The sequence below is a fragment of the Cyrtonyx montezumae genome, unplaced genomic scaffold (genome assembly GCF_038088225.1).
Source record: "Cyrtonyx montezumae isolate F1298 unplaced genomic scaffold, pur_monq_1.0 scaffold_8, whole genome shotgun sequence".
NCBI lineage: Eukaryota > Metazoa > Chordata > Aves > Galliformes > Odontophoridae > Cyrtonyx > Cyrtonyx montezumae.
The window spans coordinates 48,304,796-48,448,974 of record NW_027072089.1 but is presented as its reverse complement, the minus strand read 5'-3'; the positions used below and the strand labels follow the sequence as shown (position 1 = coordinate 48,448,974).

General features: G+C 42.5%; 3 protein-coding genes across 7 annotated transcripts in view; 1 reads left to right on the top strand and 2 right to left on the bottom strand.

Annotated features, from left to right (window-relative positions):
* The window catches only part of RAB31 (RAB31, member RAS oncogene family), a 54,613-nt gene extending 15,741 nt beyond the window's left edge, over nucleotides 1-38,872 (bottom strand). The window contains exons 1-4 of the mRNA XM_065753714.1: nucleotides 38,784-38,872; nucleotides 14,270-14,349; nucleotides 11,828-11,909; nucleotides 656-727 (exon numbers count right to left, since the gene is read on the bottom strand). Of these exons, the coding sequence (XP_065609786.1) occupies nucleotides 656-727; nucleotides 11,828-11,909; nucleotides 14,270-14,349; nucleotides 38,784-38,822 (273 nt within the window). The 5' untranslated portion in view covers nucleotides 38,823-38,872. The remainder of the gene's footprint in view (nucleotides 1-655; nucleotides 728-11,827; nucleotides 11,910-14,269; nucleotides 14,350-38,783) is intronic.
* A 16,237-nt stretch (nucleotides 38,873-55,109) lies between these two features.
* On the top strand, nucleotides 55,110-115,017 carry PPP4R1 (protein phosphatase 4 regulatory subunit 1). 4 transcript variants are annotated; one of them, XM_065753705.1, is made up of 20 exons: nucleotides 55,110-55,261; nucleotides 55,444-55,488; nucleotides 74,027-74,111; nucleotides 82,474-82,580; nucleotides 92,819-92,961; nucleotides 94,569-94,715; nucleotides 95,018-95,125; nucleotides 95,846-95,911; nucleotides 96,880-97,038; nucleotides 97,965-98,095; nucleotides 99,630-100,147; nucleotides 105,135-105,310; nucleotides 107,606-107,701; nucleotides 108,765-108,950; nucleotides 110,295-110,456; nucleotides 110,767-110,867; nucleotides 111,619-111,739; nucleotides 111,832-111,966; nucleotides 112,658-112,799; nucleotides 113,903-115,016. In XM_065753705.1, exons 1-20 carry the CDS (start codon nucleotides 55,255-55,257, stop codon nucleotides 114,064-114,066), a joined length of 2,799 nt encoding a protein of 932 aa, XP_065609777.1. In that variant the 5' UTR covers nucleotides 55,110-55,254; the 3' UTR covers nucleotides 114,067-115,016. The 4 variants fall into 4 exon arrangements, with proteins under 4 accessions (XP_065609777.1, XP_065609775.1, XP_065609774.1 ...); XM_065753703.1 differs by having other exon boundaries at nucleotides 73,976-74,111; XM_065753702.1 differs by lacking the exons at nucleotides 55,110-55,261; nucleotides 55,444-55,488 and adding an exon at nucleotides 55,606-55,727 and having other exon boundaries at nucleotides 73,976-74,111; nucleotides 113,903-115,017.
* A 1,964-nt stretch (nucleotides 115,018-116,981) lies between these two features.
* RALBP1 (ralA binding protein 1) lies at nucleotides 116,982-143,963 on the bottom strand. Of its 2 annotated transcripts, XM_065753707.1 has the most exons (10): nucleotides 143,785-143,963; nucleotides 129,908-130,201; nucleotides 124,608-125,066; nucleotides 122,557-122,906; nucleotides 121,118-121,279; nucleotides 120,756-120,887; nucleotides 119,472-119,579; nucleotides 118,577-118,698; nucleotides 118,093-118,216; nucleotides 116,982-117,888 (listed from the first exon to the last, which is right to left on the bottom strand). In XM_065753707.1, exons 2-10 carry the CDS (start codon nucleotides 130,149-130,151, stop codon nucleotides 117,625-117,627), a joined length of 1,965 nt encoding a protein of 654 aa, XP_065609779.1. In that variant the 5' UTR covers nucleotides 130,152-130,201; nucleotides 143,785-143,963; the 3' UTR covers nucleotides 116,982-117,624. The 2 variants fall into 2 exon arrangements, with proteins under 2 accessions (XP_065609779.1, XP_065609780.1); XM_065753708.1 differs by lacking the exons at nucleotides 129,908-130,201; nucleotides 143,785-143,963 and adding an exon at nucleotides 125,322-125,416.
* Nucleotides 143,964-144,179: the final 216 nt, after the last annotated feature.

The window sequence follows — 144,179 nt, the reverse complement described above, 5'->3', positions numbered from 1 at the left end:
TTAATACTTGCTTGAACTTGTTCCTATTTTCTCTCCCCCACTCCTCCCCTCCTCCCCTAAAAAAAGTAGTACAGAACGCTTTTCATAAATATTCATCGACAAACAACTGCCACAGCTCTTCTTTTATGTTTGTTTAGCATTTGATTTCCTTCATTTTTAATGTAAGTTTCATTTGTCTCATTTCAACTTCTGCCTTGGCTTGTCTCAATCACTGTCATGTTTTCAGTACTGTCCAGGGCAGTTTTCAGAGATACCTTTCTACCCTTCACTCACCCAAACTTCTACATTTCAAAATCTGTGGATCTCCTTTACATTCCTATTTTCCCCTCTTTAGTTTGTGACTGTTCCACATACATTTGGAAAAAGGCTGGCAAAACCACGTTCTATTCTTCCAACACATGGTAAGATCAACCATCAGCCATTTAAGTTACAAATAAGCATCAGTCAAGTGTAATTCAGCTTTTCTCATCTTTTCTTGTCAAATTAGCAAAGGGAAGAAGTGCCACTGTGCTACAGTAGCCACCATTCTCAGCCACAGGCAATGGGAGGGGATGGTACTGGAGGCTATCACCCTGTCTGCTTAGACTTTTATCCCCAACTTGAGTCACCCAAGTAGAGAACCCACAGTAGGCAAAAACTGTGCCAAAAGCTTTACCTGTTTGGTGATATCATAAACAATCACAGCCGCTGCTGAACCTCTGTAGTACATTGGTGCCAAGGAATGAAACTGTTGAAACATATCCCCACAATAAAAAAATAAATAAAACCACCATGAATAAATCATTATTATCACATTTTGTCAGGTCACAAACATGTCATGGCTGAACTACAGACCTTCATTCACTACAGACCAGGCCTCTGTTGTGGTTGTCAGTCTCTAATTGTCCTTAAAACCCATCAAATTAATGAGTCAGTCCTCTTTCTCCTGATGCTCTTCATCCTACTGGATTTATGTGATCAGCACTATAGACTCAACACATCTTTTCCATTACAGTGCATAGACTGAAGTTTTGCCATGAAGATCTCCTACTTTTTCAGGCCTCACCTGACTGCATACATGTATGCTGGCAAACCCCAAAGTTTTGCTCTGAAGTTTTAACAGACTGAGTTCAACTTGGGGTTGAGGTTTACAATAACATTGTAAATCTGATAAATGACTTGATAGAAAATTACGAGCACTGGTAATGTTCAGTTATCCCATATTGTAGCCATGGTTCTTGCCATTTGAAGCTAAAGTTACTCCTCAGCTTTCTATCTCAAGTCAAACATCCTTTAAAAAACAAACAAACAAACAAACAAAAAAACCAGCAAGCAATACATATTACTGTAACAATAGCTTGCCAATGAACAGTGTAATTTTCATAATTGACCATGACTAAGCAGCTGAAACAGAATTCCAGCTTATAGCTACACAGGGAAAGGAAGTCAGGAAGTTTTATTGCTGATTCACCTAAAGCTATTCTTAAGTAAACCAAAAATAAGCTGTCTTGGAAAACACATTTGGGTTCTCAGAGTCATATTGTAGACTTTTATACATAAAGAAAGGGATCTGTAGAAGTTGCACACAAAGCTGCAGCTGGTAACTGAGGCCAAGTCCTAAATCAGCTGTGTTATTAGGGCATGGTACGCCTTCCAGTGCATGATGTCTTCGCACAGATCCACCTGCTACATCAGAAACCTCTGCATATTCACACAATACATCTTCTCCTTAAAGCTGTAGCTCCAGGCTGAGCACTTAGACCTATGCAGCCAAGGAACACAGGCTCCATGCTGTTTCACATGCAACAGAAGCAAGTTATTTGTAAGAATCTGAGTCCAGGCTGTCAGCCAGTGTGTAAGCTGTTCATCACAAACTGCACTCCCAGCCCAAGGTCAGTGCCTCCCCTTCCAACAGAAAGGACATGATGAGGCATGACAGATGGGAAGGGCTGAAGTGCACTGGGGAGCGATGCAGGTGGAATCACTCATTAATAGGAGAAAACAGCAGGACAGTCAGGGTGAGGAGAGAGGAATCAGCTGAGAAGCCAAGTCTGAAGGAAAGGGATCAGCCAAGATCCTGAGGGAGTTGGGTAGACACTCATCTGCCAGGATTTTAGACTGTGGCATCACTCCTTGCACACTTAATGCAGTAGATGCTTTCCAGACTTTTTATACCTCCAAACCACTACAGAAATCTCCACCGTGTTGTATTAAAGTTCCCTGAAGATTCAGGAGCCTAACTGTGGTAGTTAAATCTCATCTTCCACTGCACACACATGCCCATCCCAGCCTGTAAACTTCCAGGAAAAAAAAAGATATCTCCTACACATACCAATGTGGCTTTAATCTAGCTGACAAGGTATTCCCAGATTTACTAAGAGCTCTCATAGAGCAGTAATCACACTCCGCAGGAGCCAGACAGTTAAGCTTCCATGCTTCAGATTCCTCCAGCACTGGCCCAGAGGGCACACTGGGAACCTGCACAGTTTCTTGGGAATTTCAACCCATTTTCTTTTGATCCGGTGACAAGAACAGTTCCCTTAGTAGCTGTTTCACTGAAGAATATTGCCAGTGATAGCCCCAGAAATTAAAACAAACAAAACAAAAAACACATGCAGAAAAGCAGGCATCTTTCACTGGATTCTGGATAAGTAGATTTTAAATGGATCCAGGATGCAATCTACTGATTTTTTGGTAGGATTAAGTTTTAGCTGGGTTTCTAAACCAGTTTGTTTTGCATCAGGTAAACCCTAGGCTGAGTCAAAAGGTAGGGGCAGGAAAGCATGGCAGAGAAAAAGGAAGAAAGGACAGGAGCACTAGATGCCAGACTGACAATGGTTTAGACCATACTCAAGTAGTTTTATGCTTGCAAAACTGCTTAGTGCACATCCCTCTGTAGGTATAGTCTATTTCCACAATCAGATTGACTTTTATTTCCCCCTCCTACAATCTCAGAATCATAGGAAGGTTGGAAAATACCGTTAAGATCATTTAGTCCAACCACTGACCCATCACCACCAAGTCCACCAACCCATGTCACTAGTAAGAACAAGAAGGTAAAGAGCAGAAACAAGAAAAAACTCTTTTAAGACCTTCTGAGAGATTAATTAATCACTTCAACAGTGTATTGCATTCCAGTAGCAGCAAGACCAGATTAAGTCAGCTGAGCCCTTCCTTGTGTCAAGAAACAGAAACTGGCACGCAGAGGAAAGAATACAATTCCTCTGCTGTTTAAGACAGTAATCTGATCAAATATTCCAGTCCCTTACAAGCTCGCAAAGAGGGTGGGCAAGACAACAGCATGAGAATTCAGAAAGATAAGTGCCTATGAAAGGCACTGAGGTCTAGTATAGTTGTTGGTAAAGAAGGTGTGACTTCCCTGCCCTACAGCACTGAAAAGTTATTTACTTGCTCAACTGGCCGTACAGTTATTTCCTCTTTCATTATTTACTGTAATAATTTAGCTATACGGCATTTTAAGAAAAGAAAATACATCATCCATGTTTGGATGGGTTTGTTTTTGTTTTAAACGTTATGATAGATTTCATTCAGGCTATAAGTTCATATTCCTATTTGGTTAAACTTTACAATCAGGATCTCGTATTTTACATTGGAAAAAGCGACCAAAAATGGTATTTCAATGCACCTTAACGCAATTTCCTAAAGTATGTGAAGAAAAAAGAACCAACAAAGTACACTAGAAACAGCTACCATCAATTATTACAGTACAGGATATCTACCATAAAACTAAAACTATATCCCCTTTGTCATTACTTTCATATAGCCTAATAACAAGTATCATGATGTACTGTGTCCCAGTCATAATGAATCACTGCCGTTCTCTATAAAAAGAAAGAAAAGTTATATTTGCAGCACTGAATAAATCAACAGGCATTGAAAAAAAATAATAACTGGGAATATTTTTGATCAACTAATAATAGATTCTCTTCTATCAAAAGATATTTGGTCAGCATGGATTTTCAAAGGTTACAAACAAAGCAGTAAAAATATTGAGCAAATAGCTAGGCTTACTAAATGCTTCTTCCTCCCCTCCCTTTCTTCTTTTCACTGCCCAAAAGCAAAGTCGTCTTGAACACTTTTCCCTGCCCTACTTACCTGGGAAAGAAAAAAGCATCACACAAAATTAATTAAAGAGATACAAAATACTAATGTGCACATTTCTCACCTGACAAGGACTGAATGTGGGACAGAAGCCCCAAAACAAATGTCATGCAAAAAAAGAGGCTCACAAAATTTAATCTCATGAAATGAGCTTCTGTATTAGAAAATTACAACATCTATAACCTTGATTTTATAGCTCAGTATTTCTGTGACCAGAAATTCCCAAGAAAATTAAGAGAAACAAGAACAGTTCAGGATTTGGAATGAGAACAACTCTGCTTCTCAAGAAAAGCTACCTGAAGGCTGGGGGCTGTGACTACTCAAATTCTGAATACCTAGAATTCAAAAATTCAAGCATCAACACCTCCCTTTACCTGAAAGATCAAGACTGAGACACCTTTTTACTTTGCCAGACTAGTTTGGTTCAAATATGAGGTATGTAGAGCAGGCAGGGTCTAACACCAGCAGCCTTCTAGGTACTGGGAACACCTCATGTTCATACAATAAGTAAACCACCCTTAATAGCTTACCCAGCAGGGAAATTCAGAAGTCCCATACCTCTCATTTAGCAACCACAAAAACATTGCTAATTTGCACCAGAGTGACAAGGTAAGTTCATAAGTTCATAAGGTTGGAAAGGACCTATAAGATCATCTAGTCCAACCATCCTCCTATCACTATCTCTATCCAACTACTAAATTAAATCCTTTAGCACCTCATCTAAACGCTTCTTGAACAGCACTAGGGATGGTGCCTCAACCACCTCCCTAGGCAGGCCATTCCAGTGCCTGACCACTCTTTCAGAAAAGAAATGCTTCCTCAGGTCTAATCTAAATCTTCCCCGGCGCAACTTGTGGCCATTCCCTCTCGTCCTGTCATTATTTATCAGGGAGAAGAGGCCCAGGTAGTATACAGGAAATACTTATCCATCACACAGTAACTCATAAAGCTTTTGTAGGGTTCGGTAACAACTTGTGAGGATGAGGTGACTGATGTAGCCTATACAACACTTGAATTGGAACATGCCCCTACAATATAACAGCAAGGATAAATGGGCCATTCAAAACATAAGCAAGGAACCTATTTTCCCACAGACATATCAAAGAATAAAATTCATAACTTGAGTAGTTTTGGGCAGACTTTTTGTCTCTTTCCCGTAGAACAAGTCACACAAACATTGACAAGAAGTTTAGCTGGCATCAGAGCACCTTTGCATTCACACTGCTCTATCAATGCATTCCCGTTGCACACCACCTTCCCTCTCTAAGAAAGAAGCTGTGAGGCCAAGCATGCGTTATGAAATTTCCTCTGAAATCAGGTCCCCTTTTCCTCTCAGAATACAACTAGAGAAAGCACAAACCTCACTGCTGCACAGCCCTGCACCATAAATTCAGTCTTAAGCAGTGCAAATGCAAGTTCAGCATAACCAAATTCCAGGATATTTGGGGGATTTTGCAAACCTAGATCTGGCCACCTCACTGAAGTTCTTGCAAAGGGCAGAAAATGGAAGCAAGAAGCTATTAAGGAATTCATCACCTAGTTAAAAAGCTCTGCAGTTTTTTCCATGAAAGCCCTTCTGCTTTGTATTTCCTGTGTATCTCACTGTAGAGAGGGATATATTTGGTTTTAGGAAATGCTTTTTACATTTCCGCTGTACTAACTGTACAGAATGGGGAAGAAGGAAAACCCACAAAGTAGCTATATCGGAATACTTGGAAGAAAAATTACAAAGGAAGCATAATATAAATCACACACAAGCTATGGCAGTGAAAGTCTCTTAACCATGTCTTGTGTAATGTCGGTTTAGAAAGAAAAAGAGAGGCCAAATGAATGTAGGAAAAAAACAAAACAAAACAAAACCCCTATCGTTCCTGCCTATTTATAACAAAGCTGACAAACCCTGCTGAAGACAGCTTGGCTTCACTCAGTCTGCCAGGAACACCAAGGAGCAATAATTCACATCTGCAGCTCTTTGCATCATCCTGGAGTGCTACACCCCAGTGCTGGCTCACTGCCACACCAGGCTGCTTCCTTCAAACTCTACAAATAAATGAGGAAAAAAAACCAAACCAAAACAAAACACAGCCTCTCTCTTGGTTTGCATCCTGGTCTGTAAAGAGCATCACTTGCTCTTGCTGCAGAAGGATTACAATTTTGCCCTTCTGCAGTGCCACAAGGGTAAGGATATACAGCACAAGCAGAACCAGTTCTCTACAGGTATTGCAGAATACGTATCGACACAAAACTGCTGCAATCATTTGACTAGATTTCATTCCCATTTTTGAGAAGCTGCACTCTGATTACATACATAATAACTGACTGGCTAAGACCAAACCCCTTGGCTGCTCTCAACGTGCACAGCACGAGCCTATTGCAGCAGTCTGTGTACCATTAACAGCACATATCTATAGGTTTGTATAGGCATTTAATGACATTTATTTATTAACATCACCTTCAAGGCAGTATCTGCCAAGAAACAGAAAATCCCAGGTATGGAGAGAAGCAAAGGCAATGAGCCATAAGTGTCAAATAGATTATCCTGAAACATAAGCTTCTTGAAGAAGCAGCAGCAAAGGGAAGGATAAAAAATTCCTGACATTCTCAGCTGGCAAAGAGTGAATGGAAAAATGTTATGCATGAATGCCACTATCAGATATGATTTAGCATTTTATAACCTTGAGTAGGTTTTGCTACCATTATTCAAGACTGAGTAGAAAGCCAAAAAATTTACAGGTTTTCCTCACATGATTGTTTCACAAAGGCTAGAAAAAGGAAAAAAAAAAGCCATCAGCCAGATGTCACCCCTGTAGGGATATACATGAAATCTCAGGATCTGCAAGCTCAGTAAGTCACGAAAGATATGTCTGTCTCTGAGCTCCAGGTCTTTTTGCTAGTTAAATTGATGAAGGTTTATTAGGAGAAGGAGCATTTTTTCTCAGATAATTAAGAACTCCAAAAGTGAGGAGGGAAAAATGCCAATGTTTTAGGATAATCTTTCTGAAGGTACTTTAAGTAAGCAAAAAACAACCACAGCACATCACAGAAGTGAGCTGCACTGAGCTCTTCTGAAGTCTACATTGAACAAATCATGCAAAGGATACCACACCTAAACCATGGCTCAGGGTCAGACTACATATGCTGCATGACTGCTGAACCTTAACAAGTCTGCATGCAACAGCTTAACCTTGCTCTATGCTCATCCTAAAAAACCTAAAATTAATACACTCGCTCAATAGTTCCACTGCTCTTTGTGCTTTTACACACATGCTGCCCAATCTCCTTCTGACCTTTGCAGCACCCTGGCAGTAGCTCACCATGGGGATGATTCACGTATAGGAAACCATCTCCACACTGTAGACTGCCATCAGTATAAAACTGCAGAACAAAATTCAGCTGGTGCCTTCACTGAAGAAGTAACTGAAGTCACTGACACATGCTGTAACCTCCTCTCAGAACAGCCTGGTTTCAGTGGAAACATCCAGAAGCTTGGTGTTCGGTTGGTAAGGCACATGGCACAGCTAATAACTGCTGACTTGTCCCCATCTGAGATGGTGTCCACACAGCACGGCCAGCTCCAGCAATATGCTGAGCTCCAGGGTTTTGTTACTGGAGAGAAGTCATCTCAGGATGCAGCGGGATGCCACAGCTCAACCAGTTTCTCATGCTTTTGTGGTACCAACAGCAAGGGACCCTGCCTCCCCTTGTCTTTACAGAGCAGGAATTCTCTACCTCAGTTTAGCACCAACACCTAATTTCCACCTCAGGAAAAAATGAGGCAAAGAAGCTCTCCTCCCAAGGAACACATATCTTACCTTGTGACACTGCCTTCAGATCACAAGAGCAACTACTGTCATTCACCAAAGAGGGGGGCTATGAATTGCTACAGGTATCTTTGCAGTCTTTGCCTGGAAACTCAGCAGTTCAACAGAAAAAAAAGTAAAAATAAATCTGAAAAGGAGAGAGAAATTTTCCTGCCCTAGAAACATAGCCCTCAAGCTTCCTAACTATTTGCCATAGTATTCCTCAGCTAGCAAAATGGAAAGCTGGCAGCCACCCAAGGTGTTCAGACAAAGCACTGTATTTAGAAGCTACTTAGGGCATCACGAACCAAAATATATGCTAGTAAAAACATCGTTAGGTAAATCATGAAGAGTTGGTTCTTGAGGAAGGGAGTCTTTGCTAATGATAATGTGATTGTCACAAATTTAAGTCCTGAAGTCCACATCAACAATTTAAATCTGATAGGGAAAAAGTAAGTTGGGAAAAAAATGACATTTGAATAATAGATAGGCAGAGGGAAGGTGACAGTCTGCAAAACAGAGTAAGTGAGCTCATTTGAAAACAGCAACAGCATTCAACTGGGTCTGCAGAGACCAGCACTTTATACACAGACAGGCAGGGGATTTTGTTTAAACATGCTGTGTGTTTAAGGCTCTGCCTACCCAAGAAAGGGAAAAGAAGAAACAAGATAACAGGATTAGCAAAAGCTCTCTCTTTTTTTCAGTCAAATACAATGCATATTATCCACAGCAAATGCTGAGGGAAAGCCATGTGCCCCTCCCCAGTTCTCCTCTAGAAACTGTGCTGAGCATCAACACTAGCACAGAAATTCTTTTGATTTCCACTTTCTGCTGTATTAACACCATTGTGCAGGAATGATATCTCTGCTCAGTATCTCCTATAAAATGGCAATTGTAGTCACCTCTTGACTCTACCTATAATTCAAAGTGTCCTGACATGAAAGAAATAGAAGTATATATCTGATATCCTCATAGATTAGAAGTTATCTGCTCTTCATGATCAAGCTCTGACCGATTAGTCTGTATATTCAATTCCTTGAATAAACCCAGGTATTACTCCAAGCTTTTAAAACCAATAGGGACCAACAGTTCTAAAGGCTTGGCAAGCAATAAATGGGTATCTGAAAGTTGATTTAATGCCTCAAGGGGGTGCTGAGCACTTCCAGCTTGCTTCTTTCTTGTCTGTGCTTCCAGACCATGGCTTTTTCAGAAAGAACCACATGAATTTCCAGGCTCTTCCAACTGCAAGAGGGTGGCCAGGAGGTGCACAGCATGCAGACACAGCAACAGCTGGCACAGCTGGGGAAGTACAGTGTGCCCCATATCCAGAATAAGTACATGCGTGTCCTATGCTTGGCCTTGCACTTTGGAGAAAAAAGCCAAAATGGACGCAATGTCCAAAGAGCAGGAAGTCCTAAACAGAGTTATCAGCAGGAGCGCTGATGAAATTCCCAGACTTTATCATTGGAACAGAAATGCTCAACAGAACCACAGAGAACAAGAGAAGGACAACAGCTCTCAAAGCAGAAACACCACTTGGAGTACATTTATTAGCACATTATGAAAAGCAGCAATCTGTGGTAGTTGGAAACTTCAGGTCAACACTTATTCAGAGGATAGTAAGATATAAATTGACAGTGCAGGAGACGTGCTCTTGGACAGCAGATCAGAAGGAGCAAAATGATGAAGACAAAGTAATGACAGTTTCAAATCAAAATCAATAAGCTACTGAGAAGCACTATGTGTTTACCTGTAAAACAAGGATGTTCAAGACAACTACCCAGGACAACAAGGACATCTTGGGAAGCTCAACTGCCTTAGTAACAAGCTCTCAACACCCAGCATCATTTATCACCCCAGATTTCAAGAGTCCAAGTAGAGGGTTTGGGAGTACATCGTGAAAATGAAAAAGAAAATATAATCCCCGGCCTAAAGAGGTTATAACTCATTATTACACATGAAAACCCTGAATGTAACTTATCTGTATTATAGTTAACTATATTTCTGGTTGTCATTGCTCATCACTGTTAGAAAAAAGAAAGGAAAACAGATGTTCAGAGAAAAAAATTAAGAGGAAACATAAGGGACTTGATGGGAAGGACAGATCTCGTATCCAGGAATCAGAGATCAGTCATAGATTTCCTGACTCAAATGATGCATTAATTAGTCTCTAAATAAATACTACTTATTGTTATTCATCTACTTTAAAAAAACACTAATATTTCTGACATGCTTTAAGAGTCCTAATCTACTTTCAAATACAGCCTTAATATTTATACCTATATTTCAATAAGCAAGTTTTACACAAAGTACATAATGTGATAAGCGAACAATTGGCTGATGTTTTGGGCTCAGATAGCTACAGTAGATGGAGTTACATCAGGCTACTGGCCAGTCACTAGTGGGGGTACTGCAGGGACTGGTGGCAGTGACAGGACCCAAGAGATCGGGGTCACTGAGATATGTTAGATGCCACTGAGATGTGTCAGGGGAGGATCAGATTGGAGGTTAGGAGAAGATTCTTCACCAGAGGGCAGTGGGCATGGAACAGGCTGCCAAGGGCAGTGGTTGTGGCACTGAGGTACTAAAGGACTGTTTGGATATTGCTTTCAGACATTGGGTTTGAATTTTGGGTTGTCTATGTAGAGAGAAGACAAAGAAATAAGCAAGGACAAGCAAACCATGGGAAAAAATAACCGAACCTTTACTACCTCTGGCCATTGAACTCCACATGCACTCTTGCAAAACCTAGTTCAGCTCCAGGCCATACAGAAATGGAATAAACAAGGTTCAAGGGAATAGATGATGCTATATTTCATTAATGTTTTTAATGATCCCTGTTCCCCTCATAAATAACATACTGATTTGCTAAGAGTCAACAGATTTCACCAGGCACATTTTATATCGTGCTACACATTGTAAACAAAAGCATAAGCATTTCCTGCACTTAACTGCAAGAATCTTTATTGTTGGCAATTCAAGTGCCAGGTTTGGAGAACACAGCATTATGCAGCAAACTGACCATGCAGTTAGTACAAGCGTCACCCTTTACCTCACCCTACCACGAGTGTTTATGTTCTTAGAAAAATGTAGTGACCTGACACAGTGTAATTTCACAAGAAAGTTAAAAGCATGTTTACAAATATCTTAATATACGTATTTTTCCTTTCTTTCAAATTTCTCAAGCCATACGTGGGCATATATTAAGAGAACTCTACAGACAGCCTATAATTAAATACTGCTGCCATTAAGCCCATTAAAAGAAACAAAAAAGCAGACAGTCGTATATACAATCAATGAGAACGATTGCCCAAGAATTCCATTATGGCTATTTTGTAAAGCCAAAGGAAAAACTATTTAATTTAAGCAATTCACTTGACAAAAAAACAATGAAGATGCAAACCCTATGTGGTTCAGGCTGCCAGTGCTAGTTTCAAAAACATTAGCAGACACAAGCAGTGCCCACATTCAATGCCCCAGCTCAGGACAGCCTTGGAGTCAGCGTTAGCTCAGCCAAGCACTTCCCATTATTAATGAAAGCTGCCACACATAAGCTGGGGAACACAACAGGGGGATTGCCCAGTCGTCAGCCACGGCCTAAGCAATGGCAAGGCTGCCCTAAGAAATCAGAGCATGGGCACAGGCAACATCTGCACAGCCTGATCATGAAACCAGAGCTGAAACTCACGGCTTCCTTTTAGGTCTGATATATAGGCAGTTTGCCTCTGCACTTTCCCAGATGCAAAATGGGAACATAATAGCAATTGACAATTGCCTGCTTTGCAGAGCCTTGGAAAGGTTCAGCAGATACACACTTGCAAAGTCTTCTGAAGATGAAACATTTATATTAAAATAAAGAGCACCAATGCATTGAAGAGATCAGGATAACAGAAATATACTACAGAGATATACAGAAATATACTCACCCGCTCCTGGCCAGCCGTATCCCAGATCAGAAATTTATGAAGCTCATTCCCACAAGGCACAGTTTTAGTCATGAAGGATGCTCTGAAAAGAAGAGGAGTCAGCTTTCATTTACAGCTAAGAGCATGAAGTAACACAAGTTTGTAACGAGTGCCACCATGTTACTGACTCTGGCCAGTTCTGCTTTGTTAGACTACATGTAGAGAAACTCTAAAACCTCGATAAAATGCCTACAGAAGTGAAAGGCTCCCTTTATCAGACTAAGTACACAATTCCTTTATATTTTCAAAAAAGCATAACACCCCTGAGATTCAGAGGGCTCATGGGCATGGGAACTCAAATGCTCCTGCCATTCTCACTAAACTCCTGCTGCCACCTGTCTCCATTTGGTGATACAGACCTGAGAACGGCAGTCAGTGTCACATCAGGCAAGAAATGCACAAGTTTTCAGTCAAATCTAGAAGGCTAGCCATGTGCATAAGTGATGTAAGCACCAGAGAACAGAAAAGTACCTGCTGAAATGCACGTGATAAACAAATCGAAAAAAGTTTTCCTCCCATCTCAGCTTTGAGGGAGAAGTGAGAAGCCTTTGTGGCTTTTCTGGAGACATTCAAGACCCACCTGGATGCCTACCTGTGCAACCTGGTCTAGGGAGCTGCTTTGGCAGGGGGGTTGGACTCGATCTCTGGAGGTCCCTTCCAACACCTACAATTCTGTAAAATCTGTGAAATGTGATTTGCCTATGGTTTCAGTGTGATTTTTCTTCTTTTAAGAAAGAAGATTTAAAAATTTTATGTATACCCTGTATTTCAGCATTTGAATTGAAAGCTGGCCAAGAGAGACTGCCAAACTGGTCGATTCCCCTGCCCTCATCCCCATCCTATATAGACTCCACTGAACAATTACTGATGTGGAAACGTTTTTCTCCAGCTCATAAAGATGCATGAGATACAATGCACTGTTGCTACAAAAGCACCAAACTACATCAAATGACATAAGACTGAACAAAACATCTCTGAGTTCCCTCTACAGCGACCTGCAAATTCCTTGAGCTTAACAATGCTCTATTCATACAGAAATATTAAGAAACGAAAACAACAGTAACAACAGCAGCAGCATTTTCTTTGGTTATTTTCAGGATGCGTGCTTTCAGACATCATCCTTCTTCTCTAAGTATTAAGCAACACTTTACAGTTCCAAAAACAGGAAATTCAGAGCCTCAGCAGCTCCTGTGGATTGCAAGGACTGTATATTTTAAAACACTGATTAATTTGGAGAAAATAGCAAGAAGCTTATCCACAGTTGTCCTGCACAGACGAGTACTATCTACTGCATACACACTAGTCTTCGAAGCACATTTTAATCCTCAAATAGAAAAGTATTTTTTTGTTATCACAATTATGAAAATTAAAGGGATTTTTTTTTTTAATCAATTTGAGCAGACGATATTTACTTAGCAACAACAACTTGGGCAAAAAGACTGATGATGATGTAGAAGTGAGGAGCTACTCAAGCTCTCATCAATTCCTTCACTGCCAATAAGTGTCCTTCAGCCAGTAAAGTTATTCATTACATGCTTCCTTGTTTCCCTCCTCTCTGCCTGTTTTCCTGTATTTATTACATTTGAAAGTCCAGAATTGCCCTGAAACTTTAACATGCAACATTCAGCTGAGACTCCTTCATGCATTCAAAGGCATAAATTTTGAAGAAACGTTCTCACCCTCCAAACACCACTTAAGAAACAAGACTAATCCTTCACAGAAGATTTAAAACAGCTCTAACACACACCAAGATCAGCGTTTTCACCCGAGTTACTCCTTTCTGAACATTATATATTAGCTTTCTCTCCCATAAAAGATAAAGAATTTTTAAAAGGCTGGACTTGGCAGATTTGTCCCTAGGATGCTGAAAGAAAAGATTTTTAGATTTAAAAACATCTACAGAACTCATATATTTCTGAGGGTCTGAAATGCAGAAGTCTGGCAGTAATTATGAAGAGCAGATGTGAATTAATTATACACTGTTTAAGTTGCATTATCCTATCTTCCTCAAAACAGGGACAATTTGATGCATCCCAAACCTAGATGAAAGCACATCCACACACCTGGGAATATGTATGCTAACACTGTGGTGCAGCCTGACAGCACACACAACACAGGGGTATAAGCAGTTCCTCACAGTTTTTCTACCCTCACTCAGCTGTGGACTGTCCTGGTCATTGTGCAGATCACAGCAGTGGATTTCATTTTTTTTAAGCTCCAAGAGATATCAGTCCCAAAAGAAACATGGCACAGCTCAGTCAGCCCCTTCACCAGAGAACATACAGCCATGCAGAGAAAAAAAAAAAAAAAAAAAGATATGCACACACACACAGAGACAAAAGAAAGGAGCTCAACTGAGGACAATTAGTATGTATATAAAACAGTATTATGCAAAGTACTCACCCAATAGTGGGACTGATATTGTGATCAAAGTGGTCCTGGACGAACCGACAAACAATGCTTGATTTCCCAACCCCAGTATCCTGAAAATAGAGAAAAGCATCCAGTGAATTCAAGAGACCCTTGACACCTATATTTCATTTGAAGAAACAGTCAAAGACTGATTTATGAACATGAACTTTTCCATACACTGGCAGCACTAGCTTCACAGAAAGAATACTCTGTGCCAGCTGTGTTATCAGACTGGCATGAAGCAGCACTCCTTGGAACAGGACACAGCCCACACTCCATGCTGTGATGCAGCCCAGTGTGTTCATTTGAAGGGAAACCCTTACTGTACCACCACAATCAGTAAGGAAAAATAAGAGCAGTACAATACTGGAATCGAACGCAGAATCCCTTCCAGATAAGGGTAAGAAGGGAAAAGAAGGGGAGAGAAGGAGGGAGAGGGAAGCTTGACATTACTCAGAATTATCATTTCAGGTATTCAAGATATGGACAAGTTCCCCCCAAAAACAGCATTTTTCAGTTTCTCTCTGCTCTCCTGAGAAGCCTTGGTAGAAGAACATAAATTATACAGAGAGTCATAAAGGAATAGCAGTATCACCACGTCTCCCCAGGAAATGCAAAGAACCTCATCCAAAGAGATGAAGAGAATGCCTGGAAATTGATCTTGCCAATCCCCCAACAATGACTGCCCAGGGTACAATCTAAGGCATTAAGAAGTCAATGGAAAGCTTTCTGTTAGCATCATTAGAACTGACTGCAGAACCTCAGAGAATTGTAAGGGTTGGAAGAGACCTCTCTAGAGATCATCTAGTCCAACTAGTCCCCTTGCCAAAGCAGCTCCCTAGCCCAGGTTGCACAGGTAGACATCCAGGCAGGTCTTGAATATCTCCGGAGAAGGAGACTCTACCACCTCTCTGTGCAGCTGTGCCAGTGCTCTGTCACCTGCACTGTGAAGATCTTATGCACATTTGTGCAGAATTTCCTATGTTTCAGCTTGTGGCCGTTTCACCTTGTCCTATCACCACACACTGCTGAGAAGAGTCCAGCATTGTCCCTTTGCCTCCTGCTCCTTAGATATTTATAGATGTGGATCAGATCCCCACTGAGTCTTCTTTTTTCAAGGCTGAACAGATCCAGGTCTCTCAGTCTTTCCTCAAAAGAGAGGTTATTCAGGCACTTTAGCACCTTTGTAGCCCTCCACTGGACCCTTTTGAAGAGATCCCTGTCATTTTTGTACAGAGGAGCCCAGAACCAGACACAATACTTCAGGCAGGGCAGAGTCAGTCAGGCCAGTTCTCAACCCGCCTCACCATCCACTCTTCCACAGCTTTGTTATAAGGATGCTGTGAGAGACAGTGTCAAATGCCTTGCTGAAATCAAGGTAGACTATATGTACAGTTCTCCCCCCCATCCACCTAGCCAGTGATGACATAATAGAAGGCCACCATGTTGGTCAAGCATGACTTTCCCGTGGTGAACCCATATCACATGTATCCACATTCTAGGACACTTGAGTAATTTACACTGATTTCTCAGAAAGTGCTAAGAGAAGGCAGGACTACACATATAACTACTGTTAAAAAGAAAAAAAGCCTTGGCCTTTTCTGTAATCAAAGTTGTGTCTTTTTTAATATTCTTCTCAAATATAAAAAGAATGATAGTTTTAATTCCCTCCCTCTGTGTTTAAATGAAACTGTACTGTCACTGCAAGCAAAGTCTATATACCGCACTTTGTAGAAAGCCATCATTTTAACTCTCATATTTAATTCAAGGCTGCCCTTAGTCAGCTTAAAAGCCACAATAAATGTTCATGCTGCACAGACAGTTGTTTATCTACTGTGTTCAATCAATAGAAAAAAAAATAGATCAAAGCCAGTAAGTGTTTAAAGCCAGCCCCACAGCCTTTGATCAATAGCAGCAACACATCCTGTTGCTTTTCCAAAATTTTGCCTTCATTATTAATTCCAGCTGAGATCTCTGTATAACCACTACAGCAGGATGGCACAACACATTACAAAAAAAAAAAAAGACAATCCTCTGTGCTTAAACTGAGAATCAAGTAATTAATACCTTGGATTGAAAGAGCTGCGGAGAAAACCAGAACTATCACCTACTGGGTGTGAGGAATTACGCTTCCCTCTGGTGGGGACACAGCTTTAGCCATTGCATTCAAAACTAGATATTGGTTCCCGTGACCTGATGGTGCTCTAGTTTCACAGAGCTTTATCCTGCTCCCATCCCTGGAGGCATTCAAGGCCTGTCTATGATTCTATGAAATTCAACCTCCTTACTAAAGCTATGCAAAGCACTCCTGCTGCCACCTGCTCTGTCCTTCCCTACACAGTCTTTCTCTACATATCTGTTCTTCTAAAAACTGGTGAGAATGATCCTCCTTTCTTTGTTTCTATTCCTTTTTTTTTCAAAGGATTATAGCAGAGTTATCAAGCCACATGTCTCAGTAACACACTCATGCCTGAGGTTGACTTATTTCTTCAGTTCTCAAAGTTCTCCTTCTCACCAGCTTTTTACAGCCTTCAGTCCAGTTCTTTTGTTTTACTCCATGTTGGTATACACATAACATCAAATGCACAACAAGGAATAAAAATATGACTTATGTAAGAGGTTACAGTAGCAATGAGCTGAGTGGATTTGACAAGCTTCAGAATATATCCTTAAAGAGTTATACTGCTCTTTAAGTAACAGACCCTGTGATTCCTCCAAAGGATCCTTATCCATGTGAAATCCAAGGGTTTCAGCACAGTATAATGTTCACATTGTGATCAAGAGCATACCACTGCATGGAAGGAATATCAAACACAGAATATGTTTATAATAATTACTTTGAATCAGGGTATTCTTGATGCAAATTCAGTGAGCAAGGACAACACATGCTGTCACTTACATTGTGAGAACAACTGGATGAGTCACTCAACAAGACTAATTTCACGTTTTTACTTTACAAGCCTAGTAGCACATCTACAAAATTTCAGTTATAAACTGCACTGAGATAAGCAAAACAGGTTAAAGAAGGAAAGGAGTTGGAACACAACCCATGTTAAGCAAACTGCCACTGAGTTCACCAGAAGCAGACACAACTTCCCCAGACTGCAAAATGAATACAGAGAATGGCTTGAGAGCGGCCCTGAGGAGAAGGATTTGAGGTATCAGTTGATGAGAGATTCAATGTCAGCCAGCAATACGTGTCTGCAGCCCAGAAGGCCAACAGTATCCTGGGTTGCATCAAGAGAAACATGGCCAGCAAGTCAAGGGAGGTGATTCTGCCTCTGCTCTGCTCTTGTGAGATGCCATCTGGAATCCTGCATCCAGTTCTGGGGCCTCCAGCACAAGGACGTGAAGCCCAGAAGAGGGCCACGAGGATAATCAAGAGGGCTGGAACATCTCCCCTGTGAAGACAGGCTGAGAGAGCTGGGGCTCTTCAGCCTGGAGAAGATTCCCAGGGGACTTTATGGCAGCATCCAGTACCTGAAAGGGGTACACAGAAAATCTGGAGAGGGACTTTCTATAAGGGCAGGCAGTGACAGAATGAGGAGAAATGGCTTTAAACTGTAAGAGGGTAGATTTAGGCTAGGTATTAGCAAGAAATTCTTTACTGTGAGGGTGGTGAGACACTGGGACAGGTTGCCCAGCAAGGTTGTGGATGCCCCCTCCCTAGAAGCATTCAAGACCAGGCAGGTGGGGGCTGTAAGCAACCTGGTCTAGAGGGAGGTGTCCCTGCTTAAAAGCAGGGGGAGTTGAAACCAGATAAGCATAAGGAACCAATGCATGCATGACCAACATCTGATTTTTGTGTGCCTTAAGCCTGAAAATGCATTCCCTCTTCCTCTGAAATTCTTCACCTGCAGATTCAGAGGAAGAGGATTTAAGAGCACAGAGCAGCTCCCACCCACACCCCTGTTCACAGAGAACCTCCCCAGCTCCTCTCAGCTCCCATCTTGGTAAAGAAGAGGCAGCATTTCAAGCCAGCAGAATTGCAGCAAGCTGGAAACTCATTTGCAGGCAAACAACTGATATGCTCATTTCTTTTGGCTGACCCACAGCAGCACAGAGGAAGATTAAAAAACACTACAAAGTTCAATATGAGTAATATATTCAAAAAGAAAACTTTTCACAATACAAATAGGCAGTTGGTATAATCCTCTGTCTGCCTGCCAGATGCATGTATCCTGGCAGGGAAAAGAAAAAAAGCTCTTTAAATCTGGATGTCTCATTTATACCTTCACACCACTGTAGGACTCAGCCCTCAAAGCACTTTTCCAAATGACACAGAGCTACAGGACACCATAACTCATCCCTGGTTAGAACCTCATTCTTCAGCCTGACACATAACAGCTTTTAATAGATTCAGATGGGTCAAACCCTATTGTGCTGAGCAAACTAAATCCTTCATGTAAATTCTTCCTACATCTGAAATAGAATAAGTGTTGAATTCACAAGAAATCCACACATACTGTGACTGATGACTAAACTGCAGCCCCATAATTATGCACACTGCTGCAACAGCTATTTTGCTCTTGATGCAGAATCCTTCTGTGCCTTCTTAATACGCGTGCCTTTTTAACATATGTGAAGTTAAATAAACCATTTAAAAATTCTTCTATGACTCTAGGGTTTTGGAAATGCAAAAAAACACTACACAGTATTTTACATGAGGAAAGAGCATGCAAAAAACATACTGAAGAAAACGTCTTCTGTCTGCTCCAGAGGAAAGAAAAAAGAACATCTGGCTTGTAATCATTACAGATCTCATGACTAACTTCCCATTTCAGCTTTAAAAGAGGGTTCAGATACCCTGGTGACGGGTGCCACAAATCTGCATTGAGAAGTAAAGGAGAACTGATCTCTACAAAACACAGATGTAACACACGATTCCATTGGAAAGATGGGAGATTTCCCAAACAACTCAGTTAAATTCAGGATTTAATCTAAGGTATTTCAATTTGTATATGTTTTCATAGATTGAAAATGTCTGCTCCTCTAAATTATTATTATTATTATTATTATTTTAAACGTAACATACAATGAGATGTGGCTTCAGTTAACTGGAGGAGTTGGACTGGACGAGCTCCAGAGGTCCCTTCCAATCCCAGCTTCCAAGCACATGCAACAGAAACAGCCATGCTCAAGTATGGCCACCAAGGATCTTGTCATCCCACCTCCCAGTGAGACAATGTGGCCTTGTGTCTCCTTACAGGAGAAAAATAAAGGTCAGGTCAACACACAGAACAAGGGTACAGTCAAAAGAGCTGTGCAACTCATAAAAGACGATTTGCTCGGAGAGGAAGCTGGCTGTTCCCTGTTGTTGAAATAAGGAACAATTTCTGGCTCTCAGTCATGCCAATGGACAAATTTCTTGTCTGGTTTGTTACTAACTGGAAAGTAACAGAGGAGCTGGTTTATGCTCAAGATTTCCCAAGTTCTGTTACACTGTCTTGACGCCTGCCAGCACTACCACAGATAGGAAGAAGGGGTCTTTGCTTTGCTGAGGGCAGAAATCCCATTTTTAAAGTCATTAAGACGTACAGATGAGAATATCTGAGTTGGTATGAAGTTGCCAAAAAGGGAGAAAGCTGCCTTTTATTATCAATACAGACAATATTTTTAATGCAAAAGAAGGCACTCAAAATGTCTGCAACTTGTCAAGCAAATCTGAGGTAGAAAGATGTGGCTTCAGCTTTCAGGAAAGAAAAAAAGCCATGCAGAGAGGCCTTTCATTCTAGTAGCTCTGCATAGCACAGCTGGTTCAGACTTGGCAGTTGAACCACTGCGCATTAAAATAGCCGTTCTTTCCACTGTCAGAATTGGCCATGATTTAGTTTCTGATTTACAGCTGAATTCCCCTGGCCCATTCCCATTAGCCACAGAAGGACTTTGATGGAATTTGAAAATTCACAGCAGCATAATCGCATCACAGTGCTGCTAGGTGGCTGGCATTTTATTAGCTACCATCAAACAGACAGCTAGGCCTGCACTTTCAAATAGTGCTGGGCAAAAGCAGAAATGTGTGCTCAGCTCTAGTCAAGCCTGGCATCTCAGAGGAACATCACTCCTTGTGCAAGACCTGGCATACAGCACTGAGATACCCAGCCTGCATTTCTGCTGCTTGCACAGATGCCAGCTCTTAGCCAAAAGGTTTAAGTAAAGCCAAGTACAGGAATATTGCTGTCTTAAGTTCCAATGCAAGGTAAAAATTCATGAAAACTACTTCACAGTTTGCAGCCTGCTTTACTCCTCTACGCCTGCCATTAACATTTCAATCATTACTCAGAAGATCAGACGCAGGCAGCATTGCAATATTTTCCATGTCTTACTAATCCAGTTACAGCTGCTCTTTAAGGCTGCGGCAGGCAGCTTGAGGAGCATCTGAAACCAGCTCTGGATTTTTATCAACTGTATGAACATACAAGGAATAGTTATACACAAGAGATTCCTGATCACAGTTTCCATGAATCCATGCATCATCCTACCCAATAAACTTCTGCTCACCTTAAACACATCCCCTGTCCTTCTGTGAATTTGGGTATAACTTTCTGAAGACACTGCTTAAGAAGAAATAATATCTTTCACAGACCCCACATCCAGAAACAGCCCTCAGACTGAACTGAACCTGCCAAGCACCAGACTTGCCCCAGTGAAGATACAGGCACCCGCAGAGGGGTGGCCTCTAGGAAGAAGTGCACAGAGCTTCATGCTGAATTCAGTTTTTCCATCTGCAAGATGTATCAAGTGAACAAACCCCATTACAGCATAAGCACATAAATGAAAATGCAAGTGCAGGCCTCAGGCTGACACACGGGCTCCCAGCTGCTTCAGAAACGTAATACTGCCTGTGACTGTAGGCTGAACTAGGGGAGAGCAGGATGAGGTGCTCTGAAGCTTTGCCTCTGCTATCACAAGAAGGCACTTCTCATTCAGGACATGTAACTTCTGTAAATCCCAGTTCTCTATGCAGTTCTGTACTGTTAGAAATGGACTGTTTACATGATGAGCAATTTGATTCTCACAGAAGGTCTTTTTCCTCTTGGTTTGCTGCCAGTCACATTCCAGAACTGCAGTGCTGGGCCACTGGCAGCCTGCTTCCCAAAGTAGCCACATAGCTTCTTCACTCTGGAGCCCCTCTCAGACAGGTCCTCTACCAAGTAGTCCATTCTCCACAACCTTGAATTGACATTACTCATTACCTCTGGAAGTACAAAGAGCTTGCAGAAGCTTGGCAATAAACCACTGCAACAAGAGCTCCAAGAGACATCAGTCTCCTGCCACAAGGGATGTACTGAACTTATTGTCTGTGGGACACTGGATTGAAAAACCAGTTCCCAAATGGAAGAACTGGAAATATGAGATTACCTCCAGGACTATTAATGAGCTATTGTGCAGTTTCCCAGATAAAAGGTATTTGCCAAATGAACAGGGATGCTATTGCTGAACACTGAAGCAGAAACACAGCATTATTAAGGTCAGAAAAGACAAATAAGTTCATCTAGTCCAACCATCAGCCCACCACCATGCCCCTCGGTACCACATCTACATGTTTCTTAGCACCTCCAGGGACAGTGACTCCACCACCTCCTTGGGCAGCCTGTTCCAATGCAATAGCTTTACCAGAGCTCCTCAGGACCCCAGAACAAACACAGTCTTGATGCAACTGTGTTCACAAGGGCAGGGTTACTCTGCAGCTTATCACTTTCTTGAGTACAAAACACCACAGCTCTTTTGGTCCTCTCTACGTGAGCTAATCAAGAACATTCCTGCCCATGTTCCTATCCTGCTCTACAGCTGTAATACATAGTAACATCAGCACCTTTTAAGTAAGTGGGTATACTACTCCCCCCATCAAGTTAGGACTACTTGTGTCAATTCTCTCCCCAGTATCTCCCCCCATACCCTCTTTCTCCACCCACCCACCCTTCTAATTGCTAGCATAATTTCAGACCAATGCAGGAGCATGATCATATGGAGCATGATGATCATGAGCTGCAGAGCAAGGTGTTTTCCTCTGGTATGCATTAGAACTAGATTAACTGCAACTCTCAATCCAGGTAGAAAGTGCACTACCCATTTGCACAGATGTTTTCCTATCCCAGCCAGGTCAGTCTTGTCCTATTACAGCACAATCCCTCTTCCCAGGTTTGCAAGAACTACATTTGGCAGAGGAATTTTTGGCTTTTACTGGTCTCAATTCACTGGCTGTTAAATGAAAACAGGAACTACTTGATTTTACCTCATAAGGACATTATGAGGATTTAAATCAGTGAGAATGGCAAAATGTACAGGTGTTACAGTGATGAGAATGTCTGGAGAGTGAGTTTGTTTGGTATATCCATCTTCAGTACTACCTGCATAAACCTAATAGCCATTTTAAAAAAAAGTATCTGCTAACCAAGCCTTAGTGCATCACACACTCAGAGATAAGATAGCGTTATCTGATCCTTTTTCTATCTGTTTTCACTTAGCCATACTGAGTAGCAAAATGCATACAGTGACTGCCAACTCTGCCTCTCCCTGGAGTTGGATGTCTCTACAGCCACCTCTCCTGCTCCCACTCAGCCCTCATAGCAAAACATCTGCTGCCAGGTTCTGGGCTGACGTACTAATGTGATTATTCAGCATGTGGTTTCCTTCCACATGCATCCTGCACACATCCTACTGTGGCAGGAAAGTTGGACATGTACAGCTCAGCTCCTCTGCTATCTGCCTTACTTGGAGCAGCAAACGCAGTTCTATTTGTTCTGCCATTTTGCAGGTTTTCTCTGAAAGCTGAAAGAAAACATTTCATACATTTATTGTGACCAGTTCTCTCCTTTGCTCTCCACCATGTCCTAACCTCTTAGAGACAGAAAACCTTTATGTCTAAATTTCAGACATAGCTTCAATATTTTGCAGCGTCCTTTCCTCTCTCACAGAGAAAAATGAATTTTCTACACTCCCCGCTGCGATATTAAGATCCCTCCATCCTTCTACTTTTATCAGAGCTTCCAATACATACTGGGGCCTCTCCAAACTGGAAAATGCAAAAGCCAAGAACATTTTGTCATCCTACCAAAGAGATGTGCTTAGCCAGAGACAAGAGAGTAGATAGCATCTGTACAGGAGTTAATGTTAACAATTAATACACTTTACAAGAGCCATCCACATCTTCACATGTGAAACATTTTATGAAACCAAAACTCAAGTTTACAAGATTACTATTCTGCTGTCCTAACAAAGGATCCAAATGTGAGGACTCAAGAGACAGTACATTATCACTTTGAAATAAGATAAGACTGTGCTGCAAAGACAACCCAGTCAGAAAGAGAGCTATCTGTCCTTCATACATAGTCCAGTGATTGAACTGGCATTAAAGCAGCATTAAGAAATAAATCCTTGTTTAACACTGCACTAGCAGTGGGTGTGAAGACTAGCAGTCACTTGAATTACCCACAGTCCAGGAAATCACAAAGTGGCACATGTGACTGCTGTACTCAGAACTTAAGAACTCCCCTGCACTTCAGCGGCCAGCCAACTCCTTTTTCCCCTCCCTTACTCCAAAATTGGCGTGGGATTACAAAGTAATCTTTATTTATAAAGAGGGTGGTAGAAGGAAAAGGAAAACAAAGTTGCTCCCTTCCAGGTTATTTTTTAAAATAACTCCAATACAGTAAAAACAAATAAAGCCATGACACTAATTAAATGCAAATGAAGAAAATATGGTCTGTGGGGTCAATATCAGAACTGTGTCACTCTTCTCTCTTCAGCTTGACTCTGTAGACACAACACTGTAGAATCTATTAAAAAATAAAAATTAACACTGCAGTCAGCCTAGAGATATAAAGCACAGGAACACTGATTAATTTTTAAAGCTCATCTATTTCAGTCATAAAAACTCAAATCCATACTCTTAATTTAAATGCTATGTCCAATCAATGCGTCACACTGCAGTGTAAACTAACCACACCACCACACTAGCATAAGGGTAGACAGCAGACACAGCAGTGTCCAGTCATTATTAACATCATTTAGAAACTGCTTCACCATATTAGATTTACAGCTGTTACTCCACATCTTCTCTTACACGTTTTCTTCCCCTCACAAGTTAACAAACCCAGCACAGCAGCTGAACCATCAAGAGAAATGGAGGATATTAAATTAAAATCATAAGAGCAGAATCTCAGTCACTCAGTTTCTTCTGTCCTTGCCAGCATGTGGCAGGGAGCGCTGCAGAGGAAGAAGTGCTTAGCCTGGTGAAAAGGAAGATGGGAACTTGGTATTTATTTGCATTCCTTCACCTAGAATTGTGGCTTTTGGGGGCTGTAGCTAGTCCCCTAAGATGCTGATTTCCTTGTTTTGATCATCCTCTATAATTCCAAGTAAAAGCATGACCTCTGTTAAAAATAAAATAAAAAACAGCTAGAAGTAAGGCAGTATCAGTATAGATGACTGATGAGATGAGAGGATGAAATAAGAGGAGCTGCTTTCAAGAAGTCACTTACATACAAATATCCTTTGGAGTTGCAGTACATGCCAAGGAACATGCAAATAAAACAAAATCTCCCTCAGATATGAGGGGACCAGTTAGAAACCCAGTACTCCAAAGGACACCTTGACTGAGACTTGCTCGTGCTTTCCACTACAATAAAGCAGCTCTGGAGTATACCCGCATGGTCACAAGCTGCACAAAAGCAGTCCCATCTTTTGGGGACTGCAAGGTCATACAAGCCACTGGCTGATGAAGCCACAGGGAACATCTACTTCAAATGACTGCCTCAAGACAGATGCCGTGGCAAAGAGCAAAACCCCCTTGACACTGCTGCCCATGAAGGAAGCTGCACCACAAAACCTAAGGCTGTAAAACACTTCTCTAAAGGTTGGAGGGCACTGCAATGCAAAGGAGGGCATTTATTTGGGAAATAGCACCACCTGGTGACTCCTGGTACTAAGGGAGGAGGAAATGAGATAACATGGCCATAATAGGACAGGAAGAAAGAAGAAAGGGGCGCTGGCTTAAATGCTCAAGTGGGTTGGGAAACAAGAGCCTGGGTAGGGAGGGAACAAGGTGACATGGTAAAGTTGCAAGAACTAGACAGGTGGGACAGACAGATGGAAAGAAGAGTGCCTGAGCAATTCCCCTCAGAAATATAGGTATCTCTCATTGCTGCTATCACCAAGGGACCACTGGCACAGCAATCAAGCAAGGGCAGCTGGAAAAGGTTCTCCATACCCCACAGAAAAATTGATGCATAAAAAAAAAAAAAAACACATCAAAATACTGCAAAGTACAATTGTTGAACAAAATCTCAACCTGAGGGATTTTTACTTGCTCATTTTCAGAGCAGTAGCTGTGAGCATTTATAGTCACTAGTGCCCAAAGAAGATGCATGCTGTTCCTATATTTGCCCTCTACTCATCACCAAATCATAGGATCCTCTTGACCTAAGTGTAACAGAGAAAAGCAGGTAAAGTTACCCTACCAGATGTCCTGAAAGGGCTATGAAAATGTATCATATGATACTCTGACACATTGTTCCACCTCTTCACTTTCACCACCCCTGTTCACCTTAACACCCTTTCCCTGTTGCTGTCTTGCTGACCTCCCAGCTCAGCACCACCACAGATAGTCAAGTAAGATCATTTCCATGTTCACCAGTTCATTTTTCAGGTGAGAAAGTGAAAAAAGTCCCAGTTTACCATTGGAAATCTCCTACAGTGGTGCCACAGATGGGTGGTGATCACCATTCAACACCTCCCCCAGCTACAAAGGAGCCAAGTGCAAGCCTAGAAGATCTGTCGAGCATACAGGACTTCACCAGGGAGAAGCTAAATAAAGCTAAAGTAAAACAAAGAAAAAAAGTCCTGTTTTAATGCCTATGTATTTAACTGAGAGTAATACCTGTCAACTTGAAACAGAGATTATTTTCTGGACAAACTCGGGAGATCTTTAACACTTGCACGCTGACACCCTTTTTCTACTCACTCTCTCCCTAAACATTTGATACACTACTCTTCACACATATTCCTATTAAAATACAGTAAATACATTTGTGAGTAACATCTACTTGAGAATTCAGATAACCAGCCCTCAACTTGAAAAAAAGGGATAGATGTTATAATTGAAAATGAGAGGTACAGTGACTCGTACAAGTAGCAATTGCAGGCTGCTATCTCTACAGGCCACACGCACACACACCAGTGTAACAATCTGGTTGAATATCATTCATCATCATTGTACAATGCAGTGGTGAGAGAAACTATATTCAATTTTTAGACTAAAAGACATAAATAACCTGAGGCTTTTATAATTTGGTAAACATATTAGGCAACAGCATCCTGACAAATGTTTTTGAATATAGTTAGTCAGCAAAGAATGAGATAAACAATTCTGTGCTATTCTTCCCAAACCAAATTCTTTTCTTAAGTGAACCTTCCCTGCATGTATTTGCAGAAACTGAAGCTCTCCAAACAACTGTATGACAAGGAAATAGTCTTTGACCTGAATTGCTGTTTCTCACAAGTCCAAGACACTGCCTCTTCCATTGAGGAATACTATCACTAAAGCCAAGATCTCAAAATACAGGTTTGTTAGTATATCTTACTAATTAATAAAGAAAAAAAATAAGGTTACACTTCCTCCTCTATAGAAGTATTTTCAAATCCTCTGGTCAGTCTGGAGTCAATAATCCAGTCCAAACATTTATAGTTACGTATTACAGATTGCCCACAAATATTAGTCTGGATAAAAACAACTTGGTTTGCTGCTCAAATACATTAGTTCAATTTCTCCTACTAAAAGAAGGTAGCAACTCTTATGCAATCAAATTTATGCACAACAGTTTGGTACGCTATTTGAGGAAACGGCTCTTGGTATTCAGCTTTCTATTTCAGTAATATTTATATTGTCAAGCAGTTGCCTGGAAAACTTCTAAGAGAGCTGAATTCCCTTCAAGCTTGCCCATCCAAGCACAGCAAGCAACACTCAGACATTCCTCCCCCAATTCGTTACCAGGTCACCAGTGACTTATTATTTTATTAAGAGGAAAGAGAAAGCCACACATATGAGCACTAGCTGAAACACCAGTTGAAACTTCAACTCTGGAGAAAAGACAACTTCTCTTGCATCAGTGTGTGACAGTGAGAAGGAGTCACAGTTTCAGGGTGCAGCTATATAAAGACATTTCCTCTAACAAGCAGAAACTAGCATTACAGATCCAGATCTTTGTTTCGAGTTAGTGGAGTCCTAGCAAGTGACACAGTACCTGAGAACCACCAGAGGCAGAAAAACTTCTTGCCCTCATATAATTGCTCTGCCCCATGCTTTCCCCAACTTGTTGAACCAAAGCCATTTGTGACAAGCAACAGAAGCTTTACTTTGGCCAAATAGCAGAACTCTGACAAAGTATCTCCCTCTGCTTACCAGTTCTTTTCGAGCTGATGCACCCAGCACCTGTAAAGTCACAGATCTTTCATGCCCACTGAAGCTTTGACGTAGTGTGGCCAGCTCTTAGAAGTTGCCAACATTTTCTTTATCCAGGATGTGCCAACAATTTTCCATCCCACCCACTATCTTTGGAACCCTTCATCTGTTATGAAGTGTGCCTTCCCTCCAGCCACCAAGAGATGGGAGTTGTTAGAGATTTACTCAAATTTACCATTATTTGTTACACATTAAATCCTTGAAACCAGGTGTTTTCATTTCTTAAATTGATGTGCAGGACTGGGAATGGATAATGAGAGGTTTGCATAAACCTGAACATATGAAGGACTTTTTTGAACAATTATGTTCAGTTCACTCAAATTAATAGTGATTTCATCTTCATCTCATCTATTCTCTGTTCCTGAAGTTCTCTCTAATACTATTTTAATATAAGTGGTGATGTTTGTAGTAATACGTGAGAAACCACCTGGTGCATTCCCCTCTGTCACTCACAAAAGTAAACAGAAGAGGTAATAGCACAGTAAAACACAGGACTGAACATTTTTTAATCTGTGGATTTATTGTGAGCAATGCTGTGAATTAACTGAGGACAAAGCTATCTGCACTGAGCAGGCTAACTGAAGATTTAATCAGCATGAGGCTGTATCATTTAAGTAGCTGGTTTCTTGAATGTTTTTGCATCCCAGTGATTTTCAACTTGACATCTCCTTGAGATGGAGAATGAAATTCATTTTTTAGGGAAAAGCCCTTTAAGTGAGCAGAAACAGTTTTTGTTGCTGTTATGACCACTGCACCTTTCTATCTCTTAGTTACTTTTGTGGTGGAGAGTAGTGCCTAACTTTCCTCTGTGAGTCAGTTAAAAGTGCTGATAATCCTAGCAAACCACAAAGTTCAGTACAAGCAAAACTCAACAGACAAGAATAGCAGGGCACTGGTGCAGCCTGCATGCTTAGAACCATGCAGGATGGAGCCTGCAATAGCCACTGACCATAGACACAGAAGAATGACAAGCAAAGTGACTCTGTATGATGTCTCAAGTGGCCCATAAAACGTTACTGGACCTTCTCTTTCAGCTACCAGATCTATGGCAGAGCATTCTTGACTAGCCAAAAGGTACTGCTTAATTTAGTACAGTATAAACAAGAATTTTGTGGCTTCAATGGGGAAAAAAATGTTCTGAAACATATAAAGGAAAGCTAACTAAGACAAAGTTACATCCACCAAAAAAAAAAAAAAAAAAGGGAAACTGGAGGCTGAAATGAAGGAAGAAGTGGCTGGGTTCTTTCACCCCACATTTTTTTATTTGCGCTGCGTGACTTTGTTCCCCTACTTCCAGCTTCTCTTTCCCTCACCCCTTCTCAGATTTTGTCATCTGTGTTCCTCATTTTCCCCTACCAGTTCTTCACAATTCTTCTAGTCTACAAGCCCACTTTGTTCTTTCTCTTCCATTCTTCACACTACCTAAAGGAAAGTGCAAACCTAACCACAACATTCTGGATCAACTGAATTACCTAGACAACTAAAGCAACACCTCCATAGAGTTCAGCATATCCTGAAAACCAAGGAGAGGGAAAACTGAGCTTTTAAAAGTTAAATGACAGGAATAGTTCAAGACCTGTGTCATTTCAAATACTTAATTGCCTGTTCAGCTAAGACTGAAGGATGTACCCCAGTATACTGTTGAAGAGAGATTAGCTCAGTGCTTTGAATTCAACATGTGCTTCACAAGGACTCTACTCAAATTTTCTATAACATAGATACTGATGTAAGATTATTATCTGGTTTTATAAAGCTGATGTTTTTGTTGCTTAAAACATGCTCCAGATGCTTGTCCAATACCCAGGCATGCTATTAAGGATACCCCGGAAGGGGAAAAAAGACCAATTTAATCTAGAAATTATACTGTGTTGCAGGAGTCATAACAGTTGATAAGACTAAACGTGGGACTGACTGCTTAATTTCCCCAATGATATTCAGGAAAACTAAGACAAAGTAAGATTTTTGTTGAATTGTCCACAAGAATGATATTAAAAAAAAGCTGAAAAGGCACAGAGAAACTCTTGTTTGTAGCACACTCAAGAAGCAATTAGCCTAGTAGTAAGATTACCATCGTAGTAATTGCAAAAGTTGAAATCAGCATGGGATATGCACCATGAAAGGCTTGTGGATTAAGTGTGGTTGGAAACTTCCAGTTTACATCATCTTTAACAAGATACACTAGAAGGGCTGATTTTCTAACTCTTAAAATACACCTACTTATATTTAGTTCACTTAAGGAAAAAATAAAAAAAAAAAGAGGAAAAGTACTTCCTATTCAGTAAAATTAATGCATTATTTCTCACTTCCCAAATCCCTTCAGGAGTTAACCAGTTGACAAATTCATCCAGCCACAGTGAGGAAGTGTGCCTTTGTGCACCGATACCAGTGTCTGTCAGCCAGTGACTGTTTTCTTAAATTAACAAATGCCATCTTAAGCAAACAATCATAATATTTGCCTCCACAGATGGTAGAAACTGCTTGAGATTAAAGTTGTGACTGCACATGGACAAACACCTCAAATATCTCAGTTTTAATATGCTTCTAACTCCCAAACTACTAACCATAGTGACAACGTGTTTTTTCTCCTTTAAATCAAGAAGCTAAAAATACATTCAAGTCCCAAGAGCCAAACTGAGCCCAGGTATAATCCCGTGCTGCATTCAAATAAGTGATTTTCACATCATACCGTTGAAGCCCAGTGATGCCCACTACAGCTGCCCTTCATTGGTACCAACCAAATGTTGGCCAAACATCCAAGGATTCCCCTTCTGCCACTGAATTCCCAGAATCAGACTGAAAAGAAAAGGTCATGTCTGACAAATATACACAAGATACAAGAACATATACAAGATACAAGCTACCAACAGGCCTACAAAGATGGTGAAGGGTCCAGAAGGTAGGATGCATGAGCAATGGCTGAGGTCCCTGGGTGTGCTGAGCACAGAGCAGAGGAGCTGAGGGGAGGCCTGATGGTGGCTGCAGCTCTCCCAGGGAGCGGAGGGGCAGCGCTGAGCTCTGCTCTGTGTGACAGCGACAGGGCCCGAGGGAATGACACTGGGCTATGAGATGGAGGTTGTGAATTAGGAAGAAATTCTTCACCAGAGTGTAGTGATGAGGCCCCAAAACAGGATTCTCCAGAGCAGTGATCATGGCATTTAGCTGATGAAGTTCAAAGACTGTCTGGACACTGCTCTAAGACATAGGAATTGAATTCTGGGCAGCCCTGTGTGGAGCCAGGAATTCAATTCAGTGATTCTTCTAGGTCCCTTCTAAGTCAGGATATTCATGTTAGAGTTAGTCTAGTGCATGTCACTGGCCACCAGTAAGCATGGGAGGGTACGCAAGCGACTTCAGATCTGTCCCACAGCTTTGCAACATAGCTTTGTTGGAGAACTGTTGGATCCTATTTATACTTCAGCTTTGTTTGCTGCAGAATTAAACAGGGAAAAATAAATCAAAATTAAGTCCACTTTAGGAAGCTCTTCTAATTCTGTCTCTGCAGACAGGCTCTGAAGTAAAGGAAAATCAGCCTCAGGCAGTGCCAACTATAGGTGAGCCCAAGCAGAAGGCTGATAGTTATCATTTTAAAAGATCGCTCTGACAATGTTTATAGTCCACAGCAATTGTGCACAGCAGAGTAACCAGTCCAGCCGGGACATTCAGTGACGTCAGCCACATCCTGTCACTCTGCTGACACACAGGAAACAATCACTTCAGGACACAAAGCATTCAGGAGCCAGATCTCAAGCACGTGTGCATCCACATGCTTCCCAAACAACTTACTCCGCTTAAAACAAAGCGCAAAACCAAAAAGACTACCCCATCCTCCAAAAAAACATCAAGACCGCATACTAGAATTTATGCTTAAAAATAGCCATATGGAAATAAAAAACATTTGTTCCCTTGACTGCTGTTTAGCTTTCATTAGTGGCTCTGCAAGCCTGGAGACTGTAAATTATAACACTGGCATTTGCTTACACAAGATAGTGTGCCAAAGCATCCTATTGTTCATGTCCACTGAATGCTTGCAAAAGCTTCTGCTTTCCTGCTTGTGGTGGTGGACAAAGTTAGGGGCACAGTAAGCCCAAACAGGGAGCAGAGCACTGAGCGTGCTCTACCCTGCCAACAAGCAGGCACAATCCATTTAAGTAGCATGATTAGTTCTGAATGGAGGTATTGATTTTTTTTTTGTTCGTAATTATCCCAAGGAAGCTAAGAAGAAGGAAGGGAAATAAACTGGCTTAAACCTGCTGCGAAGTTGAGTAGGCTCAGCAGTTAGAAATACACAGGGGATACAACTGCATATTTCTGCAACTACAACAGCAGCTGGCCACTTCTAGGTAAATAGTGATAGGATAAGAGGTAATGAACAGCCTTAAGTCCCACCAGGGAGCTTCAGGCTGGATATTAGGAAAAATGTCTCCTCAGAGTGATGAGGCAGAGACACAGGCTGCCCAAGGAGGTGGTGGGGTCACCATCTCTGGAGGTGTTCAAGAACCGTGTGGATGTGGCACTGAGGGATGTGGTTAGTTGCCTGGTGGGGATGGGCTGATGGCTGGAATAGATGATCTTAGAGGTCTTTTCCAACCTTAATGATTCTATGTATATCTCAAGAAGACTAGACTGAACTCACAATGGCTTTCAGAAGGAAAGTCCATCAGAAAAAGAGACCTCAAACAAATAGGAAGCTACCTTCCTACTCCTTCTTCAGCCCAGTCAGCAACCCAATAGCCAGCTCTGGCCACAAAGTGGGGAGCTTCCACCACAGGCAGGGGGCTGTGGTCTCTGGCCCCCTGCCAGCTGCTGTGGACCTGGCTCCCGCACCAGACTGCAGGACTGAAGTGCCTGTGTATCACGCTGTCTATATTAACCAGAGCAAACATTTGATCCCTGCATGAATCCAGTCAGGATCCAATGTGCCAATCAGAGTGAAACCTCCCAGTTTTCCACCAGCTTTCCTGACCCTTTTGGAGGAACATCAGGGTACCCAATCAAAGGAACTTCCCACCTCCAGATGGAGGTAGAGAATATGACCAAGAAGTCACACCACAATCCCAAACCACCACCCATTATCAACAGAGGTTGAGATATGGTCAGCAGAGCCACTAACAAGAAACAAGCTGCCTCACACTCAGTTTGTTTTCTGAGAATAGGACATAGCCTGGAAATACACGCTTAAAAAAGTAGATCCAGTAGGGTCTTCAACCTGGAAGATTGGGCAGGTGATACCTGGAAGTGAGAGCTGAAGTGACATAAAAAGATGGCTGCTTGAAATCACTTAGAGCAGATCTGTAGCCTCTCTGCAAATGTTCCTCACAACAAGGAGTTGTAGAAATAATACTACTCATCCTATCTGTATTCTTGCAGAGTCCACAGCCTCCACAGCCTCCCATCAGGTACACCTTACCACTAGCAAAATTCACTAGCATTGTAATCTCTATATGTATACAAAAACTCAGCAGATTCAGTGGTTCTTGCCCAAGATCAGCACAGCTACTGCCTTTTCTGCCACTTCCCTAAATTGGATTTGAATTGCAACAAGCAGAAACAACAAAGCAAACTACTGCTGTAAAAACAATTCTTACTATCAACACATACCTCAGAAAACAGACTTGAAATGTAAATTAAAAATAAAATAAAATAAAATCATTATGAGTGTGTTTTTTCCCTCCGTGACTTCTTACACACAGTTTGTGACTGCTTCACACACTGCCTCAGCTCTACTTCAGTAGGCAAGGTGAACACTGCATTCAATAGTCTTCAAGAAATTGAGTTTACTACCAATTCAACTTCCTTATTTTAGTAGAAAGAATTTTCTTCTCTCAGAATTACTGTGAAACAAGAAGTCTCACAGCTTTTCAGCCAATACTAGGAAAACAAAAAAGAGAGACAGAAGCTAGGAGCTGGGAAAGCCTGAAAAAGAAATACATATGATTTGTCAGACAGAAAAACAACAGCGTGCGCTTGTTTCATGGGCAACAGCCACATGAGGATGGCAAGGTCTCATTCAACAAGCAAGTCAAAAAGCAGTGGATTGGAGCTGAGAGATGATGCTCAGGTGATGGGAGCTGGTTACACACCATCCTCTCCAACAACAGTAAACCTCAAGCAATTATTTTCCTGCTTTGTTTATTACTGACAAAAAGCTTCCCATTCAGACACTCCACAACTACTGAAAATAAAGCCTGTTTTCAGTTCTGCCTTCTGCCACTTCAGATCTCCTCCATAACCACCAGCCTGGTTGAGCTGCTGTACGCAATAGCAGAACTTGGCCTCCACATTCATCTTTCCCTAGAAAGATATTCAGGTTCTAACACAGTTTACTCACATTTCTAAGTAATTCCACTCAAAGTTTTTGGAAATAAATGCTTGGAAATACGTCAGGAAAGCAGTAAGGCGAAGTTCAATACGAAAACTTGAATTCCACTCCTCTGTGGCTCTACACAATAAATTGTTTACCTATATATTTAGCATCTACATTGCAAAATTGTGCCATTTAAACAGATTTTAAAATTTAATAGAAAAAACAATAAACATAATTGCTTATGGAAACTAGAGAAAAGGCATTTCTCACTTGCTATGTAATGTGATTCTTCTTAATGTAATTATTATTTTCCTCCAAACAAAATAACTTGGTCTTCAGTGCCTCGGTAGACTGTTCTTTTGAATGGCAGGATGTAGGAATGGAACATGGAAGCACCACAAATTCACTGAAGTGCAAACATCACAGTACACCTCACCACGTTTCCCAAGGAAACAGAGCACATGCAGTCATACTAACCCCGCATGTCTGGTTGCCTGCCTTTTGGTTCTTCAAGCACTTAAAATCATTGTCCAGCTGAGCACACGATCTGATACAGTGCTAGAATTTCCAAGACTCGCAGCCACTTTTGTCTTTTGCACTGCTCTGGTCCCTCACATTCTGTTAGGTACTACAACTCTGCAGCTCGCATTCTGGAATCAAACAAGAAATAAAACTGCAGCCTTCTATAAACACCAACACAAACCAAAAGATTCTCTGCCATCCACATTCCATATAATTGCTACTCAGAGCGGGTACTTAAACCTCTTACTGTAAGGTCTAATGGATATATTAGTTCCACTGGAGGAATTCATTCTGCATCAAGCTCAATCCAGATCCTTATCATGACTGGAAAAACAGATTTTATCCTCAAGAAAGCTACTATCACGTTCTCAATGACTTTAAATACCAAACAGCTCTGGGCTCAGTTTCACACTCCATGTGCAGACACCTCACACCCAGGTGCAGGACATCAACAAAGGCAACAAACTGTTCTCCATAGCTGGCCTTCAGGATCCAGTGGCAGAGATACTCCTGAGGAGACCTCCTCCTCCACAGAGGAGTTGGCACACACAGACTTCAGCTCACCAATTGCAGGCAGCATTTGAAGGCTATGTGCTACCAGAAGGTGTCTTCCAGCAAGCAAGGAAGTAGAAACACAAACAAGTGGATGAAAAAACAAAGTCTTATGCAAAGAAGACTTAAGCGCTGTGTTTGGAAAATAAGCACATATAAATTTTGGAATACAGACGTGGGGAGAACAGAAAACTTTGTCACAAGGCTTAAGAGCAAATACGTGTCAGAAAAGCTTTAAGAGGAACTTTACAACCAAGGGATGTCCTCAGTCCTAACTCCTCTGGTCCTGTGATGAAGAGTCAGAACATAAAAATGTAGTAAACAAAACCAAAAGGAAGGCAGCAGTGGATGTCACTTCAGACAACAGCTGGCAAACCATCTCCCAAAGCCTCTCTGAAGAGCTGTCAGAAGTTTCCTCAGGAAGTGACGAAGACAAGAAACTTTGCCTCAGTCCTAGACCTGGCAAGGTCTGCCACATCTGCCACACACATCTATGTCAGGACTTGGCAGAGGGCTGCAAATTGCTCCTCGGCCTGCCTGAAGACAGCATCGGCAGCCACTGCACAGGGCACTCCACAGCCACAGCCCCATTAGCACACCTGGATGCCATTCCCACCAGCCACATTTCAACACGAGAAGAGCACACTGGTCCCTTGACCCTGTGCTCCTTCATTCCCTTGGAAGGGATTCCACTTAGGACAGATAAGTCAGTCATGACAAACGGGAGCTGCAGTTCACTTCCCCCACACCAAAGGTGAACCCTGCTCAGAACCAGAAACAGCTAATGTGGGGAGAACTGATGTGAAATATGTCAGAGTGAGAGGCCAGGAGGAATCTGGGGTGACATGACAGGGCTTGGAGCAGATGTTCAAGCAGCTGCTTGTACTAAAATGGAGGCATTCCACAGGTGGATACATCACGGCCCAGCAGTGGTAATTTACCAGGTGAAGTAGATCCAGAGCAGACTTGAGGCCACTTGCACAGCAGCATACTCAGGATAGCTGTAAAAAAAACCCCAAACAATCTATCTGCCTACTCTTCCACCTGAGGCCGTGAGGCACCAAGTAATCAAGTAATTAGCCAGGCATCCTGTTCCTACCAGCTCAGGAGCAGACAAATCACCTCACCTCAAAGAGCACTGCTTTCCCAGATCCATGAATAACTAAGCTCCATAACCAACAAAGGCCGCCTTCCAAATGACTCACAATTAGGCTTGAATTGCCCCAAAAATCCCCTCCATCACTCTTGTGTTTTCTTTCCATAAACCTCAGAACAATCCCATTCTTGTATCCAACTCCAGGCTGCTCCAAATTCCTCCTATCACACCCACAGAGCTTTAGAAAACACAAGCTACTTTTGAGGAAGAGCAAGTGAAATGCAGACACCAAAATCCAAGTTTTGATAGATTTATATTGAAAACAATGTACCAGCTTCTCTCCTGTGCTGCCGCATAACCCAGACAACATGGAGTTTCCTCCAAGAGTCATCAACTTGCTCTTTATCTTTGCTGCTACAGCTCCAGGCCAAGCATTGGTCCTGCAGCATGGCAGGAGGAGTGGGCAACATGGAGCACTGCCCTAGTTTCTCTGTTCTCCTCAACTTCCCAGTCAAGCCTTCTATAGCCAAGCTGGCCTTCAAGGTATGTGGAAATGCTGGCTTTGCCAACATTAAGCTAGCTACAAGTTCCCCCTCACTCAGGAATGCTGAGCTGGCAGAAATAGCTGAAGTCCAACCCCTTTGCACAACTGAGGGCTGCAGACCATCAGGATAACAGAGCAGAATGAATCAGTGACCCTCCTGTCTGATTTGTTCAGAAGTGGAGAGCAAGACAGGTTTATAAAGCAACTTAATCCTTAACTTCTAATGAGAATAAGAACTCATTTTAGGACTTGGACACATCAGACTTCACTGATTATCAAGGGCTCTACTAGATATAATAAAGATCAATGTGCCCTAGGACTGATGGAGAACACAGCTGTTAAGATCTGCCCTAGTAGACACGCAAATTTTTGGGTTACTATCTAACTTCAAGCAGATCAGCTGACTGACGACTGCAGTTGTTCACAGGGACAGTCAGTCTCCCTGTTCTGGGAGTCTGAATTTCATGAAAGGATATATGAAGGATTCCCTACCTTTGGAAAACTACAGCATCAACCTCCATGGCAAATGAGATGCTCAGGATCAGAAGGGATAGTTTTCTAGAATTATACACAATTAAAACTTAGGAAGGCACATCCCTCTAATCATTATCTACTAAACAAATATAACTACAGATCCTTACATCTTATTGAGGGTTTCAACTGCCACCCTGCCATTTTAATGAATCTACACAGTAATTACATACTCCTAGGAGCACAGAGCGGCACTGCAGCTTTCTTCTCTTGCTCTAAAAGAAGTAAACAATTGCCCTGCAAAACCTCCAGTATAAGTCAATGTTACAAAACAGAAACAAGCAGCGGGCAAGAGGAATGTCATTTCATAGGACACTTCATCTCTATAAAATTGCAGGATTTTCTAACTGGGGGATAAAAAAAAATAAAGACACATCCACATGTTCTACCACAGGCTCCTCAGGCTTGTATAAACCACACATATTTTGTCTCTGTGCCATTTTAAAAGCTGAAGGCGGGAATTCTCATCAAGAAAGGAAGAATGACCAGTGCCAAATGCTTTGGGTCGAACTCCCCATGCCCTGGCACCACATCCAGGCACCTCCTCAGGGCAAAGCAGCATCCAGACTAAGGGTCAACACAGACCACAGGGATCGGGAGGGATGGCAGTAGTTTGTTTTCCAAACGTTCAGCTCACTTACTTTGCGTGAGAGTTCACTCGAAATTATTTTCTTCAAGCAGCTCTCTGAACGTTTATGGAGATACGGTGCTAAAAGCTGCCTAACTTGCATCCCACACGTTGGAGACCACGGAATCACTCAGCTCGGACAAGACCACTAAGATTAGCAAGTCCAACCGTCAGCCCACGACCATCAAAGCAAGCAGCAAGCTCAACTGGCAGCTGTTGAAGGAACTGCTGGAGTGGCTCCGTGGATTTGTCACCCCACGAGCAGCTCAGACGCACAGTTCCCCCTGTGCAGGGCAGAGCTGGGGCAGGCGGAGCCAAACTGCACAGCTAAGCACATTGCTGCTCCAAGCGTTAAACGCACACACACAAAAGTGAAAGACGAGACAAAAGTTGCGAGAAAAAAAAAAAACACTCCTGTAAGGAGTCGAGCGAAAGACACTTGAAAATAAACCCACCCGAGCCCGTAAGCTCAGCGCACCGCGAGCAGCTGGGGGCCGAGGGGCTCGCACCACGCGGGGCCGTGTCCCGGGGGGGTCGGACCGCCGTCGCATCCCGCCCTCCCGGCCCCACGGGACGGGGGCTCCGGGAGCGGGGAGGGGGCGGCATGTCTCACCTCTACAGAGCTTCCCTTTTTCAAAAGGAGTTCAAAACTAGCAAAAACTCCGAATAAAGTGAAGAAGAGGAAAGACCCCTCGCCCCCCGGAGGCTGTTGAGTGGAGGAATTCACTCCGCCGAGCCGCCCGCCGCGGCTCCCACCGCCCGCCGGACGGGCCCGCAGGAATGGAGGTGGCAAATCTATTCCCTTTTCGCCGTCCACCAGCCGAGGATGAGGGAAGCCCCCCCGGGCCGTCCCCTCCGCTACTCACTCCAAGCAGACACACTTTCAGCTCGCGTATCGCCATCATCTGTCCGGGGCCCGGCCGCTCCGCATCGCCCAGCACCGCCGCCGCTCCGCACTGCCCCGCCGCGGTACGGCACCGAGCCGCCCCCGACGCGGTCACATGCGGCCCCGCCTCGGCGCTGCCCCGGGGCCGTGCCGACTCAGCTGCGGGCCGCTACTGGGGTCTGCCTGCGGGTTCGTGAGCGCGGAAAGGAAGGGAAAGGCTGCGGAAGGCTAACTTGGCTTGTGTACGGCCCTACTACTAACCGTTCGTGTTTTGATCCTGTCAGCCTCTGGGCTGCGTCCCACGCTCAGAAATGTAACGATGAGTAACCATTTGCAGCGGGTGTCAAGAGCAGTCCTGTGAGATCAGTGAGAGGGGCTGAAAGAACAGCCCCTCTATTCCCGGTGGCCAAATCCCACGGCTTATTTTGGAAAGCACCTGCATGCTACAGCTCTGGAAAAGCAGAAGAGAGTTGTGTCTGTCAGAGAGCTGTCTGTCATGGGATGTAAGTCACACAGAAGAAAAAGATCAAAGGAATCATAGAATGCTTAACGTTGGAAAAGATCACTAAGATCACCACCGTGCCCACCAACCACAGCCCTCAGGGCCACATCCACACAGTTCTTGAGCACCTCCAGGGACGGTGACCCCACCACCTCCCCGGGCAGGAATGGTGCATCACAGAGGTCCTCAATGTTTAATGAGCCTTTATTTTTCAGGAGAGCTTAGCAGAGAGGAAGAAAACACGCAACCTTTCCAGAATATTTCTAGTGTTCTAGAAAGATCTACAAAGGCTGCTCCAAAAGTAATGCCTCGTATTTTATTATTTTGGCCCACAACATCAGAGATAGATGGTGGTTGGTAGGGCAGTAGAGGTTCAACCTTCCCACCAATGTGAGATGATGTCGCCTGGCATAGAAATACATGTGAAACAAAGGGGTGGAATTGAATTCCTCCGTATGGAAAAAATTGAACCCGTGGACACACATCAGTGCTTGCTGAACATTTGTGGAGACCAAACAGAGGATGTGAACACCATGAGGCGGTGGGTGGTGCATTTCAGCAGTGGAGGATGCATGGACAGGAGGTAGGAAATTCCAAGTCTCTATACTATCCAGCTCCAACTTTTTTTTTCAGTTTTAGGCCTGGATTAAGTGCTGCCCCTATGACCTTCATTCAGACTTGCCTACTGCCAAGGGACTGAAATTCACAAAAAGTGTAATGATGGAGGACTATCTTTGGCAAAAACTCATTTTTTGGTCCCATCTTTAAATATTCCTATGTATTACACATATCCTAATGGTTATCTATCCCTTTCCTTTGGCACAGATTTTGTAATTCTTGGAATTGGGGAAATTTGCAGTTTTTGTGTGTGATATGTTGTTCTAGCTGAGCTGATTTCAAAAGAAAACAAGGGAAGAATGAAAGAGAGAAAAAGTGAGAAAGAAAGAGGAAAAAAAATAAAAAGGGAGGGATGGAGAGAGGGAGGAAGGAAGATCCCTCAAAATCAGGGAGATAGGAAGAGAGAAAAACAACAATACAGACGTGCTCAAGTTTTAAAAAAAGCTAATGACGTTCCTTCTTCCAGGAACTGGCATAATCCTTGTGTTTGTCTGCATGCAAGGAGTTGTGGTCAGGAAAACATTTTTGAGGAATTGGTCATGTTTCAGTGTTTTCAAATGGCTGGTTAAAAGCAAACGAAAACAAGCTTCTGCATCCCAAAGCTTTTATTTTTATTTTTATTTCTTTTTCCTTTGATAGCATCTTTTTCAAGTAATAATTATAAGTTTTGAAGCAATGATTTGCTTCATTTCTTTCAAGCCAACTGTGCTTAACTTTTGGGAAATATAGCAGCTTTGTTATCCAGTAGCATTATTTTCAAGTAAGCTGTTCTCAGAAATCACAGAATCATAGAATCTTACAATTGTTTGAGTTGGAAGGGACCTTTAAAGGTCATTTAGTCCAACTCCCCTGCAACGAACAGGGACACCTACAGCAGGTCAGGTTGCCTAGAATTCTGTCCAGCCTGACCTTGAGCGTCTCCAGAGATGGGTCAACCACCTCCTCTCTGGGCAATTACTTGCTTCTGTTTTCCCAAAATGGTGGAACCAGACCATCCTCTGTTTTACTGTCATTTTTAACTATACAACGGCACTGATCTCAGACTGGTCTCAGATCAGTCACTGCTGACCTATGATTAATGTAAGAGGGAACTCCTCAGAGCTGCAGAGCTGGGCTTGAGCCACTGAGACACAGTCTAGCTCAAGGTGTTTCCGAGTGTGATAACAAGGTTTGTACAGGCCTGTCTCTGGCTGGAACTACAAGGTAAACTGGCTGCTGTTGGAGGGTAGGATTGATTCCCTATCCCTGGAGGCATTCAAGGCCAGGCTGCATGAGACTGTGGACAGCCTGATCTGGTGTGTGGCAGCCCTGCCTATGGCAGGAGGTTGGAACTGGATGGGCTTTGAGGTCCCTTCTAACCAAAGCTATTCTATGATTCTATGAATCACCTTTCACTCTGTGGTCACTCAGGCTACTTTCTTTCAGTGGTTTAATGTGAATAGACCCACTGAGGAACAGAAGGGAGAAAGCCCTCTGATGTGAAACAGAGGATTCAGGACAACTTGGTTATTCTGCTGCCTGCAGCGCCGCCCAGCTGGGAAAGCAGGGAAAGGGGGTAACAGCACTTCTTCCACTGCTGCAATTTCTTTGACTGAGTCCTTGGAGCTGGAGGAGTGGTTTCCAGCCCAGAGCTGCATCTTGTGTGAAATCCTGTGGTTATGAAATGGCTAAAATTCTCAAAGATGCTGCTTTCTCTTTGTTTGCTTATTTAAATTTGTTTGTTTGATTAACTGCTTTGTTTATTTATTTTAAAAAGTCAGAAGAAGGATGTTCTGATTAGGCTTTGTGAGGCACCCAAGACATGAAAACTAAAGAAGGGGAATTGCCTGGCAGAATCTGGGGGTCTGATTCTGATTTCAGTCACATAGGTCTTAAACCATTGCAGTTTTTTATTTTCATTTTTTTACTCTGTAGTTATTCCATTTTATTCCACGTACAAAAAAGTAACTTAGGCCCTTCATAGCCCACTGATTCCAACACTAACACCAGGAGGATCCGCAGCTGCCTGTTACTCATTGTACTGAGGATCTGCTTCATGTTTCAGCATCTCTTGTTTGTGGCATTTATATGGTCCAGTCCCTCCCTCCTGAAGAGAAAATCCACTAGAAATGGTTAGAGGGAAGTAAACCTCTGCAAGATGCTACTTACAGTTGCACCACCAGTTACTTTGAAAAGCAGCATTATTTCTGTTGAAAAAAATTGGATTTGCTTAATTGAAGCTTACTAATGTTCTTCTTGATAGACCTTCGAACAGATCTGCTGTTCCTAATCAGGTAGGAAAGACTTCTTGCAATATAAGTGCACACTTCTTATAAAGAGAGTCAAATTCACTCTGCTGATTTGCTGCTAATCCCCAGGGCAATTTCCAGTCGTTGGAGAATGCTAGTGAAAACTTGTACAAAGCTTCTTGATCCTCAGCAACTCCTGTGCCATGGCCCAACCCAACGATAGTACTACATTGCTCCACTCTGTTCTTTGGGGAAATAACCAAAAAAGCATTTTTTTCTTAGATTTGAAAAACCAATGCTGACATACACCTGTTCTAAAATGCTAGCCAAAAAATTCTCAAGAAAAGGTAAGGAGTAGCTAAATCAAAATATAGATGCAAATTGGCTTTACATCTGTTCAGTCTGGAAGTTAGGAGCAGGGCTTTTCAAGGCTTTGGACAATTTTTCTGATAGTAGCTATCAGAGCAACAAATGAAAATGAAAAACAAATTCATTTACGATTTATGTGAGAAGAAATTTCTGAGACGACCTGAAATAGCAAAGTCATGTCTCTGGTATGATGGATTATTTGTCTTCATTGCTAAGTATATTTGCCAGCCAGCACCAATTACTCAGGTCTGGACATCAGACGTGATGGATCACAAATGAATCAAGTTAGAGGTCTTTCTGCTGTGGCTGAAATCACTGAAGTATTTCATTTAGTTCAGCAAAAGCCATCCAGCTGCTTCGGCCTGAATTTGTGCTCTCAATTACTGATGGAAGTTCTGTATCTCAGTCTCTTTTTGTGTATGAACCCTACAAAAACATTTATAGGAGCCAATAATTTTGGATGGGTACTTTCCCATGTTGCATTCCATACAAAAATCTGCCTCAGCATGCAATGTAAACAGCAAAGGTTGTTGTGATTGCACATCTGAATGCACAGCTCAAAGCAGGGATCCCATGAGCTGCATGCATCCAAGACTGACTGTACCTGCCAGGTTTGGGCAGTTTGGAAATGGCATGATGATGACTTGTGGGTCAGTCGATCAAGGTGATGAGACCCATCTCGGTGTACTTCCTGTGGGGCTGACTTTGGTTTGCACCATTCTTTTCATGCTTCTGGCATGGCTGATATTTGTTAGATGCTGCCCCAAAAGGGGGATGTAAGGATCAGTTTCTCCCAGTGAGATGCTATCTGACTGGGATGATAGTCGAGAAGGGAGCTTTTCTGGCACACAGCCTCCTGCATTGCAGGGACACGGCACAGCACAACAGCAACAATTTCTTGCCTTCTGTCTCATTGTAAGAGCAGCCCACCATGGGTCTCATGGTGAATTACAACTGGACTTAATGAATAAGAATGCTGTTTCCTTCCAGCAGTCTATTCCACAGTACAATAGTCTCATACAGAGCACCATGGTATCTAGTGGCTAGCTTCACCCAATTTACCACCATTAGATTTGTATGGGGTGAAGGAGTCTGTGTTTACTACCAAATGAAAGGAGGCCATCCACAATTCTCCTTTTAATTAAGCTTAGCCTTGTAAAGTATGAAAAGAGTATTATACTAAGGCCAGTGTTTTACTGTCCAGTAAGCAGGCTCCTATTGTGCATGTTGCCAAGTATAGATAACGGGACCCTTATGCAGTTAGAAATTTGTCCTGCCAAGTGGGCATCAGGTTTGTCTAAAGCATACCCAGTGCGTGTGTATGTGGGTAAGCCAGCCTGAGATATGAACTTCACACTGATATTTCCCGTGAAATCCTAAGACAGAGAATGCATGTTGACAGGTGCTTCCTTTTTTTTTACAGAACACCCAAAAGAGATCTCATCATTCAAAACTAAAATACAAAAAATCTTGCAGCACAAACAGTACAGTTCCTAGCATTGTTCTTTGTCTGTTTCTGCTATGAATAAGATGCTGATCTGTTTGAGTTTCAGTTTGAGTGAGGGGGGTGTAAATTCTCCTCCCACCACCAATTTAAACTTAAAAATAAATGAGAAGTCTGTAGGTTTTGTATTATAGGTTTTTGTCTTGTAGTCTTTGCTGCCCGGGGAAGTGGTGGAGTCACTGTCCCTGAAGGTGTTCAAGAAATGTGTAGATGTGGCACTGAAGGATGTGGTTAGTGGTGGTAATGGGCTAACAGTTGGACTAGGTGATCTTGGAGGGCTTTTCAACATAATGGTTCTATGATACTAAGTAAAATTGCATGACCAGAATCAGTGCAGTGAGGGAGAGTCCATATATTCTGAGCAAGTTTATTTTTTTTTCCTTGAATATTTAGTAATGAAATACTCTCTACCAGATTGAAAGGAATGTGCTATTTGATCAACAGCTTTGTTTTTCTAATGAGAAACAAATGCATATTAATCTCTTCAAATAAACAATAACTTTTCAGGGCCCTGAGTGCACCAGCAAATGCTGGTTGCCCTGACACAACTAATAGCTGAGACTGTTTTGAAGAGAAGAAATTGAAAATGTGCACAATAAAGCATATTTTCTCAGTCCAGATTTGTGGTTCCCCCCTTCAACCATTTTTCATGGTTTCTTTAAAGATAGATGCATCAGGTTCAAAGATTTTGCAGTGCACTGGAAGGCTGTAAATATTATTATTCAGGGCAGTTAAATGCCAAGCAAAGATCTATACTCTCTTTTATGGGACACGAGCATACTTTCACCAAGTAGTGGGGTCAGGAAATCATGTGTCTCACCCTCATAGTTTGAAAATGTTCAAGAACTGATGGGAATGAGTATAATAGAGAAATAATTGAAAAGAGAATTGGGACAAGTCATCGGCAGTAATGGAGTAATCAAAGTGAAGATCTACCAACAGGACAGACCTGAAGGGAAGCCAGCACAGAATCTTTACACAGATATCAGAAAGTTGATGAAATGGATCTGAAAATAATTCAATCTGACACCATAAGGAAGACAAAAAAACATCATTAAAACTCAGAAAGGAGTCAGAAGCTTCATTTTGGTGTTAGAACATATTTTAGAAGTTCTATTCTTGACGGAGGTGTGAGTTTGAGATGGACCTACTGTGGCCTACTCCCTTCAGTGAGTCCCAGGCCTAGAATGGAAGAGTGGCAGCCAGCCACTCATGCAGCCATTTCAAGGCAGGGGCTTTCCATGAACAATTCAGACTTCTTTCAAGTTAATTCAGTGGACTTCTAGGTATGTGCTTTGGCTACAACCCTTTCTGAGCAGATCAGAAACAGCAGAGCATCCTGTGGGAATCCCCCTTGTGCTGATGCCTAGCATCTTCCCCATAGGTGCTTGGGTGACTTAGATCTCAGCACTAGCTTGTGGTTCAGGATGAATGGCAGCTTGGTAAGAAAGGAAACAGATATGTGCAAATCACAGAGGGAGGAGGGGGAGTCCCAGAGCGTTTACACAGTGGATGCTGGATAAGTGGATTCAGAGGTGGTTTTATCCTGTAGGAAGAGGAGGTGAACTACACTGAGCAAGTAAAAGATGTGGGTCAGAATGCAGAGCTGGTTGAGTGTGTTACCCTGCAGCTTCAGCAAGCTGATAAGATCTGATTTATTCCAACATGGGCCTGGGGATGTCAACATCCCTCTGATGGAACACTTCTTGGATGAGTGACCCCGAAAAATAATCACAAATGGAAGGCTGGCTGCTTTGCCTACCTGGCCAAGGAAAGAAGTAAAATACGCAAGAAATCACTTTCAATGTGCATGTGGCATGTTAGTGGCACTGAAGGAGCTAAACGTGTAAGAAAAAAAGATGCAGAGATTTTTGAGGATAAGAACACACAGAGTATATCTTAAAGCAAGATGTGCTGCTCCCCATTCTATCTTAATGAAAACTCTATCTTGGAATCAAAGAAACAAAATAAGTCTAACAGCTTTTTTCTTCAAGATAAGCCAGATTTTCATTGCTTCTCCTCTAACTTGCATTGGCATGCTGTACACTGCATGCTTTTGTGTCTGCTTACCAGAAGTTATCAGTAGATAAGCAATACATACAGACTAGAGCTTTCAGAGTGAAAGGACTTTTCATTTCTCATCAAGTTCCAAATACCCCGAGGTTTTGTTCCTCAGTAGTTTTAGGAATTACAGATGGCATGCACCAAGCAAGCACAGCCCCCCGTTGCATCTATTTCTCATTGTGTAAAGTCACAAACAAAAATTGTCCCATAATATTTATCTGATTTAAATGCTAAAATACATTTGAGTGAAAGGATGTAATATATTATTTACAGATGGTCCATTAGCCTATGGGTTAATGGCATTCATGTCCCTTAAAAAAATACTGTTGGTAGGAAATTTTGAGAACTAGACAGCATCTGTGAAATATTAATTCCCTACACTCAAGTCGTGAAGAACAGCAGATTGCCCTACCCAGTGAAAGGCAGTAAGTCCCCTGGAAACACTGTACCTGCATTGCTCCCTGTACTGAATATTTTCCAGCATTAGTGCTAGGATTTGTCTTTCTTTTGACCCCTGATTGCTGAGAGTTGACCTTGTCCCATCTGCCTCTATTTGGTCAAAATATGAGACTCTGCAAACTACTTCTCTGTAACACTCCTCATGAAACAACATATCCACAACCATTCTTTAACTGGTTTTTCTTCTATTCCAGTAAGTTGTCCCACATCACAATGCATGTTTTGTTTTGTTCTGTTTTGTTCTGTTTTTCCAAAGAAGCAGTTAAAACCACTGCAGTAATATCAGTTAGCCACTGAACCCTATGGAGGCATCTAAAAGTGGCACCAGTACTGTTAGCTATGAGAAAGTGCATTTGCTCTGTCTCCCCAACATACAGCATGTGTATGCTTGGGAATGCATCAAAATGGAAAAGGCAGGGATAAGGATGCTCTGCTCCTACAGCTTAGCGAGTGGGATAAAAAAAGGGACGAAATATCAGGAGCCAAAGAGAAATGGAACATAATACATCCAAACAGATTTTCTAAAATAAATAAAACAGCTTGGTTTTGAATTATTGAGCTCAGAAAATCTTTATCACTTGCACCAGCACTAAGCTCTCCAAGCTGGACTTGGTACCCCACTGCTGGGGCTCCTTGTGCTCAGTGCGAGTGACTTGGTCACCTCAGGAACAGTGTTCTTCAGTTTCTGTGTTTTTCTCTCTGGAAAGAGATGTGAACAGGAAGAGTGTAGAGAAAGGAAGGTATGTGCATGCAAATGTGCAGTCACAAATCCAGCTCAGCGGGCTTATGTATGCTCAATTAATAACAAAATTTTATTTAAATAAAAAAGTTGTAGCCACCCTGTTAGAGTACAGATAGAATTATTTTGTGTGTTGGAATTGCAGAGTGTCCTTTTAAATCAATGTTATTTTTATTCATTTTATTCATTTTCCTGCCCTTTACTCTCAGCATGTCTCATTGCCAATGGAATATCTGAGGGTGAACAGTGCAGCTTTCTTATTTCAATTTTGACTTTGATATTTTCATGGGGAGTTTGCTGGAATAAATGACACTTGGAAATATACTGATGTTCTCAAGGGATTCATCCATTTTTATTCAGAAAGAAGATTTCCTGTATGCCTTGCTTGACAAACATATTCCACTAAATCATTACTTTGATCCCACCCACATTCCAATACCACTGTGCATACTTTGTCTGACTTTCTTTATGAATCACCCAATAAAACACATCCAGCTCAAGATATTATTGGCAATGTTACAGTCTACGTACATTAAATCTCATTTTAAACAAAACCCTCTGAACTTGAAATGTTACCAGTGCTCCAATCCAAGAAAAAGTCAAAATGCAATAATGTAAAACTTCTTAATGTGCTTACAATAAAAATATACCTGATGCGCCTGAATGGTTCCCACAGTTAAGAAATATTACAGCTTGCACTTGTACCACAACCAGACACCTGGTGGTTCAAATTTTGTATGGTGGCTCAAAAAAAAAAAAAAAAAATGCTGATTCATACACCACACGCACCACACGTACAAATTTGATTTGGAAATGATTGAGATGATGAGCCAGGAGTTCTTTCAGGAATGTAATTGTCCTTTCACATCATCAGCAATTTAATTATACAAAGGAACTGTTTTAGGACCAACAGTTCTTTAAACTTCTGATACTTGGAATTACAGTCTTGCCCCATATATTGCTGGTTTTCATCACTCGTACTTTATCACCATCTTCCTCAAAGATTATACATGCTTTTTATGTGCATTTGTATCTTTAGTTTTGTGTGCATTTATTTTAGATACAACACCTCATGCTTTGAATTCCCTCCCACTTCAAAAACTAAGAAGATCTATTAGACACTGGCATATGTCAAGAGCCATAGTTCAGTTGTCCTCCCTATTCTGGGTAGCTTTTGCTGATTGCTTTCTGTTATATAGCCCTTGCTTATAGTCTGTAGATTCTACTCCTTTTATAATGCTGCAAATAGGACACAAAACAACACTGCTTTTAGAGCACAACAATTTCAATTATTTTTTCATTGAACTGATCCCTGCTATGTTTTGCATATTTTTCACTGGTTCCTTAGTATTATGCCTCTGTCTGTCCACATGTCTATCTTGGCTCAGTGCTGCATGGCTGATGACTGAGTTGGAAGATGGGTAGAATGAATCCGTATCTACCCTTAAAAGACAGTACAAATACGCACATCCAAAGACCAGCTCCTCCAAGGTCTACAAAAATGTGTGTAACTGACCCTGAAATTCAGTAAGTATTCTGTATGTGCTGAGGTTCTGTAAACAAAGAGCTCTTAGGGTATAACCCCTTGACTTCTCCACCCCTAGCATTTTTTAGGACTGACAGATCCTAGCAATTGCACAAACCAAGATAACAAGCCATGTCGCATAGCAATCACTCTCCTAACATGCATCCCATCGGCACTTACCACCCTTTGGATCAGCAAAAAAAAAGAGCCTAGCTGCCTGCATAGGCATGTACCCAATTCTCCCTGACTAAATGGATTACACTGTTGTTGGCTGAACAGGGTGGCCAAGAAGACTTCCAGTCAGCTAGTGTTCACACGGCTTGTGAAACTGTGTCACTGTTGAATCTGACCTAAGCCCAGCTAAAATCCAGAAAAGTTCTTCAGACAGGTTGCCAGACTCTGATTTTGCCAAGATTTGGGTTTTGTTTTCATTCTACTTTGGAGAAATGCAATGTGAGGACAAGAAAACAGAAAGAAGGTTCAAAAACTGTTTACAAAAACAGAATTAAGAAGCTGGCCAAGAGGATTTCAGGATGGAAGAGCAAGAGGGCAGGCAAAGCCAGAGCTGCAGTGAGAAGAGAAGGGGAGGGACTGGTTGGAAGGGTGTGAAACTAATGTTGGAAAAGCAGGTTTGGTGACAGCTGTAGTTCAGTTCCATTTGTCTCTCTGAGATGTGTTCTGGGATCTGAATAACCTACCTCTGATTCAGCAGAAGAATGTGAGCCTGTTATATTTGCCAATATCTGGGCAGACCTAAAGAGATGCAAATTTAAACTCGGTAGACCAGGAAATGAAGGAGCAAACAAATGCAAATATATTCATCTGAAAATCAGGTTGGGTAGTGCCAGGTAGGGACTGACTGGGTGGGGAAGGGAGACTGCGTGGGCTGAGGGAAGGCTGGAAAGCCCAGCTGGCTCAAGGGCAAGTCCAACAAGGATGCAGTGTCTCTCCTGGCATACAGCTCAGAGCAGGGACATGCATTGTATTGATACTTGTCATATATGTAATGGCACTAGAGAATGGAAAATAGAAAAGGTCTTTTTGTGGTTTATTTTTTTCCCTATTTTCCATCTCAGGAGGCCTTTCTTTGAAAAAACTGCTTATTTCATGACAAGCAGTACTAGGCAGGCCACTTAACCTCTTTTGATCTCTGTTTCTTTACCTGAGAGGGAAGAATAATGACATTTATTTCCTTTCAAAAGGATTTGGAATTTTAGAATGAAATGGGAAGATATCAATGTCCAACTACGACAGTATTCCAGCTGCACATACGTGTGGTTGTTGAAATTTCTTGAAATAGCCAGCCCAAATTCAGCCTTTTAAAAATTAAAAAATAATTTTAAAATTATAAACATTTCAACAGGCAACATAGGAAAGGAGTTCCTCATTGCCCAGTCTTGTTTCCTTGCCATATGCTGGTGAGTCACAGACCTCTGAGAACCAGGAAACAGGGAGCTAAGGCACATCAGTACACCTGAACTCTGCCCTGTTTGAGCAGTGATTCAGTCTTCCCACACCAAGTGTAAGTGTGACGCATGATTCCTGAAAGAGAGTACCTCAGAGCTGCAGCACAGCTCCCTGACAAAGGAAACTCATGTGCTGGTGTGTGGCATTGAATGAGGAACTCTATGCATGTGTACTACTGCAACACTGAGAGCCGACTCCGTGATGCTGCCTCTGATAAGGTTTTTCTTTGTCCTCTTTCACACTGAACTTGAGTACTGGTAGATCAGATACAGACATAGATTTTCATTTGCCCACCACAAAGACCTCGCTCATGTAGTGTCTATAGCCAGAGGAGCTAGGGTTATTCCCACTGGTAGTGGTCTTAACAGTAAAATAAAGAGGCTGGACTATCTCCTACATTCATGCCTTTCCTTTGACAACATGCAGTACCACCTTGTGCCTTTGGCATAACAGGTTTGCTTGCAAATAAATTGCCACAACCATTGCAAGCTGCAGGTGCAGCCTTAATGCTGCATTACTATCTAATTTTGTATTTCCCAGTTTTGAGATGCTTGAACATCATTCAAACTTCTCACTGTTCTGGAATGACTGGAATGACATGAGATACCCACATGAAAAACTTAACTTTGTGTTAACAGAGCCCTTTGTCAGCAAATTTTGGTGTTAATCCATCATGGCCATCAAAGAAAAAAGCCTGCTAGGGCTGTGGAGTCCCGCATCTCAGTAGAGTTCTGAACAGGTGCAGCTCTTTACCTAGGAAACAGATGAAATTAAATAAAACTGGGTGAACTAAAACCTTCATCTCCACTAGGGATGTCTCAAAAAAAGCCCTACTCCAATAAAAAGCAGCAGCAAAAGACCAGTATTTTTTATCGGAGAAAGGAAAAACAAAAACAGGACTGGGGCAGGAGAGGGGAAGGAGAACAGGAGGGAGAAGAAGGAAAAGGCTTTATGAAGAACATCCCTTCTTAGCAGAAATGCTTCCATGAGATCCATTTTCAAGTGTACATCGACAGTTTCCCAGGCTTCAGCCATCAGGTTTCCATACCCGTCCTTTCATAATTCAGGTACCCACATGCTTATGCACATAGATGTATCTTAGCCTGTCTCCTTAGCTGTGGGCCAGCTTTGGTTAATCTCTGTATAAAGAACAGAAAGATAGCCTTTAAAGTAAGGAGCGTATGGCTTAACCAGAAAGTGTCACATGTGTGTGCAGACAGAATCCTGGGGGTGGGCAAGAAGCTATGAGTCAGTATTGCTCAAGAGGATAAGCATTTGTATTATGTACCAGCAGTGTAACCCTGAAACATTTTTTGTAGGCTCCACAGGAAAATAGCGCTGCAGAGGAGTCTGGGGGAGGATGGTGAGATGGTTCTGCAGATATTTATGGTAAGCTCAGCCCACATGGGAAAGGGAGCTGGGAGAAATGCACAGCTACTTAACATGTGGACAGTGAAAGCTGGCACTATTGCTTGGTGACTCGATGACTTGCTTCTTCAAAACAAATATTGGAAATATTTTGTTTGTGTGCACTTGGGCTTGAGCTCCTCACATCAGGGCAGTTCTGACTGAAGAAATGGTTATCCAACTACAGAATCCCATTTTGCAAATGTATCTGGATGGATGTTACGTATCTCACACATAATGGTCATTTACATCCATTTTAAAGGATTTAAGCAGTACCTTATGTAAGTGCCATAATATCTTGTTGATTACTGTGGGCCTTTATGCAGAAGCAGTACAGGTGTCTTCTGTCCCATGCAAATCATCTTGCCAATGAGTCCTCCATCTGTTCCTTTGCACCCAGACCTTTCACTGTTACTTACAATGTACTTTTCCATGAGATGCAGTGTGTGAACATCAGCTGATTCATTTTTTAAAATTTGTATTTTCCAGTGCTTGCATGCCCACTTGGACTAAGAGAACTCTAGCACAAAATCTGTTAGGACATTTTGGCAGGTGCTGTTTTGCTTGTTCTTTAACACGTCTCAGCTAATAAAACAAGCCTGTTATGAAAATCTTCACATATAATTAGGTACCTTGTTTTCAAATGGCAGTTCACCATCCTGTCTGAAAGAACCAGCATGTCACAGGTTTCTGGGGTGGCCTGCCTTGTTTGTTACCTGTAATAGGCAATCTTACCATGGATACGAACTTCAGATCTGATCCTCAAAGAGTGCTGGGGGATTTACAGGTCTCCTGAGGCCAAGAGCTTTAGAAATATCTGGTTACTTATTCATTAAGTGGGCTTTTGGATTGCAAGGAGGCTTGAAGCCAAATCAAAGTAATTTTTCTATATGTGCATACCACTATAGGAGCCAAAGGTTTTGCCACAGTATTCCTGATTGGAGAGGAAGACACCTCCTCCGATGACTGCTAGCAATGCTACCAGGATCACCTGCATGTGAGAAACAGATCATTATTCTAGGACTAACTTGTAGCAAAAAATTGCAGTTCTTGTACAATTATAATTTGTCTTCCAAGGTTAAACCACTCTGATCCTTGTTATTTGTGAGAACATCACTTATCACTGCTTGAGAAGAACACATATGCACGGTATGATCCAAAATTAATTTATATGAATTTATGTTAAGTACAATCTTTTGTAATCATCATTTGCCTTGCTTTATTGCATAAATGCAATGCTGGCAATAACTAACACTATTAATATACTCTTAAGAGAAGTAGTTCTGATGCATTCCAAATTATAAACTCATTTGCAGTTGATGTATCTCATTCAGTTTAGTTTCTCATTCTGATAGTAATAGTCAGAAGCTGCTCTCAGACCACTGTAACCCACAGCTGGCATGCATTAGTGACTCTCTTATAAAAAGTTGAAAAGAGAAACCAAAGCTCTCGATTCTTTTGGTAAAACCAAGCACAGAACATTTTGAAGCTACTGATTTCAAAGGAAGCAAAACGGCTTGGACTGTGGTGAAGAGTGTAAAGCAGAAAGAAACCATACTGGAAATAACTCACAGTAGTAAGAGATAAAGATTTCATCTTAAATTATACTCTGTTTTTTGCTCTAGGTCTATCATGTTTATATTCAGCATTGCTTGGTACTGATGATGTCAAATATTTCCACTGAATCTTCTCTTCAATTACTCCTGCAGAGAATAACACGGTTCATATAACGTAGTCATGGTGAATTTATTTGATTTACTCAGATTTTGAGGTTATCTATCTGAATAAAAGCAAGTGTCAGACAGTCAGTGCCCAGCAGACCCATTGATTTCTCTATAAAGACTGAAACAGCGCAAGTCAGGCACAGCTTGTTCTGGAAGAATGTAAGGAAAGGGATGTATACATTCTGAAAGATGGCACATTTTCAGACAGAATGGAAAAGAATGACTGTAGAGGTTTATTTCTTATCTGGCTTATGAAATAAAAGGAAAATAGCAGCACGATGTTAAAAAGGAGTTTACAGGATATGAAATCAAATATTAAATTAAACACTGAGCAACCAAAATGGCTTTTTTTTTCTTTTTGAAAAACTGGTCAAAAATAACTTTATTTTCTGTGTAGTAACACTATCACTGATCATTACAGAGGTAACAAGACAGTGGAACGCTGATAAGACTCCCTAGAAGCATAGTATCCATAACAGTCCTTTTCTTTATCAAGTTAATGCTCTGGGCATTAATTAGAACACTTGTTCTGTCCAACATTTTTCAGTTTCCTGTTTACAGTGGAGGATATATCTAGTTACAACTACTGACAGCAAACATAATCACTGACAATAAGGCAAAGCCAGTGAGAAATGATGGATACCTTTATGCATACAGATGATTACATTTTTATGAAGTGAAAACAAATAGCAGCCATGTAGAGAACCTTGGTATTTCTGAACCATGTGTAGAGAGCCTCCAGTATATCTTAACTGCATGTGCCCAGCAGGCACAGCCCACGAGGCCTCTGTGTGCAGCTGACATGAGGATTCTCACCTGTGGCACATCAGTGGCACAGCTGCCTCTGGGGACTTCTTTCCAGATGACCACACAGGGGCTGCAGCAGGGACTTCTGTGGCACGTGGCCCTGTGGGGATCTTCTCTCGAGACAGCCCTGGAGTCCAAAGTGTGAACTTTGAATCGTAGAAATGGTTTTTAATTAGAGCGGACCCTTAAAGGCCATTTAGTCCAACTCCCCTACAATAAACAGGGACGTCTACAGCTACACCAGGTGCTCAGAGCCCTGTGCAGTCTGTCCTTGCCTCCGGGGATGGGGGCATCCACCACCTCTCTGGGCAACCTCCTCCAGTGTTCACTACCCTTAGCGCAAAAAACTTTTTTCCTCGTATCCAATGTAAACCTCCTCTACTTCAGCTTGAAACTCCTTTCCCTTGCCCTGTCACAATGGACCTGGCTAATGCCTATCCCCTCCTTTAGATACTGAAAAGGATGGCCTGTCTGCCCCACAGAGCTCTCAGCATAGACTTCGTTGAACTACTTCATGAAGCCCCGGCTCTTTCCTCCAGGTAACTGAAGCCCAGCGTGAGGACTTCTGTGGTGCGACTCCCCACCCCAAAGCCCCAAAAAAGGCTCCCAGCACAACCCCGCGTTTCCCCGGCGCGCAGCCGAGAGGTCAGGCGCGGAGTGACCCTGCCAGGAGAGCGAGCCGAGACGCGCGGCCGTGCCGCAGCGGTGCCCGGTGTCGCCGCCGGCGGGCAGGGCCGGGCAGCCGGCTCCGTGCGTGAGTCAGTGCGAGGGGCGGGGAGCGCGGCGCGGCCGCGTGCGAGCGAGCGCGGCTCTGCCGGGCGGAGGCGGGGGCAGCGTGTCCGGCCCAGACCCCTCCTCCCGCCTTCCTCCGCCCGCCCGCTCCCTGCGCGCCTCTCCCGGGGACGCGGGAGACGCCGTCGCCGGGCCCGGGCCCTGGACCGCGCCGGGCCTGCCCCTTCCCTCCTCCGGCCCCGCCGCCCGCTCGCCGCCCCGCCGCGGGCTGGATGCGGCCCGGCGCCCCGCGGGGGCTGCAACAAGATGGCGGGTAGGTAGCACCCCCCTCCCCGCCCCGGCTCGGGAAGCGCTTCCCCGCAGCGGCGCCCCCTCCTCCCCCGTCCGGCGGCGGCGAGCCCTGGGCGCGGGGCCGGGCTGCGGGCGGGGAGCGGCCCCGCGGGACGGGCCGGGGGACGCGGGCGCGTCGGCCCACTGCTGCGTTGTTTCCCGCAGATCTGTCGCTGCTCCAGGAGGACCTGCAGGAGGAGATCGACGGATGTGAGCGGGGCCGGGGGACGGCGGGGGGCTGCGGGCGGGCGAGGAAGTGGCTGCGAGCGTGGATGCCCACGGTGCATTCTGGGAGGGGGAGGGAGGAGGGGAGGGAGGGATAGGAGGCGGAGGCCATGCTCCGCGCTCCCCGCTGTACATGAAGCACACCCGGGCGGGCGCGGGGCCGGCCGGGCTCCGGCGGGCGCTGCCGCGGGGGCGCAGGGGAAAAGTTGGCGGCGCGCAGCCGGGTGCGTTGGGCGCCGTGAGGAGGAGGGGGGAGCAGCGCGGGGCGGGGCGGTGGTTAACGGGCGCCGGGGCCGCCCCGCGGGGAGGTGTGGCAGCGCCCGGCCGGCGGCGGCGGCAGGGCGGTGGGGAGCTGGGGTCACCGCCCCGCGCTCCGATGGCCGCGGAGGAGAGCGAGCCGGGAGCACGTGGGTGGCTTTTTGTTGGGGTTGCGCTCTCCGAAAGGGATGAAGAGGGCGGGCGGAGTCGTGTCAGGGAGCGCGGGGTCTGGGGGAACCGGAGATGGAGGCAGCGGCCGGCCCTCCGTGAGCCGGATCCTGCCTGGCAGCCGGCCCGGGAGTGCTTGTGTGCAGGTGTGCACGGCAGCGTGCTCACGGGGAGGCGGCGGGAGGAGGAGAAACGAACCCTTCCTTTATTCTTCGGCTGAAATTTTCGTGGGAGGGGCGTTTTAAGCTTCTCAGGTCTACCTGTAAACACGGTTCCGTCTTCGCTTTCAGCGTGGGGATCCTCTGTTTCAAGGCTTTTTGTTGTGTACTGCCTCGCACAAAGAGCCTTCTTTGCAAGGCCCTGCTTTTTTTTTTCCTTCTTTTTTTCACTTTTGATTGTTGGAAACACAGGTAGCTTTCTCTGCTATTCTCTGATGGTGACAAGGGGGCTTCCTTAGCAGTGACACTCTTTAAAAGTGCATTCAGTTTGTACCGAGATGTTTTTTCTCGACTGAAAGCCAGGAGCTGGAGGAAGACATGACTATATCGCAGGAGAGATGATTCTGAGCCCATGTGTTCCCTGGTGGTGGTGTGAATGTTACGGATTTGCCTTCAGAAAGGAAGAAATTCTGTATGTGTGCACGGAGAGATGACTCAGTCCAGATGAAGAGTGTTCTGGAGGCAGGAGCCATAGAAATCTGAAAATTTGAAACCTCATTAAAAATGACTGAGGTTTTGATGGAAGGAGATAAAAGTGAATAGCTTGATGTATAAGTGTACTAAAAACAATCAAAAAACCCCACAGGAATCTATATGAATCGATGTGTGCTGTCTTGCCATAATTCAGCCACACCATGTCTTTTATGGTTTTTGTTTCTAAGTGGTTTTGTTCTGGTGAGGTGCAAGCTGAAGAGAAACTACACAGGCTGTGCATCTCTGGGCAAGAACACTGGGCCTGCACCTCAGGAATAACCATGTTTTATATCCATGAACAGCAGGTCTTAGGTGTTTTATGAGGGTTTTCCCAAATGATGTGTCATTTGGGTTTGCATTTCATGATTGCAAAGATGAATGACACTTCAGTAAAAAAGAAAAAAGACAGATAAAAAGGCACATTTCTTGCCTGGATTTACCGAAGCTGAACACACTTGGTAGTACACAAATATTTCATCTGTTAGGAGCTCTTCTGAGTAGTAGGGTTAGAAATTGGTTTAGAGGTGTATTTCTGATGTGCTAGAATGCAATTATAAGAAAAATGAGTATCCTTGTAGCTTTTATGCATGTGTGATTCTGTGATGCTGGCAGCTGTGGCCCTGCTGTTAAATGCACTGAACACGAGAAAATTTGTAAGAAAAGACTGAGATTCTCTGAATGGCTGAACACTGTAGTGTTTTGTCCTTGGGTTTTTAGCTTACCTGGTGTGAAACAGTAGTAAAACATCTACACTGACAAAAAAACAGGAGATGTGGTTAAGGGCGGCTGTGTATGTAAGGATCTGGATGGGATGTCTGAAGCTGGACCTCTGATGAGGTGTGTGACTTAAGATGTTGTAGCAGAGTATGTGCTCCTGTAGCTCATCAGTGAGTCTAGGTTTGATTCTGTATCGCAGAGGGGTATTTTTTGATCATGGTAATCAGTAATGTGATTCACCATTTTCTAGTACAATAAAAGTACAGATACCAAGAATAGGACTTTAGATGTCTTTTATTGGTTGTATTGTGAAGCAGTAGGAGAAAGTCCCAGAGTTGAGCAAATGCAACACAGTTGCTGCTAAACGTAGTAAAGGAAGCATCAACTTAGTTTTGTAGAGCTAAGAACAACTGCTGTATGATATTTGTCTTTAAGGTCTCTAGAATGAAAGGAGGGTCAGGGAAGCCCCTCTCAACAGCTGCTGAAAGGAGACTGTGGTGAAGTGGGAGTTAGCATTTTCTCCCAGGTAACAGCAGTAGAACAAGAAGTAATGGCCTTACTTTGTGCCAGGTGAGATTCAGGTTGGATATTAGGAAAAACTTATCAGAAAGAATGGTGAGGCAGTGACACAGGCTGTCTGGGGAGGTAGGGAAGTCACTGTCCCTGGGAGTGCTCAAGAACTGTGCGGATGTTGCACTGAGAAAATAGTTAGTGGGCATGGTGGGAATGGGCTGATGGGTGGAATGGATGATCTTAGTGTTCTTTTTGAACCTTAGTGATACTATGATTCTGATTCAATGGAAAGATGAAATTTAATCAGCAACTTGTACAACGGTACAATTTGTCCCATCCCTTAGTCATTGTGCCTGCTCACTGAATGTGGGTTTACCTGAAATAGAGAACAGTATGTTATTTTATCTTTGGAGCACTGTTTTAATAGCTGCTTGTAAAATAAAGTGTACCTTTTCTTACTGAGAATTGAATATTTAAATTAACTGCAGCATATCAGTAGAGAGTGGTAATTTTCCTTGTAGAATCATGGAAGATCTTTTGGATGTATGTGGAAAGGGTCTATTTAAAAATTGTCTTTTGTTTATTTGTCTATGAGGTCAGAGATTAAACGGGCTTTTGTAAGAAAGGCTTTTAGAGAGTGGTTAATAAACCAGCTGGATTGACTTCTAAATAATTAATTTCAGCTTTGCTTTGCATTTCTATTTTGCAAGCTTTGTATTTTCTGCTCTTGGTTGCTTGGAAACCACTGGAAACCTCTGTGATTTTTCTTGACTTTTTCTCCAGGTGAATACACACTTTACACCTGATGGCACATTACTACTAATTCCTTTAAGTATTTCCATAGCTTAGCAGGTGGCATTTCAGTATTTTATTACCTCAATTCCAGTGAATATTTTGCTTCTGTGCAGGTAGCTCTTGATGCCAAAAGCTGTGGTAGTAATTAAAGACGTTCTTTGTATCCCATGTTCAGCCAGTGGCTTTTCCTTGTTTGGTAGTTTGAAGATTTTCAGAAAAAGAATCGTCAGTGAAAGTACCCTGGCAGGACATACAGAGAGTTATAAAAGAAAATCAATTCCTACATGTAAGTACTTATTGTGAAATGCAGCTCTGTTACCTTGTTAGTAGGTGTAGTGTCTTCCCCTTCTAGTGACCATCCTTCCTCCACCCAGTTAGTAACAGTCCATTGTATTTCATCTGTGTAGATATGAACCTAACAGAAATCTTTGTTTAATACCCATGAAGGTTAAAAAAAAAAGAGGGGAGGGGTGGGAGGGGAATATCCATAATGGCAGTGGTGTGAAGATTCCAAGTGGAAGCTCGCAAAAAGATTCTCCATCCCATCTGGTCACTGTGCAAAATAAGTCCACTGTTCAGTTGCAACTGGATGGTTACTTAGGCTGTTGCTTTCCTTGGCTTTCCATCTGAAATCTGATGTAGTGTGTGTAAAGAAAGATGGAAATTTGGCTTTTGTTCAAATACTTGTTTTCTGCATTCAAAATCAAAATAGAGCAGCATAGTAGGCTAGGTAGGAAACATAACATAGCTTACTCAAATGACTGAAAAGTGAACAAGAGGAGTATAGAATTATTGATTTCTGCTGATAAATAAGAAGTAATTTATGACTCTCCCTAGGTAGGTTCTCTCTCTCCCACTTGTCGATGCTCCTGCAGACTGAACTGATCAGTTCAGGTAGATGCCATCAGGTGTACCATGAGGCTTGCTTCTTTTCAGCTGCTCATTGATGTGTGCAGGATGTGTATGCTGAGAACGATTTGAAGTTAGAATCCAGATTGTGAAATGGGATTGCTTTACTTAATTCAGGGTTGTAATGTGATTTAAATCAGTAAAGAAATTCTGATTTAATAGCTGTTTTTAGTATTGTTTTTGCTTTTTTTTTTTTTAGTTCATTCTCATTGATCACTTTGAGTTGCATTTACATACAGCTTTTGGAATTTTGCCAATTGCAAGTACTGTAGACATGCTTAGGTGATTTAATTGCTTGACTTTCAGATTCTCCAGCTTTACTGTCACGTCGGAAAACAGTGAGTGAGAGTTATTGCTTTCTGTAATCTTAGTGCTCAGTGATTCAAAGAGAATAAGATAGCTTTGTTAATTGTAAAAAGCAGTGTTAGTGGTTGGATTTTACTAGTGGATAAAACAGTTCGAGAGAATTACTGGAAAAAGAAAAAAACAGAACAAAAAGGCAACCCAGTAGCTTTAATCAAATAGCTGTCTGCTTTGAGTATTCTGTTCTTTTGCATTGATTGGAAAAGGAGAGCAGGTCTTTCTAGCCTTTCCATAGAGCGAATGAATGAACCACTTATTTAGCTGAGCTGAAGAAAGCATTCTCTGAGCATCTGCAGATGTCAAAAGCTAGTTTATCACTGACCATATATTGTTGTTCCAGGCAGTCAACAAATCAGCTGGCATTAGCAGTGAGTTTGTGTTGGTCGAATGCATTAATTGAATTATTCTATTAGTCTTTGGGTAGTGCATTACTTCTTCCAAACAGAATCCTATTTCCCTGTGTAGTGTTTTAATTTCAGTTTCATTTTTTTGGACACATTTTTGGTAATACTTAGAAGATTTTTTTCCAAGAAAATTGGTGCCAAATCACGGTAACAGCTTGATACTGTCTTTTATCTTATTTGCTGCAGATTAAGCATTTTATACTGAGATAACATGCATTCTATGTATTAAAATTCACCATACCTTTTCTGCAGTAATATCAGAAGCTTTTGTTTTATGGCTCCTTTACCACAGAAGAAAAAATTACCAACTTTTGTTATGCTCTTTTTTGGAGTCTGAACATCAGGTCACTTCTTGGGCTTATTTCCAGCTTTCTGTGTAGTTCAGCTTCCAACATGATGTTCAAATGCTGTGTTGCAGTGCTGGCCTCTTGGTCTCATTGAAGGCATAGCTCTGGTAAAGGAGTGCCAAGATATTCTGAGTTTCTGGGTTGGTGTTTCAGTAGTATGCAGTCTTACCTCTCAGTTGTGAAAAATAACAAACAGGAATTAATGACAGATGTTCTGCAGTGCTTGGAATCAATTTGTTGATGTGACTGAGATTCTGTTCAATTGGGAATCCAATAATTGGTTTTCAATGAAAATGTAGCATGTGTGTTAATTCTGTTGTTTCCCCTGGAGATCATGTTTTTACTCTCCTGACTCTTTCAGTTCATTTGTTTGCCTTTTAATGTGGTGACTGACTCTCACAGAAAGTGGGAGACTCAGGTGACTGGCTGTGTCCCTGCGGTATAACAGTTTTAGCAGTCTTTCATAGGTAGTGGCTTGTCTCTTTTTTCTTGAGAAATGCCCTAGGATCTTAGAGAGGAGGAGGCAATGTGAGGAAATGGTTGTGCTTGATTCAGTACAGGGTAATGAACCTTCCTTGTGCAGCTGCATGTGCTTTTTTTTTTCTCCATTACACCTAGCAGAGGATTGAAGAAGAAGCAATTTTCCAGGCTTTCAGCTTCCCAAGGTCAGCCACATCACTTTTGATGGCAGAAATCCTCAATTAGGGTTGCTGGCTTCTGGGTATTTGTGTTGGGTTTTCTTTTGGTTTTTTTCTTCCTGATGGTCTCCTAGGGCTATAGGCGTTCTCCGCCTTCTCTCTTTCTTTCCCCGCTTGAAAATGGGAAAGGAAGGAGAATGACAGAAAAGAGATGAAAGTTATCAAAAGTCTTAAGATAAAGTGAGACCTTGATGTTCATGGACTTGTTTCTGCTGACCTATCGTGGAGGTGGCAGACTGCAGTGTGATGAAGATGAAATGCGTTTTATCTTTTGCTGCTAAGGCTTCTCCATTGGATGTGCAGGAAGTTTTCCCTGTAAGAGTGTAGTGGCTGCAAGAGATGACTTGTTTCACCACCAGGTACAGATGTAACAAACAGCTTTTGCTTTGAGAGCTAGTGTAACAATTCTGCATGTAGGAGAGTGAGCCAGGAATGGCTTCCCCTGGAGGAAACCAGACCAGCAGGCCTTCTCTATCTGCTTTGGAAGGAATAGTATAAGAAAAATTTAACAAGGCTTTTTCTGGGTTGGATATTGTACTTCTTTCTGTTAATATGTTAAAATTGTGTCCAATGGATAGTTTTAAAGAAGCATCAGTGTATGTCTATGAATAGTTTGTTTGTTTGCCATACTGCTTTTAAGATCAAGAATAACAGAAGGCAAATAGCACAATAAATACATGCTAGTCTAGGATACAATCTTCATAAAAGCTAAAAATATTTGTTAATAAAATTGTCATGCTATAGGAATGATAATGCAAACTGTTGGAATGCTTTTCTCTGTTAAACAAGCCTGGTTAGGTATTTTTTTGTCTTGTTGCCATAGTGCCTAATAAATAGCTCCCAAATATTTGAATGTAAAAGAGACCACCTTTTCCTTCCTCTCCAGCCTGCTTGAGTAGTCTGCAGGGATACTTGCAGTGCAAGTTTGCTTGTATGTATGTTTTATTAGAGGTAACTAATTGAAAAAACACTGAAATTAACTATAACAGTTTTTCTTTCTTTTTCTAAGAGTGAATCCAATATGTTCAGTACTACTTAACCTTTTCCTGTAGACCATGCTTTTATTTGAAGAGCTGCATAAAGAAGGACAGTGTGAGGAGTTGCAGAAAGAATTTCAACCTTGGAATGCTTGGGAAGCACAAAGTCTTATCCCGCCGAGTCTTGGATTCTGTCTGAAAAAGCCTGAAGAATGTCGTTCAGGATTTAAGTGGAGAAAGGAGAGGAACAGTTAAGAAGTGCAAAGTGACATCTATTGCAAAGCTGTATTTTATAGCCGGTGGTTGTCAATCTGTGATGGAAGCTTGCCTTCTCAGTGCTTAGCCTGGGTGAGCATGTTTGAGTTACTGTGCTTGAACCAGCCCAAGTAAATTGTTGAATCAAGTGGAGCAGTTGGGTTGGTAGCCAGTATGCTACTGTTCATGGCTTCATAGCACTGCAGAGCTAGAACAAACCTTTAGAGCATTTGAACCATAATGTTCTCCTTTTCCGTTAGTCCAAGGTTAAAGCCTACACAGTTTGAACGTGGTGTTTTTGTGTGTAACAGATAGCCAACTAGGGGCAGGACTGGAGTGTGTCTCCAAGCACAGTAAATGTGTGTGTCCTGTGGTAGTACAGGAGGACCAGGCAGAACGTCTTGGCTGAAGATGAAAGTAGGTTCTCTTCACAATGCTACAAAAGCTCTATAATAGTCACAGAGTAGCAGTGCTCCATATTTAGGGGGTGGATAGCTCTGACTGCAAGGAACTTGTAGAGGAGAAGAAGCTGCGTTCAGTTAACTCCCTTGCTTACATTGTCAGGCTTTTTCTTCATTCCAGCATCATTTCAGAAGTCTTAATTGCATGCAGCTGTTTGGAAAGGGTGAAGAGATGGGGGTTTAAGTAATAGGAGACTTGGATACTGTGGTGATTGGCGTGACATGCTCCCAAAAGGAAACTGGTGAACAAAATATAAACTGTTGATTGTTTTAACTGGTAGCTCGGATGTCCTTGTCTTTGTTTCAACTTCCTCTGGCTCAGCTTTTGTTGCAGGTCTGACCGTTAAGTGGTAGAAGCTATATTCTGCTGGTGTGCAAATTAATGACTAGTGAGTAATAAGAGATGGAGATTTGTTTTCCTTTGTTTCAGAGCAAACCAGTATTTGCAGTGCTGCTTGTTTGCTTCAAAGAGATGAACCTGTTTGTAGCTGCACCTGTCCTTGTTGCTTAAAGGATTTTGTTTTACCCTTTGTTTTCTCTTACGTTTTATGAGAAAGACAACTCCTTTGGCATGCTTGATAACTGTCTTTTTTTCTAAAGGCTTTTACTAGGTGAAAATACTCTCTTAATGTGTTTAGTCTAGTGGCTGTTAAATTTGCTGTGCCATACTTGCATAAGTTCTGTGTGTAAACAGCTTAGCTGCTGATTTTTATTCCTGTGTTTCTTTCATCTGCTAAATACTCCCCTCCTGAAGCCTGTAGTCAGACTCTATTTGGATGAGTTCGCTCTGTCTGTGCTTCAAGCAGTTAGCAAGCTACTATGAACATGATGCACAAGGGCTAATGTTGTAAGCCTTGCTGTTAGTACGGTAACTTTGGGTCAGAACTGCTTTGCACTTCCTCTTTCTTACCTTCTTTCATGCCTATTCTCACTCTCCTTCCTTCCCACCCTGACTGGTGTGCAGATAGTGAGGTCTGTGCATATGGCTGTGATTTACAGTGCACAGAGCAGGAGCTCAAGTCGGGGTGATGCTTCATTTTTGAAGGAGGAGATTGAGGGTAAGATAAGAAAAGATGAAACGTGGTTCTTATTTCTGCTAATACGGTGGCCAGACTGGAATTATCAGCTGCAAATCCTTTTTATCCATTCACCAGTCTTGTATAACACTGAGCAAAATCATAACACTGTTCAAACTTGCATTTTTTTCTATTGAAAACATTTCAGGATAAACTTGCAGCGCCCAATTTGCATTTTTAGTTTCAGGCTTGAAATCCACTATGTTTTTCTGCTGTGGTATCTCATGGACGGGTCAGATCCCACTTTCTGGCAGTGGAATCTGTGGTCATCTGTAAATCATATCAGGCAGGTGAGGTGGTGTAACTCGGCAAAACAAACAAATTTGGTGATATTTGCAATAGCATTTGATTAATGTTATTGAAGCAGTCCAGTAAATTTGTAAATGAAGCTGAAACAACATGACCAATGCTTTTGTCTGTACAACTGAAGGTGGAGTACAGCGCACAGTAAAAGACTAGTAAGTTTCTGACTGTGGATAAATACAGATGCTTCTGTGCTCTACTTAGAATCTCACTTGCCGTGGTGGGTTTCTCTTTTCAGAACATTAAGGTGCAAAATTACTCTTAGATTATTTTCTGTCTTATTTTCTGTGCTTTCAGTACTGAAGGGCTGAAAATACTACTTGTATTCTGTAGAAGTCTGAAAGCAAGGTGAATTTATTCTTTCATAGAGGATAGTGATTTAGAACAGAATCTGTTATGGATGTTTTTGGTAGCATATCTATATATGGGCTTGTAGAACTAATATTTTTACATTACAGTTCAACAGAAAAATTACTTGCTTGAGCGGCAGAATGAGAACAAAGTCCTTAATGCATTTAATGCTGTATTAACCTGAGCATCCTTACAGTAACAGTCCGTTTAGAGCCTAGCTAGGTACCTGTACTATGCTTGAATAAAAAACAGTCAATTTAGCTACATCTGTGGCAATTGCCATGAACTCCTTAATAGATCTGGAGAATGCTTTGGGAATGCAGATGATAAAAGGAGAGATCTTGATGGAAGTCTTGAATCAAAATTGCTTGTTCCTTTGAGAAATAAATAAATGCTCATCTTCAGAACACCCATCTTCTAATTCCTCCATTTCTATGCCAAAATAATGGTTATATTTCTGCCATGAAGCTTGTAGCAGGTACAGAGGAATGTAAGAGACCTTGCTAGACATTGGTAGAGTTGTTCATGTATTACTGAATAAAAAAAAAAGTAGTAATTTTCTTCAAACATGATCTTTTGTGTCTGTCTGTAAAGACACGGTATGCAGAAGTTCCTTGTGAAAGGTACTGTGAAGATGAGATGCAGAACAGAAATTACCTCATTTGAAAATTGGCCCATAGACAACAGTTTGAAGAAGGTTGAGTTGTAAATGCACTTCCCTTTGTGTCTGACTTCTTAGCCAAGCTTGTCATTGGTTGACAGAGCACCTCTAAATGGTCTCAGCAAAGTGGCTTCATGGCCCATGGTGATAACTTTGGGAAGTAATTGTTGAATTCCTTCTGTAAAGAAATTAAGGCAGTTGTGTGTCTTACTGTATTTTTGATGTAGCATGCACCAGATGTGAGACCAAGACAAGCCTGAAAAAATGTATGCTAAAGACTTCTAGAGAAATGATCAGTTGGGAAAACAAAAATAAGGAGGTTATTTGACTTATGTCATGCTCAGTGGTTGTCAAATATTGAAACAAAATCCAGTGCTTATTTGAAGAGCAGTTTGCAAGGTACTTAGTAGAAACCGTAGCCATCAGCTAAGTTCATGTGTTTATATGCTTTACACTACTTCGTTTCTTACATAGCTAGAAAGTAGTGTCACTGTGATTAATTTTTCACACCATTGGTTGACCACTGCTTCTCACCCTACCACCATTAGCAACTTTGAACTAATGGGTTAGAATTTTTTAATAGGAACTCCTAATCTCTTTCAGGTCTGTTTCTTTTAGAAGTTGACAGGAACATGTGAGGCTAGATTAAGATTTACTTATGCACTCAATTTTCATTAATTTCAGTTGATTCAATGATGGATTGTAGTTTGAGGGCCTTCTGAGCACTTGGTCTTGGTGTACTGGTACTAGTTTGAAAAAGTGGAGAAAAATGGGGAAGTGACCTATCATTTTTCTGCATGAGGAGTGGAAAGCTCTGTACTTGGGTGAGTACTCGGAGTTGTAGAAAGCAGAGGAAAGCTGAAGAGGCAGCGTTAATATTTGGTTAAGCCTTTTTGACACCTTTTTGGAATAACCTTTAAGTGTAATGGTCTCATGCTCCTTTTATCTTGCTTAGATCCATGTCTTGATGGTGAGAATGAAAAAGAGCATGTAAGATAAAGGTAACAGTACTTTTTGTAACTATCATCTGCTCATGCAGGGATTGATTTTAATCACTCTCCTCTTCCCAGTTGGTATTAGTTTTGCTTTAGGTTGATTAGGATGCTGCCATTTGTACAATCTCCTCTGTGAAGAATGGCTGAGATGCTGGCAGTGAGCAACGTTGCTCAGTATCTGTAGCAGAGACATATCAAACTTACTGTAGCACTGAACTTAATTTTACACTGCAGTGGCAAATACACCTGATTTTCTCTTTGAACTAGTGTTGAATTGGAAACTGTTACTCATTTGTGTTTATCATTGATAATTCTGATGTGGAGTGTTTTTAGCAGTTTGACTTAGGTGGTTTCACCAGGCAAAATGTATGACAACAGTCAGATCAGTAAATCAAAGACACCAGGTATCCAGCCAGCTTTGGTGCACGTTTATGTGTTAAGACGTATACGGTGTGCCATCTTCATGTTGTGTAGCAGCTAACATGGCTTCTATGTTGGACCACTGTAGGAGGAGTATTAGACAAGAATTAATGAGGAGAAGGAATAGTTGAGAGGAGAGAAACAGGAACTAAAGCTAGTGGAGGTTAGTAGAGGGTTGGTGTATTTTTTTCATTGATGCATTGATAGCTAACTAAAAATAATTCCTTAGGTGACTATATTTGCAAGAGTTTCCTAGGTTTGTGCTTTGAATGTATGGTCTGATTTACAGACTTTAAATGTAAGATACTGTTACAAAATTAATTTCACTTGACTTTTATAGTGATACTTTTCCCCTCAGTTGGTTACATCACAACTGAACTGTATAAACTTAGTTAAGAAATTGATCTGACTGCAGTGGTTTGGCTCCCTAGTGAAGGATGCAATTATAATGATTTCCCCCCCACCCCCCCTCCCCCCCAAAAAAAGAAAGAAAACAAGCAATTAATTTTCTGTAATGAAGAATATGTATCTGACTTAATTCATGTATGGATGCCATGGAACATGTTTTGTCTTTCAAAAGTCTGTGTGTGAGAGTAGGATCTCGTACAGTGAGATGGGTCTCTGTGAGAAAGGTGCAGGCATAGCTGTCTTGGCCTAGCTACTAACACAGGAAAACTGCTTTCAGTTGAATTTACATCTGTGGAAGGATGTAACCTGTTCCTTGTTAACTTACCTGGCATTAAAACTTAACCTGCTGTATGAGTGCTCAGTGATCAACTGCTCAGTCCTCGTGATCAACTGCTTTGAAGTCGGCACAGCCGGAGCTGCAGTGGCTGATTGAGGTACAGGGCGGGTTTTCTGGAGGTTCCTGTCTCTCGGGAACCGAGTGAGAGCAGCCAGTCCCGGCAGACCCCGGCAGCTCTCTCTCGCGAGAGGCTGATGTGGCGTAGGCGTTGCCAGGGAAACGGCGGGGGATTTAAAACGGTCAGAACCCGGAAGTAACACTCAGTCCTCGTGATCAACTGCTTTGAAGTCGGCACAGTCGGAGCTGCAGTGGCTGATTGAGGTACAGGGTGGGTTTTCGGGAGGTTCCAGTCTCTGGGGAACCGAGTGAGAGCAGGCAGTCCCAACGGCTGTTCGCGAGAGGTTAACGAAGCGTTAACGAGGCATAGGCGTTGCCAGGGTTTCAGCGCCCTCGCCCACACCCCTCAGCTGAATAGGGCTGAAGGAGTATATCCCTGAAGGGCGCAGGGAGGGCAGCGAAGTATCACATTACAATTCATATATATATATATATATATATATTATTATAAACTATTATTTATTTATTTACTTTCAATTTTTCTTTTCTTTGTTTTTATTTTTTTTTGCCGTGGTCTCTACAAGACAGAGGGCTTGCCTTAAGAAGGCTGTGGCGACCCAGAAAGAAGGTCTGCCTAGAAGTGTGCCTACACAGGTCTCTGGTTGCAAGGAGTGCCAGAGCCTGCTACTACTAGATGAGGGTGCTAAGCAGTTCTCCTGTGCAAGGTGTGAGCAGGTGGAAGATCTGCTTAACATGGTGGTTGAATTGAAAGAGGAGGTTGAGAGACTGAGGGCCATCAGGGACTGTGAGCAGGAGATTGACTGGTGGAGTAACTCCCTAGAGTGCCAGAGAGAAAGGCACCAGGGAGATCCCCCACAGTTGGTGGTGGACTCCCTGACCTGTCCGCATAGGGCAGAAGGGGGATATCTGAGGGATAGGGAGGGCTGGCAGAGAGTCCCTGCTTGGTACCCTGCTCGGTACCGTGGGCAATCTCCCCCTCTGCCTCCCCAGTGTCCCCAGATACCCCTAAGCAATAGATTTGCAGCATTGGAAGTTGAAGAGGTGATAAGGGGTGAAGTGCAGGAAGATTCCCGCAGGAGGTCACCAATGGCAAGGCAGTCACCTCCGTGCATTGAGACTGCTGCTACTAAGAAAGAAAGGAAGGTGATCGTAGAGGGTGGCTCCCTTCTAAAGGGAACTGAGGGCCCCATTTGCAGACCAGACCCAAACTGCAGGGAAGTGTGCTGTCTCCCTGGGGCTCGGATCAGGGACATTACTAGAAGACTCTCAGACTTGATACGCCCCACCGACTACTACCCATTACTAGTAGTTCAGGCAGACTGCAATGAAATATCTCAGAGAAGTCTGCGAACTATGAAAAGAGATTTCAGGGGATTAGGGCGATTAGTTCAAGGGGTGGGAGCACAAGTGGTGTTTGCTTCCATACCTTCTGGGGTGGTGAAGGACACAGAATGGGCTAGGAAAACACAGGTGATGAATAATTGGCTGAGAGGTTGGTGTAGAGATAGACACTTTGGGTTTTTTGACCATGGGGCAGTTTACTCGGCTCCTGGCCTGTTATCTGTTGATGGGACGCACCTATCCCAAAGAGGGAAACGAATCCTAGCACAGGAGCTAGCTGGACTCATTTTGAGAGCTTTAAACTAGCTGTGACGGGGGAAGGGGATAAAACAGGGCTCACCAGTAAAGAGCCTAAGGAGGCTGTGCTGGAGAAAGGGGTGAGGCAGATATCTCAGCTGAAGTGCATCTATACCAATGCACGCAGCATGGGCAATAAACAAGAAGAGCTTGAAGCCATTGTGAGGCAGGCTAACTATGACCTTGTGGCTATTACAGAAACATGGTGGGACCTCTCCCATGACTAGAATACTGGGATTGATGGCTACAAGCTCTTCAGAAGGGATAGACAGGGAAGAAAGGGTGGTGGCATAGCTCTCTATATCAGAGAGTGTTTTGATGTTGAAGAGCCAGTGGTTGGAAATGACAAAGTAGAGTGTCTATGGATAAGGATCAGGGGGATAGTCTTTAGGAGTGACATCGTGGTGGGGGTCTGTTATAGACCACCTAGTCAGGATGAAGAAATAGACGAGGTGTTCTATAAACAACTCGTAGATGTTGCACGATGGCCAGCACTTGTTCTCATGGGGGACTTCAACTTCCCTGATATATGCTGGAAATATAATACTGTGCAGAGGAAGCAGTCCTTGAGATTTCTAGAATGTGTGGATGATTGCTTCCTGACACAGCTGGTGCAAGAGCCTACCAGGGGAGATGCCTTGCTAGACCTACTTTTCACTAACAGGGAAGGACTAGTAGGGGATGTGAAGGTTGGAGATTGTCTTGGCCAGAGTGACCATGAAATGGTGGAGTTGGCTATTCTGGGTGACATCAAGAGGGTGACTAGCAAAACTGCTACCTTGGACTTCCGGAGGGCAGACTTTGACCTGTTCAAGACACTTGCAAGGGTCCCTTGGGACTTGCTCCTGAGGGGTAAAGGGGTCCAGGAAGCCTGGATGCTCCTCAAGATGGAAATCTTAAAGGCACAGGAGCAGGCAGTCCCGGAGTCCCGTAAGTCAAGCCGGAGGAGCAAAAGACCAGTGTGGATGAACCGGGATCTTTTGTTGAGACTCCGAGAGAAAAAGAGAGTCTATGTCCTCTGGAAGATGGGTCAGGCTACTTGGGGTGACTACAGAGAACTGGCCAAGATCTGCAGGCAGAAAATTAGAAATGCTAAAGCCCAGCTTGAACTTAGACTGGCTACTGCTGTAAAGGAGAACAGGAAACCCTTTTACAAATATATTAACAGCAGGAGAAAAACTAAGGAAAATTTCCCTCCTTTACTCAACGAGGCAGGCAATGTAACCACAGATGATAAGGAAAAGGCTGAGGTTCTCAATGCCTTCTTCACATCTGTCTTTAATAGACAGAACAGTTGTCCACATGGTACTTGCCCTGACCTGGAAGTTCGGGACGGGGCGCATAATGCACCCCCTGTGATCCAAGCAGAGATGGTCAGAGACCTGCTCCTCCATTTGAACTGCCACAAGTCCATGGGGCCAGATGGGATCCACCCAAGGGTGCTGAGGGAGCTGGCAGAGGTGATTGCCGAGCCACTTTCTGCCATCTATCAGCATTCCTGGTTATCTGGAGAGGTCCCACAAGATTGGAGGCTTGCCGATGTGACTCCCATCTACAAGAAAGGCCGTAAGGAAGACCCGGGGAACTACAAGCCTGTCAGCCTGACCTCGGTATCAGGGAAAGTTATGGAACAGATGATCTTGAGGGAAATCACACGACACGTGCATGGCAATAAAGGGATCAGACCCAGCCAGCACGGGTTCACCAGGGGCAGGTCGTGCTTGTCCAACCTCATCTCCTTCTATGACTGGGTGACCAGACAGGTAGATGAGGGAAAGGCTGTTGATGTAGTCTACCTGGACTTCAGCAAGGCCTTCGACACGGTCTCCCACAGTATTCTCCTAAGGAAACTGGCAGCCCGTGGTGTGGACAGGTTCACTCTTCTCTGGGTGGAGAACTGGCTGGAGGGCCGTGCCCAGAGGGTGGTGGTTAATGGAGTTAAGTCCAGCTGGCGTCCTGTTACGAGTGGTGTCCCCCAAGGGTCAGTTTTGGGGCCCATCTTGTTTAATATCTTTATTGATGACCTAGATGAGGGAATTGAGTGTACCCTCAGCAAGTTTGCAGATGACACAAAGTTGGGAGGATGTGTCAAACTGCCTGAGGGTAGGGAGGCCCTTCAGGGGGATTTGGATAGGCTGAACAGCTGGGCTGAGCTCAATGGGATGAGGTTCAATAAGGCCAAGTGCCGGGTCCTGCACTTTGGCCACAATAACCCCATGCAATGCTATAGGCTTGGGGCAGAATGGCTTGAAGAATGTAGAGAGGAAAAGGACCTGGGGGTGTTGGTTGATGCTCGGCTCAAGTGAGCCAGCAGTGTGCCCAGGTGGCCAAGAAGGCCAACAGCATCCTGGCCTGTATTAGAAATAGTGTAGCCAGCAGGAGCAGGGAGGTGATCATCCCCCTGTACTCAGCTCTGGTACGGCCGCACCTCGAGTACTGTGTTCAGTTTTGGGCCCCTCACTACAAGAAGGACATTGAGGCCCTGGAGCGTGTTCAGAGAAGGGCAACAAAACTGGTGAGGGGTCTGGAGCACAAGTCTTATGAGGAGCGGCTGAGGGAGCTGGGATTGTTCAGTCTGGAGAAGAGGAGGCTCAGAGGAGACCTTATTGCACTCTACCACTTCCTGAAGGGGGGTTGTGGTGAGGAGGGGGTGGGCCTCTTCTCCCTGATAAATAACAACAGGACGAGAGGGAATGGCCACAAGTTGCGCCGGGGAAGATTTAGATTAGACCTGAGGAAACATTTTTTTCTTTGAAAGAGTGGTCAGGCACTGGAATGGCCTGCCTAGGGAGGTGGTTGAGGCACCATCCCTAGCGCTGTTCAAGAAGCGTTTAGATGAGGTGCTAAGGGATTTGATTTAGTAGTTGGGTAGGGATGGTGATAGGAGGATGGTTGGACTAGATGATCTTGTAGGTCCTTTCCAACCTTATGAACTTATGAGTGCATTTTTACCTTCCCTCACATTTTCCTCTCATAAATGATCCAAGCAAAAAGCTCTGACACATGGGAAACAAAACAAACCCACAGACCTGAACCCTGTGCCTCGGTCTCTTAAGGTCTGGGCAAACAGAAGTTCAAACAGTTGTGTAAACCTTGGGTTGCCAAGTGCTTTCCTTTTTTTGCTGCAACAGCTTTATGCAACTGACCTTTTTTTGAGCCTTCTCTCTCCTCTGCTGTTTGTTATCCTTTGCCTTAGGCATATCCAGGAGCACTGCTTTCTGTCCCCAGACTACTCGACTGTCTACCTTGTCTTTCTCAACTCCTTGCTTGCTTTCTTCCTTGCTCCTATTTTTTCAGTTTGATTTTTTTTTTTTTAAGATTCTTTAAGTTGAAGCACTATTAATGTACCCTTTGCTTTTTCCCATAATTTCTTTGTTTGATTTCTATCAAGGATCTTATGTGCTATCAGCAACTGCAGAATTAGGGTCTTCATCCAAGGATTTATTTATGAGCAATTAAACAATGTGCATTGATTCTGTACATAGAAGATGGAAGAAGTGTTTTGCTGGTAAAGTGATGCTATTAACTCAGCTCTAAAAATATTACTCCTGTAGAGAACTTTGGTTGTTAGATCTTTTGACATTTGAAATACAACAGGGAAGGCATTCAGCAGATGGTACCAGCTTGCATATTCAGAATGTTGAACACTGAAGTTAATGATACAGTATCTAACAAACAGTTTATATTATACAGTATAACTGTATGAAACTCCTTTTCTCTCTTGGTTGGACTTCTGGACTGATTGATCTTTGTATGTATTTGTATTTGCAGATTTTCAATAAGCTTTTCTTCAGGCTGGCCAAATTTGTCTGAAGAGTTGTGGTATGCTGCTGCATTGTATTTTCAGGAGTAAAGTAATCTGGGATAGTTGTTGCAATTAAATGATTGTAGTTGCAGTTTTTGCAGATGTGTATTGCATTTGCAGGGTGTGTTTGTTGCAGGACTGCATGTTTGAGTAGTCTAGAGGGCATGTGGAAACTAAAAATCCTAGTATTTCAAAGTCCCAATTCCAGGTAGCTCTGCAGAGCAAGCACAGACCTCCTTTGCATTTCATTGTGGTTTCTGTTTATATGAAGTTGCCTTTTGATGAACTGGTTAGTAATTATGCAGCAGGTGAGCTATACCTATTTTATTTGGTAGTCAGATACAGCAACACACATGTGAACATCTTAATCTGTTTAATTTATTCATTATTTTAAACTTCTTTTTTGTTCTGTTAGCTGATACTGTATGGACTTGTTATCTCTGGACTAATTGCACCTATGATTTTGGGCTGTATGTTGAAAAAGCTGACTTCAGAATTAGCTAAAAGTCACTTGCCTGCTGTATGGTATATGTAAGATATATTAAAACACTTGGTCAGGTTAAAACAGCATGAACCTTGGACATTTAGTGATACATCATGTTTGGGTATTATGAGAAAAATGACTCGAAGTTCACGTAATCCAATTTGCAGGTAATCACTTTTGTATAGATCTTCTATACAAAATCTGGGGTTTGGGTAAAGCTAGGGAAGTGATTTGGTCTGGTTAGTAAATGTGTTGTCATGGGAGCCTTGTCTAGAGGTCTGTATTTCAGACCAACAACAGACATCATTTTAGTATTAAACTACTGTGATTATAAGGAGTATTTCTGATGTCTCTGATAGTTGGTGTGGATGACTACAGCTCAGAGTCTGATGTCATTATTATACCTTCAGCCCTGGACTTTGTCTCACAAGATGAAATGTTGACGCCTTTGGGAAGACTGGACAAGTACGCTGCAAGTGAGAACATATTTAACAGGTATGCTTTTTTAATGTTCTGACTAGCTAACGATATGCAAAGCTATTCATCTCATTCAAATCTGACTCAATTTGCATGAAATACAAATAATAACTAGTTTTTAAAAACAAAACTTAAGAATTCTGCATTTTCCACTCTTTAGTTTGCTGATGGTCCTTCTACTTACAGAGAGCAAAATAATCATGGTGTCAGAAATGTTTGCTATTTGCTGCAAATACTGTAGTTATATTTCCCCCTTTTCGTTTCTGTTATGCAGCTAAGGTAGTTGTTTCAATTTAGTAGCACAGATGTTGTAGAACACTTCACCGGCCTGCACACGCACACTCTGCCATGGAATCAAGATGTTCAAAATCAACTAAAGAGTACAACTCAATGTAAAGAATTAGAAGATTGTAGAAATGTATACAGTATACTAAGGTTGACATTTTCTGGTGTTTTAACAGAGTTTAGTTTGGACTCCAAGACCATCATTATTAAAGCATGCTTAACTTTTACACTGAGTTTTCTAATGTATGTGGAATATAAGTCTGTGATCAACTGCCCTGTAGACTAATCCCTCTATTTTATTGTTTATGATCCCTGTTTTGTAAGGATTTCACCACATTCTTAAATTCGGTCATGTGGAGTGTACTTAAAATTCCATGCTACATATGTAAACACATCCCCATTTGGAATCTTGGTTTGTTTTCCTTCTGATTTAACTCAGTTTAACAAATATGTTTTCTCTTGTAGCCTGCGTAAACCTGTATGTAAAAATTAGTTCTAAAATGCCTGATTTGAAAATCTTCTGTTTTCCAGAAATATCAAGTTCATGGTATTTTACATTGTCATCCATGAGGGATTTTTTGTTTACCCCAAATTCATAGGGAGGAAGGGAAGAGGAGATACATTTTAGACTTATGGGAGTTTAATTGTGACGGTATATAATAATAAAAGCCAGACGGTGGAGAACAAGCTCAGAAACTCAAGTTACATCTTGAATTTTAAACAGAAATAGTTGTCCTAATGCTTTACTGGGACGTGAGGCATGCTTAAGCTTAAGATTTTAAAATGTTTTTGATGATATTGTGCTGCTCCATGCATCTTCTTCTTGCTTACGTTTTTCTGCAGGGAAAAATGGATGGAGTAAATAAATCTACTCTGTTCTTGTTTTTTGTTTTGTTTTTGCTGGTATAAACATTTTGGTTGATGCTTGATACGGCCTAGGTGCCTTATCTGGTGTAAAAAATATAGAAAATATGATAGTATGATAGTATATATGATAGTAATAAGACCAAGTAGCAGTTAAATGTGAATGATTACAGACAGTTTGTAATGATGTAGCATCAGTCTGAGAAAATATTGGAGACATTTTTGTTAGACAGAGATGGAGTGTTTCATAGCCAAGATTGGAATAAGCAGCTTAAATGTAACTTAATTTATGTCTCATTAAAACTATATAATCACATCCAATTACCTATGCATAGGTTCAGGTTATGTTATATTATGATTGAGTTAATAAAACCATGTTTCTGTGACAGATTTGTATTCAAGCTCCATGTTGTAGATGGCCAAAGTTAATAATTGAGCTGAGGCAAATTTGGATGAGATTTTTTTTTTTCTTCAATTAAATTGATAAATTCCCTTCTAGTGTTTTTAGAAAGGAAAAAGAAATCTCTATGTGCCGTTTTAAGTATCATTATTATTATTTTTTCATTTGGCTTTATTTTCATTTTGTCTGGTTAGTCATCTGCATATGTGTCACATTTGCAGTCTGTGATGATACTGAATGAATAATTGTAATTGTTTTTGCTGATAACTGCAGAAATCTAGTCTCCTTTGAGTGGATTTATGAGCAGTTGTGATTTCTCAGTTGATGTCTGAGGGTCAAAGGTTGCTTTGAAATGGAAATTGCTCTTTTTTGATCCTAAGAAATATTAGTAGATAAAACTTAAATTTGCAAAGAGAAGTTGCCTCTTTATTTAAATATGTATAACTTCTCTGTAGATGAATTGAAAAAAGAGAGTAAGATGGGGAATCCTCTACCAGCTTTCTCAGCAGTGGGTGTGGATGCTGTAGTGATTTTTGGCATGTTGTGATCTACATCCCCACTGTTTATGAGGATTTTCCTAATCTTTATTGTCTAAAACTTGCTTCTGTTTCTCATTAAGAAGGCTCTGGTCACTTTACACTTCTAAAGTGTACAACAATCACCAGTAGATCTGTTTGAGCAGCAAGATGGTTCCTGACCAGAGCCTTTTCTTTTGATCAGCCTAGCTTTAATTTAAGGAATTGCTGTGGCCCTTTCTCTTCAAACCAAAGCAGATCTTGGCTGCAGCCTTTCATCAGTTTTATCAGTCCTGGCTATTGGAGTAGATACTGTTAAGTCATCTTCTTAGCTTGCTGCTTTCTGTTCTGAAGTACTTCTTTGTTTTTCCCTTAGAGCATATTACATAAGAAGTTTCAAAAGAGTTCTGTTGTGCAGTGGTGCTGGAGTCCTAGCAGAGCCTACTTCCTGGCTGGACTCTCAGCTGTGAGAAAGAATGAAGGAGTGGAGGAACAGGATATGTGATAGATTTGAGTAAAAGATTATCTGCAGCATAGATAGAAACTAAATGGAAACAAACTAAAAAGGGAATTCTGTTGGAACAATACTGCTTGTGACTGAACATAGGAGTCTGGAAATGCTCTGTCTCATCTCTGCAGGCATTTTCTTCTGTGACTCATCTAAATCCCAGAATTGGTGATAGTGACTTCAGGATGATTCGGGATGCTTTCAAGTTATCTAACATGGTCTGTAAAAGGCAGCCTTCTTGCTTTCTAGATTCCAGGTGGTAGAGAGATTGATACCAGAGGTTTTTTTGCGCCATATATGGCAGTGAATTATTTTTTATGTGGTTATTTTATTCCTGACTCCAACAAGCATGATGTCAGTCTTGACTTTGTATTTCTGTGATTCTGCAATAAATCTAGAAATTTTAGAATATATGCACTGTTATGGAATGAGGTTTTTCAGGAACTGAGGAGTCAATTTATTTCCAAGGAATTAAGAGCACACGTTAAATGTTGTAGATCAGTATCTCAAAGTCACATTGTAAGCCTTTCCAGTTCTCTTTTGAGAAGCCAAGAGCATCATTTCATAGTGTATTTTAAACTTTAGAATTGGCATGCAGGAAATATCCCCATTGAGACAGAGAAGCTGTGGTGCCCCATCCCTGGAGGTGCTCCAGGGCAGGTTGGATGGGGCCCTGGGCAGCTGAGCTGCTGTGTGGCAGCCCTGCCCACAGCACTGGGTGGGACTGGATGGGTTTTAAGGTCCCTTATAATAAAAGCAATTCTATGATTTAGTTATCTTGCCTTATTTTCATTTAGATCAGATTATAGTGTAGAAGCTGATACAGAACGTGGTTATCTTTATCTGCTTTATCTTTTTTTCTTCCCCACTTCCTGTCTTCTCTGTGCAGCCTAGCCCAGTGTAAACTTTCTCTTTTCTACCTGTTTGGTGAGTACTGACAATAAGGAAATGCCAAACTCATGCAAAAAATGTTCAGGTTAAACTGTAAACGCCATTCATTTTGACAAGGATGTTTCTCAAACAGCTTGTCATTGTAGGATAAATTAGTTTCTTTCATCTCATTCTAGCTTCTCCTTTCCTGTGTACTGATGTTTTGGTCCTTCTGATCCCACTGTATGTCACAGAATGAAACAACACAGCATGAAGCAAACACAGATACGTACATACCAAAGAAAAATTACTCAAGCTTAACTTAGTTTAGAAGTGTGCATTAAAATCCTATATACCTGACAGTCAAGCATCAGAATTTTCTCAGAGCACTAGGAGAGGTCTTAAATATCAGGAGTACTGTTGAAGTAACTATAATGACAAATCCTTGCTTCTTAAGAAATGTGCAAAGATGTTGGTTTTTAAACTGGGAGTTGATTCAGAATAGCTTTAGAGATTGCTTAGGGGAAAATGTGTCTGAAACTAAGTTACTACTTCTGATACTCATGTAAATATGGCAAGTCCTCAAATCCTGATTTATGATTTGTCTGAAAATGGGCTAAGTTAAATATATATATTTTAAAGGTATCCTTACTAGCTAAATGCACCTGTTACCTAGATGAACTCTTGACATTTAAATTCTGTAGTAGAGATGTATTAAAGGGCTAATAACTGTGGTTTGTACACAGTAATTACAACTCTCAGAACTCCCAGTATGGATTCCAAATAAGGTCAGTGTACGAAAGGGAATTGAATGAGCCATGCAAAAGTATTTATAGCTACTCTTGGAATATATCATTGTATATCCCATTTATGTCCTTGTGCATGGTCTCCAAAGAATTTGTATCCTGCATGTGGATATAAAGGCAGGGTGTTTGTAATCTATCCCTGTTTTCATCTTCTGCTAATCATAGTGAAGTGGTTTCTACAAATATTCTAATTGCAAGTCCATCAGTTTTTCTAGTGTTGTGAGAGCTCTCTCCACTTGTGATGTTTAAAAATCTTAAATGAAGTTGAACTTGACCGATTATCTTCCACTTTTGTACATAACAGCTAAAGCACGTGTACTTCTTGCCTTTGGTCTTTGCCCTCTCTTTGGCCATTAACCTATTTAAAGGATAAACAGATACGTTGCTGTCTAGGTGACAGTCATATGATGAAGAAATGAATGGTGAATAAAAAGTTTTGAGAGTTTGCAGCTCTAGCATTACTGATCTGATGCTTCACTTGGCTGGGCAGCTTGTAAGTCCCTGTACCTGGAGTAATCAGGTACTAGAAGTGAGAAGATGCAATTCTATTAATTGTTGCTGGAAAGAAATTTAAGGTGGCACTGAGAATTTGTAAGGGTTCTTGTAAGATGCTAAGGTGCGTTTGGAAGTAATCACTGCCCAAACCCTAGCAGGAGGGAAATGGCATGAAATTATTATTGCTAGTCCTAGGTCGTGTCCTGGAAACCATGTGGTAACGGAATGCTGTTGAGACCTACATTGCTATCACTGATGTTGATGGAGTCATTTGTGTCGTATATTTGAAGGAGTCTGATTCCCTGTTAGATTTCAGTCTATGGGGAGTTGTCATCATCCCTAGAGAAAGCCTCTTTCTCCTTTCCTTGTCACAAAAGGTATCTCCTTGCCTTTGTTGAAGATGAAATGTGTTCACTTAAGGTTATCTTTCAGAGACATCTGTTCCAGTTTCACAAATGCTCACTTGGTACTCACCTGGAAGTTGCCGGGCAGGCTATCACTAGATCTATGCTATGTTACTGTGCGTTGGTAGTTCTTTGCAGTTGTTGGTTGTATGCTTTTTGTAGCTAGACTACCAGTGTTTGCATGAGGAGGAAGTCAGACTTCTAGGGCACTGGGGTCCCTTCCTTACTCTACCTTCCTTACTCTACTCTCTAGCAAACAGCATGTTGAGGCACTTACAGGGCCCCAGTCATAAGTTCATAAGTTCATAAGTTCATAAGGTTGGAAAGGACCTATAAGATCATCTAGTCCAACCATCCTCCTATCACTATCTCTACCCAACTACTAAATTAAGTCCTTAAGCACCTCATCTAAACGCTTCTTGAACAGTCATTCTTCATTAGTTGCCTACATGCTAGCTCTTGGCCTGTGACAAATGTGAAGTAGGTTTACCTCTGTGTCCTGTTGTTTGTACTTTGGTGGTGTATGAATAAATTTGACAGATTGTTGGGGTAGTGGCAGAACTAAATGAAAACCTATGATATTTAAGGGGACATGAGTGGATATCACCTCCCAGAACACTGGACAGATGGAATTGAAGATTATTCTGTTATTACTGGCTGACAACCAAATTGTGTTTTGTAGAAGTGAGCCTAGCTTGCTCTTCTGCCTTTTGTCCTGATGGTTTTCTCCAGAATCTACTAAAACCAAAAGCGAATGCATTGATTGCTTTATAAACCCAAGTGATAAGTACCACCTGGGTGCAGGTGGGGGTTATCTTTTACCTTCAGTCCATGGAAAAAGTTGAATACTCTTTTATGTGGGTTCAATAAGCAAGTTGTATCTGTTTCAAGCTAGGATTTGTGTTTTCATCTCTTCTGACTTGCTTCACAGAGTGGCTATCTCTGCTCAACCATCTGTTCAACTCACAGGAACTCACTTTGGCTTACAGCCACCACAGTTCACAATACTGCTAACAAAGCTTTACGAGGTGATGAGCCTTCACAGATCTCCCAGCATGCTAGGGACCATTCCATAGTCCCCAGGAGCAAGATGTGATACAGCACTGTTTATTGTGGTTCATTACTTGCTATTACTGCTTTTGTATTTGAGTCCTGTCCCTCCTTGTTGGTACAGGTAGAATATTGTCTAAGTGCAAATGCCAAGTTAAAGGTACAGGATCTGTTTTTGCACCAGACAGATTGGATGTTGTCTTACATAGATGGAAAATATGCAAGGAAGCTATATCTGGAATAGAAGAGGTGTTTTGGGTGATAGTTGAGCACAATTTATAGCTCTTCTGGATCACTAGGGTAAAAGGTTATTGAAAGTGCACTTGATGGGAGGCATGTTATTCTAAAGCTCAGTTCTGTGTCCATGCCCAGCCTGGAGCAACATCTGAGGCGCATGGTTTTGTTTAGTTGTGCAGGAGATTGGTTATCACCATTTCTTACTTAGGGCAATATGTCCACTCTCCAGTCACTGTTGTGTCTGTATCAGTAAGCACAACATTTCAACACATTGGATCACTTGTCATGTCTCTTGCTATCCAAGGTTGCATTTAATTTGTGGGAGAGAGATGCATCCAGGCAGGCTGATGGATGAAATCTACTTCATATGTTCCTCTTCTCTTTTCAGAACTGTCCAGCCCTTTAAAAGACCAAGTCAACTCTGCTTCTAGGTTAGTGTGTCACGTAGTCTGTTTCCCCCTCTTAGGATTTTGATAGCTCAACTTCCAACTGAAAATAACGATCTCTGCCTAGAGATATGGCACTTGTACCAAGTTGAAAATTGAAAAGAGTAAGAACAAGGAAATTTCATTAGAGTATTTTTGCAGTCGGTTTTATTTTTTTCTGTAGATTTTGTTCACCTGCTGATAAAACAGTTTTAATTTAAAGTAATTTTGCAAGTGACCGATGTTAAACATTTAAATTTGAGAAAACACAAATGGTTATTTAACTTTAGGAATTCATGAAAGCCTCCTGCTTTTCTTCAATTGCACAGAACTGTAAAGCTCTCAGGCTTCCCCTGTACACTAGGAATGTAACCATCTGCTTGTGGCAACTGCTCACATTCACCATTTGTTGTGATCAAATTTATGCTTCTCTCGTTTACAGTGCTGCTGTTTTTCAGCAGTGCTTATATCTAGGCTAGATCCTGACAAGTATTTCTGTTGGTCTGTTCTGGAACTATCTGGCACTTGACTCTTGCTGCTCAGAGGCAATACAAGAGCTAGCAATGTGCTGGACAGTGTTTCTTGGCCCATTTCATTGTTGGGATAATCCAGCTAGCTCTGATGTTCAACCCACGTGGCCCCAAAGGGTGAAAAACAGCTAGAGGCAGCTATACACCATTGCAGGCTGTTTTTGAGGAAAAAGAAGCTACTTGCTGAGGTGTGGGCTGTATTGTTTAAGACTTAAGGCTGTCTAGGTAACTGAAGGGTATGGCTGTGTAATGTAGGCTGCAACAAACCTCTCACAGAATGAACACTCGCATATGGCTACACCTTGTCACTTAGGAGATAACCCTCAGAGAAATTTCTCATGAATTGGAAGTTGTAACTGAAGTGATGATTCGGATTGTTTTTGTGTTTTCTTTCTCTTAGTGTTCCATTTGTGACTTCTCTCAATGTTTGTCCCACGTGCATGTGTCCCAGGCATTTGCTTGTGTTTTATCATCACAGAATATACCCACTGTTCTACACTGAATTTGAATTAAGTTTACCCTTTAAAGGTCAACACTGGTTGAAAATCTTCAGCTTAAGTGTTCATGCTTTGTTTAGGAAGATAAATTCATAATTGTGCTTAAAACTCTTCTAAGAATATCGTATTGTCTTGCTTTTTATGAAGCAAGTGAAGGAATTCAGAGATGAGGATGGAAGGCTGATGCTGACTAAGATCTGGTTTGCTTATTTGTCAGTTGTTTACCATTTTTAAAATTTGTAACTTGTTTCTTCTATCCTTGTAAGCTAAGGGGATATATATATATATTTATATTTATATTAATACTGCGTTTGAAGTTAACAGTTCTTAAAGGTTATGCAGAATATCAGAATAAAGAATTCCTAAAGCAGTGCTAACTGAATTTACTGAATCTTTGTAAAATGTTACTGTTTGGTTTAAGAGATCTGTATGATTTGGCTATGTTTCTGGATACAAATAATGCTATTTTTTTTAAAATCTTTCCTGTAAACTAGGCAAATGGTGGCGCGGAGTTTGCTGGACACTTTGAAGGAAGTCAGTGATGATGAGAGAGATTGTATTGCTGTGTTGGAGAGAATCAGCAGATTAGCTGATGATTCAGGTAGGTAGCATTAAATATTTTTACTGGGTTGATGAAGGAATATAGAATTGCTGAAGTTGGACCAATGTCTTCTCTCTCTTCTTTAATGTTCAGATTAGGTTTCTGCAGAATGCAATAAAATGCTGTAAAGTTCCATTTTTCTGAATCATCCCCCCAGAGACAACTTTTATCCTTGCTCTTCTCTTCAACAGAACTGAACTTCTTCAATGTGTGGAACTACCACTTTCAATTGGTATATTTCAAAATAATTTTTATGTACTTTCACTACTCAGCAAATCTACACGTTAATTTTAGATTTGTAGATAAAGATGAATTTATTGCTTTGAAAAGGATCTTGCAAAGCATCTGTGCAAAACTCCAATTAGTTCTGACAATATTTGAATGCTGAAGTTTTTCCTTTGGTCCCTTTTGGGAAATGAATAGTGAAGACTAGAGAGGCAGCAGGAGCAGGGAGGTGAGTGCCCCTGTACTCAGCACTGGGCCCCTCGCTGCAAGAAAGGCATTGAGGCCCTGGAGCTTGTCCAGAGAAGGGCAGTGAAGCTGTGAGGGGTCTGGAGCACAGGTCTGATGGGAAGTGGCCGGGGGAACTGGGATTGTTCAGTCTGGAGACTGGAGGCTCAGGGGAGACCTTATGGCTCTCTACAACGATCTGGTGAGGTGGGGGTCAGCCTCTTCTCACGTGTAACTAGCAATAGGATGAGAGGGAATGGCCCCAAGTTGTGACAGGGGAGGTTCGGGTTGGATATTTGGAAGAACAGCTTCTCTAAAAAAAAAGTGGTAAGGCGTTGGAACAGACTGCCCAGTGAGGTGATGGAGTCACGGTTCTGGGAGGTGTTAAAATGTGCAGGTGTTGTATTAAAGGATGTGGATTAGTGGGCAACATTGGTGGTAGGTCACCAGTTGGACTAGATGATCTTAGTGGTCTTTTCCAGCCTTAAGGATTCTATGATTCTATGAATTGGTAGGGAAGATGTAGGTATAAATAATGAATAGAAAGGCTCAATGGTTAGAGAGGTGTGTTTGCTGATGTGGTTGGGCTGGGTGTTTGGAATAAGAGGTGAAAGTAGGAGAATAATGAAAAACAAATTTGGAAGAAAGGAAGAATGCTTTAAAGAGCGAAACTGAGGGGAAAGATGATGTGGACAAGAGCTGAAACAGAGCTGAAGATTCTCTAGAAAAAGTTAAAAGACTTAAGTTTAACTTAACATGGCACTGATACAGTTAAAGCACCAGAAGAAAGAAGAAAGGCTTTAACAGCAAAATATCAGAGAAGGTCTGAAGTCTGTTCATTTATTGCTATGTGAATGATATAGAAGGTTAAAAAAAAAGCCTTCATATTTAATCTTGTATGAAGAGAAAAAATGTTTCTTCTGTTTAAGATCTGTTAGTTCTCCCTTTCAGAGCTGCAAAATTTAATGCTTCAAGGGTAAAAGAAAGTATATCTTGCAAGATCCTACCCTGTTAATTTAAACGGCACATTTTTGTTTTTTGAGCTAATGTCCTTGTTCAGCCTGGAATGTAAGCATTGTATTGGCTACTTCTGCAAGGATTCTTAAAGAGGAAAAATAAGTTGCTGTTTGTTTGAAATTAAGTGTCTTCAGTAATGAATAATGGCATGCAACTGTCTCTAGAGCACTTCCCTAGCTAAGCTCTGCTTCTGAAATCTGTGCATATACAGTACTTGTTTGTGTTGTGGTCGTAAGAGCACTGAGCTTCACGAACTTGCTGAAGTTTCATTTTGAGTTTGGTAAATAGGACAGATCTGTGTAGGGGAAAATGACCTTGTGCAGTGATTTTGTAGCCTTAGACTTTTCATTGGTGACCAACTAAGTGTGTCAAACTGAAGTTTATTTAGGCAGCGATGGAATTAAAGCCAAGAGCTAACTCAAATCAATTTGTTTCCTCTAACAGGGGTGGAGTACGTTTTTAGTCAGGGTTGATATTTTCTCAGCATCAGTAAAAGCAGCGTTTCAGGCTTTTCCTGCATTGTAGAGATTGTTTCAGATCTGCCAAACTAGTAGCACTGGATTCTGCAGCTGCTCCACAAATTAAATTTCTGCAGACCGAACTGTGAGTTTCGTGCCTCGAGCAGTTGCTGTACTGGACTCAGTCTGTTTCTGTAAGACAGGTAATTAGAATATATCCTTATGTCTTAACCCATACCAGAATTCGTTTAGGGATCTCAATCTGTTTTGTAATTGTTGGAAAGTACAACTAAGCTGAATATATCTTCTCATTTCTAAGAAAAATGGTTGCTCGTTAGTCTGATGCTTGTTTTCTAACTTGTTGGGGCTATTTTCTGTCAAGTCACAGAAAGTGAGATACTTTTAAAATTTATTTTAACAGTAGAGGATATATTGAGATTTGAATTGAAGAATACACCGGGGATATACGGTGTCCGTATTGTCTATGTGCTGCTGGTGCTGTCTAAAATAGTGGTACTGCAGTGAATTCGAAACAGCAACCATCTAAAGATGCCTAGGCAGTTCTTTGGCCTGTTAATGTATATTATATATAATGCTATGTATATGTATACTTAACATATAGTTTCTTCACAGTTCAGGTGGCACAGCTGCACAGAGAGGTGGTGGAGTCTCCTTCTCTGGAGACGTTCCAGACCCGCCTGGACGCCTACCTGTGCAACCTGGGCTAGGGAGCTGCTTTGGCAGGGGTTGGACTCCGTGATCTCTGGAGATCCCTTCCAACCCCTACAGTTCTGTGATTCTGTGATATAATTAATGTAACTTCTGAAGTCCTGTATCCAGGATGATGTTTTTCAGACGTGGTCTCTACCTGAAATCAGTGTGTTAAGTTCTGTTGTTTTTGTTTAATGAATTGGGACTGCAGTAAGTCAGACATTTCATTTTGTGTTTGGAAACATTCTTGCTTGCAAACAATAATTACTTTTATTCTTGTACTATGATGACACTCGAATCTGAGTGGCGTCCTTGTTGTGCTAAATGTTGCATTGGTGTGAAATAAAAATCAATCTTCACTGGAAAGAGAACAGGATGGAAATAAATGATTTCAAGAGAGAGGCACAAAACGGGACTGTATGGGTCAGTGTGATTGATACTGATCTTGACATACCAGTGGGCTAGCCATGACCCAGATTTTTGCCACACAGGATTTTGCTCCAAATTTCATTTGTTTAGAAGTCGTATTTAATTTGGTGTTTGTCTCCATTGCTGTAGACAGGTATTCCTGCTCAGCCTCTGTGATTTTGCTGTTGTTTTTTTTAATTTTATTTTAAGTCCTTATGAACTCTAGAATTCTCTAATCTGTGGTAACGAGGTCCCTAGGGTAGTTAGCAACTGTGTTAACAGTGCGATACCTTGTATTGCTTTTGAATCTACTATTTAACCACTTTGGAGTTTCTGTCATTCTTTAGGAATGCTACACATGCCACATAAATGTTTTCCTGGTGGCTTTGAACCTATAGAGGTTTGGTGCTTGACAAATGTTAATTTATCCCCCAGTAACCCTTATTAGTGTTAAAATGCTTTTGTCTGTGTTAAAACAGCTAGATCATCATTCTCAAGTGTGGTCTGGTCGCAGGCTTGCATGAGCTTGAACAAGGCTCTTAAGTCTTCCTCCATCACTTGTATGAATTTGTATTTGAACTTTTTTTCCACACCAGCTGACATTGCCAGTGGCTTATATGAGATAGGGCCTCATTGTGTGCACAAGTACCAATAATGTCCTTTGGAAGTTTAGCCTCAGCTGTAATTGGAGCATTATTGGTATTGTGCTTAGTGTTCTTGCAAAAGAAAAGCACTAGAAATTCAGAAGGAGAGTATGTGTCTACACTTTTTAAAATGTATGTGGCTTTTTAGTGTACTGTAAAATAGATAGGTTTAGGTATCATTCTGAAGAAATGATGTGGAAGAGTGGGACTTCCTGGAGGAGCCACATATATTTACTTGAATATGACCAACTGGATTTTCTTTTCCTGGGTGGGAAGTAGTCTTATTTATGTATTCATTTATTCTTACTTTATTTTATTATTTATTTTATTATTCTTTTATTTTTATTTTAGAGTCAGTGGTGAATGCAGTTTCAAAGCAAACTGGTTTTTAGAAATAGTTATTAGACTAATTGGTCATTAAGTTCCAAAGCTGTGTCATCAGCCTCCGTGAGATGGCCTTGCAACCTTAACTACTTAATTGCATGTTTAATCTGTATGATAGCACCATTCCCATCAAATTGTAGTTATTAGACTGAGAGGTGCCAGCAGGGCCTGTATTGAGGCATGTATTTCTGCCTTCCGTTTAACAAAATCTTCATGTTTAAGAAATGTTTCTAGGAGTGTTAATATTTCTTTTTCCTAGCTATCAGTAGCTCCAACTCTCTTCCTGTCCATTCCCCAGGTTTCAGTGTTTCAGTGGACTTTCATACCTATTCCCCCACTTTCTGCTGCACAGAGGCTTTTTTCCCTGCTTGTGCAATCCTTTTTCTGTCTCTCCATGCTTCTGTTAATGGCTAATGGTTACTTTCCCTCCTCTCATTAGTTGCTCTGCACTTCACTCCTGACCTGCTGATCAGTAACAAAGTCTTATTTCTGGTTCATAAAAAAAAGAACCTGACTGGGAGAGCAGCACGTGAATCAGACACATCAGTCTTTCTGATGAATCCCTAAGCTAAAAGAATGGGTTCTGATTATGCAATATATTTTCACTTGTCTAGATTTTCTTTGGCCTTCAAAAAAGAGGAGGAAGTTGGAGGCACAGATGAAACAGGAAATGTGAGCCATCAAAAGGGAAAATATAGTTTCACACCAGCATATTTTGTAAGGAAGGGAATAAAGTTTGAATTGATAACAGATTGTTTAAATTCAACTTTGACTATGCGGATGACTCTTCGAGAGTAGACAAGTATAGAAATGCATAGCTTTGGTATTGCTTTGGACCTTACACTCAGGCTGAATAGGTAAGTGGGCTTTTTTCAGGATAGGCAGGAAGGTGTTTTTCAAATACTGTTTTTGAGATATACTTAAACATTCATCAGAATTGTAAGTTAAAGCAGCATTGACATCACCAGTAGTTGTTCCTCACGTGTGTTTTTAACCACACAAAAACCCCAGAGCCCTTCACAGATACACAGGAGATCAATTGCTGCTTGTATTCCAGCATGGTCAGTTTGGGATAATGAAAGTTTTGCAGAATGTTTTACAAACACTGTATGTGTTGCAGAATAAGCTATTGTGAAATCTTGCTGTGAGTTGATTCTGGAATAATGACTTCATTTACAAATAACCGTTCTGAAGCAATTAGCTGGTATTATAATATGAAGGTCTGCAGTAATCCTTTCTTAATTTCTGGTATCCAGATAACTGTGGTGCTTCACTCCCTCATAACTAAAGAATGCGGAGGGAACTTAAGCCTTGGTAGTAATTGATGGAAATAGTATACATTTCTGTAGGAAAGGTGAGTGTATGTGCAGAAGTAGTTAGATGAACATGTTGGCACGTTGCTTACATGAGAGATGGTGTGAAATTTCAGGGCAAACTGAAGCATCTTGTACGGGTGTGGAAGGAATGGTTAGGTACTTCTGTGATTCAGGAATCTGTTTGGAACATTAAATGGTGATCGGTGGATTAACTAAAACTGGAGGTTACTGGGCACAGATTAAAATCTGCTTAAGTTCTTGATGTTGGAAGGAATATGTTGCTGGTTTCATATATTGCTGTGATCTGGAAATTGAAGGAGGTAAGACTCATTTTATTATGGTGACGTTTTTTTGAAGCTATTTGACAAACAGAAGAAATGTAAGTACTTCTGACATTCTTTTAGTGTAGATTTATTTTTTAAAGAATGAAATAAAGTGCTAATGATTGAGAAAACCAATAATGAGTTTGCTTTTGAAATCTAATATTAATGTTTCTTGCAAAATTTTATTTTATTATTATTTTTTCCTTTACAAGTTGTGCTTTTTCTAGAAGCCTGCTGCTTCAAAGCATAGACTTGTGCCTTCAGGAGGTAGCATTACTTTGCCAAGCAGAAAAAGTACTGTTCCAAGCAAATGGTATGACTTTGCAGAGTGCTTAAAATAGAAACTTTTAATCTGGACACAAAGTGGAATGCTCCATCTAGACCTTGTTTGTATTTTGTGAATACACTGGTCCACGCTGTGCTGAGCTTAGGCTTTAAGAAGCTGCACTGTAATAATTTTAGCTGATGCTTACATCCACAGTCTGTTTGCTGTGCTGATGATCAAGCCATAAATTTGCTCTTTAACTACAGAAAGTATAAGATGGCAGGCACTGTTGCATGTAGAAGACTGCTGGAGTCTTTGTTCGAGCTGAAGACGAAGAAGTGAATTAAGGGAATGAAATAATGCTTTCTGTTTACTGGGGATCTTTGGCATTGCATTGTGTTTCCTTGAGACCGAACTACAAAACTTGTGCTACTGTAACCTCATCAGGCTGCAAGATTAGACTCTGATCAGTACAAATTGAAACAGATGCTTCAACATTTGGAAGACTTAAGCTCTAAATTAGGAAGGCTAAGGTTCAGATTTTGCACAGCAGCACTAATGCCCTGGAACAGCACAACAAGCTTTTTTTGATAATGAATTGTGTTCAGAGACGCACACAGTAGTGGTTTGTTTATTGGTTTTAATTGAACTTACTAAGACTGTGGAGTCATGTGCATAGATGTTAGGAAATGTAAGAACTAAGGTGCCTTTTTGGTTCTCATTAATGAATTATTCAAATCTTTAATTGCATCATCCCATCTGTCTGTGTTGCCCTCAAAGCCAGAGCTTGCTTAGTAGCTCAGAAAGAAGAGGGCTCACTTGATGTGAGCAGCTCTTCACTACTGTCACACTGCATGGACACTCTCTTAAGTGACACCTAGTAGATGAATCCTGTTCTGAAGGGAAAAAAAAAAGGCACTCATTGCCTTACTGCTTCATAAAGAAGTTTATGAATTTATTTTCACAGAAAACAATTTGGAGAGTGGAAGTGCTACCATTACTTTATCAGGGGTAGGGCAAACTATAGAGGTATCGAGATCAAAACAGTCTGCCCACTTTTCGTACTTAGTGTCTAAAGCATTGTAAGCTTAAAGTAGAGCTCTTGGGTTTGATTACAGTTTTGCCCTTTCTTCAGCAGTGAAGCCAGAACTAAGACTCCCATCGAATGAGTAGCGTGCGATTATTCTGTGAAGATTTTGGCATTTCATACAGTTTCTCACAGGACAAATCAAGTTCCTCAGTAGTATTTTGCTTCTTTCACTCTATTTTGTTAGTACTATCGCTCTCTTTTACCATTTGCTTGCTTCCATCCTCAGAAAGTTCTCCTACTGTACAGAAATGTGTGATTGCACAGGGAAACCAATCTAAGTGCCAGTTCTTACTGTTTAATCAAGTTGCTGTGGTGGGGCAAGAGCTGTGTCAGCCAGATCTGTTTTTTGATAGGGCTTGTTGCCTGGCTGCAGAAGCAGTTGCATTGGCGTAATGGAAAGGCCAGCTGCAAGTTTAGGACTTGGAAGGGTGGGAAGTGCCTGAAGCAAATTCATTTGCAGCTCAAAAAGCACTGCTGCTAAACATGAAGCCTCAGCTGAATTTCTTTTTCTCTGTCCTGCTCCTCTTCACAACTTCCCCTGCTACCTCCCACACCTCCAGTAAGCATCAGTCATCTTTTCTTTGCTGCAGGGAATGAGGCAAGAGAGCCAAGAGGTGGGAAAGAGATCTAGAGACAAGTGTCTTGACACAAGCCTCTTGGACCTTAATCATGTCCTGGACACGTTTTGAAGTAGCAACCTTGCAGGAAAGGTGGGAGAACGTTCCTCAAACCCTGGCATTGGGCCCTGATCTGATTTCTTGTCCAGCAAGTTCTAGTTTCTAGTTCCTTTAGTTGCCAGCCTTGCCTCATCATTATTCACCTCTCAACTCTCCTTTCCCAGCCTGCTGGTTGTTCACTGTGCTCTCTGTAGTTGTGCTTCAGTGCCTTTTCCAGCCCTTGTCCTTTCTGCCTCAGAATTGGAGGTTTTATTCTGTTCCTTTGTCAGGGTGCTAGGCAGTGAGTTATGGAGACTGCAAGACAGGCAGGCTTCATCTGAGGTTGGTTTATCTTCAGCTGTTTCAGAAGGGCTCTCAGGCCCCAGGGGATGTGTGCAGTCTGCCTGCAGCAATGGCAGCTTGATCTCAAAATGTGCTCAGACAGAAAGGACTCTTCAGTTTCTAGCTCCTGTACTCTTGGGTACTGGGAAGATGCATACAGAGAGTATGGCTCAAAGCTTGGCCGCATTGGGCAGATTTCACAAATGAGCAAAACAGTTTCTGGTGTAAAAGGACTCCTTTCACAATTCTCTGTGCCAGAAGTGAAGAGTTTAGGCTTTATCAGATAAGAGGACCAGAATTTTGTAAGTGAAAGATGAGTTACTGGGAGGCAGAGCATTAGACTACTTCAAACTAGACTTAAAATAGAGAAAATAAATTGAAGCTTGAACTTTTTATTCTCTAAGCTTTTTTTGGAAGGAAAAAAAAGTTGTTCTTAAGAAATCTAGTTTTTCCTTTCTTTGTATTAATATGATAAATAGAACTTCCCTTTCAAGATTAATTATCTCCTTAGAAGTCTGTGCTATTTACAGGTGCTTATTTTGGTCAACTATTGAGTTGAATGTTTATCAAACTAGAATTTCATTGTGATTGAATGAATTTTACTGAAACTTGCACATATTTGAGTCATCATCTTCGAGATCCGTCTTCTTCAGTACAAACTTGCAGTTGTATGCATAGATATAGCACTTGAGGAATTCACCCTGCACGTATCTCAAACATCTGAGGTTTAGATGAGAAGGCTTGTCGTGCATGCCCTTACTACTGCTTTATGAGTCCTTACTACTGCTTTATGAGCCCTTACTACTGCTTTATGAGGAAACAAAGCAAACTAGGAGACCTTGTTTGGTTTTTGTTTAATTATTTTGAATACTGAACCAGTATTGATTTATCTGGTATATCATTCAGAATTCTGAACTTTGTCAGCAGGCCATAAACCTTACAGAGGGTTTTGTTGTATGCTTGTTTTTTTTTTTTCTCCTGTAGGAAAATTAATTTCAGTCTAATCAAATGCCTGTTTGCTCCAATTCTTTGACTATACTTTGTGTACTGTGATTCTGTTCTTGTCCTCTGTGGTGAGACTACACAGAGCATGGCACTTGCCTTGTTTTGTTTTATTCAGTCTGAAGTTGTCACTTTTAACTAGTGTTAAGAGCTGCATGCGTTATCCGTGTTGAATGCAGAGCTCCTGCTCCTATATAACAAAAGGTTACAGTTCTGACATTTTGTGTTTATTCCAAATATCCTAAGGAAGATGGTTGTGTCATGCCAATAAATTTTACCTGAGCAGTTCCTACCTATGTAACTTAGTTAGGCGTGTGTGTTCTGGTACATTATGCACTTTCTTATTTAAAATGTTGTAAATCTAATCACTGTCATTTAAGAATAGCTGATGGGTTTTTGTTGTGTTTTTGTAGGCCGTCAGTTCTCTGTTAGCAACTACAGTTTAAGCAAATCCTGAGAGGAGAGAAATACTTAGTACTGAGGTCTAAAATGACTTGTTTTTTTTTCCTGTGGATAAATGAACTATTTGACACGTGATTGGGATTCATTCAAGCACTGTGTGCTGCTTTCTTAATTGAAAAAACTGAACTAGATATTTTTGAAACAGTCACCAGCTTCAGTGAAAAACATATATTACAAATTTGACAGACAACTTGAATAACACAGAGCCACTTCCACCTGACAAAAATATCAGTAGCCTTAAAAAGCAAAGAATGAAGAAGTGTCCATGTTGAGCCTGGTTACCCTGGTTAGTGGAATCTCTTCTGTGTGGAAAAACTGCAGCCAGAGCTACTCTCCATTTGTTTCTTCTCATAGCAGTTGGGTGAACTTGGAAGCAGGTGATACTTGTAGGGAATGTGGATGGATCCTAATACTCGTAATGCTTGGTAACTTGCTCTCTTACAGTTTTTATGGTTTTGTTTTTTTGTTTTTGTTTTTTTCTTCTTAATAATTGAGAATGTGGATCAAGTCTTTCATAGTAGTTTAGCAGTACGGAGCATACTTGCATCTGGTTTTGCAAAAAGGTGACACCAAATTGATGCTTGCTTAATACGGACTTGATCACTTGAACACAACTTGTGAGCACAAGACTGTAAAAAGCTTATTTTGGCAGTATCTGACTGTGTTTAACGTTTATAGTGCCTTCTTTTGTTTTATTTTGACTCTGGCAGAGCCTACAGTGCGGGCAGAGCTGATGGAACAGGTGCCTCATATTGCTATGTTTTGTCAAGAAAACAGACCTTCCATCCCATATGCTTTTTCCAAATACTTACTACCTATTGTGGTACGGTACCTTGCAGACCAGAATAACCAGGTGAGTGTCTTAACAGAAACAGTTTATTAACTGGTTGAATATTCCTGTTGTGTTAGGCTTTTCGACTTAAATAATTCAGGATGATTTAAGAAAGTATTATTTTAGAGTGAAAAATATTTTAAATGACTTGTAGTATGTGGCATTCTAAATTTGCTGAAGAAAACGCTGAATGATTGTTTTTTTTTTTAACCTTACATATTTCTCATGTGATTTTGAAGCTTTTATCTGGTGTTACATTCCTATGGATAAAATCAGTCATTTTTCTAAGCTAACGTAGTTCAAATTCTAGCAAAAAAAGGACAATAGGCAGTGACTGTGGCTCCTTGATATAATTCTGTTCTTTAAACTGTTACATACCATCATATCTGGTTGTGTATATATGAATCCAGTAATTCCTGGAAACTGAGCTTTTTGCATGTCTGCATTTATACATCTCGCCTGTAGCTTTCTGTAGGATTCTTTTGTACCCTTTCAGAGTAAACCCTAGGTGATGTTATCTTAAGTATTTAATAGGTCTGAATTTTGGTTACTTCTAGTTTATTTTTCGTTTTTTAAACCTCTTCAGATCTTCCATAATGAAGAACAGGTACCAAGATCAGGCATGTTTTTCTTTGTAGTTGTTTTGCTAATTGATGCATAATACAACAGCCAGTGTCTGTTTGATATTCTCTCATTCATGGGTTCCACGACTGTTCATCTTAACCTCCCTTGATAACTCCATAGCTCATTTGCCTGATTTGCTCTGAAACAAAGACCTCAAAAGGTCTTGTAATTGCTGCACTGCAGTAGATAATCTGTCACTTTATGTAATATTTTCTCTTCTGACACGTATGACCTTGCATTTGCAAGTGTTAAGTTCATGCAGGATAAGTAAGGCCGTGTTTTCACTTTATCTAGATCATTCCAGCCTGGTGATTTCTGAATCATTTGCATGCTTTTAGTAACTTTGGGTTTGTTTTTTTTCCAGATGTCAACAAGTACACAGTGTTAAATTTATCAGTGCTAGGTGTTCAGCTGCTGAGGAGCACTGAGGACTAATTTCCCTAGAAATAATTCCATTTGGTACTTATTACCTCCATGAAAACATTGAGTGTCAGTAGTTAACTACATATTAAGTCAGTTAAAAAAGGTTATCGTGTTTTTGTACAGTCTTTTGCTAGATGGAACTAAGCAAAATGGTGTCTCTCAGAAAAAAAATGCAGTTATCCGTTATCAGACAAATCTGGTGAAAAGGGGATTTGTTTAACAAAGCTCATACATACGCCGTATAACCTTCCTAGCTGTGCTGCTTCTCTTCCATGACTTTTTGTTTTGTTTCATTTTGTCATAGCAGTCCTGACTTGGGAAGTACGTAGGTAAATGCTTACTGTAATAGCATTCATTAGTTTACAATAAGCAGCGCTCTAGGATCTGACGTGTTTCAGTCATGAAGTGTTTGCAGAGCACTTCTGGACACCTTGTCCTGTCTCTCCAAGCACCCTGAATATAGGGGTGTAGCAGTATGTAGGTACAGTTTCCAGGATACTTGGATGTACTTAAAGGAAACAAACAAACAAGCACCCTACCTACTTACTCTCTTTGATTTGGTTTTTGTCTTGTTACAATAGGTAAGAAAAACGAGCCAGGCAGCATTGTTAGTTCTGTTGGAACAAGAACTCATAGAGAGATACGACGTGGAGACCAAAGTATGCCCTGTTCTGATAGATCTGACAGCACCAGACAGCAATGATGATGTGAAGACAGAAGCCGTGGCTGTAAGTAGCAGCAGAATCAAACTGTGGGGTGTAATGGTCTCTTGAATTGTTGGTGTTGCAGTGATGCTGTGTTTCCAAGATGTGCTAAGTGTGATATTAGAGAGAAAAATTTATATTGCCATCCATAAGTAATCCATAACTTTTTCTGTGCCATCTTATACCCGAGCCAAGGTTAGATTTAAATTCAGTACGTTATGTAGTTTAGGAAGAAAAACCCAATTGAATGAACCAATGCAGGAGATTAATTTTTATTGCATATTGTGCAAGCATTCCTAACTAGTGTCTGTCTGTCTTGCCATTAGATAATGTGCAAAATGGCCTCCATGGTGGGAAAGGACATCACAGAAAGACTTGTTCTTCCTAGGTTTTGTGAGATGTGCTGTGACTGCAGAATGTTTCATGTTCGTAAGGTACGTATTATCAGCACCCAACCTGGATTATCTGTGAAAGGAGTGTCATCAGTTTTGAACCTGCCTTCCTGCTAGATTGCATCTGTCACATGCATAAGTGAAAGCTATGGGGTTTCTTTGAACTTCATATTTCCACAGATTTTATATTTGATGCTGATTTTTTTTCCCCTGAGTTACATACCTTTATTATTAGAAACAAAGGAAGAGCTGTCATTAGATTGTGCAGATAAGCATGAAAATGTGAACCAGCTGTAACTGATAAAGTGTGAGCTTCCTGAGCTCATACCTCTGTGTGCAGACAGAATTAAAGATGCTCATTAAGATGAGGTGAACCAGTACGCAGTCGTGAAACTTGGGTGTTGAGGCTGTGTTTTAGTTTCACCTTGCTGTTGGATAGCTTCTGCTTTCTAATTGCTTGTGGCATTTCACTTGACAGCCCATCAAATGTTTTTTATTTTCCTTCCCTTTCACTGCAGTTTGGGGTGATGCTTTCGTGATTAAATGATGATTAGTCAGGCTTAAAAAAAGAAAGTTAAACAAGAACTCAAGAAGAACTTAATCTTTTTTAACACCATAGAAATAGATAGAATGGAGAAGTGGCAGATTTTGAGTTAGTGCCAGGAACTGTTTTTGTGGTTTTAAAAGCTGTTATTTCTTTTGACTTTTTGTTGTATTAAAAAAAATTGTCAAAGTGGTTATTTCTTGTGTTTCCTTTGCAAGGTATGTGCAGCCAACTTTGGAGATATCTGCAGTGTGGTTGGGCAGCAGGCCACTGAAGAAATGCTGGTAAGCTATCTATTAAAGGATTCTTCTTTTTAGTGCAAGTCAGTAGTGGAGTTAGACACAGGACAGAGAAGAACAGCTAAAACAATTAGGCAACTGCTATGTTCCCTTAGTGAGAAGAGTCTGTAACAACTGTGATTTTTCAGTTTGATTGGTACAGGGTTTTGGTTGAGATTTATAAAATCCTGGAAGATCTTTAATACAGACCTCTTACTTAGAATCATAGATTTTTAGAGTTAGAAGTGACCTCTGAAAGCCATCTAGTCCAACTCCCCTGTAATGAATGGGGACACTGCAGCTAGATCAGGCTGCCCCGGGCTTGATCCTTGCAAGTCTTGTGCCTCACTACCCTCACTGTAAAAGGCCTTTTCCTTACCTCCAACGTAAACCTACCCTCTTTGAGACTGAAGCCATTTCCCCTTGTTCTATCACCACATACCCCACTAAAAAGTCTGTCCCCTTCATTCCTGTAGCTCCCCTTTAGAAACTGAAAGGCTGCTATTAGGTCACCTCACAGCCTTCTCTTGCCAAGGCACAGTCTAGAGCTAAGAGAGGGTTTAAAACAGCCTAAAGAAAATACTTCAGGTTCTGAAAGTAGAGAATGTCAGTAAACTTTAAAAGGCATTGGGCAAGAAATAGACAGGGGTCTATCTTCTCATGTCTATAATGCAATGAGAAATTGCAGATACAAAAGAGTAAGAGGAGAGTAGGCTGCTAGAAGGGCAAGTCTGATACAGTATTTTAATGTTATTCTCCAGGTAAGTGAATGTTCCTTGTCTGTATCTGCAGGTAGCATGAGGCCCAGTGATTAGAAGGGTGATGCTACTGAATGTGTGTTTTGTGAACTTAAACTGATGTATCTGTTGAATATGAGGGTAGAGAATTTGATGAAGGAAGCGAGCATGGAAAAGATCTCACTTTGAAAGGAGTACTGCCTGTTAAGACTTGCAACTTACTATGTTCTCAAACAGTTGCCAAGGTTTTTCCAGCTCTGTTCTGATAATGTGTGGGGAGTTCGGAAAGCCTGTGCTGAATGCTTCATGGCAGTTTCTTGTGCGACATCGCAAGAAGTCCGTCGAACAAAGTTGTCAACCCTTTTTATTAATTTGATTAGTGATCCTTCACGATGGGTAAGAAATGCTTCTTATTTCTTGAATAACTCTTTAATGCAGACTGTGATATTCTGTGTAGAATTTCTCCCCATGGGTATGGATAACTTGTTTCATACATCTTGAGCAAGATTCTTGTTGGAATGCTTGGTTTTCCAGTAGAGGCATTAAAATTTCTATTTCCACCACAGTAAGTAAGAAAAAGCTGTGCCACCAATACAGCTTTTCTAAGCTACAGAACTAGCTGTGACTTAATATTGCTGAAGGTCATAATGTCTAAAAAAAACTAGTTGGAATTTATTTCTATTTCTCGGATCCCGACCAACACTTTCTTTTTTGTCTTCAAAATGTACACTTCAAAGAGTAAGTTTGTTATTGAGCAGGCTACTTTCAAGAGCCAGAAGTAGATCTTTTGCACAGGGGTTCTTGGATCCTTGGAAGTCATGCAAGTTGTAGCCCTGCAGATTTAATGGAATAAAAGAAATGAAGGTAGATAACGGTGATTGGTGAGACAGGAAAAATAAACAGTAGGAGAAAGGAGGAACAAATTATGGTATAAAGAATGAGAAAGAGGGCAAAAAAAATGTAAAGCTTCTTATCAAATTCACAATAGTGAAATGTCTGTTTGCAACAGCAAATTTTTTTCCTTCCAAGTCATTATCTCAGCTGAACTTTGAAATTCACCCACTTCTGCTATTTAAATAAATGTGATTTCTTTGGTTGTGGGGAGTGTGCCTCTCAGTGTACAGTTACCTGTGATTTGACTGCTTTTTCCTAACTTTTATCACCTAACACTCTAGAAATACAGCTGGTTTAATCTTACAAGAAGCTCTGCTGTTACTTTCCTATGTAGACTATGACCCTTCCTATTCCTAACAATGGACTTCTATGTTTCATAGGAACATAATATTTACATAGTTTATTTTTCTTTGAACCTTTTCCACTAGGTCCGACAAGCCGCTTTTCAGTCCCTAGGGCCTTTCATATCAACTTTTGCTAATCCTTCCAGCAGTGGTCAGTATTTTAAAGAAGAAGATGATAAAAACTCAGAGGACCATGCTCCTGCACAGGAAAACAGGTGAAGAATTGCCTCCTTGTTTTTTTCTGTGAGAGCTGCAAGTGAAGAAAGATAGATTTCCTGTATAAACTGAGTGTTTATCTTGGAAAAATCTGTAACTTCTTGTCTTAACACATTACCAGATATATTCTGTTATTTATAAAAAATACAAAACTATTCAATAATTTAGAATACCTCTGGATACCTTATATACTTTCTGTGATGAAGTAACTTGGTAGATGAAGATACTGCCTATCATAGAATCATAGAATGGTTTGGGTTGGAAGGGGCTTTAAGATCATGTCATTCCAGCCCCATGTTATAGGCAGGGACGCCTCCCTCTAGACAAAGGTTGCTCACAGCCCCGTCCAGCTTGGCCTTGAGTGCTTCCAGGGAGAGGGCATCCACTGCCTTGCTGAGCAAAACAATATTGATGACAGTAAGATTTTTGATGTTATCTTCCATAAGGTTCTCATAGAGAAGCTGTTGTTGATATATGAGGCTGCATGGGCAAACAGGGAAAACTGTTTGAACAGAGGGACCAGGGGTGATGATCACTGGTAGGAAGTCTTCACTGGTGGTGAGTAACCTCTGTACCACAGGGATTGGTACTGGGTCTACTAAATACCTTCATTAGTGGTCTGGATGAAGGGGTGGGCAGAGTGCACCCTCAACAAGTTTGCAGATGACACAGCTCTGGTAGGAGTTGCCTGAATGATCAGGGAGTTGTGCTGCTGCATTCAGAGGAACCTTGAAAGGCTTTGGAGAAATAGTCCCGTGGAACCTCATGAAGTTCAGCAAATGGAAGTGCAAAGTCCTGAAGCTTGGGGAGAAGAAGCCTAGGCAGCAGTGTGTGCTGAGAGCTGATGGGCTGGAAAGCAGCTTTGCAGAAAATACCCTGGGGTTCAACTTGGTGTCCACCAGGAGCACTTATAGCGAAGAAGGCTAGCAGTAGCCTGGGCTGCATTAGGAATATTGCTAGTAGGTCAGGGAAAGATCACCCTTCCCCATCTATTCTGTGCTGCTAAGGCCATACCCAAAGATCTGTGTTCAGTTCTGGGCAAACCAATATAAGAGAGAGAGAGGAAGTATAAGAAATACTGAGAAGTGGCAAGGGGTGATAGACTGGAACATCTTTCCTCTGTGAAAAGGCTGAGAGAATTGAAACTGTTGATGAAAAAGCTCAGGAGGATATGTTATTGATATATGTATACAGAGCTGAAGGGAAGGTGTTAGAATGCTGAAGCCAAACTCATTTCACTGGTGCCTGTTGCCAAGACACTAAGCACTGGGCACAAACTGGAGTGCAGGAGGCTCCCTTCGAACGCTCAGAAGCACTGGGCACAGGGCCCTGGGTAGCCCAGCTTGGGCAGGGCTTTGGACCAGGTCCCTTCACTGCTCAACCAGTCTTGGATTCTGTGACTTATTTTGCTGTGCTCTAAGAAAAGCTACTCTGATAAATAAGAAGCTGATGGGATTTGTAAGAATTTTCAAAAGCATATGTGACAAGTTCATTTTGGTTTTTAAATGGCTCATTTGCTTTGTCACTCAACAGTGAACAAATCAGAGCTACAGAAGACATCAGAACAGAGGATGAGCACAGCAGAACTGAGGATCTGTCTTCTCATGTCGACAATGACAGTTTTGCAACAAAACTTGAAAATGCCACGGGAGATCAAAACACAGCATCAGATAACTCGCAGAGGGAAAGCGATTTCCAGACTGAGTCATCCTTTCATTGCACTTTGTCTTCAGATTCTCGCAGGGGAACGGCTGATGAGAGTGAGCAGAGTTCTCATTGCTGTGCAGCAGGACTACGGGAGGCTGGGAGAAGTTCGCAGGAAAGCTCTCTTTCAGAGCAGGAATTGTACAACTCTTTCCATTTCTGGAGGACTCCACTTCCTGAAATAGATGTTGATTTGGAGCTCCAGCACACTTCTGAGACAATCCTCAGTGGTGAAATTCAGGAACTCGCAATGCCGGTATCTCCGAACATTCCTATGGCAACAAGGAAAGAGTTGGAGGAAATGATAGAAAATTTGGAACCCCATATAGATGATCCAGATGTTAAAGGTACAGTAAAAATACTGAAGCAGTTTTAGGGTTTGGAGACGTGCATATGTTGCTTCAGCAGTTTGGGCTGTAACCTTGTCTTTAAAAGCCTGAAGTAGCACTTTCTCCTCATCTTGAAATAAGTGGCACCTATTGAGATTTAATTGGGAAAAGTGCAGGTATAAAGCAAAAGGTGTGTTTGTATAAAGATGTTCAAAGGCAGTATAATTCCTTCTGTAAACTGCATACACATAGCACTATACAATTCTGACTGCCTGCTTTGACATCGTGATCAAGTAGATGGACCCACAGTGCAAGCTGTCAATCAGGATGTTCTTTTTTAATTAGCAGGCATGGGAAACAAAACAGATAAAATATTTTTTTTAATCACCAGAAAAAGATCAATGTGGCTTTCATTCTAAGAGCTCTCCTTTCTCCTTTTGAATAGTTAATCTTAGAATTTTCCTATGAAATCTTGATTGCTTGTGGCCTCACGTTGGCTACTTAAGTTTGCAAAGCTTTTGCATCAGGATGAGAACTAATCTGAAGTGAATTCTTGGAGCAAGCACACATTTTCTGGTTGAAAAAGCTTTTGAAAGGTTAGAAAAAGTTTTCACAGGTATGGCCAGCTGGGTGAGCAGCACTTCAGAGGCACCTCCTGGGCTAAAATAACTTGACTGCTTCACACATATGTACCAAAGGTAGGTTTCCTTGGTACACGTGTGCTGAATAAATCCTAAGGTGCATCAGACTTGAGGGTACTGCTATGGAAGGAACCATGTTCATCTGAAGTTGAAGTATCCCTAGATGAAAGCATGCATCTGTACAAAAAAGAAAAAGTAGGAAGGAAGAAGTGGGTGTTAAGAAACATGCCTTCTAATTTTCATGAAGGCTTACATGTGTGTTCATGTCATGTCACAGAGTGGTTTCCTGTAGCTCTTGTGACTGGGTGTCAGGAGGTTTGCTGTGCAGCTGTGTCCTAGTACTTGGGCATTTCAGCAGAAGGGAACTTTTACTAGGCTGTCAACACCTTGAGCTTGTAAGTGTGTGCTAGTTTGGAAAGGTTTGCATTGGAGTTAGCAGTGTGTTTTTGACTAGTTGTTGTTGTGGTTGTGAGTGGCTTTTTACTGTAGTTTGGTTGGTTTTGGTTCTGATTCATAGAATTGTTGAACTGTTTGAGTTGGAAGGGACCTTTAGAAGTCATCTAGTCCAACTCCTCTGCAACAAACAGGGACCCCTACAGCACATCAGCTGCTCACAGCCCCTCCACCCTGACCTTGAGTGTCTCCAGGGATGGGGCATCCACCACCTCTCTGGGCAACCTGTTCCAGTGCCTCACCACCACTGTAAGAAACAAAACAAGAACAAAAAATGTCTTCCTTATATGCAGTCTAAATGTCCTCTCTGTCAGTTTGAAACCATCTCTCCTTGTCATATCACAACAGACCTTGCTGAAGAGTATGTCCCACTTTCAGGGCTCTCTGGAGCCTTCTCTTCTCCATGCTGAACAGCCTCATAGGAGAGGTGCTCCATCCCTTGCATCATTTTTGTGGCCCTTTTTTGAGCACACTCTAACAGGTCTGTGTCTGTCCTGCACTTCTTCACATCTGGATGCAGTACTCCACATGAGGCCTCACCTTTTTCCTTCCATCCCCCAGCTTGTACTGGGTTTGCTGTGATCTGGGTGCAAGTTTTTGCAATAGCAGTGACTCAATGACTTGATCAGAGCTGTGTACTGAAGCTCCATTGAACACAACTTTTAAATCTTATATTCAGTGTAGACTGCTTATTTCACTTCTTTCTCTTTTACATTCTCTCATAATTTGATCTAAATGCTTTGGAATCCAGAACCTTACAGCATGCCTGTTTTGTTTTGGTGGTGTTGCTGTTTTCATTTTACACCGAGGGCATTGAGCTGTAAAGAAACGGAGACTAAAACTGATAGCATGAATTTTGAAATGTGAAAGCATACGTGGAAGTGGACAAGGAAGTTTTTCACTCAGAGGGTGGTGATGCACTGGAACAGGTTGCCCAGAGAGGTTGTGGATGCCCCATCCCTGGAGGCATGTAAGGCAAGGCTGGATGTGGCTCTGGGCTGCCTGGTCCGTGGTTGGCAATGCTGCCCACGGAGTGGGGTTGAAACTTGATGGTCTTTGAGATCCTTTTCAACCCAGGCCATTCTGTGATTCTATGAAGTGGTGGGTATCCAGATTTACTCTGTTAGCTCTGTTTATTCCTGTCTTTTTAAATCTCTGCCCTCTTTCTTGCACTTCGCTTCCTTATTTCATTGTCATACAAGTCTACCAAGCTCCTGGCATCCAGGAATCTGGAAGGATTCCTGCTTCTGTTCTGTGCTGCTGCATTCTTAGCCAAGGGCAGAAGGTGCAGTGTTTCCTTCAGTGAGCGAATGGAGGCTGCCTCACTGTGAAGCTCCCCTCTTGTACACACGGTGATTTTTGTAGCAAATTGGGCAAATAGTGGAGAACTCACAGCATGAAATGAAGATGAGTTAGCAGAAGCGTGGTTTGGGAATGAGGCTGTAGTGTATGATGCTGTGTGTGTGTGTGTGTCAGGAACGTTAAATATCCAAATATCCTTAATTCTGTCTGCTTTAACTCACTCCCCCAGATCCTTACCACAAGGCATTCTTTCCAGAATGAGCTTGTTGCCATAGTGATACATCTGTGCAATAGATAGTTGTACAGTCAGTAACTGAGATAAGAGGGCCTGCTTTCTTTCAGACAAACTCTAGCTTGGATAGTTGTGCTGTCCAATACTCAGTGCAAGGCACTGCTGTGTAACTCCTGTTAATGTGACCTCTCCAGTGTGCTGGCCGGGCGTCCTGAGGGGCTCAGAAACTGGGAGATGGAAACCTGTTTTATTTACTATAGTGATCTTCAGCTCTGAGTCCCTGTTGCTGGGATGTTACAGGCTGTTTCTTTAGTTGTATTGTTGCATCAGCTGGGGCAGCCTGTTGCTTTTGCTTCTCAGCAAGAAGAGAAGGTGAGGAAAACAGATCCTTCAGAGAAAAGGAGGGACAGTGCTACTGAGAAATGTTCATGTCTTGTGGTGCATCAGGAGGAACAGAAAACAGCAATATGGCACATAGGAAGGGAGGAAAGCTCTGAGAATTTAATAAGGCCAGGTAAAAAGTGGTTTTGCTTTAAAAGGTTGTGCTAGTTATTTTAGGATGTAGGCACAGTATGCAGTGTTAAACAGTTCCTTCCTGAAAAATACTTCCTGCTTGAAGCTAAAGTCAGAAGATGAAAGAGTTGATTGGTGGGTGTTTAAGATCCTGTAAGCATTGACTTTGTCTGAACGGGTCCTGCGTTCTGCAGAAAGCTGACCTCTGAACTCAGATTTTCCCTGAAGGTAGCTCTGAAAGCCGGTTAGCCAGCAGATTCCCTTCCTCTCTTCCCTCTGAGTCATAACTTCCCGTGACCTGTGAGGCCTCACTGTGGCGTGCACGTGAGAGAACATGCCCCAGTGGTGAAGGCCACTCCTCAGGGCACTGTCTGTGTTTCAGGATCTTCCAGCAGCCTCCTAGAGCTGTGCATATGTGCCGACATACTCACACATGCACTCTGTTTCTCCTTCTGCTGTACCAAGCTCTCCTCCATTCTCCATTCCTCCAGAGTGGCTGGATTTAGCTTTTCCTTCTTAGCTATGACCTTAAGATGTTTATTGTCTTTAGATAATCCACCTTCCAATGAGCAGGGACACCTGCAGCAGATCAGGTTGCCCTCAGCCCCATCCAGCCTGACCTTGAGTGTCTCTGGGGATAGGGCATCCACCACCTCTCTGGGCAAACCTGTTCTGGTGCTTCGCTACCCTTGTTGTAAAAACCTTGTTCCTTCTATCCAGTCTAAACCTCACTTGTTTTAGTTTGAAACCATTTCCTCTTGTCCTGTCACAACAGTCAGGACAAGGCCCTTGGCAGCAGGAGCACTGACTGAACTGGAAGGCTCTTGGTGATCAGTGAGGTCTGTGGCAGTTGGGCATATGCTGAGCTTCATCCCCATATATTGGGACCATAGAGCTGACAAAGATGTCAGGTGTGTGTACATCTCCTCTGTGGCAGGCAGAGGAGGTTGGGATCCATATGGCCTGTGTCCCATGGGAGAAAAAGCCCCTAAAGAGGAGTGATCTGGGCATGCATGCTGGATTGTACTGTCACATTCCTAATACTGTACTGTGATTACGGATGTAAAATGCTATGTTAGAAAATAGTTTTGTTCTCTTGGTAGTGTCATCAGTGCTTTTTAAGTTTCTGTTGTATGGTGGGTTTTTCCCATGAAGGTGAATTAGAGTAAGTTAACTGTATGGTTTTCTTACTGTAATCTTAGAAATTTTACACAGGTACAGAGCATAGTGAAAATATTTGCTTTCTGCTTCCCAGACCTCCTCCAGAAACCAGGGGACCTGTTGTGCATTTTATGATTTTTTGTTAGCTGAGACTGTGTTGAGTTGAAGAAGAAATGACTCCTGTCTGTACAAACAAGTCCAGTTTTCTTTGTCTAATTGTTGTTTGTAACTACCCAGCATTCAGGTTCTGTAACTTGGTATGGCAGACTGAGATTGAATACAAATGTATGGTTTGTTGATTTCAAAATGGGCACAGTGTTGAAGTGTCATTGGAAAAACCATTTGTCTGTGATGAGCACAGCTTCTGGATTGCAGGGCCCGTTGAGTGGGTCAGGAGTTGGAGGAGAGAAGGCAGAGTGCATCAGTCAGCTCTGAATGCTGGGCTGCATGCAGCTAACATAGATCATGGTACCAAGCTGCTGAGGTCAAGCTGCAGCCAGTGAACATTGCCCAACAAGAGCTTCGGGTTTTTCATTGTCAGATTCCCTTCTGCTCTCCTCTCTAAGACCTTACTTCCTATGAACTCTGAGGCATTACTGTATGGTTCTTCAGCTGTTCCTCAGTGAAGTCAACATCTGAAAGTCGTCTGTGACCTTGCTAGCTTTATTGCAGTTCAGTCTCTCATCTCTTTCATATTCTGCAGCACAAGTGGAGGTGTTGTCTGCTGCACTCAGAGCATCCAGCTTGAATCCTCAGGAAGAGACGGTGTCCGGCATTGGCATGGGAACAGACTCACAGACTGAACTGACCAGCAGCGACCAACAACATTTTAAACCTGTACTGAGTGATATTGTGCCTTTAATTGGTGACTCTGTTGAGGTAGGAAGTGTTTTGTGCTTTTTCCTTTTCTCCCTGATACAGATTTCCATGGCTCCAGTAACACAGCTCTATTTTCTGTTCATGTGGTAATTGCAGTTAAATGCTTCCTTCTTTGGCTGGCGTGATGTTTGGTTTTGTTGGCTGGTATTGAAACTACAGCTACTAAAATACAATGAGTTTGTTGGGATATTTTTGGTTTTACTACTTGTTTCATCTGAGCCGTTGGACCGTGCAGCCCAGGAGCATTCAGGGAGTGGAGGAATGTGGCATTTATTCGGATACTGCTGCTTATACACAATTATAGTGCAACACTACAAATGTGTTTTGTTTCCTTAAAAGGAAAAAGATCAACCCGCTGCCAACTCCTGATGTTGTGCTTTCTTTGCTTCTTTACTGTAGCTTCAGTTGTGGTCATTTTTGTGATGCTAACCTATAAAATGATAGTGCAAATGAATCCTCTATCCTTCTAATTTGGGGGAAAATGAGAGTTGTGTTTACCCGGAGTTAAGATTTGCTTCTTTATGGAATATGGTGCTGACAGAAAGCTTGCTACATTTCTTATATACATTGCTTACACGTGTTTCAATTTTCCTCTCTAAAAGGATGCTCTTAATCTGTCAGTTCCTTGTTTGTTACTGGCAACAAGTCAAGGACTCACTTGACAAGTGCAAGGATGTCGGAGATGTGACCTAGAATTTGGGAATCAAGCCGTGATGTGTTGAGCAAGGGCTCTGCTGCCTCTAGCAGCAAAGAGAGCTCTGATTTTTTTTTTTTTTTTTTGCAGGTGGGTGGGTTTGTGTTTTTTTTTTTAATTTTGCTTTTTGGTTGCTAAGAGTCAATATGGGAATAGAAGCTTTACTAAAATCAGGCTACTGCATTCTCTCTTTGAAAGCTGCCATCAGTTTTTCACACAAAGCAAAACTGAACTTCGCTTGTCCTTCTGCAGCTTGGTTGGTTTCTGGAGGGGTTAATGCTACATGTTAAAGAGGTTTCTTTCTTTCTATTTAAATAAGCAGGAAGATGTGATAAGGGAGAGAATGGCTGAGACTTTGGTACATAGATATGCAGCCTGTTTGTTGTGTCTGTTGAGTGTGAGGTGCCCTGTTTTGTTTTTCCTCAGGAGCAACCATTCTGCTTTCCTTTAGCTTGTATGCTCTCTCTAAGGCTCAACAGACAAGTGTAGGCTTCAAGAAATTCCTCGACTCATTTTCACAGTGGATGAGTGTGGGAGTTGCTTCTTTTTGGGTGGAGGGAGGAGAAGACGAGGAAAAGAAAGGAAACTGGAAACAAGTTGATGATGCAGAGTCTGTTGTATGACAGGTTGGCCATGAGCCAGCAGTGTGCCCTGGTGGCCAAGGCCAATGAGATCCTGGGGTGCCTTAAAAAGAGTGTGGACAGCAGGTTGAGGGAGGGAGGTGATCCGCCCCCTCTACTCTGCCCTGGTGAGGCCTCACCTGGAGTATTGTGTCCAATTCTGGGCTTCCCAGTACAATAAAGACAGGGATCTCCTGGAAAGAGTCCAGTGGAGAGCTACAAAGATGATAAAGGGTGTGGAACACCTCCCTTATGAGGAAAGGCTGAGAGACCTAGGTCTGTTCAGCCTTGAAAAAAGAAGACTCAGAGGAGATCTAATCTGCATCTATAAATATCTAAGGAGTGGGAGGCAAAGGGATGAGGCTGGACTCTTCTCAGCAGTGTGTGGTGATAGGGAGAGAGGAAATGGCCACAAACTGAAGCATAGGAAGTTCTGCACAAATGTGCATGGGAACTTCTTCCCAGTGCAGTGACGGAGCAGTGGCACAGCTGCACAGAGAGGTGGTGGAGTCTCCTTCTCTGGAGACGTTCCAGACCCGCCTGGACGCCTACCTGTGCAACCTGGGCTAGGGAGCTGCTGTGGCAGGGGTTGGACTCCGTGATCTCTGGAGATCCCTTCCAACCCCTGCAGTTATGTGATTCTGTATTTGGAGAACTCCAGTGGTGTGACCGATGTTACTTCCATAACAAGGTCTCAAAAGTATTCCTCTCCTGTGATTTTTCATTCCATAAGAACCAAATGGAGCGAACTAAGATAAGCTTTTATTTAAAATTTAAAAGCAGAAGCATTCATCTAATACGTCTCTTGATTTCAGGCTGTAGCAAAATTGTATTTGATATTAAGATGTGCATTCCTTTCATCTCAGAAAAAGGCCCTGAGGGTGAGGGCAGTGCTTCCTGGGATTGATGCCTTTGTTCGAGCCATGCATGAGCTTTGTATTGACTTCTTTTTCTGTTTGTGGTTTTGTTTTTTTTTCATAGAATATGGATTCCACACTTCGCTATATTCATAATGATTCAGATTTGAGTACCAATAGTAGTTTCAGCCCTGAGGAAGAAAGAAAATCCAAAGTACAGGTAACTGGCAGCCACTTCTGCTTTTCTTACACTTTCTTTTTCTTACACTTCTTTTCTTCCCTCTTATGGAGAGGGATTTCTTTTGAACTGTCAGTTTCACTCAGTCATTTTTTGTGTGATAACCAAGCTTATTGAGGAAATGGGCTTTTAAAAAATGTTTTGAGTGGAACCACCCCACCCCATGACAGCTTTTTGAAGAGTAAGTGTGAAGTGTTGCATTAAACTCAAGCTGTCTCTGTCATTTTTTTCTTAAAGGAAAAGAATGTTTATTGTTACTTAGTTCAATCTAATGTGTGCATCCCTGCAGTCCCATGAAGGTTTGAGTGGAACCCTCTTAGTGCTGAGCTATTCAACAGCTGTATGCTGGGGAGATATTCTTGTACATCCCATTGGGCAAAATGTGTGCCTGAGATGAAGTGGTAACAGCTGGAGCAAAGCGTTGAAGTCAACACAAAGAAGCGTTTGCAAAAACTTAATTTGTCAGTGGAGAAGAGAAAAATTGGTCTTTGCCAGAGATCTTTTGGTGTCTGGAAAAGCCTCCTTTGTGGTGATTGCTTAGGGGAGGCAGTACTGAACACTCTTTACTCTGCCCCCACTTCCAACTGTAGCACATTAGTTTGGCTCTCTGCTCTCCCCACCCCCAAAAGACAAGCTGTTGAGAGGAATGGGAAAACCGTTTCTGGCGTAAGTCTTGTGATTTGCTCCTTTGCTCATTTCATGGATGAGTTAAAACAGGCAATTTGCACAGCCTGTGAGACTGAGCCTTTCTAAGAAAGGTAGAATGCAGTCTCTGTTCAGCCTCCTGCTTCGCTTCAGTAGACAGCGATCCACCTACTGCTCATCTGCTGTAGCGCTCCGTGTTTTCTGATCGCCCCCAGCGTGTCGTCACTTCTTTGGAACTTCTTGGGGCAATGCTCTATGAAATATAAACCCCTGGCATTCTTATTGCAGATGAAATAATTATCTGTAGTTGTGGAAAAAGTGATGTTCTCACAGTATTCCTTGGAATTTCTATAAACTTTATGAAGGCTTATTGAAAAGAAATACCCTTTTCTTGCTGCAGGATGTTGTACCTCAAGCCTTGCTGGATCAGTATTTATCAATGACTGATCCATCTCGCGCACAAACTGTTGATACTGAGATTGCCAAACACTGTGCCTACAGCCTGCCAGGTGTGGCACTTACATTAGGCAGACAGAACTGGCACTGCTTGAAGGATACCTATGAGACGCTGGCATCTGACATGCAGGTAAGCTCAAGGAGCTCCAAATAACAAACAGTGTGAGTAATTACGACTTCTCTTGTTTACTGCTTGTTGGGTTGCTCTGTTTTTAAGTGGAGCTCTCTGTTAATGATACTAGTTATACAGATAATGAGTTAAAGTATAACTGCCATGTCAGGTGAAGCTGGGAGTCTGTGGTTCTTGAGCAATAAGAAAATGGGTCTGCTGGACAGAGTGCGCTCGTGGATCTCCAGTGGGAATGGGAGGAAAGGTCTCTGACCTCTTCTGCTTGCTTGAGATCTCATGGCAGTGCTTGGGATTCTCATAGGTCAGAGAATTAATTTGGATTGTGCTGCTGTGCACAAGCAGTCGTGTGTCCCCACAGGCATGTCTGGAGCTCAGTGAGTCAGCCTCACGCTGTGATCTGGTGGCCTTTTGATGCTGCACTGTTAGTCATGAGGGATAAGATCACTGCCACAGTGCAGCGTTGCTGTTTTAAAAACAAACCCTGGAAACAGCAGCATTTTCCTTGTTGCTAGGTGCTGGCGAGGTGGCTCTGTGCATTCTACTGTTGGTCTGCAGTTGTTTCCCCATCCTCCCTTTCTTCCTTTTTTGGAGATGCTCTCTTTTTTTGAGCATTCTCAGACTACTTCACCTCTCTTGAACTTGCTGCTTGCTATGTCGGCGCCGCAATTCTTTGTGTTACATGGTAATTTTATACACAGCCATTGCTCATATTTTCCAAACTGTTGTGCAGCCTTCAAAAGCAAGTGGCTAACAGACTTAACATGTGCAAGAAAATACGTTATCCTGTCTTCAAAACTGGTCAGAATTTCATTGCTGTTCTAATCTGAATTAAGACTGAATCACCAAGCTGGTGTAAAACAGTACCCGTGCTTACTGGAAGGTGCTAAGGCAGAGATGCTATTTAACTTTTAAAGGCACTTAGTTTGAACAGTTACTCAATTTAGGTTCAGTGTAAGTTCCACTGATCTCTAGGTGCTCTTTGTGGGAAAATCTTTACCTATTAGGGAAGCTATTGGTATTCGATGATCCTTGGCGTATCTTCCAACCCAAGCCATTCTATGATTCTAGAAGATCCCAGCTGAAGCATTGTGGGATATCTGTCACATTCTGTTTTATAAGTTCTGAGTGAAAGAACGGTAGTATGGGACTGAGTTAAGCAGGAAGATTTGAAACTGAGCTCCTGGGTATTCAGGTGGAAGGAATGACAACTCATCATTTGTCTGGGATTTGTAAGTGTTGTAGTTCTCTGGAGATCCAGCCAACATATTGACCACTGGGTTGAAACAAGGCACTTGGTCTGATCCATCAGTACAATTTATTCTTTAATTTACCTATTTATTTCAGTGGAAAGTTCGGCGGACGCTAGCATTTTCTATACACGAACTTGCAGTCATCCTTGGAGACCAACTTACGGCTGGGGATTTAGTTCCTGTCTTCAATGGCTTCTTGAAAGACCTGGATGAAGTCAGGATAGGTGTGCTTAAACACTTGCATGACTTTCTAAAGGTACAGCTGCATTCATTTTTGGCCCAGTGAAATTGTGTATTTTTGCTTTGTTTCTTTGTGTGTGCTTCTGTAACGTAACAGCAGAATAATTCTTTATGGGGATAAGTAAGGAATATCACATTCCATCTGCTCCCCGAGATCATACTGACATAAATAATAGAGTTTAGCCCAGAAAAGCACGACTGTTGCTAAAGATTAACTTTTTTAAATCAAAAGAAGTGTTTAACCAATGGTAGTTTAAAGCTCTTGTTCCACCTCTGGTTGTTTGTGACCTACATTTCTTTATATAAATTTGTATTTATTTTTGCAGCTCCTTCACCTTGACAAAAGGAGAGAATATCTGTATCAGCTCCAGGAGTTCTTAGTGACCGATAACAGCAGGAACTGGCGCTTCCGTGCAGAGCTGGCTGAGTATGTTGTTTTCTGGGTGCTTACTGTGGGTACTGAATAATGTCAAAATCATAAAAGCCAACGTCTTCAAGTGTCATTCTTCATCTAATTACAATTAATGGATTGCCTTTATCCTCTTCCACTTGTTTCCCTTGCATAAGAATTCCCTGTAGTCATATATCACTTAGGACAGTTTGAAGTTGAATGTCTTTTCATCACTGTGTTGAAAAATTGGCGTTTCGTTTTAAAAAAGGGCCGCATTTGGTCGTAGGAGCATTGTAGTAATTCAGCTTCAAGTTGCTGAGCCTGAGCAGGCTGAGCTCAGGACCATGAAACCAAGATCCAGAGCAAGCAAGTAGCAGAGTACCAGGCATCGTGTGCGATGACTTTGGCTTCTCCATAGGACTGCTAGGTGGGATCCTATGGGAGGCAGCTCCAAAGGGCCGAGTTGTTCAGGAAAGACAGTATTTTTAGGAACAGCATCGTCCAAATGAAACAACGGCCTGTCTTGGGAATACAACTTAGATCCCCTGCCTCTTCCCTAGTCTTAAATTTGTTGAGCTCATTCAGCATTTTGTTGTTACGGTGAACAGATGACTACTTAAAGTTTGCAGGTGACCGCTAGCGAAGCTGACTGTGTGGAAGAACAGAAGGTTTTACTTTTCAGTAACTTTATTGTGGCTATATTGTATTATGTGGCAGGTGTAGTCAGTAGAAGCAATGGATACCTTTCTTACTGTTCTGATATCCTGTCTCTTCTTCTGTCTTGCAGGCAGCTGATCTTACTTCTAGATCTGTACAGTGCCAGAGACATCTACGACTACTTGCGACCTATCGCTTTCAGCCTCTGTGCAGACAAAGTGTCTTCTGTCCGCTGGATCTCTTACAAGCTGGTAAAGCAAATTTAAGTCAGTTCGGGATGCTCAACTCCTCAGGGTTGGTGCTCAGAAGTAATTTTTGTTTATTTCCTTCATATTTCTCCTAGGTTAGTGAAATGGTAAAGAAGCTGTACGTGGCATCAACGTCAACGTTTGTGGTGGACCTCATGAATGAACTCGTTGAGAAGTTCTGTCGGTGCCGCAAATGGTCAGGCCGGCAGACTTTTGTTTTTATCTGCCAGGTGAAATGGCTTTGCTCTTCCTTGTATTTGTAGTTTAAAATCAGTTAGTGTTATTTTGATGGGAAGAATTAAGGGGGAATAAGCAGCTGGAGGTATTTAAGTGTCCAGTGGTGTTGATTGGATGTTTGAGGTCCTGCTGCTTTTATGGTTGCATCCTTCAGCGTTGCTCCATACATGAGCTTGTGTGCATCTTCAACTTAGCTTAGGTCAGTCTGAATGTCAAACAAACACTGAATGAAAGAACCCCTGAGTTCAATTTCAACCGTTTGGAGAAATTGAGTTTTGAGCTTACTCAGAGACAGTGTTGGGATAAGTGGGTGGACGTTGTGATGAACCGTTCTTACCTTAATTTGGCACCTAGTTACAGCGAAGGCAGAATCGTTCTTAAAAAATAAAGGACAAAGTCTTTTGCTTTTTTTTCCCCCCCGATTTCAAATGTTAGTGCTCAAAAATAAAAAATAATTGAGACTTACTCAACATAAAAGGGGCTTCCAGCCAAGCCTGAGTTTTCTCAGCCCTAATTTAGTTCATTGTGTCTGACTTGGTGCTAGAAGATACTATAAAACGTAGTGAATACTGTATGCTGTATTCATGCTAGGAAGGTTATAAGATCTGTCAGCTCTGATTATATGCTGGGATTTTGTCTTCACTGTGCTGAAATCTAATGAAATTGCATCTGTCCTCTTGCCAGACTATCAGTGAAGATGACTGCCTGCCCATGGACCAGTTTGCTGTGCATCTGTTGCCACACTTATTACATTTGGCATCTGACAGGGTTCCAAATGTTCGAGTTCTGCTCGCAAAAACATTAAAGCAAACACTTCTAGAGAAAGGTTAGTGGTCTAAAATGGTGGCAGCATGCTGACTTCTCATCCCTCCCCTTTCCTATAGCCAGCTGGGAAAGGTGAAACAGCATGGAAGCTGTCGCTTTCCAGTCTCCTTGGGGTGGGGTGTTACCTTGGCTAAGATAAACCTTGTTGTGTCATCAATGCCATAGTTCTGTAATGCTGGAAAGTATGAGTTCTTGTAGGCCCTTTCCAACTTAATGTTTCTATGTTTCATGCTTTTTCTTGCCCCCATTTTTTTTTTCTGCATGAGCTACAATGTTGGGTTAATGAGGGTACAGAAAGTACGCATGAGCAGTGTGCAAGTGTGAAGCTGAGTAATGAGGACTGAAGAAAAATCCTTCAGTGCAAATCTAGCATCTGTTCTCCCACTGGGGTGGAAGAGATGGCTGCTGTTCTGTTTTTGTGTTTTATGGTAGCAGTGAGAAGGAAGTTTCTCTGGTGTCTCTTCAGGGCAACTAGAACATGATGCAGGCAATATTTAGGAAGGGATGCCCGCCCAGCACGCAGAGGTGCCAGAAGAGGCAGCAGTGCTGAGATTCCAAAGTACTGTAATGGAAAATAGCATGAGAGTATTACACCGCTTTGTAAACCAGCAGAGAGCCTGCACTTGAACTACTTCATTTCTGGTCACTTTCTTCCTCAAAATATGTACGCTGGCTTGAGGACATACCATAGAAGACTTTTGGGAACACGGAAGTGGTATGAACTGAAATGCAAAATGTTTAAAATAGACAGTGCAAAGGATGCCCACTCAGTGAGAAGTAGGCTATCACTAGCTGCCACGTGGAGCTGGAGGCTCTGAGTAAGCATACGCAGTTCCAGTGGATCAGCTGATGTGCAGTCATTTGTTATCCTGCACTAACAGTGCCAAGGCTGCTGCTGTGCTTGCTGCTACCACACACTGGTGGGGTTTTTGTTGGTCGGTCTGTTCCAAGTGGTGCTGTGTGCCTGCTCAGACACTGCAGTTTGACCGGAGCCGGGCGCTGTTTGTCTCCCGAGGTGCTGAACCCCTGGGCAGCGTGCCCAGGCCTGCCTTGAGGTGCCTGCAGTCCCTCCTTCCCCTAAGGCTTGCACGTTTTCTCTTACAGAGTATTTTCTGAATTCTGCCAACTCCCACCAGGAAGCCGTGGAGCAGACCATTATGGCGCTGCAAATGGACGATGACAGCGACGTCAAGTATTTTGCGAGCATACACCCTGCCACCACCAAGCTGGCAGATGATGCCATGAGCACTGCTTCATCGACGTATTAAATACAATCTCCTGAATGTTGCTATAATTAAAAAAAATCAAGTTGAAACCGACTATCCTCATGCTTCTGAAATGGTTGCTAGAGGACGACCTCTTTGGAAGGAGAGATTTCTTGCCAGAATGAACGGGTGGATGTTATCTAAACCCGATTCCAGGGATTTTAAGTCAAGAAAATGTAAACCTACTGCTGTCAGCTTGACTTGAGAAAAAACACTGCTCAGAGGATTATTTTTGCCACCGAAGCCTTAAATCTTCTGTCTTCCTGAACAAATAAAACTTGAATTGGCAGATCATTTTAATGGTAGAAAGGATGGGATTTCCAGAGACCTGCGTTGTTTCTCCTGAGGAGTTAACTTAGCAAGTATTTTCTGTAGCAGCTGATAGGTGAAATGGCTGGAAAGGCAAATCTGTACCGGGACGTAAGACCTCCAGTATTAGTGCTCAGAGTTTTTACCATTCAAGGACTCGATCCGTGTGCAGCCGGGCACACCCTGAAGTGGGAACAGCTTTCATGTGTGTCAGTGGGGAAGGTAGAAATTTGGATTTCTCTTAAGGGCTCAGTGCTAACACTAAACTAGAATTTGATTTTAATCCTTAAATGCAGCATATTGCTGTACCCATTAGCAGAAAACTTTGCTGAGTACCTGTGTCCTAAGTATTTTCATGCTGGTCATGACCTAAAGGAAATTTATTAGCACATATACTTTAAGTCAGGTATTTTTAACTTGATCGTGATCAGCTCTGAGGTGCAACATTTTTCTTCATTTACTGTACATATCTGTGAGCCTCCTTGGAGTGCTGCAGTCTTTAATCATGTTGTTTAAAGCTGTTGTGATACAAGTTGTTCTCTACTTGTCCAAATAAAATTTAATAATAAGATTGAAAGCAATCTTGTGACCTTTTTAAGACATTAAAAGAATAAGTTTGAAATTTGCGGGTTTCCTTTCCAGTTTCTTTACTCTGATGAGTGTGTTAGGAAAGGGGGATTCCTTAATGATGGGGAAAGGTTTTGTACTTTGAGATGGCATGCAGTGCAGCGTGGATGCACTGTGCTCATGCAGTTGAGGTTATGCTAGGTTCTCTTCGAGAAGCCCAGGTTTGCTTGGGAAGCCTGTCACTTCAGGGTGGAACTGCATCTTTGCCAAGGTGAATCCAAACAGCCACTGCCATTCGCACTGAAAACCGTAAGTTGCAGAAAGTGAGAGATTGGGCTTCAGATGCTCTGTCTCTCTTTGTTTTGCATTTCTTTAGTACTGGTGGGAGGTCCATGCTTCTTCCTCAAGAAAGACTGGAGCTGCACGTCTACATTTGTTCTCTGTCACTCAGTATTGAGTGGAAAGGAATGTAGCTCCTAAACTGTCATCTGCTGGTCTCTGCTTTCCCAAAAGCAGGATCATAGTTCTGCTGCTGCCTTCATGGTACAAACACCAAATTCGTGTTTGCTGTTTTGAATAGCATGGGGCCTGTGTACAAATTCCTGCTCTTGCGGGTAAGATCTGTTTTTGGGAGGGCTGAGGAGGAGCAGGCAGCTTTCAGCCCAACCAGAAGAGGTGTTTGCGTGGGTTTGGCAGCCCTCCTGTCCGAATGTGGATCTGGTCGTCTGACATCTCAGTGCTTTCTGACTCTGCCTTTCAGTTCTACTAAACAAAATTTGCATCAGAAGAAATGATAGCTTGGGGTGATGGAAATGCTGCAGGGTTCGATTGGGCCAACTCCAACTGACTGAACTGCACTAGGAGAGAGGAAAGGTAAGTAAACATGTTTCTAACCGTCTCACAGCTCTCCAATCATAAACAGTCTGCTTTAAATGCTGTCACCTATTTCTGCATGTCAGGTATTTTGCAAGGAGTCACTGCAGGTGGTTCCAAATCCCAACTGTGGAAAGCAGAGGATGTCAAGAGCAGAACAGCTGCACTACTGTCAAGAGAAACGAGTTAAGTTTTCATCATTTGAGGTTTGCTGTAAAAGAATGAACGCAGCAGACTTGGTTTGAATCGATGACAACAGAGGCTTAAAGGAGAGTTGGGCTGGTTCTGTCCTACTGCTGTTTTGCTGTGGCTGCTTTTGGTCCCTTTATTGAGAGACTTTATTGCCCTCAGCTGTAAGTGAGCTTGGCAACACCTCCCAGTGCTGCTGCCCCCAGCTGCTGGAGGGTGTTGTGACCACCACCACAGGGGCTGGTGCTGGTCCTGTCCCCCTGTCCTGGCAGGAGCAGGTCCTGCCGCTACCTGCAGAATGTAAGCAGTGGCTGCATTAGAAAAATACACTGTGTGTTACAAAGCAGATAGTCTAGAAATTCCTTTCAAATGGCTGTTGAATTTATTTGCTCGATAAATACAATCCTAACAAAATAAAAGTTAACCAGACCAAGAGATTTTTCTGAAGAACATTAGAAAAATCCATGACAATTCAATAGGAATTAGTGTGAAAGAAACGAACAAAAAAAAAGTTTAAATATTGCCAGCAAATATAAAATGTATGTAACGAAGGCAAGGGAGAATGCTCTAGTTAACATCTGTCATCTGCCCACTTTCTGTGTTTATAAACTTTTTTCCAAATTTTAAAAAAATACTATGCTGTTTTCTATAACATATCAAAGCATTATTTGTACAAAATCAAATCATGGCCAATGCTTCACAACAGTGCAATAGGTACAGAATATAACCACGTCCAACAGGTGCTGAAAATAAATACCCCCAATTAAGAAGTTATGAACACCTCTGGCTGATGGAGAGGTGGAACGTGTGGAACAGGAACTGCCTCTGGGCAGTAAATGAAGCAGCCACCAGGCTGACTTACACCAGCCTGAGGCTGCTGCTGGGCCCCGTGCCTCCAGGTGGTGCACTCCTTCAAGGAGGAGCACAGCCTGTCTCACAGCAGCTGTGAGGATGGTTTGTGAGTGAGCAGATGCATCAGCTGCATTGCTAAATGTGAACGGCTCTCGTGAACGTTTCCATCATACAGAGACATAAATAACACCTGTCAAGTTTTATATTTATTCAGTACACCTTAAAACGAAAAAAGAAGTTTAAGGGCATGTCAGGTAAACGTGATACCCCGCAGTCTTCCCACCGTTTCAGCCAACCCAGGATAAATTTAAAGCTCCCACGTATATAATCTGCATCAGAAAGGTATCAAAGGCACAAGCAAGAAGTGACGAGGTTAATAAGCAGAAATAATGGTGAATGAGTAGAATTGCAGGGCAAATAATTAGTACGTGTTGGTGCATTCGTATTCATTTGCTGAAAATGACAAGTTCAGTTCTGCTCCGATGAATGTACATAATGGGTTTGGTTTAAAATAAAACTGAATTATTGTAAATCACCTGAAGGAAAGCGGTCTTGAAATAATCCAATAGAAGCTGGAGAACTCTTCTGGCCCCTCCGCACTCACCTGAGTCTGATGAGCAGAAGCCACAAGGACTAGAGACAGCAGTCTCCAGGCTTAGCAGACGAGGTTCTGTACAGAATGTACACAGCCAGCAACGATGTGTGCAGTCTGACCTGAACGCCACTGCTCTGCACACGGCGGTTGACGTTACGAATCTCCCAGGAGCCTGATCAAATGGGAGTTTCTTTCCTGTCTTTGCTTGGCGATGGCTTCACTGGCTGCTCCTTGCTCGCCTTTGGCTGCTCTTTGGCTGCTTTTGTCTCCAGGACACCGTCCCTTTGCTGCTGAGAAGCCCCTCCACGCTTTTCTGCCTCCTCCTCGTCCTGTGCCTGCTGCTCAGACTTGGCGCGCTGCAGCAGCCGGAGCTGCACGCGCAGCTCAATGATGGCCTCCCGCTCCTCGTGGATTGCTTGGTTCAGGTGATTGTTCTTTATCTTTTAGGCAAGGAAAACACACGTCAGTGCTCCTCAGCCAGGCTGTACCTTGGGAAGGCCACTACGTGCAGCACAGCTTTTCAGCTAATACAGCAATGTGCGCTTGCACGCAACAGCAGTTTAAAAATGAAGCACAAGTTTCATGCCTGGGCAAAACCAACACAAAATGATCTGCCCCCGTAAGGTTCAAATTATCTGTCTTACCTCCAGCTCCTCATTCTGCCTCTGCAAATCCTCCAGGATGACCTGCAGCTCCTCCTCATCCTCACTCTCGCTCTCACTCTCTGAAGAATACTCCTCTGTTTCGCTCCGGCCGTGCTGCTGGCGACTGCAAGAGCAACGACAAGCTGAGATCACAACACTTGCTCAAGCTGGCCAGGACTGGAGCACATAACATTTGCTCATGTTCACTGAATACAACGGCTTTGAAAACAAGATCAGGGTTTGGTTTAACAGATCCATGATTTCCTACGGGGATGTTTTTTTGTGATGCAAAAGTCAAGCTTCCATTAGACCACAACTTCATTGCTGTACTACAGAAGATATCCCAAAAGGTGGAATGATAAGATTTCAATAAAAGGAATCAGCTTGCAAGCGTGCTCGTGTGCACAGGGTGGTCTTTTACGTGTGGTTTAGTTATGCTACTTCTCCCCAGAGCTTGTGCTGAGGCACGCACTCTCCCTTTTACCTTTGTATTTCAGCTATTTCTGCTCGAAGGCGATCAATTTCTTCCTTCTCTGAGGCTATTTGTCTCCGCAGAAACTGCTCCATGGCCAGCAGTTCTTCTTGCTCTGTTAAAATCTCATTCTCCTGCAACAAGCAATTAGTTCACTTACAGCCTTGGCTTTACGCTCTATGGGAACACGCGCTAAGGATTACTCTAATGCTGTGCCCTGGGAATTGGCAATGCTCTTCTATGAACTGCTGTCAGAAGTACTCAGCGTGCCTGCTTGGCACTGAGGCAGCAAGACCTCAGCCCAACTCTGAGCAGCAACCCAACAATGTCTGTTCTGAATCCTCAAGGTGATGGCTGTGCTGAACAGCCGTGGCAATAACACTGAGTTCTTGATGTGCGGCCGCCCGTGGGCTTAAATCACTGGGGGGAAGCTCTGGGATAACCCAGAGAAACTAAATTCAAAAACGGGTCTTTGAAGATTAATAGACAAAAGTACAGCAGAGGGAAGATCAAAGCTATTGAGGCAAGCCAAGGCAGGCATAAATGCCAAAAGAGCTGCCTTATTCCCTTTGGTCAGCAAGAAAAGAGTTAACAGTAGTAACTGTGGTCAGACATGGAAATGCTTTCTAAGCACGAGAACAACAAAGCGTACCTGTTGCTTCACACCAACTCCTCTCTGCCTTAACAGCAGCCTGCTCAGCTTCAGGTGCACTGCTGCAGTCCGTGTGCTTTCCCTGCTTTACTTAATGCTCAAACAAAGCCTCAGATTTTAACAGACAGAGTGAGATGTCCCTCTGTGCTTTTAGTTTACCACTGCGTCAGAAGGAATAAATACACGCTTAGGAACTCTTGACAGACGTGGAACACTAAAATAAAGCATACAAATGGATACGTGCTTGCCATCTACCTGTGCAAGTAGAATATTTATAACTTCTTCATTCTCGTTCATTTCTTCTTTGGAGACATCCTCCTTGGAAAGGCTGGCAATTTCTTGTGCAATCTTTGTTTCACACTCCTGACAGAGAAAGAGGACAGTTTTGAAAAGGCCACCTGCCCCAGTCACTGTTGTGAAGACTTTCTTTCAACACATTATTTTTTCAAATTTATAAATCATCTGTTATTTTGAGAAGTTCTCAGGAAGATGCTTTTAATTTCAGCATCTGCAAAACAAAAAGGGCTGCCTTCACTGCTTACCCAATGCTTACCATTGGTAAAAGTGACCAATTGCAATTGGACACAGGGCAATTTAAGAAATGCTGCTGAAGTTCATTCACCCAAGTCTTTGGTCACCGCTTTGGGCAGGCCAGAACACACAGTGTTAAGCATGGAGAGGATATAAGCTCTGCCAAATACTGTTTTAGTCACGCACTGTTTTAAAAGCAGCTGGAGGGTGAAGGTACTGCTCCTCAGCCATTTAGGAATTAAGACAGAAAAATACAAAAAAACTGCACTGAAAAGGTTGAAAGGGGGTTTGATCTAGTTCCTCTGCGCTCTCACAATTCGTGAGAATGCTCAGATGTTTTGTTTTGAGTCATATGAATAGTAAGAACTGGGATATCTGCTTCACCTACAGCATACCAGCCCGGATACAAGCGTAAAAGATAACACTTATGCTCCAGCAGAGGTTCAAATGATTCTTTTTCCACTGAGCCCACAGCACTGTTAAAGCCATGCTACATGCACCGCCCGCTGCCCCCCCTGGTCTGTCTCCATGTACCTTGGGAAATGCTTTTTACAATTGTCACAGCTGTATTGACTCGCTCATTAATAGCCCAGTTTTCCCTACAAATTTTGTTATATTCTTACACTTTCACAATTCTGGAGTACTTTAAGTAATACCAGAAATCTGCAAATTTGATTCTAGAAAGCAGCCTTATGTTTCTCTTTAGAATCTGCATGCTAAAAACTCCAGAGCAGAACAGAAGCTCCAGTGCAGAGCAGGAAAGCATAATGAAAGGCCTTGGTGCCAACCATGCTTTCTAAATCCAATGTATAACCCCCAAGGTACCAACCTTCCATACCTGTCACAGTCAGTGAGCATTAGAAGCCCCCAGTCCACCAGTTATAGAACCATCTCACAGGGGTCAAACAGCAAGGTTGAATGATATGCCCCAGGAGATGGGGACAAGCAGCAAATAAGGTCGTTTTCACCTACAATCTACATTTGGGCAATAAACAGCAAGCTACTCACCTGTCTCTTGGCTTCTCTTAGTTTCCTCTTAAGAGCTGTTAAAATTCTTTGCACCTCCCAGAGTCTCTCTTCTTTGGATAAGTCTTTTATCCCTGCCTGCAAGTCTCGGTGTAAACAGTTCAGTAGGAACTCCTAGAAACATTGCCAAGGCAATTAGTGTCTTTAAGTACATCAGAGCAGGGCAGAGTGGGGAAAAAATACGGCATTGGCCTTGTGACAAAAGGCTTGGAGTTCTGCTTTTCAAAGCATGTGGCGTCTCGCAACAGGACAACCATGATACAATTACACTCTTACAAAAGTTTACTGCTGAATTTAGCAAATCCAGGACATAAACAAACAAAACAACTGAAGTATTCACCAACCTGTCTTCTGATTTCTTCTTTGATGCTCTCCTGTGTCTCTGGAAGTGCTGGCATGGTTGCCATATTTGACCAACGGAGAGGTTTTGTAACCTGTTTTAGGGTCACATTCCCAAAGAACTCTTGAACATGCGTAAAAAATACGTACAGGACACGGTTGCTGATCTGCAAGGAAGGGCAGGATGGATGAGAACAACAGTTAAGATCATTTCTTCACATAATCTGCATCTCTGAAACATAGTATTTTTTCCAGCAATGCAGCAGCCGTCCATCACTTGCAAATACGTAGGATGGTTTGGGTTGGAAGGGACCTTTAAGGTCACCTGGTTCCAAACCCCTGCTATAGGCAGGGACACCTCTCCCCACACCATGCTGCTCACAGCCCCATCCAGCCTGGCCTTGAGTGCTTCCGGAAAGGGGACATCCACAACCTCCCTAAGCAGCCTGTTCCAGTGACTCACTACACTCACAGTAAAGAATTTCTTCCTGTCTAGTCTAAATCTACACTCTTCCAGTTTAAAACCATTTCCTCTTTCCTTTTCTGTCCCTATCTGCCCTTACAAAAAGATCCTCCTCAGCTTTCCTATTAAGGCCCCCATCAAGTACTGGAAAGGGCACTGTAACATCTCCTCAAAGCCTCCTCTTCTCCAGGATGAGAAGCCTCAGCTCTCTCAGCCTGTCCTCCTAGGGGAAATGCTCGAGCCCTCTGACCACCTCTTTCTTTTTGCTCATGTAAAGGTGGAAGTGATAGCAATAGGTAAGCAGGAACACCAACCATGCTGTTCTATGGATGGCTGTCCTCTCAAAACTTCAGTACTTTCAACAACTTCTCTCTCAAGATTTAAAAAAGAAGGAAAAAGTCAAAAGAATTGAAAGGAGCCCACACCCAGTGCTATGTTCCCAAAAGGGACAGGACTAATTCTGAGCTGCATTTAATAGTTGTTTACTAAAGAATTAACCAGCCCAGAAACCGCCAAAACATTCCTAGAAAACTAGTCAGCAGTCTGACTGCAGACACCACAGCCATTATGCCCAAGTCATCACTGCACCAGGAAGATCTGTTTGCAGCACAGGGTTCAGTGGCTTGATTACAATTAAGCAACAAAATAGTCTTCACTGTGTCAGAAACAGAAATTCTACATCTGCTTGAATTACTGGATGAATACAATGTTAAATCACTTGTGCTTGCAGAATAAAAAAGCCCTGACAGCAGTGTTTGCAGTGTTTTTCATAACAGCAGATACCAGATATGTGCTATGCGAGCTCACCTTCACAAAGTCTCCCCCCCCCACTTTCCCTGCATTTTATGTTCCCGAAGTATAAGGAAGAGCTTTATTCCAGCTTAAGTGTATCAGACAGTGCCCGAATCACACCTGCAAGAGAATTCCCATGAAGAAGCCTTTCTCGTGCTGCCTGCTCTAGCACTTGTGTGGAGCACGTACCTGGACAGTAGGGCTGAGCACTATAGAAATATTCTGGATGTTCATTTTTGTTTCCAGTTCCTTTGCGATAACGTGGTCCATATGCACAATCAGCCAAGAAATGAGGAGATGGTTACACTCCGGCAGCTCTTTCAGCAGCCTCTGACACTCCTGAACTTTCTCAGCTTCTGTGTTCTTTCCACAAGCATCTTCAAAGCGTGGCATTAGCTCTTTGGTAAGCAAATTTTCGGGCAGTTCTCGTAGGTACTGTTTCAGCAAGCTGGCTACTGTATTGGGCTCGTATTCTTCCAGGTTGGGAGATTCTTCTCGGTCATAGGCTGCTTTGAGCTCATCAACTTTTGACTTTATTCCTAAAAAATATTGAAAGAAAGAATTAAGACAAGACTTCAACTCTACGTGCATAACGGTTATAACAGTCTTCTTTTTTTCCAACCTCCAGATCTGGTATTAGGCCACGTTTCCCAGGGCCCCATCCTACCTGATCATGAACATCTCCAGGGATGGAGCATCCACAGCCTCCCTGGGCAGTCTGTTCCAGCATTTCACTGCTTTCTCTGTAAATAACTTCCCCTGACATCTGATCTCAACCTTTCCTCCTCAAGCTCAAAACCATCCCCCCTTGTCCTATCACTGTCTACCCTTGTAAGAAGTTGCTTCCCCTTGCCATTCTGCACTTAACTTCTCTGCAGCCATTCAATAACAGCCTTCAGCCAAACCGCAAATACGCCCTTATCAACTCCAAAACTGTGCAACAAATTCTGAACACAAACCTTCCTCTGACAAACCAACCCCACGCAATTTAGTTTACAGGTCTGCAGCTGGAGGAATCTCACACAGTATTTTGGCTCGAGGCACCGTATGAATAAACACACATTCATGTAATTATTCAGCCTGGCTAGTATTTTCTGCATGGTGTTCTTACAACTCAGTGACATTCAGACCACGGGAGTAAGTCACAAAAGTTTCTTTCTTAAAGCTCACGTATCCATTTGACTTTCACTGACTTACTGCACCGCACAGTTTGGCTCTGGTCCAATAAACAAAGCTGGATGCACCCAGCCCACGGTAAATGCCAACCAAAACGTGCTCTATTTCATGTCCAGCTAAGTTACTCATCACAAGTGCTGGTACACTGCTAGGCCACTGCCTCTCTGAGCTCTCAATTTAAACACTCCTGCACACACAAGAGGGTGCTATTGCACTGGAGAATACCAAGAACGTACAAACATCAAAAAAAACCTTATGGAAAAATAAAACCTTCAGAGAACGTTCCCAGTGCAGCACTGCCCTGAAGAAATGTACTGCCAGAATGTTCCCACTAAGAAACCACTGAGCATCCCTGCCAAGTACGACTCAGGTCATCAGTGTAAGGACAGCTTAAAGAAGCCTTTCACGGTAGTTTGCAGTGCTACACAGTAACTCGTTTCAAATGCTCTTCCTCGAGTTCCTTTTCTCACTTGTTTTTGCTCCCTTAAATGTGCGTGCTAAAGTACTTGCTTGGGTTTCACTCTGCAGAGTTCACAGAGGGATTGTTTTGTTTAACACAACGACCAACCGCTTTGCTTTATGTAAGCAGGTGTTACATAACTACTGTGGTTAATTACCCTGCTGCAGCTGAGCTTAAATGTGGAACTTGCATTTTCTGCTTATTAGTAACTTTGCCAAACAAAAGAAGCTTTTAAGAAGAAAAGTATACACAGCAACAGTGGGAAGCTGAAGTCATAAAGTGGTTACTCCTCATCTTTGCTTTCCCCATCGATGAGCATAGCATTTCTCATGCAGGAGTAATAAAAAAATACAAGCTAGCCAATCCAGTGTATTTTATTCACAGTTACCATCATCCTATCACAGCAGGCCAAATCAAATATACTTTTACTGCCTTTAAGCAGTACCATGAGTAACTTTTCTGGTATTTCAGGGCTTGCTTAGCTTGAGCCACCTGATGATCTTTTTGATAATTAAAATCAAAGCAGCTCTAAGTAGCATCTAGGTGTCCAAAACAGTAAGAAAAATGCAAAACAAAGAACCTGCACGTCAGTAGCTGAGAATACCTGAAACTCTGTAGATGCCTTCACACTTCATGCCATACTTCTCTACATAATCTATACATTCACGGAAGACAGCAGGCAGGCGGATGCCGTCGTACATCATGGTCCTGTCTACTGCGTCAGACAGGGGAATGCCAAACACAGGTCTGTGACTGGGGACGTCCACTGGAGGTATCTCTGTCTCCTGAATTGGCTTTTTCTTTTTCTTCTTCTCTTTCCACTGTTTTACAACATCTGCCGCAGTTAAGTCTTTTGACTTCTTCTCTTTGTGTTTGTCTTCCTTATGCTTGTCTTCCTTGTGTTTTTCATCTTTGGGTTTCTCTTTTATTTTAAAGTCCTTTTCCTTTTTTTTGGAAAAGCTGGGTTTCTTGAAGACATGTATTCCCTTGGACCGCTTCAACTTGGAAGGACTTTCAGCTTCATCACCGGAACTGTCCTCTTGGAAGGCAGCGTAACCTTCCGCTAGTAGGCAAAGGAGGGAAAGGGAAGAGGACACCTGTAAGTTTGATACGCTACTAGGAGAGAAAAGGTGATACCTAAGGAGGAGGGAGAAGTTATATGGGTCAAAACATAGTGCCTGCCTGACACTTCTGAAGGTTTTCTCTAGTGGCTACACAGCAAAGTGGACAAAGACTAAATCGAGATTGCAACAGTCACATAAAAGATAAGCCACACTGCTCCTGCATGATCTGAACAATTAAAACTTCGTATACTTACTCATAATTGCAATGTCCATCTTATGGGCTAGTTTCCCATTTAATAGTCAAGGAAATGCAAAATAAAAAGAAACGTCTCGCAACTTCTCTATGCTCCTGTAATCAACAGTATAAGAGTAGTTAAGGATCGTCTGCTACATACACATAAGCCTAGAAAAAACCTTCTAACGAACTTCCATCACTAAACTCTCCAACCCCACTGCAAAATGTTACAAATTTTAAGATGAGTATGCAGTTAGTAAAGTTTCGATCTCAAATAAAAGGTCAACAAAAAAAGGTCAAGCAAACTTACTTTTCCATCAGAAGAATAAAACAACTGCAGTAACGCTACCACGATACCTGTCAGTGAGATTGTATTTTTGTCTTAAAAACTCTACGTGAGATCTTCAAACAAGTCCACAGCACAGCACGCTGCTTCAGTACCGAAACACCAAGTGTCCTTCAAAGCATCTGCAGCAGTGCTTTTATTAACTACGCCTCTGCAGCTAGCCCTGCCCATCCTTCAGGCAAGAACGAGGTGGATTACAAAAGAACAACCGAACAACAAAAACCTCCACTAACTAAACAAAAAACCCACAACCAAAATCAACAACACAGAAACCAGCGCAACTTCCAAGTCAATTAATGGCCATCTCACACGCACTGTGCCCCAAACAAAGCAAGCCTGAAATCTGTTCAACAAAGAAGGCACCACCTTGGTTCCCCCCATCACAGTAGAAAACAAGCTCTTGGTTCAGTGTGATACCCCTGTTATACAGATGCCTTGACACTCTCCCACCACCTGCAGACAATGCCTCTGAGTGAAGCACAGAGGCAGCCAGGTGCTGCTTCTGAGTGAACGGACCCAGCTGGTGGAAAATTAGATGATACACGAAAGCGTAATGGAAAGATGAGAGAGTGTATGTGTGCAGCTGAGACACCGCGCAAAAGAACATGAAGGCATTCAGAACTGCCTTTACTCTTCCATTCTAAAAGCTGCAGTTTCTCAGCAGAATTTCAGCACATCCAAGGAGCTGTCTGTATTCTGAAGCCTTCCTGTCTGTTCTCTAAGTAGTACTTAAAACATGAAATGTATTAAAACATGGGACTACCATCAAATAATTACAATCATTTGACCAGCTTTCCCATCCTGAACTCATCCCTAGGACTACCAAAAGTGTTCCGTGGAAGAACAAAGACCTACTGGAGAACAACCAGCAACCAGGTCCTGTCCTCCTCATTTACAGGCTAGATCACTGCTCATTCTTCTTGTAAACTAGAAATGCAAATGGGTAGGAGAACCTGTGATGCACAAACTAAGGATTCAGTTCTGGGATAAGGACAGCACTGAGATATCAGCTGCAGGACAAAGCAGTACACCTCATCATCACTTTCTGTGAGGATGGGCTGGCACAGATTTAAGATGGGGTTCGCAGATGTCATTCCTGAGCAGAAAGCTAAATCGTCACCAAACAGAGCCCAGAACACTTCCAACTGGGTAGCTGTTAACAGTTCCCCATCTAACAAAGCAGGGTTCCTCCCAACACATGTACCATGCCCAGTATCAGCACACACAGTGGCAGTCAACTGTGAAGCCTGTGCTTGGAGGCTGATTTCAGCAATAAGCAAAGCACCTATGTCACATTTCAACACTTGATGTTGCAAAACAAATTCTTAATGCTCTTCAAGGCCTTTGGTAGCACCAGCAACAGCATGTTATGGAAACTGGTATTTCTTGACTTCATGAGAAGACATGAAGCAGCAAGTCACGTACAAAAACAGCCTACTTTGTCTCAGCAACGTAAGCTTATAAATGTATACTAATTAGAAATTCACAGAGAATCTCTTACCCATACTACAAGGGAGTTTCTATGTCTTCCAGAGTAGGCTAATTTTATTTAGAAGTAACCTTGCTTCTGGTAGTAATATTATTATATCTCTTTGACCAGAGACATAATATACTGAAATACGAAAAACCCAAATTCATACAGAAGAAAAACAATTGAAAGTACTTGATACATCAGCTAATTTTAAATGTGAAAAGTTACATTACATCACAGAATACCCTGACTTGGGAGGGACACACAAGGATTGAGCTCAACTCCTGGCTCCACACATTCCTTAAACTCAGTCTCCTGGGGCCCACTGCCCTGTGCAGCCCGTCCCATGCCCACCGCCCGGTGGTGCAGCACTGTCCCTAACCCCCAGCCGCCCCTCCCCTGACACAGCTCCATGCCGTTCCCTCGGGCCCTGTCGCTGTCACACAGAGCAGAGCTCAGCGCTGCCCCTCCGCTCCCTGGGAGAGCTGCAGCCGCCAGCAGGCCTCCCCTCAGCTCCTCTGCTCTGCTCCGTGCTGAACAAACACAGGGACCTAAACTGTTGCATTCGTGTTGTACTCTAGACTCTTCACGGTCATTGCAGACCTCCTTTGGATGCTCTCAAATTGTTTGACACCCTTTTTATATTGCGGGGCCAAACCCACATGCAGTGCTGGAGGTGAGGCCATGCAGCACAGAGTAAAACAGGACAACCCCTCCCCCACACCCGGTGGCAGTGCTGGGACTGGTGCAGTGGCCCTGCTGTCTGCCAGGGCACACTGCTGTCAGCCATAGCCCCCAGATCCCTTTCTGCGGGGCTGCCCCCCCCTGCCTCTTGTCCCCAGGCTGTATATCTATCCAGGGCTGCCCCATCCCAGGTGCAGCATCTGGCACCTGCTCTTGTTCAGCTTCATGTGGTTGGTGACTGCCCAACCCTCCCATTTGTCAAGACCTCTCTGCAAGACCTCTCTACTCCAAAAGGACTCAACAGCTCCTCCCAATTTACTGCTGTCCACAAACTTAATATACTTCAAGTCCTGCATTTACGTTATTGATGAAAGCATTAAAGAGAATCATCCCTAGGATGGGGACCTGTGGAACCCCACTAGTGCCTGCCTGCCAGCCTGATGTAACCCTATTTACTATAACACTCCAAGCCCAACTTACTGCAGTCGTAACTCGTCCAGCTCTGGGGGTCCCACAAAACCCATCAGTAGTGTTGAAGACAGGTGAAGGCATCAAATGTTTCTCACTAAAGTGATCAATTTAAATGCCAAATTATATAACCACAGCAGGTTGCGTACTGTCCAAAAAATCAAAACATCTGGTAACCTGAAGAGCTACCAGATACCCCTGATCAAATACATAAGCAAAATGTTCCAGGTGTATTTGCAGTAATTACCATGTTTGGACTATATGAGAGATACCAGAAGCTTTGCATTCAACTCAATCCCATATCTGACTGGTAATTACATCACCTACATACAATAGGGCTAGGATGTGCTGAAGGCTTTTTATGTTACAGCTGCAAGAGAAAATCTGACTCTTCCTACATTTTGCATTTTTTTCACTTTCATGATACTTCACCGTTAAACTTCTCCAACAAAAAATGCTGTGCATCAGCTGTATGATGTTATAATCTCTCATGAAAGAGAGCAGTTACACTGCTAGCAGCATGCAGACCTGCCTGCACGGGCTGAAGGAGCATTTTCTCTCTTCAGCTTTCAGTCTGACTACTGCCATGAGACACGCAGGTACACCACAAAGAAAGCCTTTATACACTGTATATAATGCTGATCTCTTAATTCTAAATTTAAAGGCACCTTGTGCAGCATTATAAAAGTCAATTTACAATGAGGAAAAAAGCCCAACAGATAACAGCTCTATTTTAGACCCAAATAATACAGAATTTATCAGCAATTCAGTATGAGTATTAAACTCGTATTATTTACAGGAGAAAATATAAGGCATCAGCTTTTTTGAGACCTGTGGGGTTGGAAGTGGACAGGAAGGATCTTTTCGATACACAATGTCGTCAGCATCAACTCAACATTTTGAATTGCTCTATTCTTCCAGAATACATAGGACAAAAGAAAAAAAAGAACAGGAATGCCATGTTTGCAAAACATTCTGCACTTCTCCAAAGGTAGAAAGCAAGACCTACTTACTGCTGTCCTTTTTTGTCTGTGTGGCCGGTATTTTTGTTAAATAAAAACTTCCCCTTTGGACAAAGATGTACTGACAAATAAAGGATTCTTTCATCCAAGGTTTACTTCCAACCCTTGCTCTGCCCTTGTTAATTCAAATCCCCAACACCAGCTTGCACGTTTTCAAACTCTGCAATAGTACTCAGGCACTGCTGGAGAAAACTGCATGATCAGACTAAACTAAGAAGCTAATCAAAAGAGGACGTCGCTTATTAGCCCTCAATGAGTGGTACAGTGTGCATAGGAAAACTTGGAATGATAAGTAATATCAAATTCTGAATACTCAGAATCTGAACTGATGATGATGCAAGACTTATCATGCCTGGCAATCACCAACACGTTGCTGAAGACTTTACACAAGTATGTTTATCAGCATGTGCTCGGTGCCTGTACAACAACAGAACAGTCCTTCTCATGAAGAGAAACAGGTATTGCACAAAGTGTGTTTGTGCAAGCCCACTTCCTTCACACTTAAACAGATTTAAAGAAATCACAACAACAACAGAAAAACCAACACTGGGAATACCAGGCAATAGAGAGAGAAAGGGGACTTCTAAGCATGAAATAAGAAGTTGCCTACTCACTTCTTTTCTCTTTCTTTTTAAATTTTCCTTTCTTCTTCCCGTGCTCCTTTTCATCATCAGACACTATATCTGGAGGCTCGTGCAAGCTGTCATGAGGTGGGGAAGGCTCACCAGTGCGGTACAACCCAGGGAATTTTGTAGGACTGATTTCTTCAGAGCTGGGAGTACGAGCAAGACCCCCACTGTGCTCTACGCGACGGTGTTCACTGGGGCTGCTGGTGGGAGGCAGGAAGCACTCGGTCATTCTGATTCCCTGATATCAAAGTGAAATCTTCTGCTACCTGTCCATCACACCTGTAGCAGGAAAATAAATAAATAAATAGATGGATAAAACGCTAACAATTGTTTTCAAAGCATCTTGCTTAGAGCTCTGTCTTGAAGATAGGTAACAAACACCAATGCCTTATACAAGGAACATTCCATCTGATGTCATGAGGCAGCAATAAAACAGAGCAGGCCCTAAGCTTAGCATCTGTAGAATCTGGCCATTAACTCCCAAGCCATGTTAACACAGGAGGACAGCTCTTTTTTCAGCCACCTCTGCTTTACAGCACATCAAACATTACGTTTTAAGTATCAGAATACATATTTTATGTTTAAAGTAATTCATACAAAATCCAGAGGCGGTTTGCATATTGGTTGTTACTGTTCATTATGAAACATCTAGCTTTACATCTCTGAAATAAAACAGGATTGTTTGGAAGCTCAGAGTGTCTGTGTGGACTGCACCTGAGCCAAGACCACCTTCATCGTTCCCAAGCATATTTTATAGATGCAAATAAGAACTTGCATAACCTGTTGCAGTAGGAAAAAAAAACAAAAACAAAAAAAAAAGAGTCCTGAAGTCAAATCCGTCTTCTAATTATGTTAATGTACAGTAAGGAAGGTAAAACAAGAATAATTGTTTTTTTCTTGGTCTACAGCAATCAGAAATTCACCTTTGAAGAGGCTACACCAGATCCTCTGTACCCAGATGTACCCTGTGTTGTTTCACACGGAGTTCTGGCAAAATTAAAACTAAGATGAAAATTGCTGAAAGAAGCCAACACATAAATTCCCAGTAACGGGACTCATAAGCAAAAAGCACTTCCTAACGTAGATATCATTCAGGAATTCCACAGGACGAGCTACGCCATATGGAACGTCAGCTTTCTGAATTTGGCCCTTTGTGTCTGAACATCCATGTTGTTCTGTTTGCAGTGAGGAACTGCACTCCACAATCCTCATGGGTACCACAGAGCATCTTATGAAAAATAGAGTAAATCCCAAGGGCAGAAGAAAGCCATTTCCCACACCTGCTGATACACTTGGATGACAGGTCAAGTCACAGTTACACGCTAACTTGAACTGTAATACAACTTAACTCTGCCCCCCTTCGCTGTAGCTTAAAAGCCTGATACATCTACTCTAAGACAAGTAGAAAGAGTAACAATCATTTCTGAAGCTGGCAGCTCCATAACCTGGTCTGTGCAGCCCTACAAAGTGTCATGGCAACCACAAGGAAGGCTGAAATTTGGAAGGAGGCTCTCTGAGGACAAAGGGATCAAGGTGACTGTGTAGCCATTGTCTCAATAAAACATGTTAAGATTCCACACGAATGCTGTATCAGACCTATCTCTGTGAGAATTATGTCACTGTAACAACCTATCTAAACATAGCAGCTCTGGCTACTACACTAGCCCTTAAGACTCCACAGTCATCTCCCGTACTCCTGCAGACATGTTGAGTAAACATCAGTCAACACTTTGCTAAGGAAGACAATCACAAATGCACAGTATTTTATAAAACCCTCATTTTGGGCAGCAGGATACCTACTGGCTAAGCAGAAACTCCTGACACATCAGGCACACCAGATTAACTTGTAGCAGGAAGCCTCTTTTAAAGACAGCAGCATTAACACCACACAGAGCCTTTTTCTTTTCTATCATTCTTCTTGGGTATATTCATATTTTTCATAGATACCAAATATTGCACTGCTGTACTAACTTGATTCTGTGTAATGAGTAGCATGTCAGAATATATTTTAGGAGAAATATTTTGGCCTCTACAGCTTCAGACGTATGGATACCAAAAAAGGTCAAAACCCTCAACTATAGAAGCACATTCAGTGTTACCAGGGATATGGACAAATGTTACATGGAACTGTATGTTGCTAAGCTAATAATCAAGATGTGTCCAGCTAAGCAGCTTTTCTTGTTGCTTTTGAATTGGTTCTAAACTCTCCCTTCAATTGTCTGTATGCAGACCAGAGTGAAAAATCAATTACATATGAAAAACAGTACCTCGCTGCAGGAGATCACTCACAGAGCGCTTATGGAAATTAACAGCTCCTCAGATGAGAGCTCAGATAGGGCACAGTATGGCACAGGACTAAGATAAGAAATGAAACAGTCGAGATCTTTTTATTATTCATTATTTCAGCTGAAGTAGAGAGACACTAAGAAAAAAATAACGACGCATATCCATAAATGCAACAAATTACAGTGCACTTGTGTTTGCTTCACATGTTTTGTTTGTTTTACACCCTTAAGAAAGCAATACTCTCCTCCATGCAGAACTTCCCAGGCCTTTAAATGGAGAAGCTCCACAGCACTCCTTGTGCCCCTTTGCACAGCTCATGCTTGCGATGCTGTGGGCACAGCTTCATGACCTAAATTTCACTTCATTCTTAATATTTTCCTCATAACTACAAGCTTTGATTTCTTTACCACTCACTGCTAGTACTCCCACAGTTCTAGCCTGATTTCTTCTTCATCCTCAGTACACCACACACAGCATGCTTTGGCCTCTGTGACCCAAACTTCTTGCTCCGTCTCACTCCTCTCCCTTGATGTGCCTTCACTCAAGTCAGCTCACACTGCTTGCTTGCTTGAAGATACAGTTCTTCTTCCTCCTCTTCTCATTAGCTATTGGTTGCCATTTCCTCCTAGATGTTCTTCTCTGCTGCAGTCATTTGTTTCCTCCTAACCACTGACCTTCTCACCTCATCCTCATTCCTCCCACCAGACTTAATTTCTTGCATTACATACGAGAGAAGCTGATCATCTTCCCTACAACTCTGCCCACAGCAGACTCCCACCAGTTCCTGCTTGCTTGGTATTTGATTCTTCTTCCAGAGGAAGCCAAGAAAATTGTTATATGACAGCAGCAGAAAATTTCCCCCAGTCCCAGCGCCAGCTCAGATCCAGCTACTCTTCTCAACAGACCCAAAACGCAGTTTCAGGAAGCATCTTCCTGCTCAGCATGGATCTGAATATTCATCACTGCACATGCAAACAGAAAGCTGTTACTGAACACGTGCAGAATTCTGACTTATCTTCTGTTTCTCAAAGAATTATCAAATCCAAAATAAAAGGGGTTTTAAACTTGAGAGGCAAAAGGTGTATCTTTAACACAGAGACTCCACCACCTTTCAAGACCATAAAGACAGGAACATGAGTTAAGGAGAAAAAAAGAGATGCCTGCAGAACTAAACCAGCCTCATTCTTGAAAAACGTTTGATTCTCTTCTTAAATAATAATAATCATCATCAGCCTGAGCAATGTACCTAGGAAGAAAACCATGATCACAAAATCACAGAATGACCTGGGTTGAAGAGGACCTCAACAGTCATGTAGTTTCAGCCCCGCTGCCATGGGCAGGGTTGCCAACCACTAGACCAGGCAGCCCAGAGCCACATCCAGCCTTGCCTTGAATGCCTCCAGGGATGGGGCATCCACAGCCTCTCTGGGCAACCTGTTCCAGTGTGTCACAACCTTCTGAGAGAAGAACTTCCTCCTAACATCTAACATGCCTTAGTTTACAACCATTCCCCTTTGTCCTGTCATTACCAACCTGTGTAGCAGTTGTTCCCCCTTCTAAGTTCCCTTCAAGTGTTGGAAGGCCACAGTGAGGTTTCCCCAGAGCCTTCTCTTCTCCAAGCTAAACAAGCCCAGTTCCCTCAACCTTTCCTCTTAGGGGAGGTGCTCCAACCCTCTGATCATTTTAGCAGCTCTCCTCCAAACCATTCCAAGAGCTCTGCATCTTTCTTGTGCTGGGGACACCAGGCCTGGATGCAGTACTCCAGACGGGTCCTCACTGAGAGCTGAGGAGGACAATCACCTCCCTCACCCTGCTGGCCACCTCTGTTTTTAATACAGCCCAGGATATAGTTGGCCCTCCAGGCTGGCTCACGTCCAGCTTCTCATCCAGCAGGATCCCAAGCCCTTCTCCGCAGTGCTGCTTTCTAGGAGTTCTTCCCCCAGTCTGTATAAATACCTGGGATTGCCCTGGCCCAAGTGCATAACCTTGCACTTGGCCTTGTTGAACCTCATTAGGTTCACACAGGCCCACTTCTCCAGCCTGTACAGGTCCCCCTGGAGTGCTTTCCTTCCCTCCAATGTATTGACGGCACCGCCGGCTGTCTCAGATCACCTCTTTGTCTCATATATGCCTTAACACGGTAACCAGGAGGATTTGCTCCATGATGCTCCCAGGCACAGAGGTGGGGCTTACCATCTTGTAGTTCCCCAAGTCATCCTTTCTCCCTTTCCCAATTTTTTAATTGGAGACATGTTTCTCTTTTTCCAGTCACTGGGGATTTCACCCCACAGCCACGATTTTTCAAATGTGATGGAGAGCAGCTCAGCAACCACATCAGCCATCTCTCACAGAACCCTTGGGTGCATATCATCCGGCCCCATGGACCTGCATACGTTCAGTTTCTTGAGGAGGTCTCAGACTTTTTCCACTGTTACAGTGGGATGGAATCCGTTCCTCTCACCCACACTGAGAGGTTCAAGTGTCCTGGCAGACATGGGGAGCCTGGCCACCAGTGAAGACAGAAGCAAAGCACTTACTGAGCACCTCAGCTTCTTCCTTGCCAGAGGAAGTCAATTCTCCATCCTCATTAATCAGAGGGAGAACACCCTCCTTGGTCTGTCTCTCCCTGCCTACGTACCTGTAGAACCCCTTCTTGTTATTTTTCACATCCCTTGCCAAGTTCAGCTCCATCTGTGCCTTGGCTTTCCTGATCATACAGACGACATCCCTATATTCCTCCTACGCTACACAACCCTGCTTCCACTTCCTGTACATTTCTCTTTTCCCTCAGTTTAAGCTTCAGGTCCTTGCTCAGCCATGCCAGCCACCTGCCTCTTCTGCTCGACTTCTGCTGAGGGATGGAGAGCTCCTGCACCCACAGAAGGGTGTCCTTCAAGAGCTGCCAGCTCTGTTCTGTTCCTATGATCTTAAGACAGTCTCCTTTAAGGATAAACAGGTGAAGTCTGGGCACAGAGAGGCACAGTTGGAAAACCAAATTCACAGCTCTTTCATGTAGTACAAAAGGCACCGTTATTTCAATCCTTCACCAAGCCTACACTGAGACTTTGTGCCCTGTAACCAATTATAACAGCTGAAGTAATCTAAAGCAGGTGATGGCATGCACAGGTGTTGTTTTGTAAAATTACTGATCAGAATAAAGGCCACTGAAAATTCTGCCGCAATAAGAATTATGCAAGACCACATGTGAAGCATGGCAGGTGTCCTCCACATCATCCCATGTCACCACATGTCACCACACACAGCTACACCGAGAAGTCAGGATGATACACTGCAAACAGACCCAAGAAGTCAGCAATCAGAGGAGGGAGGCCAAGTGTGAACACTCACTCTGCCGTCAAAACGCACAGTCACAGCTACACAAAAGCAAGATCTACAACTTGGCAGCGCCTCATCATTATCGGTCTTCAGCCTAAAAGACCCAGCCATATGTGACAAAGTGATGTAACCCACAGACACGCAGCATGCTTCACTGGGCCCAAAATCACCCTTGCAATAAGCATTGTTCCACTCTGGAAAGCAGCGAGCCAGAAAAAGTAAAGAAGAAAAACTAACAGTTGTGGTCAAAGAATGTCAAAGCACTTCAGAAACTAAAGATGACTAGAGACAAGATGACAGAGTTCTAAGTAACGTACTCTAAGTTCATGCTGTCATATAGCAAACTGACATCAGAGGCCACCAAGCTGATTTAACAAACACTACCTAGGTGCACAAACAGTGCCCTTTTCTTCGCTGAACAGGACAACGTGGCCAAGAGAAGAGAGAGGGAAGTGCATCACGTAGACAGGTAAAATGAGCTTAAAATTCACAAGTTGGAGTAACCACACAAACATCATTAAACAACTCTCTTCTGAGTCGTTCACTTTCTATGATTGGGATTAATTAAAGCTTCAAGAAGGGCCTTTACTTTTTGGTTGCTTTTTTTGAACAACATACAAATTACAGAGCAGCATTCAGCTCCTAAACCTATGAGTACTTTACAGGACACATGGTACCATAGGAACAATACAAAACTTTATTTAAAAGAGTACGTAATCACATAATTCAAGTTGCACAGGAGCAAACTGTTTTATTTCCAAAACTAAAGCTAGCCATCAGAACAGCTCTAAAAGCAATATAAATAGATGTATGCCTTTTCTTGTTTAACTGTAGGTGGCTGAATTCTGCTGTGATCACAGTACCATCCAAGGAATTTCAAATTCTGCTCTGACAGCCCATACCAGCTCAAAGGTGGTGACACACAACACATTAGCTGTCCCAGAGAGCTACACCACATTCACATTTGAATGGACTGCTGCAGGAGCCAGCTCACTTTCCAAATATACAGCAGTATCTGAGTTAGCCCTTTTCACAGAGAGCATTCCAGTCCTTTACTCCATTCATTAGGGAGCCAACCCTAAAATAAATACTGAAGTAAATAAATAAAGCAATATCCTAGACATTTCAGAAATGTGGTTTCTCACCACATGATGATAAAATCTCCTGATATGTGGTAACATATACCCTTTAGTTTAGTTCACTTCAGGAAAAATGGCATGATAGCCTCTAGCCTACAAATTCTGCAAGCCTCATTAGGATGCAATCTACAGGCTATTTTCGAAATCTATCTTGGGAAAAACAAATCTTGCAATTCCCTGGGGAGAATTCAGTGCTTTCCTACAGAGAGTGCCCCTGAAAAGAAAGGGAGCATAACTGCATAGGAAAAGCCCCTGGCCATTCTGGGACCCTGCCTCCCACCTTGGCTAGGAGTGAGGAGTACCCCTGCAGCCACAGTGCCTGTTCTGCCATACCATCCTCCTTCCCTGCCTCAGCCTACTGTGACGCGTAGATCCAACTGCCTGTACCACAGCCAGCTAAAGTAGGCAGGCCAGGGGGAAAACTGAGGCATAAATCTACACTAGTGTAACAGTCGAAGCCATTCACAGAAGTGACATGAACATGATCCAACATTTGGGATTTTCCAAACTGTCTCCAAATCCCACTCCCAGTTCCCATGGTGTTGCAGCCATGAAGCAACCCAACCCCAGCACCTCTCCTCATCTTGCTCAAACCCAGCATACTAATTTCCCAAGCCATGCTTTTGTGCTACCGCTTCCCAGGCTGAGCTGCACCTTGTCTCTTACAACTTCCTTCTCACCACCCAGCAAGATCTATGCAATTTCAGTTTCACCATTCCACTTCTCCACACCCGGTGCCTCACCTAATCCCAGCTCCTGGCTGCTCACCATTTCCCAGGTTTTCCCTCGCCACCTTCTACTTCTCCCACATTCAATCCTAATTAAGGCTTCTGAGAAGCACAGCCCACCCATGTGCAAGGAAACTTGGGAGGTCATCTCCTGTAAGGCTTAGGTTGTCCCTCTACAATATGGACAGCATTAACAAGGTTGGTCCGAATACTGAAATTTTCATTCATTACAAAAATGGAATTTTTCTTCCCTGCCTGCTTAATTCTTAAACAGCTTGAAGAATTTGGTTTGTGCTTTTTCGATTTAGAACGGGAAGTTTTACCACATAACAGATAAAGAAAAATGCAGTAAAAGGTCGTGAGTTTTGTTTCTTGTTTTTAAACAATTTTCATAAACATCAGATTATCCCAGGTTCTGTATAAAACTTGTAGATAGTCCCAAGGGCAAACAATCTTCATCTCACCTCCTTTGAAGAGCCACCAAAGGACTGCAGCCAGTCATACAGCATAACCTAGAGAATTTTATTTTTATACCTCCAGTGGGTATTGGAACAAAATGACAAATACCCTTTATTACAGAGATCTCAGCTACTGCATTACTCTCACTCTCTGATCCCCCAGTTCAGCCAGGTCCAGGACAGCAGTGCACCTAGCAAAATCAGTTTAAAACAAAATAATAATAATAAAAAAAAGCAAAACCACCAAGTGGTTGAACTGAATCTACTATAAGCGCCAAGAGTCTATTTTTTTTTCCTTGTTTTTGTTTTAAAGCATACATTAGCTAGCACATGCTAAAATACTCCAAATGACAAGTCTAACCAGGTGGTATTAAAGACACTTCGCTTTGGCTTTAACTCTGATAACACGTTTGGGACATGCCTGCACACCAGCAATCTGTGCTAAGATGCTGGCATAGCTGTGACAACAGTAATTTGCCAGCAGCAGGGATGCAATAACACCTCCACGGAACTGCTGGAAACGTACTCAATCTAACGTACAGGCAGACCACACAGCCACCCCATCATCACCATCCTCTTTATCCAGCCCAAAGGAAACCAAAGAAACTAGGCTCCCCTACACACCTCATGATTTGCTGGTTTGTCCCTCAAAAGCTACTGTGCTATGTGTACCAGCACACTCACTTTAGTGAAGTCTAGTTACACATTGTCAACAACATAAATCTGCTTAATATGTAAAGGAAACAACAACACATGCTACATGAGTTCAAGCCAGCACTTCTTAATTCATTACCAAGATACGACCTTTAGACTGGATGTAAGGAAGTCAGAAGTCACCACTGAATGTACTGAATTTTCACCATTGCTTTATTCACAAAATTTGTAAATAGCATTACATCCTTTTAAAACAGTCACTTCACAGTCTTGAACTGGAAAGTCAGTTTTAATGTTACGCGGACAAAGATACCTGGAACAGGTTGCCCATAGATGTGGTGGATGTCCTGTCCCTGAAGACCTTCAAGGCCAGGCTGGATGAAGCCCTGGGCAACCTGATCCAGCTGTGGTGTCCCAGTTCACTGCAGGGCAGTTGGACTCGATGGGCTTCACAGGTCCCTTCCAACTCTTAAGATTCTGTGACTCTATACAGACTACCCAATTTTAAGGCCTACAGAAATAAGCATTTGTTGAAAGTAAAACTAATGCCACACAGATCTTTAGGGTTTAAACCATGAAAATTAAGATTCTTGAGTTTCATATTCCCTTTTTGCTGCCACATACTAAACAGACAAGAAGTTCTGTAAGTTACAAGCTGTTGCTTGAACTGATAACCCTATAGCATAAGGAGAAACAAAGACCAGCATTACTTCAATGTCTGTGAACGCCTGACTTCACAGAGAAATCTATCATTTCATGGTTGCTATGCCCAAGATAGCTCTCAACTACACCTCCCACCAGTCTCTCCATTCAGAAACAGTGGGACTAGTGGGGGGCTTCTCTTGGCAAGCTCTCTTACCAGCTGTGTTAGGAAGTTATGTTCCATATACTCCAGACTGTCTCCTTTCTGCTGGATCATATTTCCAGCAAACGTCAGGTAAGATGAAGCCCTCCACAAGAACAAAGGCTAGCAATTGTGCGACTTCTGGCAGCTGCTTGTAAAACTGCTTCTTGGTCCTGGTTTAGTAATGTATAATAGAACCCCACCAGGACGTCAGCCTTGCCGGCCTTCCCTCTGATCCTCACCCATACAGAAAAAAACTAATCATTCCCAGCACTGAGCCCTACAAAACCAAAACATTCCCTAACATACTGACCCATCCCACCACCTCTCCTTCTTTGGCTAGCCCTTCTGAAGAGCTTACAGCCATCCACTGCAGCACTACTGTCCTAAGAGTGATCCCACCATGTTTCAGTGATGGTGATAAAAGTCACAGTTTTCCTGCCACACAATGGCTTCTAGCTCCCCCTGTCTGCTGCCCGTGTTGCGTACATCAGTATAGTTGCACTTCAGTTGGGTTACTGAACACTTCCCAGCCAAGGCACGCTGCCCCAGGCTCATATCTCACAAGTCTCCACCTCCAGCAAAAAAGTAGATTATCTCACAGCACCTGGAAAGGTGTTTCTCCAAGAGCTTTTAAGACCACTTTCAAAACAAGATGGATAAAAAACACTTGAGCACACGAGCTGCATCAATCCCAGAGAACTGGAATCCTAAATTTCAGGTTTCAAGTTTCAGAAGGATGACCTGGGAAAGATCATTTAAGATTAGCTTACAAGTGCCTAGAACACAGAGCACTTAGAGCATTTGGAAAGATTAAAACACGTGAATAATAAGAAAAGGTAAAACCACTAGGCTGAAATAATCCAAGAACTTTATGGGTAAATCTATTCATTTATTGTTTGTTCCCCAGAGCCCTACACTTTCATTCCATTCAATGAAGGAAAAAACCCCTTCATTGAATATGAAAAGTGCTCCAGATTGCCTTAAGAGAACAGCATCGCTTTTGAAGTAACCACAAGTGAAAATTAAAAGAGTAGGGTGACAGAAAATCACATTTCTCACGTTCAATTAAAAAAATATTTCAGGCTTTATATAGACTAGCATTATGTTTTAATATAATAGTTGCTCCACAATCTACAACTATCATAAAATGTCACCCAGTTTGCAATGTTACATCAGGCAACAATCCTTGCACACAGTACTAAGTGAGCGAAAGCACTATTAGATAAAGGGAAAAACAATACATAAATAAATAATAAACAAACTTCCATAGAAATAGGACAGAACACTACTAATACATGAAATGAGAGTTTCAATGCTGGCATGATTAACTTCAGAATTTATGTTTCACACTCAGTGTACTTCACGCTAGTAAATATCTGTGAAAAGATATTTCCACTGCAATATCCAAGAAATCACTGCATTCAGAACACTGATATGAAATCCATTCAGCCCACTTAAGCCCTGGCCATCCCACTGATATACCTTTAGACCCAAGAGCTCCTCCTTCCTGCCAGATGTCTTTTTTCCAGTAAGAAGCTCAGTTGTAACACATACTAAAGCCCAGGGATGCTATTGAAGGTTCAGAACAGAAGCTAAGCTTTGAGCACTGACTTGCACTAGGTCATATACACGGAAAGGTGAGATTTTCAGACCACAGAGCACAAAAATGAACCCCTCCTCCTAAAAGCTAAACCAGTGCATCTGTATACATTCATGCAAGGTCTTCAGCAGTACAGATGGCTATGATCTGTATTTCTGTTTGCTCAGTGTCACAGAAACTATGCAAGGAAAAAAAAAAACCAACCCATATTCTCTGCTCAAATACATCTTATTTACTTACCAAAGGAAATGCTATTGGCAGGCAGTAAGCTCTCAGTCATTCACTGAACATTGTGATCTCGTGTTTTTGAACTGGCAGATCTCAGTCTCTCATACATGCTTGGAATTCATAGATTAGATAAGAAAAAACAAGCACCTTTTTTTCTTTATAAATTCAGAAGTAATAAGTGACACTAAGAACCCCAAACACATCCTCCAATCTGGTCAAGCAATACACGGTTGCTCCTGGTACATTATATTCTCGTAACAAAATGGAACAAACCCTAATTTTTTTTATCTGTTCCAGATGAATGAGGTCAGTGGGTCACTGCCCTTACTCAGGTGATACTCCCCATTCCAACCCCAGTGAGCAGCCACCCCCCCTCATAACACAGACTGGAAGGGGGAGCGCAGGATCCTGGATGCTACTCAGCTTCAGAAGGGGGACTCCTTGCTGCTGCCAACATCAGAGGTTCTTCAGCTGCAGAGCACCCTCACAGCTTCACTCAATTTTTCTTTGCTCACGTCAAGACCAAAAGATGAGGGATAGGTTGGGAGGGGCAAGCACCCTTCCTTTCACTACAAATCGACCTGCATTTTCACCTTTGTGGTCTCTGCCACAGCAGGCAGAAGACACATCTGCTATGTGGACAGCGATCACCTCTCAGCAGCAGTGTCTAGGATCCCACCTGAGTGCTGGCTGCCTGCAGGCTCCTGCTGGCCAGGCTGTGCACTCACTCTGTTGTCCTGGTTTCCTGTTACCAGCGGGTTTTTTAAGCCAACACTTTGTGAGGTGCAGTCCACAACAAGGCACTGGTGAACAGAAGAACAAGCTGATAGATGCTTTAGGTGAAAATCTGAAGCCGGCATATGGCAAACGGTGACTATTTTTAAGGGTGGTGAGTCATTCCCTGATTCAAAATAATCAGATGCGTTAGTTCAGAGAAAGGCTCAGCACATTACGCCAGGCATACAATTAATGAAGATAAATGTCATACTATACTTTATTTTGACATTTTGAGGCCAGCTACCTGACACCAAGCTTTGTAGAAGGAAACAACATTTGCATTTGCTGGTATTTATTACTAAACAACAGCATTTCTTCATATAACTCTGACACAGTTCATCAGAAATAGCAGCTCAACAAGCATTCAAAGCCCTGCTGTTAGAAAATACAGCCAGAACATATTAGGGAAGTGCCTAAAAGGTAGAGGTGAGATCAGAACCCCGAAGCATACATATGCACATCAGTTTCAACTACACCTACAGCTCAGAAGCAAGAAGGCAGCCACTGCAATACCATGGCAATACACCTCAACGTGGACACAGAGAAATATGCCACTCTGTAGAAGCACCCACATAGCTACAGTAATACATGGAGCTCTACAGTGTAATTATTACTTCCAAGGATGATAACAACACCTCCACTCCCCCAACACATCTTCAGCATGACAGAATAACACCAGAATTGCACTGTATTCTAACTTAGAGACAGTTCTTTCTATCTTCTTTTGTATCCACGAGACTAAAAAACATAAGTGATTTTCTCGACGTTTGAAATAAGAGCCCTAGAACAGGCAATCCAAGGCCCCCTGCTTATCCTTTATAAGCAGGTGATTCCTTCCTATTTCCCTTCTCTGTAGAGAAGAGCCTCTATACAGCATGTGTCATGCAGACTGCACAGGACTACACTAGTATGAACTCAACAAACAGCATACCATGCTTCATAAGAATCCATGCATGACATTTCAAATGATATCAAAAATAAAATATAAGGGACTCCTCTGTTTGTTTAAGCTTGCTAGTAAACTCGCACCCATTACAGTCCAGGTCATATCCAACAGAGCCTCAGTGCTATGCTCAAATGGGTGCACTGTTGCTGAGGTTCACAGTGCACAGCAACACAGAACAGTTTGGGCTGGGAGGATTTACTTAATGCTCACCCAGGTCCAACCCTGCTTCCCAGGTGAGGAGCAGGAACAAGAACGCAATGGCTGCTGTCTTGCTGCACTAGAACCAAAATATTTACACAAATCTGCTTAATGCAACCAACAAAATGGCCCTACCATATTACTTTTTACTGTTTCTCATTACAGACGGCCGTGATATTGCACGACCTGGGGGTGGCGGACAGCATCTCCCCAAGACATGCTCTCAGACGATGGGCGTGCTCGCGCTCCAGCACGAGCCAGCACCTCCACTTAGAGGTGCTCCGCTTACTCACGCACCTCACGCTGCTGCTGTCCGCCCGCTGATGGAGACGCACGAAACAGCACCGCGAAGCAGAACCGCAGCGTGCCGAACTGAGAGCAGAGAACTCGCCAAACACGCAGAAAAACGCCGACAGCGGCGCGGGCGGCTCGGACGGGACCTCCAGCTCACGGCCGACGGACGGACGGACGGACGGCGGCCCCGTCCCGGGCCGCCCCACGCGCTGCCGTCACGGCGCGGCCGTGCCAGGTGAGCGGGAGGGGCCTAACCTGGTTAGGCCCCAGGTCAGCCCCTCCCCCACCCTCCCCCCGGTGCCAACCCCGGAAGCGGCTCCCTCGCCCTTCACACAGGCGACGGCACCGAGCCCAGAGGCGCCCGCACTAACCGCCAGGGTCCCGCTCGCTGGCACAGCAGCTCCGCCTTCGGGCTCACGCACACGACCCCGCCTCGCGCCCCATCCCGCCGCCCGGCCCGCAAGGACGGCCGAGGAAAGGCGCGAACTCCGCACCGCGCAGGCGCCGCCGCCCTCGCCCGCTCCGCAGCCCGGGGCAGCGGCTCCCGCCGCCGCGCATGCGCAAAGCGCCCGGGGACGACGGGCGCGAGGAGGTAGGGAGGGAGACGCTCCGCGCGTGCGCAGTGGCGCGAGAGAGAGACGGGAAGGGGAAGGCTACTCCCGCTCGCAGAGCATGGTGGGCATTGTAGTTTTCCCGGTGGTTCCTACCGGAAGTAGCAGAGGGCCGGCTTCACGCCGCCGGACTACAACTCCCAGCGACGGGAAGA

Bases quoted from the DNA above. Each gene is read 5' to 3' on its own strand.
- PPP4R1 (XM_065753702.1), top strand. From the start codon at position 55,637: ATGAAGCACACCCGGGCGGGCGCGGGGCCGGCCGGGCTCCGGCGGGCG. The intron at 97,039-97,964 runs GTAAGAAATGCT...CTTTTCCACTAG, and splicing joins TTAGTGATCCTTCACGATGG to GTCCGACAAGCCGCTTTTCA. The intron at 108,951-110,294 runs GTAAGCTCAAGG...TATTTATTTCAG, and splicing joins CGCTGGCATCTGACATGCAG to TGGAAAGTTCGGCGGACGCT.
- RALBP1 (XM_065753707.1), bottom strand. From the start codon at position 130,151: ATGACCGAGTGCTTCCTGCCTCCCACCAGCAGCCCCAGTGAACACCGT. The intron at 119,580-120,755 runs GTGAGTAGCTTG...TTTCTCTGTCAG, and splicing joins TAAGAGAAGCCAAGAGACAG to GAGTGTGAAACAAAGATTGC. The intron at 118,699-119,471 runs GTAGATGGCAAG...TGCTTGTTGCAG, and splicing joins TAAATATTCTACTTGCACAG to GAGAATGAGATTTTAACAGA.